This window comes from Coregonus lavaretus, assembly GCF_964263955.1.
Source record: "Coregonus lavaretus genome assembly, chromosome: 8".
Classification (NCBI taxonomy): domain Eukaryota; kingdom Metazoa; phylum Chordata; class Actinopteri; order Salmoniformes; family Salmonidae; genus Coregonus; species Coregonus lavaretus.
Window position 1 is genome coordinate 24,244,082 of NC_139995.1, and position 114,622 is coordinate 24,358,703.

The following is a 114,622-nucleotide window of genomic DNA, read 5'->3' on the forward strand; positions in this document are numbered from 1 at the left end:
GGCCCTCAGAGGCCTCTTGTAACTCCCCATCCCCCTGTCTACTGTGTGGCCTGCTTCACCCAGGGGCTCATCTGACATTCACTCTCCTCAACTGGATCAGAGTAATATACTCTCATCATATGGTTGCATAAAGACATTTGTCAATCTCACTATTGTTTAGGGAATCCTGCATGATAGACCTCAATGCGTTATTCAGGACTCATATATACACCAAATATAGTAGACTGACATTACAAAAACTGTGCATTCATGTTGATATGATATCTACTATCACAGAATTGAAACGTTCTCATTCAGGCAGGGAGCAAAATATAGAGGTGCTGCTGTATTCCTTTCCTGCATTGCAGCATTCCAGGCATGTTGAAACATTGTCCTCTCCTCTCCCTCTGGAACTGGGGAAGTGGAAATAGAGCTATGTGCCACATACATTGGGGTCCGAAATTATTGACACCCTTGATAAAGATGAGCAAAAATGACTGTATGAAATACTGTAAATAATTCAAATACTGAGCTATATTGTACGCTCCAATTTTTTTTGAAATTATATTATTTTATACTAATTAAATTGCTCAGAGAAAGAGATTTTGTTTAACAAGTAATACATATTTTCTCAAAAAGGTAGGGGTCAAAATTATTGACACCATGTTTTCAACACCTTTCAATACCTCACCTTGCGAAGATAATGGCACTGCGCCTTTTTCTAAAATGTTTTATGAGTTGGAGAATACATTGGGAGGGATCTTAGACCATTCCTCCATACAGAATCCTTCCAGATCCTTGATATAATTTGTCTGTGCTTATGGACTGCCCTCTTCAATTCAAACCACATGGCCATTGCAAAATGTTTTTATGGTCAATTAACCATTTCTTTGTGGATTCTGATGTGTGCTTGGGGTTATTGTCTTGCTGGAAGATCCACTTGCGGCCAAGGCAACCAGATTTTTGGCAAACCATTTCCTGGTACTGGGTAAAGTTCATGATGCCGTTTACCTTAACAAGGGTCCCAGGACCAGTGGAAGCAAAATAGCCCCATAACATTAAAGTTCCACCACCATATTTTAAAGTAGGTATGGGGTTCTTTCTTGCTTATGCATTCTCATTTCAACGCTAAACCCACCACTGGTGTGAGTGGCCAAAGAGCTCTATTTTCATGTAATCTGACCAAAGCACCTGTTCCAATCAAAGTACCAATGCCGTTTAGCAAACCCCAGACGTTTACAATTGTTGGATGACATGAAACAATTGCTCTTTGGCCACGCATTCTTTAAGGGGCTACCTGTGACTATTCAATTACTGTTATTTTGCATACAAGTTTCATGCATTAAGTTTCCTTTTTATCTCCATGTTCTCTCCCCTAGTTGCAGTCACTCAGAAAGCGAGCAAATTCCATTGCCAACCTGTCCAGACAGGTTCCACTCTGGTGAGAAGGTAAGGAAGGGGAGGAGGGGGAGTAGTGGGAGGAGAGGGAGGAGTGAAGGGTGGGTTGATGATATCCCACATTTCCATAGAATTTTGGATCAAGGATGCACAACTCACATCTATAGATGCACTGTTGTCAAGCATAGACAGCCAAAGACAAAGCTATTGAACATAATACTGTGTTGACCTAGAATAATAATAGAATAAAGCCAAAATGGTCTATCCATTTCAACATCTTATGATTGTTTATGCTTTGAGTATGATAATGTGTTATTATAATTTCTCATGCTGAGTGGTACAAATGGATGTGGAACAAACAATACTATTAACTAATGTTAGGTGTTGGTGGAATAGTTTGTTTCTCAAGGGAGGAGGATACGTTTTATTCTGTCATTCAGAATTTGTCCAGGAGGGCTATATTAGGGCATTGACCAGATTTAAGATAGAGGGGGCGAGGCTTTCCCTTTTTGCTGCAATGCCATTGGTCCAAGCTGTAAGCTAAAATACCTCTACCTAGGGCAGGTAAAAAGACAGTGAGACTGACATCAGGCACTGCAGAAAAAGGATTGATCTGGATTACTTCATTTCATTTATCTTTCAAAACAAATTTACAGAAAACTCTCAGAGACATCTTGACTTTTTTTGTTTGTCTTCAATGACTACTCTTAAATCAGTCCTCGAATATTTGTAATAATGTTTTGATAAAACTGGCTCATAGTGTTTGACTGTTGTTTGATGTATGGTATTTGTATTTGTGTTATGTTTTGTTTTTAGGTGTGGATTAAACAAGAACCAAGAGTTGAAAAGTCAATCTCCAGTAAGGTGAGTCAGATTTGAGAGGTACCGTATCGATGTAAAGAGAGAGTATGCAGTGACCCAGACATTCAACCCTTTGATTGATAGGTAGCAGTCGTGATATTGACATGTCATATTCTACTCAGTATTGCAAAAGTAAAAAGAGAATGTTCCAAGTCCAGGATTACATACAAAACGATGTGATTCTGAGCCACAGAAGCATCAGTCCCGTCTCTACATGTCTAGCAGGGCTAAGGCATTCACCAGGGCCTGGAACACACTGGAGGAATGGAACAGAACAGAAGCAGGTCTCATCTTGTGCAGGGAGAGGCTGGCACACCCTTTACACACGCACAATACACAGATACATGGAGTGAACTGGCTCTTGCACCCTCTATAATTATGTAATTCTTCCCTCCTCAGTGTTTCCTCAGTGTTTTATGTTCCATTTTGACTCATTTTGTGATTTGTTTTCTGATAAGGTTCCAAGGAGTACTCAGCTATGAATTGGGGCAAACGAAAAGACTCATAAGCTGACTGGAATTAGCCATGCATTCTATCCTTCATTCCACCGGAGTCTGTGTCATGAACCATTCAGATTTCAGTGGTGTGAAGAGTAAGAAACATGGAGTTTATCGTCAATAGAAAAGATTGGAGAATTGGATTCTCTACTCTGTGACTATGGACTCGAATCAGTAACTTAGATGAATTTAGCATTGTTTTTAGCATTGTACTGCAGACATACTGTATATTCCTACAGATGAAAAAACATTAGGAGCATTTTTTACATAGATCAGAAAATAATCCAAGCCTGACAGAGAGGTGCAAACATGAATAGAGTGTTACTAAATGCATTCTGTTTACCATTTCTGTGACCTATGACCTGCCATACAAAATAGCCTCCAACACTCTACTCAGCAAATTGGAAGTAGTATATCACAGTGCCATCCGTTTTGTCACCAAAGCCCCATGTACTACCCACCATTGTGACCTGTACGCTCTCATTGGCTGACCCTCACTACATATTCGTCGCCAAACCCACTGGCTCCAGGTCATCTATAAATCACTGCTAGGCAAATCCCCGCCTTATCTTAGCTTATTGGTCACCATAGCAACACCCACCCGTAGTATGCGCTCCAGCAGGTATATCTCACTGGTCATCCCCAAAGCCAACACCTCCTTTGGTCGCCATTCCTTCCAGCTCTCTGCTGCAAATGACTGGAACAAACTGCAAAAATCTCTGAAGCTGGAGACGCTTATCTCCCTCACTAACTTTAAGCATCAGTTGTCAGAGCACCTTACCGATCACTGCACCTGTAGACAGTCCATCTGTAATTAGCCCACCCAACTACCTCATCCCCATATTGTTATTTATTTTGCTCATTTGCACCCCAGTATCTCTATTTGCACATCTTCTTCTGCACATCTATCACTCCAGTGTTAATACTAAATTGTTATTATTTTGCACTATGGCCTATTTATTGCTTTACCTCCATAACTTACTACATTTGCACACACTGTATATATATTTTCTATTGTGTTATTGACTGTATGTTTTGTTTTATCCCATGTGTAACTCTGTGTTGTTGTTGTTTTTATCGCACTGCTTTGCTTTATCTTGGCCAGGTCGTAGTTGTAAATTAGAACTTTTTCTCAACTGGCTTACCTGGTTAAATAAAGGTGAAATAAATAAAACAAATAAATAAATACAGTACCTCTACTGATATAATGCATCTAAAAAACAAGTTGCATCTAAAATGAAAATATATGTGTCCAGGCACATAATACAAAGCCCTTTAAGAATACTAACATTTTTTGTAGTAATTGCCATATGATGACTAATGACTCACTCTTTGTACATAAATCATGAAAACCAATATATTGGTTGTGAAAATCACAAGTTGTCATTCAGACACCCTTAACCCCACCCCTCCTAGTCCCTTTTACTCAGCCCTGGCTTTCCTGAGGTAGAATACAACTACATGCAAATGGTTATATCACCCCTAGTGAATAATTTAATCAAGGGCTTATCTTTCCTTAAGCAACTTCATCTAACTTGACATGGCTTCACCTAAGTAGATGCAAATGTCTACATGTATAATATCAACCAATCGGATACTTTTATCTTAGCAGTTTCGTCTTTAGTATTTGGCCTATAATTGAAAACCATCCCTCTCACATTTCCATCACATATTTCTATTCAGATAGTAAATGTATAATTCTTCTTCTAAAGAGAGCTGGTTTTCCCATGAGACGGTACCTGGGTCTCTGTGGGGCAATTAACTATCTTCATTAGCAATGGGACATTTTGCAGACCCTATTCAAAGCGTTAATTGCAATGAAAGAGACTGCTGGAAGTCATTTGACAGCTATAGTGTGCTGTTAGTCATCCAGTTATAATTCTTCCACCCAATTAAGTTGAAGGAGTATAATGAATGAACAAACAAAACGATAACAAGATAAATCTGGAATGATTAATATCACGGCAATTTCACTAATAGGACTGTGTGACAAAAAAGGCTCAAACTCTGCTTGATGCTTCTTTTTTATTTTCTAGACATGTTAATTTCTAGCAATATATTGGTTTCATGACCGTCCAGTTCTGTAAATCCAAGCTTGCCACCAACTTTGCCACATAATTATCAAAACAGCTCAAACAATAATGTTATATGCTGAAGAATATTAAATGGGAAAAAAATACATGAGTTCAAGATACCTTTGCCATGCATTTCACATTGTACAATGTTAGCTCTGTATGTTTTATAATCCATATTCTAATAGCAACATAATTCATTAATAATCAACATTCCTCATCTTTGTAACCATATCTGACCACAATAATGTCCCTAACTCACACAGTAGATGGTGTAGTGGCACTGTCCTGAACGGGCCTCTCCTGCACCACACACCTCAGCCTGCTGTTCATCTTCCTGTTGGTGGCTATGATCAGCAAGGGGCTGAGTGCTTCATACAGCGATGACAATAATATGTGCACAGTCCATTATCCACCCAATAGAGGAGCATGTACAGGATCACTACAGCCATAGCCACCCACCGCTCTGCCCCACCACTGGCCCCAGAGCTGCTGCGGAGTCCCTTCACCTGCTGGCTGTGGCGGTACAGAAACACAAGGATAACCAGACTTGCCATCAGGGCCATAGGCACCACGTCCCTCCCCACCTGGACAGCCCCGTTCACCTGCATGGACTGCGTAGAAGGGAAGCAAACAAATGAATGCTGTGCTGCATGAGGCCCGAGTTGTTCCGGGAGCCCAGGGACAAGGCTATGGCTGCGGGAAGGTATCCAGGGTCTCTAGCAGGCAGCGCACGCCCACCACAAGCAGGTTGGCACAGGCTAGGTGCAGCACGATGGCATCAGCAGGAAGGAGCTGGTGCTCCTGGTACAGTGCCAGGAGGAATGCCATGATGACAGAAGTGTTTCCTGGGACATCAACCACAGTGAGGGACAGGTACAGCATTCCCCAGACCACCTCCTCTGATTCCATGGTTGAGGAGATAAAGGATATGAAAATACATGTCAAATCAGTATTTGTTAATATATTCAATCATCTCAGAAGGCCATTGCATGCATCAGTTCTCTTACCTGAGAGGTATGCTTTATGATGTTGGAGTCTGATCACTAGTCTGTTTGTAAACCAGACCACAGTCCCCATGGCTAGTGAGTTTCCTCGTGTTCTTATACTCTCAGAGAGATTCAGTAACTGTAGGTGGTGATTAGCATGGTCCACTGACTTTATGCTCCTCTTCCATCTCCCTCCAATTACCTGAGATCAATACAGATTACTGCATCTGTTCCAGCTGTGGCTATATGGCACCAAAACATTTCATCAGGACTGAGGACAGAATGACAACAAATAAAAGGAAATTGAGGTCTCAATAAGTATCTATATGTCCAGTTATTATGCAAAGAAAGCATTTGAATGGGTACAAAACCCTATGTCTAATGCTCAATGTATTCCCAGCCAAACCTGTCACTTTCAATACTCATAGACTAGGCCTACTGCTCTATTTCTATGGTTCCTTTGAATTGCTTTCTGCTATGGTCCAGGTAAGGACTAACAATAAGGCTACAGTGCCCCCCTATGGAGAACGATGTGACAAGATAAATGTGTAATTTTTGCCATTCAAAAAGGTCTGACCTGGAGTAAAATAGTTACCCCAAACTGAAAAATATGAGCAATGTGTTTCTGTTTTACTTTGTGATTGATGTTTGCAATGAGATGCATAACAAGTCAGATAGACTTGAGCTTGTTTGATGTCATTGATGTGAAACACGCTTCACTGTCCTCTGTCAGAGATAGAAGTGCTGAAGCAAAGACCTTCGTCCATAAAAACACACTGGAATTCCACTACAATATCTATTTATGCCTGTAAGTCTCACTCCTGGGAGAGTATACTTATTTAGATATTCAACAGTCGTCTGTAGTTTTTGACAACCTGTTTGAGGCATTGCAATGAAAAATAAATCAATAAAGTAATTCGAAGGGGTAGAAAACGGGTCTGGTCTTTGGAGGAAACATATTAAAAACCCTCTGCTTACTATGTAGAATACATGATAGAATCCCTAGAAAAGAACATGCATGAGCTTGCATTCTAATTAGTACTCTACTCATGTCAACATATTGATACTCACATGGGGAAATAACACCACCTCAGATTATTGATCTCAAAGTGGTTTGAAAATGAGTAGCAAGTGAAATTCAAATGTCACCTTAGCCTTTATCGAGGATCCTTCAGCATGGGTTGACTTTACTCCAAGTTTGACTTATAGTTAAGGGTGCTGTCTAAAATACACTGTTATGCCTTAAGCACAGCTAAACCACAACATTACCATCTTTCATTCATATTTTGAGAATGGAGCAACACTGGATTAGAAATGTACACTGTCTGGATTGTTAATCCCCACTGTGCAGCAGAGGTTTGGTGAAACAGGATGATTGTTCTTGTAGGTGAATAAAGCAGTGTTAAGAGTGGGAATCAAAATAGAAGGCTACTTTCCCATTGCTCTGAATTAGACTAAACATCCGTTATTGCTAGATAATTACCTGTGCTGCTGTGTCCCTGGGCGACATACTCCCAGGACAGGAGATAACAGAAGTGAGCAGTGAAAGGGGCCAGCTGTGCATGAACCTCTTAAGGATCTGACCCTTTTTTTCAATTTTTGACTAAAATGACATACCCAAATCTAACTGCCTGTAACTCAGGACCTGAAGCAAGGATTTGCATATTCTTGATACCATTTGAAAGGAAACACTTTGAAGTTTGTGGAAATATAAATTAATGTAGGAGAATATAACACATTAGATCTGGTAAAAGATAATACAAACAAAAAAACATATATTTTCTATTTTTTTGTTCCATCATCTTTGAAATGTAAGAGAAAGGCCACAATATCATATAGGAGTTTAGGCGCAATTTAGATTTTGGCCACTAAATGGTAGCAGTGCATGCAAAGTTTCAGATTGATCCAGTGAAGCATTGCAATACTGGACTATTTTGTATCAAGTCTGCCCAAATGTGCCGAATTGGTCAATTGAATGTACATAACTATAGAGAACATACAAAAATTATATGGTAATACAAAATGTAAGTTTACACACTTCCAGGAATGTCATACATGATGGATCATTAGCTTGTACACTAACTTTCACAGATCTAGGTGGGTGTGGAGCCAGAGACAGCAACGGTTCAAACTGTAGAACCCAATTCCTACATTTGAATATAAAAATGGATTTTATCAAACAAAACTATGTTACATTTTATCTCTGGGACCCTCAGGATGACAAATCAGAGCAAGATTACTGAATGTAAGTACATTATTTACCTTCAGAGGTGAATGTATCAAACCAGTTGCCGTGATAAGTTTTTTGTTGTTGTGCACTCTCCTCAAACAATAGCATGGTATTTTTTCACTGTAATAGCTACTGTAAATTGGACAGTGCAGTTAGATTAACAAGAATTTAAGCTTCCTGCCCATATAAGACATGTCTATGTCCTGGAAAGTTAGCTGTTACTTACAACAGTCATGCTAATCACATTAGCGCACGTTAGCTCAACCGTCCCGTATACGGGACACCAATCCCGTAGAGGTTAAATTACTTCCAAATAGCTTAATCAAGCTGCTTTTACATCAACAATAACAAAAACCTCTGCTGGGGTATGGGTGCTCTAATAACAGATATTACCCCATTGACAGGGCCATCCTAAAACATGACTGTTTCTTGAGTTATACCATTATTTTTTTATTTTTTTATTGAGGTTTCTATAGAATATGGCCATTATTGACATTAATGCTGTCATCTGAAAAGAAAAAGCTCTAGTAGTTACTATTGGTTACATATTGAGTTTTAGGAGGGGTGGGGTGAGTGTTCTAATGTTGTCCCCTAATAATCCCCACAGAGTATTGAAATTGCAGGGGTAATTACTGCAACTCGCTGTTGGCTGGGCTCCCTGCCTGTGCCATTAAACCCCTTCAACTTATCCAGAACGCTGCAGCCCGTCTGGTGTTCAACCTTCCCAAGTTCTCTCATGTCACCCCGCTCCTCCGCACACTCCACTGGCTTCCAGTTGAGGCTCGCATCTACTACAAGACCATGGTGCTTGCCTACGGAGCTGTGAGGGGAACAGCACCTCCTTACCTTCAGGCTCTGATCAGACCCTACACCCAAACGAGGGCACTACGTTCATCCACCTCTGGCCTGCTAGCTCCCCTACCTCTACAGAAGCACAGTTCCCGCTCAGCCCAGTCAAAGCTATTCGCTGCTCTGGCACCCCAATGGTGGAACAAGCTCCCCCACGACGCCAGGACAGCGGAGTCACTGATCATCTTCCGGAGACACTTGAAACCCTACCTCTTTAAGGAATACCTGGAATAGTTTAAAGTAATCCTTCTTCCCCCACCCCCCATAAAAATAAAATTTAAAAAAAAGTGGTTGTCCCACTGGCTATCATAAGTTGAATGCACCAATTTGTAAGTCGCTCTGGATAAGAGCGTCTGCTAAATGATGTAAATGTAAATGTAAATGTAATTAACCACACTGAATGACCAATACTGTGTTCATGTTTATTTATCAATAGTTGTAGGTAAGGATATGCTTTCTGCAATCATTGTCCAATAATTTAGAGAGTGTAATAGGGACCATTTGTTCACAGTTGGTGTATGCATAGCTCTGTTTAAGAAACTTCATTTTCTGTCTCTATTCTTCAGCAAGGTACCCAAGTTAGGTATCATGTTGGATCTGTGTGTCACCATCAAAGGGGTGTCCTTCCTGCTGCAGACAGGGTTAGGGATCTTGGGGAACACTCTGGTGCTGCTGGCTTACATCCAGATTGTCTGCTCTGAGCACTGACTCCAGCCTTTGGACATGATTCTCTGCCACCTAGCCTTCGTTGACCTGATGATGCTCCCCAGACCATGACTGTGTGTGACCTGCTGAATGACCCGGGCTGCAAGGTGGTCATCTACCCCTACCGCATCACCCGGGCACTGTCAGCATGCATCACTTGTATGCTCAGTGTGTTCCAGGCAGTGACCATCGCCCCTGCAGGTGGACCCCATTTGTCCAGGCTTAAGGCAAGTCTTCCCAGCCTCATCGTGCCCACCTTCACACGGCTGTGGCTCCTCAACATGGATGTATGCATCACAGCTACATTTTTCTCTATTGCCCGCACAATGGCACCATGCCTGCCTTCCCCCTGTATGTTGTATTCTTTGGCATAGACAATGTCATCTGGATTTACATGCCGACGGTAGCTAAGTTGTCTCCAATGGTGGCTGACAAAAGAGTCTTCTTCTCCTCCTGTTATGCCTCTCTCAGTCCCTTCTTCATCATCAGCTCCAATAAGAAGGTCAAGAGCAAGTTGGTGTGTGCTGCAGCCGACCAAGAACAGCCATCAGTCGACACCCAGGACTTCAGTGACAAGATCTAACGTAACCCAAGCTCTGGATAAACTGTATTTTATTCTGGGGCTATTATACCTCATGGATGGTCTTCTTGTGATTATTTTGTGTAATTATGCCCATGTAGCCTACTTGTTATAGGCCTTCTATTTATTTGTGTAAATCATTGCAGTTTTCAGGATTGTAGATTGAACTAATGCGTGACATGAGGTTTGAAACAAGTAAGAAATGTATCATTCTATTGGACAAGCAGGAACTGTGAGGATAGAAGGCAAATACAGTACAATACAATAATGTAGACAAAAAACAACACAAATAAAAAATAAAAATAGCTATAAGTAATGCTATGGAAATCAACATAATGTAAATATATATATACATATATATATTATATTATGTAAATATTTATTTTACTCTATTGTATGCATTGATGTTTATTCTAGAAGTCTAGAGTGGTAAGGCCTACACTCTAGTCTAGCTGTCACAGGTTGTTTATTATATAATGTGGATTTTCCACAGACCACACGCGCAGCCGCTGGCTGCACAGATTTGACAGTTCTGAAAATTGTCAACAAACAAGCAGGCTAAAATGAATCGAATTAACCCGGAAAAAGGTCACTAGCGCAAGAGTCGTGTCGGTGTGCATTCCTGGGAAATCGCCTTGAAATACATCTGATAACGAAGTTAGCATTTGGAAAATCGTTTAAATAACTGTAATAAAATATAGATTGCTCATAAGTCATTGCAATTCCCGCAGTCGAGATGCTGCTAGTTGGCTAGTTTACCTCTTCGAGTCGCGCGACACTCCTGGTCTGAAGAAGAGCTGGCGAGCTAACTTTGCTAATGGTAGCTAGCTAGCTAGCTTCTATTGCTAATATTGAACTACTGTACTGGTTTCTAGATTAGCTAAATGTGCCGCGAATCTGTTTACCTATTTTGAATGGTGGCAAATTTAGAAGTTCAAATGTTTTGTACGAGTTGAAAGGTATAGCCTAGCTGAGGTTGACTGAATGATGATGGCGAGGTAGAGTTAGCTTGCAATCCGACTGCGCCATCACACTTGATGCTACTGCTCCTGGATGATGGTTCTACTGACTGATCTTTTAATGTTTTTGGAATGATCTATAGTAGAGAGTTTCACCCAAATACAGTTGGGCAATTGTGCCACCTATCTTCAACCACATTATGCTTTGGGGTAAGTTTTAGTCAGTTGACTTTCTGTAGCCTATACAGCTAACGTTAGTTTTGTATTGAGCATAACAAATGTAGTACATGCAGCACAATTAAAAATAGTAACGTTAAGCTACAGTTAGCAGTGATGATTTCTGGTATTGAGTGAACATGTTATATGTGATTGCCCTTTGTACTCCACAATGGCTTTGTTTTTGCTTTATCTCTAATGTTCTTTCCTTTGTTTTGTTGTGACAAGCCTGAGTTGCAGTCAGATCTTATCTGCCCCTGTGTCCCCTGTGAAATGACCTGACACAATCTTCACCACAGTCATAAGACAATGGCAAGAATAGCATGGTATCAAGAGAAGGTAAGGGCCTCTTTACACTACACTACTTTGACAACACAAACTAGGTCCAGGAGAGATACTTGTGTAGTGTAAAGAGAGGGATCTAGAGTAAAATATATTTTTAAGAGATGTCTCCCACACTACATCCGGAGGTAGGTAAAACCAGGAGATGATATGCCAGTTCAAAACAACTGGGAACTGGTAACATGGAAATCTCCGACTTCTGACTTCAGTCCGTTCAAGACAACTGGAAAGTCAGAAAAAAACTAGCTCAGACTGAGGAAAAATCGTTTTGAACAGTCATCCAACTCGGAATTCCAACTCGGGAACTTGGGTTCCGATTTTCCGACCTGAAGCTCACTGACGTCATGATTTGACCTCGTATTTTCCAGAGTTACCAGTTGTCTTGAGTGCACCAATATTGATAGCGCTGATGTCATCCACGTATTCCTATGGAAAACTCCAGATGGCGCATGAAGCCTGAAATATTTCAATTTGAAGCGTGCCATATTGACAAAGACATTTATAACTAACCCAAGATAGTCAATCTGTGTCGTTTACAGTGGGCGCAAATGAAGCATAGTGGGCAGAAAACGCAAGGAGGTGGGCAAAAACCAGATGTTTCATCGATGAGAAAATGTGCAGAAAGTCAGCCCAGTTTCACCTAGTTCCATCCTCTTCCTCTACCCACGACTGGACTTCCTCTCACTACCATATTTGGTGGTGACAAAACGTTCTAAACGGATGCTTCAGCTTTATAGCCCCTGTGACGTGTCTGGTTTACCCCTTCTGTCTTCTTGCTGAATGGCACCAAAAAATCGCTAAGGATCATGGTGAAAGTGGCCGTAACTAGCAAAGGATCATGGTCGATGTAGTCGTTTTCATCCTGCCAGAGAGTCAACCTTAATTAATGTGTATGGCATGAGGACGCGAGCCTCCTCGTAGCCTGCTGGCCCATTATTGATCTGTGTCAGCACGTGGTCCTGTGTGATGACAAATGTAGTAGTCAGAATGGATCATTATTTAATTAAATATCTTGATTTGTAGTGAACTTTAAAATAATTCACTGTGGGGATTTTAGAGCCCAAAACGGCAGTTGTAAAAATAAAAATGTTTGGCTATTCTGGCGATCGTAATTTACTTTCTAGGACAGGCCAGGGCTTTTGGCACCGCTAGGTTGCTACGAAGTAGCCGACAAGCAGAGCTAGTGAGTTCACGCTCCAGACCGGACGCTGGGGGCCTGCACATACCCCCTTCTGAGTGGTAGTGCTATAGTAACATTCATGAAAAAAATAAAATAAATACAACCATCGAAAACCAGATGTTTTAAGCTTAGTTATAGTGAAACACGCCAATTCTGGTATTCATTTTGACAGTTCATTGCAAAAGTGATATATTTTGGTCTTTTAGTAGTAAATTAGTAGTAAATCTAGCTCTTTTTGCCCCTAAAGTGGTTCAGCTCTACCATTGAAATTGTTAAGAAGGTGCCTCTACGTCATCTCAAGGGAGGGGTTCGGTATGAAATACACTCCCTTCTAGATGTGCTGGGTGGTACCACCTCAAGGCTTACTGTAAAAGCAGGTGACAGTGTGCCTTATTTGGCGGCAATATATTTTGCATGATACTTCCTTGACTAGACTATTGACGTTACACAAAATTCAAAAGGCAGTAAGGCACATTTCCGCATATGACCAAATTCAAAATGTTTGCTGACCATTTCACACACATCTATGTGCTTTTACGAAGAAAAAATACGTCAGCTATGAGGATTATACGTTTATATTTGTTGCTACATCCATCGTAACAAGAAATAGATGACAATGGTGGTCATGTCAACTCATTGTATTTTTTCCCAACCGCTATAAATAAATGGGAGTGCAGTCCACTAAGACAGTGGGCTCATAGTTCAATGGTTGAGTTTTTTTTATACTTTTACCTCTTTTTCTCCCCAATTTCATGATATCCAATTGGTAGTTACAGTCTTGTTCCATCGCTTCAACTCCCCTACGGACTCGGGAGAGGCGAAGGTCGAGAGCCATGCGTCCTCTGAAACACGACCTTGCCAAGCTGCACTGCTTCTTGACACACTGCTCGCTTAATCTGGAAGCCAGCCGCACCAATGTGTCAGAGGAAACACCGTCCAGCTGACGACCGAAGAAGGCTTGCAGGCACCTAGCCCGCCACAAGGAGTCGCTAGAGTGCGATGGGACAAGAAAATCTCGGCCGGCCAAACCCTCCCCTAAACCGGACGACGCTGGGCCAATTGTGCGCTGCCTCATGGGTCTCCCAGTCACAGCCGACTGTGACACAGCCTGGGATCGAACCCGGGTCTGTAGTGACGCCACTCGGGAGGCCCTCAATGGTTGAGCTCTAATCTCACATGGGGCAGATATCTTATGCAGTTGGATTGATTTGAGCCCCTAATTTTCATTTTTAAGATTGCACTTTTCTTCCCAACAAGATACCGCAATAAATGTCATTTCAACAATTGTTTTTGGTGCTCAATGGGGAATTCGAACTTACACCGCAAGTGGCAGTAGATGTCAGGAACACGGCGCCTTACCACTGTGAGCTAACTGTGCAGAGCCGTATTTGCTCGCGATGCACATCATTTTATTATCAGAGCGTGCCAGTGGACTTCTGGTAAGTATGCTTTAATGAGAACGTGTTGGGATCAGGTACAACTAGGTTTACCCACCCTCAAAATGAATATTTATGAGATATTCCCCCCACCCACAACATCTCACCTGAATTAACTTTTTTGAAAATTTGAAGGGGTCGGGCAAAGGCAGAAATTGGGGTTGAGAGTTCCCCACACCACATGTCCCTGCAAGAATTACCGTAATGACCTTAATGGAAGTAGACAGCATTCTTGCTCTGTTAGACAAATTGAAAATTAAAGGTTTTTGTGAATCATTGCATTATTCAAGCGTAAAACACTATGTGCAATAAGGTTTAGATGAGAAGCTCCTGTATAGTTTCAATTGCTAGCCTAATTTTGTGTGTCTAAATACACTGGTATTTACGGTATGCTAATCGCTGCACTCGCATGAAGCAGGAATGTGGCTTTGGCCACACCACATCCAAGGCTAGTGTAAATAGAAAAGTTGAAGAGAGATAGATCTCACTAGACATATTTTACTAATGTAAATGGCCCCTAAGACATGCTAGACTTACTGACAATGTAATGAGGGCGGCAGGTAGCTTAGTGGTTAAGAGCGTTGTGCTAGTAACCGAAAGGTCGCTGGTTCTAATCCCCGAGCCGACTAGGTGAAAAATCTGTTGATGTGCCCTTGAGCAAGGCACTTAACCCTAATTGCTCCTGTAAGTCGCTCTGGATAAGAGCGTATGCTAAATGACAAAAAAAAAAAAAAAAAAAAAATCCTCTATATGAGATGATACAAACTGAAGTGTGTCCATGTGTCAACAGATTGGTGCATATGATCAGCAGGTCTGGGAGAAATCTCTGGAGCAAGCAGAATTTAATGTAAGTTCATGACATTTGGCCTAATATGTACACATTTCTTATATGATCAGCATTGTCACTAAGATAAGTGTTACCCCCATAGGGTATTGACAGTAAACCAAAGAGGTCTGGCCACATCAAGCCAGACCTCATTGATGTTGACTTAGTAAGAGGTGAGTATCCATTTATTACGTGTTATATCTTATGCTCATTCACACAATGTTGCTTGTTGGATGGATATGGTGCATGCAACGCTATTGATTGGCTCGCTCCTATTCCAGGATCCACATTCAGCAAGGCCAAGCCAGATCGTCCATGGACAGCGTTGACCCGTAAGGGCCTGGTCAGGGTGATCCTCTTCCCCTTCTTCTTCCAGTGGTGGATGCAGGTGACCTCTAGGTCCATCTCCACCTGTATCCTGGTGCTCTACTTGATGCAAGGTAAACTCACATCTCACCTTAACATTGCTTTAGGCATGGGTCAGATCATGCTTGTTGTCTACTGTTAAGAAGTAATACGATATACAGTTGAAGTCGGAAGTTTACATACACCTTAGCCAAATACATAATAAACTCAGTTTTTCACAATTCCTGACATTTAATCCTAGGAACAATTCCCTGTCTTAGGTCAGTTAGGATCACCACTTTATTTTAAGAATGTGAAATGTCAGAATAATAGTAGAAAGAATGATTTATTTCAGCTTTTATTTCTTTCATCACATTCCCAGTGGGTCAGAAGTTGACATACACTCAATTAGTATTTGGTTGCCTAATTAGTATTGCCTTTAAATTGTTTAACTTGGGTCAAACGTTTCGGGTAGCCTTCCCACAATAAGTTGGGTGAATTTTGGCCCATTCCTCCTGACAGAGCTGTTGTAACTGAGTCAGGTTTGTAGGCCTCCTTGCTCGCACACGCTTTTTCAGTTCTGCCCCAAATGTTCTATAGGATTGAGGTTAGGGCTTTGTGATGGCCACTCCAATACCTTGACTTTGTTGTCCTTAAGCCATTTTGACACAACTTTGGAAGTATGCTTGGGGTCATTGTCCATTTGGAAGACCCATTTGCGACCAAGCTTTAACTTCCTGACTGATGTCTTGAGATGTTGCTTCAATATAGCCACATAATTTTCCTTCCTCATCATGCCATCTATTTTGTGAAGTGCACCAGTCCCTCCTGCAGCAAAGTACCCCCACAGCATGATGCTGCCACCCCCGTGCTTCACGGTTGGGATGGTGTTCTTCGGCTTGCAAGGTCCCCCTTTTTCCTGCAAACATAATGATGGTCATTATGGCCAAACAGTTCTATCTTTGTTTCATTAGACCAGAGGACATTTCTCCAAAAAGTACGATCTTTGTCCCCATGTGCAGTTGCAAACCGTAGTCTGGCTTTTTTATGGCGGTTTTGGAGCAGTGGCTTCTTCCTTGCTGAGCGGCCTTTCAGGTTATGTCGATATAGGAGTTGTTCTACTGTGGATATAGATACTTTTGTACCTGTTTCCTCCAGCATCTTCACAAGGTCCTTTGCTGTTGTTCTGGGATTTATTTGTACTTTTCGCACCAAAGTACGTTAATCTCTAGGAGACAGAACGCGTCTCCTTCCTGAGCGGTATGACGGCTGCATGGTCCCATGGTGTTTATACTTGCGTAATATTGTTTGTACAGATGAACGTGGTACCTTCAGGCATTTGGAAATTGCTCCCAAGGATGAACCAGACTTGTGGAGGTCTACATATTTTTTTCTGAGGTCTTGGCTAATTTCTTTTGATTTTCCCATGATGTCAAGCAAAGAGGCACTGAGTTTGAAGGTAGGCCTTGAAATACATCCACAGGTACACCTCCAATTGACTCAAATGATGTCAATTAGCCTATCAGAAGCTTCTAAAGCCATGACATCATTTTCTGGAATTTTCCAAGCTGTTTAAAGGCACAGTCAACTTAATGTATGTAAACTTCTGACCCACTGGAATTGTGATACAGTGAATTATAAGTGAAATAATCTGTATGTAAACAATTGTTGGAAAAATTACTTGTGTCATGCACAAAGTAGATGTCCTAACTGACTTGCCAAAACTATAGTTTGTTAACAAGAAATGTGTGGAGTGGTTGAAAAACAAGTTTGAATGACTCCAACCTAAGTGTATGTAAACTTCCGACTTCAACTGTACTATTTATAGACCTAAAGTATATAGGTCTGTCATTCACTAACTCTCTAAAGAGCAGGTTTCTACCATTTCTGGGCAGTCTGTTAACTTAATGGCTTTCTCTGCAGTGACAGCAGCAATGTTGTACATGGAGGTCCCTGCAGCCAGTGTTAGTGAGCTGTTTGGGCCCATGTGTCTGATGTTGTTGCTGGGAACGGTGCACTGCCAGATAGTGTCCACAGAGTCCAACCGGAGCCCCTCAGTCAGCCCTGTGAGCAGCACCAGCCCTGCACGAAGGAGGAGGTAGGGCTCTTACCGCCAGGAACACACGCTGTGCACTCACCCTTTTATACACTCTTGCAAACTGCTCTCACACTGTATAACATGTTCCCTCATTTCTCAACTGTCATTCAGGCCAAGGAAGGGTAGAGAATTGAAGAGAACAGAGGGACAAGGGAACGACAGGGACACTGAGCTGCAGCCTTGGCAGCTGGAGGAAAACCAGAGGTTGTACAGATCAGAGGAGAGAAGGGTAAGGCCATACAAATAATGACCAGATCGTCTACCTGAACATAAAGCAATCATTTATGTTTGTTAGTGAAGCAGTAGTTAACCCTTTACACTCTAGGAATTGGCCTATATGGATAGGGCTAAATTGAATTGTTTCTTACAGAATAAATATGAAATGCATAACCATGGTAGCAATTGAAAGGTAACTGTTTGGAGATAATGGGAAAATTATTAGACCAAAGTTGAGGACACAACAGTTCACCTGACACAAGACTGAATCCAAACATTACACTGTTGATTTTATGTGCATTTTACATTTACTGTACTTTTCGTCACATTTCTTGATAACAAAATCTGAAAATACTCTGGATACATTCAGTAACATGATAAGAATATTCCTGGAAAATGTGGGGTAGGTGCAACATAACACAAAAGTGTGCACAGTTCCTAAGTAATTTCAATGCACTTTTATGACTCAAAGAAGAGCCTTCAACTATAAGGTACTTCTTCGAACTCTCCTAGCTGTGCAGTTGAGGAACTAGAGCAAGCACACTTGTAGTTGTTTTGTTTGGAACACAACCCTGCATCCCTGCCATCACATAATTACTGTTGTTGTTTTACGCAATCCAAAAACAGCCCATAATAAATCGCAGTCTGGGTCAGGTGGGTATGATTTGGAAGCATGTTTTATTGCCAACATGACTAGCTAAGTTTATAAAATTCGATCTACAGTGTTAGACTTTCACAAGGCAATTCAGAGAAACAGATTGTAATTTTGGTGCACATAGAATGGAGTCATGAGTGCATTAATGTGCGTGTTCTGCTGGGCATTTTCTACACTATAGACAAACATACGCTCATTCTGTTCAGAACAACGCAGGGTATGATGCCATGTCATCTTGTAACTGTACATCAAACATAGTGATCATAAACGTTGACCCTGTATATGGCATGAATTTAAATTATATGGAAATGTGAAGTGCACGTTTGTATTCACGGGTGTTTGGCTTGCTTGTATGACATCGAAGCTGTATTTATTATAATCCTCAACATCTCATCTTTCAAAATACATCGAGTCCTCTTAATTTACAGCATTTCCCTCACTCAGACAACAAAACATTAGCAAAAGTTGCCCAATTAGCGGGAGGGATGAGGGGCAACTTCTTGTCGCGCGAGGTGCTCAAGTTCAGAACGGCTGTCAGTCAAAACCCATAAAGCACTGTGAAGCACAGAGCCAGAACTCTGAGAATTTATAGGAAGTTACTGCATTCCAATTTAGGCGCTTATCAGTGCACAAATCTGCCATTTTTAACCCGTATGCGGGTACGAGTGTAAAGGGCTACCAGGGTTCCAGAAGTTCCCATTTTCATGTGTGTGTGAATCTCAAAATGTATTTGTTTCCTTTGTATTGCCTGAGTGAATTTGTCTAGCGGGTTGTAAGGCTGGGCGGGACTTTTAAGATGGGGCTTTATCTGTGATTGACATTTTGGCTACCAAGGTGGTGTTGCTGTTTATCCTGTGGATTCTATTGCTGATTGTGATGCTGTTCCAGACCATTCAGAGAAAGTCAGGCTTTGGGGCCTCTGACGAGCTTTCCAGTGAGGTGGAGGAGGATGAGGAAGCAAAACTTCCCACTGGTGTAGCTGGAACTACACCTGCCTCTGTCCTCACGAAGAGACGCCTTCACTCCTCAAACCCCTCACCACCTCAGGTAACCCTTAAGAGACAGTGAGTCCTGCTCTGTGTATTGTAGCCAGAGTGAAAGGGGGACATTTAGTTTGACCTATTATTTGCACAGGAGGAAAGTAGTGGAGGTGCCAAGGACACTAAGGTGAAACCTCATGAAGTGGTGCTCCTTAGGCCCGAAGGCTCGCGCCCGGCTTCTGACACAGATGACACAATGTGGGAGGAGCTTATTCAGGGTCCTGACTCCGCCTCCACTGGCAGCAGTGACAGTGAGGGGGAGGGGCGGTACGGCCTGACCCTCCCCCCGTCCACCACTCTCATCAGTGATGATGAGAACCTGCAGCAGGTGGGTCCGTCCACAAGGACTCACTTTAATCACATTTACTTTGTGCTACACCACACGTATACTCTGTCACCTAATATGTAACCCCAAAAAGGGTTAGTATATACCAGCTCATCAGCTTTCTCTCCCGACAGGGCCATCTATCGTGGCTGCAGGCGTGCCACCCATCCAGAGACCGGGTCAGTGTCATCATCTGGGAGCAGGGGGAGTGCAAGAAAGCAGACATGTCAGTACTGGAGATCAGTGGGATCATCCTCACACGGGTAAACCTCCTATGACCACTTCATTACACACTGATACCTTTTTGGTACAATTAACACACATTGAATACATAGTGAATGCTGGTCTGTAATGCTTTAGGGCTGGAAAGGGGTTCTGTCTGATTCTGTTTATACAAACACTATTAAGGCTTTGTACTCTGTGCCCCATGCCGCTGTCCTAACAGAGGTCATTTCTCCTGTGTAGGTGAAGGTGGTGGAGCAGGGCATGGGTTACCTAGCCCTGGGGGGGTTGGTCACTGCAACACTGGCACTGCTTCCCTTTGGCTTCCGCCTGGCACAGCGGCTGGACATGAAGCACCTGAGCTCCCTGTCCCTGGCAGAGTTGGCTGTCATGGCGATGGGGCCGCCCAACACCCAGACCTACGCCTTCTTCTTCATCACCACCGTGGAGAGGCTCTGCCTCACAGGACTCTTCTTCTTCATGATGTGTGTGGCAGAGAGGACCTACAAACAGGTCAGCATGTTGGTCCCACTGTACTGTAGTAGACATACCACTACAAAACAAACATGCTGGAAATGGTGTGGCTGACATGTTTTTCATTGGTTCTCTTTCAACAGCGGCTTGTTTTCGCCAAACTCTTCAACCACATCACATCAGCACGAAAGGCTAAGAAGTGGGAAATCCCCCATTTCAGGCTGAAGAAAGTGCAGAACATAAAGATGTGGCTGTCGCTCCGCTCCTTCCTCAAGGTCAGACTTACTCTCACTACTCTTGTGCCTTTTTTAGATATACATCAGTGTATGGCTTTGACCACTAGGGGGTGATTAATGTCCTACCCTCATTGAAATGTCCCCTAATATTATTTCCTGTTCATCACAGAGACGTGGGCCCCAGCGTTCCGTTGATGTCATCGTCTCCTCCATCTTCCTCCTGGCCCTCTCCATCGCCTTCATCTTGTGTACCCAGGTCAGACATACAGTACCAGTCAAAAGTTTGGACACACCTATTCATTCAAGGGTTTTTCTTTATTTTTACTATTTCCTACCTTGTAGAATAATAGTGAAGACATCAAAACTATGAAATAACACATATGGAATCATGTAGTAACCAAAAAAGTGTTAAACAAATCAAAATATATTTGAGATTCTTCAAATAGCCACCCTTTGCCTTGATGACAGCTTTGCACACTCTTGGCATTCTCTCAACCAGCTTCACCTGGAATGCTTTTCCAACAGTCTTGAAGGAGTTCCCACATGTGCTGAGAACTTTTTGGCTGCTTTTCCTTCACTTTGAGGTCCAACTCATCCCAAACCATTCTCAATTGGGTTGAGGTCAGGGGATTGTGGAGGCCAGGTCATCTGATGCAGCGCTCCATCACTCTCCTTCTTGGTAAAATAGCCCTTACACAGCCTGAAGGTGTGTTGGGTCATTGTCCTGTTGAAAACAAATGATAGTCCCACTAAGCCTAAACCAGATGGGATGGCGTATCGCTGCAGAATGCTGTGGTAGCCATGCTGGTTAAGTGTGCCTTGAATTCTAAATAAATCACAGACAGTGTCACCAGCAAAGCACCATCACACCACCTCCTCCATGCTTCACGGTAGGAAATACACATGCGGAGATCAGCCGTTCACCTACACTGCGTCTCACAAAGACACGCGGTTGGAACCAAAAATCTCAAATTTGGACTCCAGACCAAAGGACAGATTTCCACCGGTCTAATGTCCATTGCTCGTGTTTCTTGGCCCAAGCAAGTCTCTTCTTCTTATTGGTGTCCTTTAGTAGTGGTTTCTTTGCAGCAATTCGACTATGAAGGCCTGATTCACGCAGTCTCCTCTGAACAGTTGATGTTGAGATGTGTCTACTTGAACTCTGTGAAGCATTTTGGCTCCCGAGTGGCGCAGCGTTCTAAGGCACTGCATCTCTGTGCTTGAGGCGTCACTACAGACCCCCTGGTTCGATTCCAGGCTGTATCACAATCGGCCGTGATTGGGAGTCCCATAGGGCGGCGCACAATTGGCCCAGCGTCGTCCGGGTTTGGCCGGTGTAGGCCGTCATTGTAAATAAGAATTTGTTCTTAACTGACTTGCCTAGTTAAATAAAGGTACAAAAAAGGGGGGTGGGCTGGTAACTCTAATGAACTTATCCTCTGCAGTAGAGGTAACTATGGGTCTTCCTTTCCTGTGCCGGTCCTCATGAGAGCCAGTTTCATCATAGCGCTTGATGGTTTTTGCGACTGCACTTGAATAAACTTTAAAAGTTCTTGAAATGTTCCAGATTGACCTTCATGTCTTAAAGTAATGATGGACTGTGATTTCTCTTTGCTTATTTGAACTGTTCTTGCCATAATATGGACTTGGTCTTTTACCAAATTGGGCTATCTTCTGTATACCACCCCTACCTTGTCACAACACAACTGATTGGCTCAAACGCATTAAGAAGGAAAGAAATTCCACAAATTAACTTTTAAGAAGGCACACCTGTTAATTGAAATGCATTCCAGGTGACTACCTCATGAAGCTGGTTGAGAGAATGCCAAGAGTGTGCAAAGCAGTCAAGGCAAAGGGTGGCTACTTTGAAGAAACTCAAATATAAAATATTTTGATTTGTTTAACACTTTTTTGGTTACTACATGATTCCATGTGTGTTATTTCATAGTTTTGATGTCTTCACTACTATTCTACAATGTAAAACATTGTATAAACATTTAGAAAAACCCTTGAATGAGTAGGTGTGTCCAAACCTTTGACTGGTACTGTATCTATAAAAAGAGTATCTCTGATAAATACACAGGATTCCAGGAAACACCACCTTCCACTTGTTATGAATGCCTGTTGTAAAACAGAATGTGCATTGGTTAAGCTCCAACCTGTAGAAACTCAATAGATTAAAGATTATGAGTACTCATTTTCTATCTCAAACCCCCAGCTCCTGAACAGTCACCACACCTTCCTGGACTCGGAGACCAACTGGGAGCTCATGGTGTGGGGTTCCTCTCTGATCCTCTTCCTGCTCCGCCTGGCCACCCTGGGATCTGAGACCAACTGTAAATACAGCAACGTGTCAGTGCTGCTGACGGAACAGGTGAGGCCCCCTACAACACATACACGCACGTGCACACGCAGACAGACCACTTTAATACTTTCATTAATGCATCTCCTCCATTCTTTCAGATCAACTTGTATCTTAAGATGGAAAAGAAGCCCAACAAGAAAGAAATGTTGAACATAGTGAACAATGTTCTGAAGCTTGCAACAAAATTAATGAAAGTAAGCATGTCTTTAAACTTTAGCAGCATTATGAATATTTTGACTTAGTCACATCTTCTGGGCTGGTAGTTGTTTATTCAGCATAACGTGCAGTGAAAGCATCTTTGACTTCTCATACCAACCCTTTCACAGGAGCTTGACACCCCCTTCCGACTGCTGGGTCTGACTGTGAACCCTCTCATCTACAACATCACACGTGTGGTCATCCTGTCTGCAGTCTCCGCTGTGGTCAGCGACCTGCTCGGCTTCAACATCAGAGTGAGTGGAGACACTTCTAATACCACAGTGCTGTAGCTGAACACTGATATGTTTTCCAAACAGTGATTCTTCACCTCTGTCCGTTGTTTTCCTCCAAGTACATTTGTATTAAAGTGAGGATATGTGCTGTGTTTTTAAATGTGCCCTCCTTGTTGTCTCTTCTACAGCTGTGGAAAATCAAGCCTTAATGCTAAACCACTAACTGTTGGACAATGGAGACTGTCAACTCCTACCATCCACAGCTGGCTATCTGTGCAAAGTGTGCAAATCTACTGAGTGGTCGCCTATGCATCTCAGTGCCTTCCCTCCCAGGAACATTGAACTTTCAATCACACAATACCATTGTGGTCATACACAAGCATTAACTCTTGACAATCAATGATATACACATCCTTGACTACATAATGATGTGTCCTAAACCCATCTGCTGCAGCAGTTCCAGTAACCCAGTGCCTGAATCTGGAATGTCCCTGGACCTGACCACTTCCTGGCTCACATGGAGAAACAGTAGCCAATGGGTGCCTTCTGAACACTGAGAACTTTGCTGGCTATTTGAATGTAAAGCATTTCAAGACATGGAGAAAGGATGGAATAGGAAACAAGGATGGACATTTAAAAGAATTGGACATTCCAGTGTGGTTTGACATGTACACTGAACAGAAATATAAACGCAACATGCAACAATTTCAAAGATGTTACAATTGAAATAAATGAATTAGGCCCTAATCTATGGATTTCACATGACTGGGAATACAGATATGCATCTGTTGGTCACAGATACAGTACCTTAAAAAAAAGGTAGGGACGTGGATCAGAAAACCAGTCAGTAACTTGTGTGACCCATTTACCTCATGCAGCGCGACACATCTCCTTTGCATAGAGTTGATCAGGCTGTTGTGGCCTGTGGAATGTTGTCCTACTCTTCAATGGCTGTGCGAAGTTGCTGGATTTTGGCGGGATCTGGAACACGCTGCCGTACACGTCGGTCCAGAGCATCCCAAACATGCTCGATGGGTGACGTCTTGTGAGTATGCAGGCCATGGAAGAACTGGGACATTTTAAGCTTCCAGGAATTGTGTACAGATCCTTGCGACATGCATTATCATGCTGAAACATGAGGTGATGGCGGCGGATGAATGGCACGACAATGGGCCTCAGGATCTCGTCATGGTATCTCTGTTCATTCAAATTGCCATTGATAAAGTGCAATTGTGTTCGTTGTCTGTAGCTTATGTCTGCCCATACCATAACCCCACCGCCACCATGGATTTCACTCTGTTCACAACGTTGACATCAGCAAACGATGCCATACACGCTGCCATCTGCTCGGTACAGTTGAAACCGGGATTCATCCGTGAAGAGCACACTTTCCCAGTGGCCATCGAAAGTTAACATTTGCCCACTGAAGTCGGTTACGACACCAAACTGCAATCAGGTCAAGACCTTGGTGAGGACGACGAGCACGCTGATGAAGGGAAAGGGGGATACCTAGTCAGTTGTACAACTGAATGCATTGAACTGAAATGCGTTTCCGCATTTAACCCAACCCCTCTGAATCAGAGCTTCCCTGAGACGGTTTCTGACAGACATTCTTTGGTTGTGCAAACCCACAGTTTCATGAGCTGTCCGGATGGCTAGTGTCAGACGATCCCGCAGGTGAAGAAGCCGGATGTGGAGGTCCTGGGCTGGCGTGGTTACACATGGTCTACGGTTGGTAGGGCGGTTGGACGTACTGCCAAATTCTCTAAAACAGAGTTGGAGGTGTCTTATGGTAGAGAAATTAACATTCAATTCTCTGGCAACAGCTCTGGTGGACTTTCCTGCAGTCAGCATGCCAATTCCACACTCCCTCAAAACTTGAGGCATCTGTGGCATTGTGTTGTGTGACAAAACTGCGCATTTTAGAGTGGCCTTTTATTGTCCCCAGCACAAGGTGCATCTGTGTAGTGATCATGCTGATAATCAGCTTCTTGATATGCCACACGTGTCAGGTGGATAGATTATCAAGGTTAAGGAGAAATGCTCACTAACAGGGATGTAAACACATTTGTGCACACAATTTGAGAGAAATAAGCTTTTTGTGTGTATGAAAAATGTCTGGGATCTTTTATTTCAGCTCATGAAACATGGGACCAACACTTTACATGTTGCGTTTATATTTTTGTTTAGTCTACATGTAGACTCTCAAACACAGATGTTAGATAATGTAGAATACTTTTTCAATGAAAAATCTAAAGATCTTCAAAATGGGTTACTGAACTAACTTAATTACGTTCTTATTTTTTTTCAATAGGATATATTAAATTCTACTCTAAACGTATTTTGTGATATTTAAGGGAATGTAATATAGCTTTTATGGGGGCTTTATTTATTTAGAGTTTTTCAGTATTTCATTACTGACATACAGTTCCATACAGTATTCACACTCCTTGACTTTTCCACATTTTGTTGTGTAACAGCCTGAATGTATAATTGATTAAATTGAGATATTGTCACACTGGCCTACACACAATACCCCATAATGTCAAAGTGGAATTATGTTTGTAAGAAATGAATAGCTGAAATGTCATGAATCAATAAGTATTCAATCCCTTTGTTATGGCAAGCATATATACCACAGAGGTTTTCCAATGCCTCGCAAAGAATGGCACCTATTGGTAGATGGGTAAAAACAAAATGAAAAGCAGACATTGAATATTCCTTTGAGCATGGTGAAGTTATTAATTACACTTTGGATGGTGTATTGATACACCCAGTCACTACAAAGTTACAGGTGTCCATCCTAACTCAGTTTGCCGGAGAGGAAGGAAACTGCTCAGGGATTTCACCATGAGGCCAATGGTGACTTAAAACCGTTACAGAGTTTAATGGCTGCAATAGGACAAAACTGAGGATGGATCAACAACATTGTAGTTACTCTACAATACTAACCTCTACAATACAATACTAACCCGTTCTGCGGCCAACAAGGCAGAGTTAATCTCAGCATATGCTACCCTCCAGTCCCTCGACTTCTTGGCGCTGACGGAAACATGGATTACCACAAAAAACATTGCTACTCCTACTGATCTTTCCTCGTCTAACCACTAGCCCATTCAAGCTTAACAGCCTTGTCATTTATCGCCCTCCAGGTTCCCTTGGAGAGTTCATCAATGAGCTTGACGCCTTGATAAGTTCCTTTCCTGAGGATGGCTCACCCCTCACAGTTCTGGGTGACTTTAACCTCCCTACGTCTGCCTTTGACTCATTTCTCTCTGCCTCCTTTATTCCACTCCTCTCCTCTTTTGACCTCACCCTCTCACCCTCTCACCGTCCCCCCCCCCTACTCACAAGGCAGGCAATACGCTTGACCTCATCTTTACTAGATGCTGTTCTTCTACTAATCTCACTGCAACTCCCCTCCAAGTCTCCCGACCACTACTTTGTATCCTTTTCTCTCTCGCTCTCCTCCAACACTACTCACTCTGCCCCTACTCAGATGGTAATGTGCCGTCGCAACCTTCGCTCTCTCTCTCCCGCTACTCTCTCCTCTTCCATCCTATCATCTCTTCCCTCTGCTAAATCCTTCTCCCTCCGATCTCCTGATTCTGCCTTCTCAACCCTCCTCCCTTTCTGCATCTTTTGACTCTCTATGTCCCCTATCCTCCCGGCCGGCTCGGTCCTCCCCTCCTGCTCCGTGGCTTGATGACTCATTGCGAGCTCACAGAACAGGGCTCCGGGCAGCCGAGCGGAAATGGAGGAAAACTAGACTCCCTGCGGACCTGTCATCTTTTCACTCCCTCCTCTCTACATTCTCTTCCTCTGTTTCCGCTGCTAAAGCCACTTTCTACCACTCTAAATTTCAAGCCTCTGCCTTTAACCCTAGGAAGCTCTTTGCCACCTTCTCCTCCCTGCTGAATCCTCCTCCTCCTCCCCCTTCCTCCTCCCTCTCTGTGGATGACTTCGTCAACCATTTTGAAAAGAAGGTTGACGACATCTGATCCTCATTTATCAAGTCAAATGACACAGCTGGTCCTGCTCACACTGCCCTACCCTATGCTTTGACTTCTTTCTCCCCTCTCTCTCCAGATGAAATCTTGTGATGGCCGGCCACCCAACAACCTGCCCGCTTGACCCTATCCCCTCCTCTCTTCTCCAGACCATTTCCGGAGACCCTCCCTCACCTCACCACGCTCATCAACTCATCCTTGACCGCTGGCTATGTCCCTTCCGTCTTCAAGAGAGCGAGAGTTGCACCCCTCCTCAAAAAACCTACACTCGATCCCTCCGATGTCAACAACTACAGACCAGTATCCCTTCTTTCTTTTCTCTCCAAAACTCTTGAGTGTGCCGTCTCTAGCCAACTCTCCTGCTATCTCTCTCAGAATGACCTTCTTGATCCAAACCAGTCAGGTTTCAAGACTGGTCATTCAACTGAGACTGCTCTTCTCTGTGTCACGGAGGCTCTCCGCACTGCTAAAGCTAACTCTCTCTCCTCTGCCTTTGATACTGTGAACCATCAGATCCTCCTCTCCACCCTCTCCGAGTTGGACATCTCCGGCGCTGCTCACTCTTGGATTGTGTCCTACCTGACAGGTCACTCCTACCAGGTGGCGTGGCGAGAATCTGTCTCCGCACCACGTGCTCTCACCACTGGTGTCCCCCAGGGCTCAGTTTTAGGCCCTCTCCTATTCTCTCTATACACCAAGTCACTTGGCTCTGTCATATCCTCACATGGTCTCTCCTATCATTGCAGACAACACACAATTCATTTTCTCCTTTCCCCCTTCTGATAACCAGGTGGCGAATCGCATCTCTGCATGTCTGGCAGACATATCAGTGTGGATGTCGGATCACTCCCTCAAGCTGAACCTTGGCAAGACGGAGCTGCTCTTCCTCCCGGGGAAGGACTGCCCGCTCCATGATCCCGCCATCACGGTTGACAACTCCATTGTGTCCTCCTCCCAGAGTGCAAAGAACCTTGGCGTGACCCTGGACAACACCCTGTCGTTCTCCGCTAACATCAAAGCGGTGACCCGATCCTGCAGGTTCATGCTCTACAACATTCGTAGAGTACGACCCTACCTTACACAGAAAGCGGCACAGGTCCTAATCCAGGCTGGATTACTGCAACTCGCTGTTGGCTGGGCTCCCTGCCTGTGCCATTAAACCCCTACAACTTATCCAGAATGCCGCAGCCCATCTGGTGTTCGACCTTCCCAAGTTCTCTCATGTCACCCCGCTCCTCCGCACACTCCACTGGCTTCCAGTTGAGGCTTGCATCTACTACAAGACCATGGTGCTTACCTACGGAGCTGTGAGGGGAACGGCACCTCCTTACCTTCAGGCTCTGATCAGACCCTACACCCAAACGAGGGCACTACGTTCATCCACCTCTGGCCTGCTAGCTCCCCTACCTCTACGGAAGCACAGTTCCCGCTCAGCCCAGTCAAAGCTATTTGCTGCTCTGGCACCCCAATGGTGGAACAAGCTCCCCCACGACGCCAGGACAGCGGAGACACTTGAAACCCTACCTCTTTAAGGAATACCTGGAATAGTATAAAGTAATCCTTCTACCCCCCCCCCCCATAAAAAAAAAAGAAGAAAAAAAGTGGATGTCCCACTGGCTATCATAAGTTGAATGAACCAATTTGTAAGTCGCTCTGGATAAGAGCGTCTGCTAAATAATGTAAATGTAACCTAAATTACAGAGGGAAAAGAAGGAAGCCTGTACAGAATAAAAATATTCCAATAAGGCACTAAAGTAAAACATGTGGCAAAGAAATGAACTTATGTCCTGAAGACAAAGCGTTATATTTAGGGCAAACACAACACATCTCTGAGTACAAGGCAAGGACTAGGATAAAAAGAAACGGAATAGAGCCTGGTTCAGTCTGCTGGATCAGTCTGCTTTCCAACAGACACTGGGAGACAAATTCACATTTTACATTTTTAGTCATTTAGCAGATGCTCTTATCCAGAGCGACTTACAGGAGCAATTAGGGTTAAGGGCCTTGCTCAAGGGCACATCGACAGATTTTTCACCTAGTCGGCTCGGGGATTAGAACCAGCAACCTTTTGGTTACTGGTACAACGCTCTTAACCACTAAGCTACCTGCCGCCCTACCCACCTTTCAGTAGGACAATAACCTAAAACACGAGGCCAAATCTACACTGGAGTTGCTTACCAATACAACATTGAATGTTCCTGAGTGGCCTAGTTACAGTTTTGACTTAAATCGGCTTGAAAATCTATGGCAAGACTTGAAAATGGTTGTCTTGCAATGATCAACAACCAGCTTGACAGACCTTGAAAAAATTTAAAAAGAATAATGTGCAAATATTGTACGATCAAGGTGTGCAAAGCTCTTAGAGCCTTACCCGGAGAAAGACAGCTGTAATTGCTGCCAAAGATGATTCTAACATGTATTGATTCAGGCAGTTGAATGCTTATGATGTAATCAAGATACACTATATATATATAAAAGTATGTGGACACACCTTCAAATTAGTGGATTCGGCTATTTCAGCCACACCCGTTGCTGACAGGTGTATCAAATCGAGCACACAGCCATGCAATCACACACATTGGCAGTAGAATGGCCGTACTGAAGAGCTCAGTGACTTTCAACATGGCACCGTCATGGAATGCCACCTTTCTAACAAGTCAGTTCGTAATTTCTGCCCTGCTAGAGCTGCCCCGGTCAATTGTAAGTGCTGTTATTGTGGAAAGGTCTACGAGCAACAACGGCTAAGCCGCGAAGTGGTAGGCCACGCAAGCTCACAGAACGGGACCACGTAGTGAGTAAAAATCGTCTGTCCTCGGTTGCAAAACTCATTACCGAGTTCCAAACTGCCTCTGGAAGCAACATCACCACAAGAACTGTTAGTCGGAAGCTTCATGAAATGGGTTTCCATGGATGAGCAGCCGCACACAAGCCTAAGATCACCATGCACAATGCCAAGCGTTGGCTAGAGTGGTGTAAAGCTCGCCGCCATTGGACTCTGGAGCAGTGGAAACGCGTTCTCTGGAGTGATGAATAACGCTTCACCATCTGGCAGTCCAACGGACAAATCTGGGATTGGCGGATGCCAGGAGAACGTTACTTGCCCCAATGCATAGTGCAAACTGTAAAGTTTGGTGGAGGAGGAATAATGGTCTGGGGCTGTTTGTCATGTTTCGGGCTAGGCCCCTTAGTTCCAGTGAAGGGAAATCTTAACGCTACAGCATACAATGACATTCTAGACAATTCTGTGCTTCCAACTTTGTGGCAACAGTTTGGGGAATGCCCTTTCCTGTTTCAGCATGACAATGCCCCCATGCACAAAGCGAGGTCCACAGAGAAATGGTTTGTCGAGATCGGTGTGGAAGAACTTGACTGGCCTGCTCAGAGCCCTGACCTCAACCCCTTCGGACACCTTTGGGATGAATTGTAACGCCGACTGTGAGCCAGGCCTAATCGCCAGACATCCGTGCCCGATCACACTAATGATCTTGTGGCTGAATGGAAGCAAGTCCCTGCAGCAATGTTCCAACATCTAGTGGAATGCCTTCCCAGAAGAGTGGAGGCTGTTATACCAGCAAAGGGGGGAACAATCAGACTTTTATCTTAGCAGTCTCATCTTTAGTATTTGGCCTATAATTAAAAACCATCCCTCTCACATTTCCATCAGATATTTCTATTCAGAGATTTAATGTATCATTCTTGTTCTAAAGAGAGCTGGTTTTCCCATGAGACTGTACCTGGGTACTTTTGGTCATGTAGTGTATATTAGTGTTTTATTTTTCATTCATGTTTTACAAATGTTAGAATTTTTCTTCCACTTTGAGTACAGAGTATTTTGTGTAGATCAGTGACACAAAAATGACAATTAAATCCATTTTAATCCCACCTTGTAACAACAAAATGTGTAAAAAGTCAAGGGGTGTGAATACTTTCTGAAGGCACTGTAACTGGTTTTAATGTATAGGAATGGTAACCATAGATTGTAACCTTTCGACCGCCATCATCAGTAGTGTGCAACTGCAGCTCGCAATTTGGGGCGTTCCTGCATGTGGGCATTCCTGCACAGTGGCGGTCAGTGCCATTTATGATGAGGGAGGACCAATTTTGTTTTTCATGAGCATGACCTTATTTCTATTACAGCATGTTGGATGACAGTCATTCATATTCCTTTCACCCAGTTCATTGTAACATCGATATGTTTAGGCTACTACATGATACATGGTCCTCTGTAGCTCAACTGGTAGAGCACGGCGCTTGTAACGCCAAGGTAGTGGGTTCGATCCCCGGGACCACCCATACACAAAAATGTATGCACGCATGACTGTAAGTCGCTTTGGATAAAAGAGTCTGCTAAATGGCATATTATTATTATTATATTATTATACACACATTTTCCCTATACCCATCATGAGGTTGCTACAACCTAGCCTATGAATGAAAGTTTACAATGTAGATGCACACAGGTCGAGAGAAAAATGTGAGATGACAGACAGTGACACATTCAATACCGGCTTGCACACTCTTGCCTGCATCTAGCTTATTTAGGGTGTAATCATTAGTCCAACAGTTGCAAACAAGAGTTTCTATTGGACAAATTCAGGCATTTCTATCCCCGTTTCGTTTGCTTCCGTTTAAGAAACGTTTTTCAACAGAATCGGCAGAATGAATCTACTCCTGATCACGCATAAACACAGTTCACTTTCATAGCAGCCACGTTGTATTCCTTATCGCCTCTATGCATTCTCCTCCTCTCACCTTTTCCCTTTGTTTGTGGACTTCAATGAACAACACATCAGCTGTATGTGACCAGGTGAAAAAATCTTTCCAAGCAAAACCATGTCATAACCGCTACACACAGCCTACAACGTTGTCCCCATATTAGCTATAGTAACGTCCTAGTCAACATAGCTAATAGAACTAATGCATTAGTAAACCCGCTACAATCATGCAGTAACGTTACAGTGTATAGTCAGTAAGCAGTTAACTAAACTAGCCAGCTTTATTTGCTAGCTAAGTAAATGAAACTTCTCTTTCATTTTTGAAGAAATTAATTTGTAGAAAACTGTTCAACTATTGTCTTTCTCTCTCTTTGAGTCAACTACTCACCAAATGTTATGCACTGCAGTGCTAGCTAGCTGTAGCTTGTGCTTTCAGTACTAAATTAATTATCTGATCCTTTGATTGGGTGCTGCAAGAGCTCTGATAAGTTGGAGGACATCCTCCGGAAGTTGTCATAATTACTTTGTAAGTCTATGGAAGGGGGTGAGAACCAAGAGCCTTGTAGGTTTTGTATTGAAGTCAATGTACCAAGAGGAGGACGGAAGCTAGCTGTCCTCCGGCTACACCATGGTGCTACCCTACAGAGTGCTGTTGAGGCTACTGTAGACCTTCATTGCAAAACAGTGTTTTAATCAATTATTTGGTGACGTGAATATATTCAGTATAGTTTTATCTAAAAAGGATAACTTTTTCTATGATTTACAATTTAAATTTTTATGAAATTCACTGAGGAAGATGGTCCTCCCCTTCCTCCTCTGAGGAGCCTCCACTGTTTCTGAGTCTGCAGGAACCCCACCCTCGAGCATCGCATGTTCTGCTAAACTAATGCACAGAGTATAGTTTGATAAAGACCTTCAATAGGCTGATGATTGTATTATTACTGCTGTCTGGTCAGTGCATATAATCTAACTTTTACTGCCTATGCGCTTCAGAGGTCTGTATATTATGAAGATTACAGTAAGGAAATTGTGACGCAAAGGCACATCTTCTCATGCTTTTCTGGTTTGGAAGGTGTAGTCAATAGTCACCACGGCCACAAAGTCATAAACCCTGCCTATTTCTACAATTTATCTTCTTAAAATGTGAATTTAAACCTAACCTTAACCACACTGATAGTCCTATGCCTAATCCTAGCTTTAAATTAAGACCATAAAGATAATTTTTGTTTTCATGAATTACGATATATTAGTACTTTGTGGCTGTGGAAACCCTTGGAAGGGCATCAACCGAGTCCGCGCCGACCCCGACCAGACAGTCGGGAGGCCGGATGCAGTGGGACACAAACTTCGAGCAGAGAACGCCTATCGGTCGTCAGATTAGCCATTTCAAGTTCTAATTGCCTCATCGTCTCGCATATTGCAGGTCAATTGCAATAGCTTTGGTGAGTGTATGTGTGCGAAACAACCAATAAGCCTATTATCAATGTTCCAGACAGACATTATAAGACCCCGGCCCGAGACTACCATTGCACTGCAGTAGTGTCATCGCTTAATAATATTGAATAGCCTACTGCGGTAAATGGCTCCCTTCAGCATCATTTAGTGATAGTGCGTGCGCTATTTTTGATGATAGCATCAGATATGACCATGCAGTAGGCTACATATTGAATAGCTGCACCATCGAGAGCATCCTGACTGGTTGCATCACGACTGCAAGGCACTACAGAGGGTAATGCATATGGCCCAGTACATCACTGGGGCCAAGCTTCCTGCCATCCAGGACCTCTATACCAGGCGGTGTCAGAGGAAGGCCCTAAAAATTATCAAAGACTCCAGCCACCCTAGTCATAGACTGTTCTCTCTGCTAACGCACGGCAAGCGGTACCGGAGCGCCAAGTCTAGGTCCAAAAGGCTTCTTAACAGCTTCTACCCCCAAGCCATAAGACTCCTGAACAGCTAATCATGGCTACCCAGACTATTTGCATTGCCCACCCCAACCCCCTCTTTTACGCTGCTGCTACTCTGTTTATTATTTATGCATAGTCACATTAACTCTACCCACATGTACATACAGTGGGGAGATCAAGTATTTGATACACTGCCGATTTTGCAGGTTTTCCTACTTACAAAGCATGTAGAGGTCTGTAATTTTTATCATAGGTACACTTCAACTGTGAGAGACGGAATCTAAAACAAACATCCAGAAAATCACATTGTATGATTTTTAAGTAATTAATTTGCATTTTATTGCATGACATAAGTATTTGATCACCTACCAACCAGTAAGAATTCCGGCTCTCACAGACCTGTTAGTTTTTCTTTAAGAAGCTCTCCTGTTCTCCACTCATTACCTGTATTAACTGCACCTGTTTGAACTCGTTACATGTATAAAAGACACCTGTCCACACACTCAATCAAACAGACTCCAACCTCTCCACAATGGCCAAGACCAGAGAGCTGTGTAAGGACATCAGGGATAAAATTGTAGACCTGCACAAGGCTGGGATGGGCTACAGGACAATAGGCAAGCAGCTTGGTGAGAAGGCAACAACTGTTGGCGCAATTATTCGAAAATGGAAGAAGTTCAAGATGACGGTCAAACACCCTCGATCTGGGGCTCCATGCAAGATCTCACCTCGTGGGGCATCAATGATCATGAGGAAGGTGAGGGATCAGCCCAGAACTACATGGCAGGACCTGGTCAATGACCTGAAGAGAGCTGGGACCACAGTCTCAAAGAAAACCATTAGTAACACACTACGCCGTCATGGATTAAAATCCTGCAGCGCAGGCAAGGTCCCCCTGCTCAAGCCAGCGCATGTCCAGGCCCGTCTGAAGTTTGCCAATGACCATCTGGGTGATGCAGAGGAGGAATGGGAGAAGGTCATGTGGTCTGATGAGACAAAAATAGAGCTTTTTGGTCTAAACTCCACTCGCCGTGTTTGGAGGAAGAAGAAGGATGAGTACAACCCCAAGAACACCATCCCAACCGTGAAGCATGGAGGTGGAAACATCATTCTTTGGGGATGCTTTTCTGCAAAGGGGACAGGACGACTGCACCGTATTGAGGGGAGGATGGATGGGGCCATGTATTGCGAGATCTTTGCCAACAACCTCCTTCCCTCAGTAAGAGCATTGAAGATGGGTCGTGGCTGGGTCTTCCAACGACCCGAAACACACAGCCAGGGCAACTAAGGAGTGGCTCCATAAGAAGCATCTCAAGGTCCTGGAGAGGCCTAGCCAGTCTCCAGACCTGAACCCAATAGAAAATCTTTGGGGGGGCTGAAAGTCCGTATTGCCCAGCGACAGCCCCGAAACCTGAAGGATTTGGAGAAGGTCTGTATGGAGGAGTGGGCCAAAATCCCTGCTGCAGTGTGTGCAAACCTGTTCAAGACCTACAGGAAACGTATGATCTCTGTAATTGCAAACAAAGGTTTCTGTACCAAATATTAAGTTCTGCTTTTCTGATGTATCAAATACTTATGTCATGCAATAAAATGCAAATTAATTACTTAAAAATCATGCAATGTGATTTTCTGGATTTTTGTTTTAGATTCCGTCTCTCACAGTTGAAGTGTACCTATGATAAAAATTACAGACCTCTACATGCTTTGTAGGTAGGAAAACCTGCAAAATCGGCAGTGTATCAAATACTTGTTCTCCCCACTGTATTACCTCAATTACCTCGACTAACCGGTGCCCCCAAACATTGACTCTGTACCAGTACCCCCTGTATATAACCTCCCTACTGGGCTTGTAAGTAAGCATTTCACTGTAATGTCTACACCTGTTGTATTTGGCGCATGTGGCAAATAACATTTGATTTGATACAGCATAGTGGCTGTGAAGATCAGATGGCAGTCTCCCTCACTTTGCTGTGTTACAATGTGCTTGAAGGCTGTGGACAGAATATAAAAGTAGCCTAATTACATAACAACAATATGTAAAGTCATATACCATTACTTTGTAATTTATTTTTAAGTTAATATCAGACTCCTATTACTTAATGTATTTCAATTTTTTAAATGCTTTAAAATGTTATACCGGTACATCAACTTTAATTTAATTGAATATTGTTCAAATAGTGAATAAATTAGTAATTCTTATTAAGGAAATAGACATGAAAATGTTATGACTTACTAAGAAATGAAATACTAAAATACTAGGCCTAAACCTACTGCTAGAATAAATCAACCTTGTGTTTCAGATTGTCTGGGGCCATACCCTTCTAGAGCCTTTGGAAACCTGGCACAACAAGGACACAACTTCACCATGTCAGCAACCATTCAGAGAAAGACTGGCTTGGCCAACTCTGCCGAAGCCAAGAAAACAGAGCTCAGAATGAATGAGAAGAAATGTTGTAAGTACTGATAAGCCTCCCAGAGAAAATCTTCAATGCAGGAGAGCTGTACACAGGCAGGGTCATGGGCAGGACGGCAACAATTCCTCTGCAGTCTGCATGATTGCCTCAGGTTGTTTTGACTGGCACATAATGAGTCTGCAGGTGTTGTTTTGTTTTGGCTTTATCTCCGAAAGTTTTGCCAGTTATGAATTAAAGCTGTCCCTATGCCTGAGATGCAACACATGTAGCTGATGCACACATTCTCAAGCAAATTATTTTAAAAGGAATACATGTGCATCAATAATATTGTGAGAGATTAGTCTTCTCTGAAAATTATTCCATTGGGCATAATTTTGACAAATTATTCATTCTCTTTCCACATATTTTTATCATGCATATTATATTGAAATATGATTATAATTAGCCCATATTCTGTACAGTATTCAGCCTATCTGCAGTCCTGTTGCATCCGTAATTGATATGAGAATAGCAAACTATGGCTTGCCAGTGCACTTTGATCTATCCCTTTTCATCTGAGTATACAGTACATGGGAAATCAAGGACAATAAATTAATCCAGTTATGTTTGATCCCACCAACCAACCACTTTGATAGTTAAATTGTTTTGCCTTATCTAGTGTATCTCATTTCATTGTCAGGGCTGTGTATAATTTGTAGGTACAGTGAGGGGAAAAAATATTTGATCCCCTGCTGATTTTGTACGTTTGCCCACTGACAAAGAAACGATCAGTCTATAATTTTAATGGTAGGTTTATTTGAACAGTGAGAGACCGAATAACAACAAAAATATCCAGAAAAACGCATGTCAAAAATGTTATAAATTGATTTGCATTTTAATGAGGGAAATAAGTATTTGAGCCCCTCTCAATCAGAAAGATTTCTGGCTCCCAGGTGTCTTTTATACAGGTAACGAGCTGAGATTAGGAGCACACTCTTAAAGGGAGTGCTCCTAATCTCAGCTTGTTACCTGTATAAAAGACACCGGTCCACAGAAGCAATCAATCAATCAGATTCCAAACTCTCCACCATGGCCAAGACCAAAGAGCTCTCCAAGGATGTCAGGGACAGAATTGTAGATCTACACAAGGCTGGAATGGGCTACAAGACCATCGCCAAGCAGCTTGGTGAGAAGGTGACAACAGTTGGTGCGATTATTTGCAAATGGAAAAAACACAAAAGACCTGTCAATTTCCCTCAGCCTGGGGCTCCATGCAAGATCTCACCTCATGGAGTTGCAATGATCATGAGAACGGTGAGGAATCAGCCCAGAACTACACGGGAGGATCTTGTCAATGATTTCAAGGCAGCTGGGACCATAGTCACCAAGAAAACAATTGGTAACACACTACGCCGTGAAGGACTGAAATCCTGCAGCGCCCGCAAGGTCCCCCTGCTCAAGAAAGCACATATACAGGGCCGTCTGAAGTTTGCCAATGAACATCTGAATGATTCAGAGGAGAACTGGGTGAAAGTGTTGTGGTCAGATGAGACCAAAATCGAGCTCTTTGGCATCAACTCAACTCGCCGTGTTTGGAGGAGGAGGAATGCTGCCTATGACCCCAAGAACACCATCCCCACCGTCAAACATGGAGGTGGCAACATTATGCTTTGGGGGTGTTTTTCTGCTAAGGGGACAGGACAACTTCACCGCATCAAAGGGACGATAGACGGGGCCATGTACCGTCAAATCTTGGGTGAGAACCTCCTTCCCTCAGCCAGGGCATTGAAAATGGGTCGTGGATGGGTATTCCAGCATGACAATGACCCAAAACACACGGCCAAGGCAACAAAGGAGTGGCTCAAGAAGAAGCACATTAAGGTCCTGGAGTGGCCTAGCCAGTCTCCAGACCTTAATCCCATAGAAAATCTGTGGAGGGAGCTGAAGGTTCGAGTTGCCAAACGTCAGCCTCGAAACCTTAATGACTTGGAGAAGATCTGCAAAGAGGAGTGGGACAAAATCCCTCCTGAGATGTGGGCAAACCTGGTGGCCAACTACAAGAAACGTTTGACCTCTGTGATTGCCAACAAGGGTTTTGCCACCAAGTACTAAGTCAGTTTGCAGAGGGGTCAAATACTTATTTCCCTCATTAAAATGCAAATCAATTTATAACATTTTTGACATGCGTTTTTCTGGATTTTTATGTTGTTATTCTGTCTCTCACTGTTCAAATAAACCTACCATTAAAATTATACACTGATCATTTCTTTGTCAGTGGGCAAACGTACAAAATCAGCAGGGGATCAAATACTTTTTTCCCTCACTGTATACTGCATAGACAGCATACAGTAGTATCTGATCTAGTCCAATGCTAATGCACTATAGTATGTCTGTCTGTCTTTCTGTTCAGCATGGGCATCCTACATCACAAACTCTCCCACAGATATGTCTAAGAAACTGACACGATACCTCAACTGGATAGAGGTGCCAACCAAAGGTGAGTGGGGAAAGACAGCCTCTCTACAACTTCACTTTTGAAGACATTAGACATGTCCCTTTAAGTCTTCCATTATGACAGACTATTGACTATTAACCCTCTAGTTTTTTAGATATCTTTAAATAAGCACTTCACTCAACTTTAAATCACAAGTGTATTGTGGCCTACAAAGGTACCTTCATTAATTAGGTAACTGTCAAGTTTTAAATCAAAGTTTTAAAGCTCCTGAGAACTGAGACGCCCCATGTTGAATAGGATCCTACTTTAAACCAGTCCCATTTCTATGATAGGAGACAATAGACCATGTAGACACTGATACGCTAGTCATAACTCTATTGTTGATGCCATTTTGTTCATTTTGTAGTGTTTAACTTGGGTGTCTACCGCCGAGAGGCCGTCAAAGCTTACAAGTCCTACGACTTCTTCAGGCACAACAACAAAGAAGCCATGGAAATAAGGAAGTAAGTTACATTTGTTTTATTCATGCAGTGATATGCATGAATCATACTGAAAAAGCAGTCACAACTGCGTTGCACACTTGAGTTCACATATGAGAGCCAAAGTTTTGTATGAATGGTAACATGCAAGAAAAAACTTTCATTAATCAAGTATTGTGTCTCCTTCAGCATGGTCAGATCTGAGTCAATCTCATTACTCCAGCAGTACACCAGGTTCTCTCCTGCTTGATTTCACAGGTTTACTTTGCATCCTTGGCTGCTGTGTCAATGGCTAATGAGTTTCTGAATCAACACACTGTCTGCTGTGCAAGCAGTTATTCATTGTACAAAAGACCCATATTCTATTAACAGAATACAGTGCATTCAGAAAGTATTCAGACCCCTTCCCATTTTAGAAATTGTGTTACGTTACAGCCTTATTCTAAAATTGATTGAATTAAAAATGTTCCTCATCAATCTACAACCAATACCCCATAATGACAAAGCGAAAACAGGTTTTTAGATTTTTTTGCAAATGTATAAAAAAAGAAAAACCTTATTTTATTCAGACCCTTTGCTAAGAGACTCGAAATTGAGCTCAGGTGCATCCTGTTTCCATTGATCATCCTTGAGATGTTTCTACAACTTGATTGGAGTCCACCTGTGGTAAATTCAATTGATTGGACATGATTTGGAAAGGCACACACCTGTCTAAGGTCCCACAGTTGACAGTGCATGTCAGAGCAAAAACCAACCAATGAGGTCAAAGGAATTGTCCGTAGCGCTCCGAGACAGGATTGTGTCGAGGCACAGATCTGGGGAAGGGTACCAAAAAATTTCTCCAGCATTGAAGGTCCCCAAGAACACAGTGGCCTCCATCATTCTTAAATGGAAGAAGTTTGGAACCACCAAGACTCTTCCTAGAGCTGGCCTGCCCGGCCAAACTGAGCAATTGGGGGAGAAGGGCCTTGGTCAGGGAGGTGACCAAGAACCCGATGGTCACTCTGACAGAGCTCCAGAGTTCCTCTGTGGAGATGGATGCACCTTCCTGAAGGACAACCATCTCTGCAGCACTCCACTAATCAGGCCTTTATGGTAGAGTGGCTAAACGGAAGCCACTCCTCAGTAAAAGGCACATGACAGCCCGCTTGGAGTTTGCCAAAGGGCACCTAAAGGACTCTCAGACCATGAGAAACAAGATTATGTGGTCTGATAAAACCAATATTGAACTCTTTGGCCTGAATGCCAAGTGTCACGTCTGGAGGAAACCAGGTCATCCCTACAGTGAAGCATGGTGGTGGCAGCATCATGCTGTGGGGATGTTTTTCAGCGGCAGGGACTGGGAGACTAGTCAGGATTGAGGGAAAGATGAACGGAGCAAAGTACAGAGAGATCCTTGATGAAAACCTTCTCCAGAGCGCTCAGGACCTCAGACTGGGGTGAATGTTCACCTTCTAATAGGACAACGACGCTAAGCACACAGCCAAGATGACGAAGGAGTGGCTTCGGGACAAGTCTCTGAATGTCCTTGAGTAGCCCAGCCAGAGCCCGGACTTGAACCCGAACATCTCTGGAGAGACCTGAAAATAGCTGTGCAGCGATGCTCCCCAACCAACCTGACAGAGCTTGAGAGCACACACACACATACACACATACACACACACACCAGTTGCGGGATTCAAACTGAAATGTGCTTAGTTTTTCATAGTAATTTGTGGTGGATTACTATTTTCCAACTAGCTGAACGTTTTCTAAGCAAGCACAAAAATGTATCCAGTATAATTACTGAATGAGACATACATCTGAATAGGCTCAGAAAGTGAATGTAGTAGTCTGTGTAGAGAATTGCCCTTTATGGACCTGTAAACAGCTGTAAGGCTCTTGACATCACAGAATGCTGATCTAAATACACTGCTGCTGCTGTCCCTCTTCTGCTCATATGAGCCTTGCAAAATGTTGAATCGGTATGTTCCGTCACTGTTCTGTCAGTGTTACTATTCAGGTGTCGGTACAGAAGAAAGATTGGCATACAGTATATAATTCTGGTCTACTGGCCCGCTTACCTTACAATCAAACATGAAATGAGCAAACAAATGATACAGGCGCCTTTAAGATAAAGTATCTAATAAAAAAAGTATAGTTGTCTGAGTTTGGATTGCATACCTGCTCCCTTTGCTGCAGACCCACTGTTGAGCCCTTTGATGCAGACAACTGTAATTGTATTTCCCTCTCCTCTCCCACAGACAGTGTGCCCTGGTAGCCCTGGAGGATGTGAAGGGATATCTAACTGAAGAAGGTGGACAAATTGCTCTATGGCATTTACTCTCTCATTTTGGTTCCTTTTTGTCTGCTCGATATATTTGATGTTTATCCACCAGTTTTGTGATGTTTGCTTTGCTTTGATTAGGTATTTGATGCAACAAACACGACAAGGCAGAGGAGAGACCTCATTCTTGATTTGGGGAAAGAGAATGCGTTCAAGGTAACATGCAATGTGCTACATTGCCAAATATATGTTTGTGTTAGAATTGTATCTCCATATAACATTACTCTGTATTATGGACAGCCATTTAATATTGAGATTCATCTGATAGTGTGTGGTCATGTGACTCTGCATCCAGCCCTGTGGTGAGGCAGTATATTGTTGTAGTTTAGTCTGAGCTATTGTCTTTCCAACAGGTGTTCTTTGTGGAGTCAGTGTGTGACAACCCAGAAGTCATTGCTGCTAATATTCTGGTATGTTCCGATGTCGCCATGTGGGATTGTAGTGCTTTACTATGACCCCAGGCCAGGGTCAAAACTATAACATATCTATACACTGACTATATCCCTGCTATGTGACAACTCTCATTCTTTCTTTGCCCACATTCTAATGTGTTATATCTCTATACAGGAGGTGAAGGTATCCAGTCCAGACTACACAGAGAGACACAGAGAGAGAGTGATGGATGACTTTCTCAAATGCATAGAGTGCTATAAGGTTACATACCAACCTTTGGATCCCGATGATTATGACAAGTAAGAATGACCAAAGCATATTGTCTATCTCAGTGTGTTGCATTTGAATAGGAGATTGCCAGGGGGGCTCCCTAGCCTTTTGGGGGCCCTAAGCTAGATTTGGTTGGGGGTCCCCCACCTCGTGGCAAAACATTTTAGTGGCCCCCCTCTTGATTTAAAAAAAAGTTAATTTCCTACAATTCTACTCTTTTTGTCATTACTTATGCCATGTTAATATGATATCTGAGTGAGAGCGACTAACTAAATCAATCAGGGCCCCCTGGAGGTCAGGGCACGTGCCCTGCGTGCCCGGTCGGTATTCGGCCATGATCACTACAAGTTTAGATAGCTGGCTAGACTAACTACCAATCTAAAAATTGTTAGCTGACATGGCGGAGTGACTGATCATGTGTTGTTATACCTAGTAGGTGATAACAGTAGTTCTCCAGAATTCCTGTAAATTTGCTGCGACAGTTCAGATGTAAGCCACCAGGTGGAGACAGAATACAGACAGACAATTGTGTTACTGTGTGTCCCGTAGGGACCTATCCTTCATCAAGGTGGAGAATGTGGGCCGGCGCCTCCTGGTGAACCGGGTGCAGGACTACATCCAGAGTAAGATAGTGTTCCACCTCATGATTTCACCTCATATCCAAGTCCACTCTCACTCCCTCTACCTGTGCAGGCATGGAGAGAGCAATCGCAACACGGAGGGCCGTATCGGCGGCGACTCAGAACTCTCCCCAGGAGGAAAACAGGTACTGTATGTGTCTTGTGTGCCATAAGGGTTAGGCCCAGTCTAGAGAAAGCAGTCAGCATGACACTGACCCCTGTATTTGAGTCAGTGGACCCTACCAGTTTCTATTTCGATTTAGTTACAGCTAATGGAAAATACTAAATAAAGCTCCTGTACTTTGAATTTGAGTAAACACTGGTAATCTGATCATGTAATTATTATGTACTCTTAAATAGTTAATAAAAAGTACCCTGATGGATGGGCCTGTTATTGACACTAATCTCGCTTCACTAGTTTTACTTTCTCCTTTGCCCATTCTGGTCCAGTTTGCTCATGCCTTGCACGGCTTCATTGAGGAGCACAAACTGTCTGACTTGAAGGTATGGACTAGCCAGCTGAGACGCACCACCCAGACTGCTGAGGAGCTGATTGTGCCCTACGAACAGTGGAAGATCCTCAATGAGATCAATGCTGTCAGTACTGACTTTACCTCTGATCTCTCACCTATCACTGGTCTAACATAATGAATACCATGATGGTTTAATTTAAGTAGACACCTTTTGTGATGAAAATGAACTTGTTCTGTTATAAAGGACTTGTAATATTCATTGTTTGTATAATAATTTAGATTTATCATTACCTGGCAACTCAACTGACAAGTGACATTTTCCAGAGTTCTCTCTTTCCTGTCTGTTAGGGTGTGTGAGGATATGACCTATGATACAATCCATAAATCATTCCCAGAGGAGTTTGCCCTGAGGGACCAGCACAAGTACCGCTACCCAGGGAGAGAGGTAAAGTCCTACCTTCTTACCACTTTTATGGGAGTTACCACTTTTATGGGGCCCTACTCTTGGTAGGGTGAGGGATCACTAAGGCTCAGTATGTCCCCTCTCCCTCCCTGTAGTCCTACCAGGACCTGGTGCAGCGGTTAGAGCCTGTCATCATGGAGCTAGAGAGACAGGGCAACGTGCTGGTCATCTGTCACCAGGCTGTCATGCGCTGCCTGCTAGCCTACTTCCTGGACAAGAGTGCAGGTGGGTGAGCACACACTGCACAGTACACTTTTACTGACAGTTTCACAAACACCAGAGGTAATTGACACTTTGTTTGGACTATTTTTGTCTTTCATAGATGACCTGCCCTACCTGAAATGTCCACTGCACACGGTGCTCAAGCTCACCCCTGTTGCATATGGTAAGTCTTTTGCAGAACAAATTGTTCTGACAATTATTTTATGCATGTTCACATCTGAGTTCCTGTTCCTCTGTCACCACTTGTCGTTTGTATGGCAATTAGGAACGGGTCACATCAATTTCTCTGCAACTTTCCCCAGGCTGTAAAGTGGAAATGTTGTACCTTAACGTGAAGGCAGTGAACACACATCGCGACCGACCACTTGTAAGTAACATTGCATGTTATCCTCAGTGGCAAGGTTCTGCTCTGTCTGCTCACATATCACATGCTTCATGGAACATATTCTTGGTTATTTTTCCTCTTTAACCAAAGTAGCTCAAGCTAGAGTATGTCTGGTTAATTGAGTAGTTAGTGTGACTTTATATTTAACTTGGAGGAAGCTATGACTGATCACGTTTCCCTGCTTGCAAACACCGCCACCAATGCTCCGGCCCCCTTTAATAACTTGTTTTGTTGTTGTGGTGGTTGGTCAAGGAAAACAATTGTTTGATTGCTGTGTTTTGGGGAATTGTCCCAGTAACGCTGGGTGTGCCCGGGTCTCTTTCTTTAATGCACCTGGTGTTTCCCCATCTCCAACCAGGAAAAGGTCCCGAGGGACCCAGCTCCCATCCTGCTCCGGTGGAATAGTTATACCCCCCTGTCCAGTCACTACCAGTTCAACCGGCCCTGGCTCACCGAGATGCCAGAGGGGATGCTGCAGCAAAGCCAAGTTAGTGTCAGAAATTGGCGCCCACTTAATTAATCACTCTGTCACCTCCCTCTTCCCACCTGCCACCCCCACCCCAAGCCAATCACTCTTTATCCTTAGCATCCCCTCACTCTTAAATCCCCTTGATAATCCAGACATGTTGTGGTCTTGTTGGTGGCTTCTCCTCTTTGTGTTATGTCTGTCTTTCCCACAACATCAGCTGTTTGTCTTGCATGGCCTCCCCTTTTCTTCATAGGCTGAAGAATATGTATAGCACTATTCCTTTCCCAAACAAACTGCACCACTTACCTCTTTTACTAATTTACGTCTTCTGAATACCATTCCAGAAGATTCACAGTTAAAACGTCTTCCAGTAACCAGGTGTTATACTTTAGTCACTTAAATCCATATGGTGATCTTAGGAGAAGTATGCTCTGTACAACAATTAGCTTCAGAGCTCAATACCACACAAGGGCGTTAAATATAGACATGTTGATGTTTTGAGATGCATATTCAAAGGTGCTTGTTGTGGTGTTAGCTCACTTTGGTTTGTTGTGAGTTCAGTGCTATAGCTAGTCTCCCCATTTCTGTCTCTTCCTTTTCTCCCTCCCTGTCTGTCTGTGTCGTTACAGCCTTGGATAGGAAGCTATTGTCTGACTATTTTAAATAAATTCCTGCAGAACTCCTCCAGTTTCTGTTTAAGCAATAAGGCCCAAGGGGGTGTGGTATATGGCCAATATACCACAGCTAAGGGCTGTTCTTAAGTACGACGCAACGCGGAGTGCCTGGATACAGCCCTTAGCCATATATTGGCCATATACCACAAACCCCAGAGGTGCCTTATTGATATTATAAACTGGTTAGCAACATAATTATAACAGTAAACAAGTACTTTTGCTTCAAACCCATGGTATATTGTCTGATATACCACGTCTTTCAGCCAATCAGCATTCAGGGTGCTAATTACCCAGTTTATAATTTCACTTATTCACGAGACGTAATCTCAAACAATGGGTTATGTATCACCTTTAACCAATATCACCATTCAGTATGCTGTATCATCATTTTCAGTTACTGATAGCACTAATCATTTTGTTCCCTCTTTGTATTATAATGATGATGGTATATCATGAGAAACATTTTCCCTAGCAGAGATGTCTGTTCATTGGTTTTTCTGAAGCATAACACTAGTAGTAATGCTTTTAAGACTATGATTAATCAGACTGCTCCAACACGTGTTAAGACAGAGATAGGAAAAGAGACCCAGGAATATTATATTAATCATGTCTGTTCTATTTGAAGGACTCCTTGTGTGAAGGAATCGACTATGACAGCCAAGAAGAAACAAGTGGCTGTTTCCGCTTCTGAGTGACTAAGAAGTCACCTTCATGTTCAGCTGGTGCCTCAGTCTCTCCCTATGGCCCTGAACATTGAAGCTCTCATCATTCTCTCCTCCATGTCCCTCTGACGTTCCACATCATCATTCCTCTGCATGCCAAACCTCTGGAACAACTGGTGGAATACTGTGAAAAAAAAAAAAAAAAAACACCTCTTGCATGTATGCCAATAGAAATCGAACATGATCCTAAAAACAACGCCTGTTACTAGTCTTAGGATGTAATGCCTTGTGTGTATCAGAGACCCTCTATGTCTTGTTGAATATAGATGGCAGCATGTTATGGTATCATGTAATCATTTCCCACTACTGTAGCTTAGAACATTCTTGCCAATTATTAGATACATCCTCATTAGCCATCACATATTTTGATATTGTGCTCATATATGGTCGGTGTGTAACCAGTTACAATAATAAATAAATATATATATAATTTTAGATTAGAAGTTAGTCCAGTGCTCTTAAAAATGAACTTATTGTATGCTGAAGTTGTGTAAATGAATGTATTTTTCTGTCAATTATTTACTCTGTCTTTGGGAACATAAGGAGAAACAAATAGAAATGTTAACATGGTATAAGAAAAGTACTACGGTCATAGTTATCATAGTGTAGCTTCAAGACCTTTCTTGTGAAATTCTAGCTGAATTGTCCCTTTGATTCTATTAATGGTTGAGCAAATGTTTTAAATGTTTTACACAATAGTTGTTTTTTAAGCAACTCAAAGCTTATTTGAGACCCTTGCCTTTTAAACAATTATCACAGACATGCCACTATTAATAAATGTGTCTTGTTAGCCATTAACACTGAAAACAAAATTGTGCAAATATCCCATATTTTAACAAATGCTCTGAGATACTTGAAGGAAATGTTTATAGGATGTTGATATTTAGAATACCAAAAGAAGAACGTTTATTAGATGTTGAGATGTCGCGTGTTTGTATAAATGTGTAGCATTTTGCTGTGTTTGGAGTTTGTATTGTGTTGAATGTTTTTCATTAATCACCTGCATAAAGTGAAATGAGGAGCTTTATGGAAATTTGCACTGGAAGCAACTAGGGGTACACAATATCCTTTTAATGAAGATAAAAGTTGCGCTATTACGCACACCCAATTTTTCTAATGACTGTGAACTAGAGGGTCACATTTATTAATGATGTGAGTTATTTCCTGTGCCTTTTGGGGCATGTTGAAAGCCTTACTGAAAACTCATCTGTTCTGTGCATACTTAATATGTGTATAATCATACACATGACGGTTCCAAAGAAATGTCAAGAGGTGTGACTATATATTTGATAGTTTTCCAAGGATAGCTTGCTCTGCTCAAGAATGTACTGTATTCATTACCCGGCTGCAGCATTATCCACGTGAATTTTAACATGCAAAATGTTGCCTGTTGATATGGACTTCATTGCATCAATCAGCTAGTTTAGCATTGTTGAATTGTATTTAAGACGTTTCTCCAGTAATTGTATTAAAGAGTCAATAAAGATATAAAACAGGTGTAATTGATCTCTCCTTTTTGTGTGTGAGTTTTTGGGGAAGGAGGAGGTGGCAGGTTTCAAGTTCATTCCCTACTCTTTGTACAGCTCAAGATAACTATTAAGCACTACACACACAACTCATGTAATGTCACTTCAATTGCATTATCAGAATTGAAACTATATGAGGCTTTAATATGTCACTGTAATTTGTATTTCACAGAAGTATACTTGACAAAATAAACACAATGGCCAGTTTATTAGGTGCACCACCCCATTCACAAAAATGGTTTGCTCCTACAGACAGTGAGTCACGTGGCCGTGGCTTGCTATATAAAGCAGGCAGACGGGCATCGAGGCATTCAGTTACTGTTCGATTGAACATTAGAATGGTCAAAATGAGGGACCTAATTTACTTTAAGTGTGGTATGAGTGTCGGTGCCAGGCGTCCCGGTTCCAGTATCTCAGAAACGTCCGGCCTCCTGGGATTTTCACGCACGACAGTGTCTAGGGTTTACCAAGAATGGTGCGACAAACAAAAAACATCCAGTCAGCGGCAGTCCTGTGGGCGAAAAAAAGCTTGTTGATGAGGGAGGTCGATGGAGAATTGCAAGAATCATGCAAGCTAACAGCGGGCCACAAACAGGCAAATAACGGCTCAGTACCACAGTGGTGTGCAGAATGGCATCTCGGAATGCACAACTCGTCGGTCCTTGTCACGGATGGGCTATTGCAGCAGATGACCACACCAGGTTCCACTCCTATTAGCTAAAAACAAGAAGTGGCTCCAGTGGGCACGCAATCGAGGAGTAGAAAAACATCGCCTGGTCCGACAAATCCTGGTTCGTGGTTCGTAATGCTGATGGCAGAGTCAGGATTTGGCGTAAACAGCACGCGTCCATGGCCCCATCCTGTCTGGTGTCAATGGTACAGGCTGGTGGCGGTGGTGTAATGGTGTGGGGAAGGTTTTCCTGGAACACATTAGGTCCCTTGATACCAATTGAGCAACGTTTCCATTCCCTGAAGAATTCAGGCTGTTCTGGAGGCAAAGCGGGGTCCGACCTGGTACTAGATGGGTGTACTTAATAAACGGGCCTCTGCGTCTATGTCATAGAGTTAACATTTATTTTTAAAAGAGATTGGGTATCATAGCTGGATCCATCCACAATTTCCACAATGGAAATAAGTCTCTGACTTTTTAGTGATATTCCTGTCACGTTTTAGAAATGTTAAACTGTGTGAATGTGGCTGCGTTTTTTTCACTAATTCACTAATCTGATATGTTTTCACTAATTGGTATTTTGATTAATCAGATCAGCTCTGAAAAAGATCTGGTGTGAAAAGATCTGATGTGATTGGTCAAAAGACCAATTAGTGGAACAAATATCAGAATTGGGCTGCCTGTGTAATCGTAGCCTATGTGTTCTCAACGTCAACAAAATGAAAGATCTGATCGTGGACTTCAGGAGACAGCAGTGGGAGCACGCCCCGACGGGGCCGCAGTGGAGAAGGTAAAAAGCTTAAAGTTCCTCGGCGTACACATCACTAACAATCTGAAATGGTCCACCCACACAGACAGTGTGGTGAAGAAGGTGCAACAGCGTCTTTTCAACCTCAGGAGGCTGAAGAAATTTGTCTTGGCCCCTAGACCCTCACAAGCTTCTACAGAACCACCATTGAGAGCATCCTGTCTGGCCGTATCACCGCCTGGTATGGCAACTGCACTGTCCGCAAAGGAAGGCCAAGAAGATCATCAAGGACCTCATCCACCCAAGCCACAGCCTGTTCACCCCGCTAACATCTAGAAGGCGAGGTCAGTATGGGTGCATCAAAGCTGGGACCGAGAGACTGAAAAACAGCTTCTATCTCAAGGCCATGAGACTGTTAAATAGTCACAACTAGCCGGCCTTCGCCCAGTACCCTGCCCTGAACTTTAGTCACTGTCACTAGCCAGCTACCACTCGGTTACTCAACCCTGCACCTTAGAGGCTGCTACCCTATGTACATAGCCATGGAACACTTTAATAATGGAACACTGGTCACTTTAATAATGTTTACATACTGTTTTACCCACTTCATATGTACTGTATATAATGTATTCTAGTCAAGGCCTATCCTATTTAACTATTGCTGTATACTATTCTACCCTACGTATTCTTCAAAAGTTTTAGAACACCTACTCATTCAAGGGTTTTTCTTTATTCTTACTATTTTCTACATTGTAGAATAATAATGAAGACATCAAAACTATGAAATGACACATATGGAATCATGTAGTAACCAAAAAAGTGTTTAACAAATCAAAATGTATTTTATGTTTGAGATTCTTCAAATAGCCAACCCTTTGCCTTGATGACAGCTTTGCACACTCTTGGCATTCTCTCAACCAGCTTCACCTGGAATGCTTTTCCAGCAGTCATGAAGGAGTTGCCACATATGTTGAGCACTTGTTGGCTGCTTTTCCTCCACTCTGCGGTCCGACTCATCCCAAACCATCTCAATTTGGTTGAGGTCGGGGGATTGTGGAGACCAGGTCATCTGATGCAGCACTCCATCACTCTCCTTCTTGGTAAAATTGCCCTTACACAGCCTGGACGTGTGTTGGGTCATTGTCCTGTTGAAAAACAAATGATAGTCCCACTAATCCCAAACCAGATGGGATGGCGTATCGCTGCAGAATGCTGTGGTAGCCATGCTGGTTACGTGTGCCTTGAATTCTAAATAAATCACAGACAGTGTCACCAGCAAAGCACCCCCACACCATAACACCACCTCCTCCATGCTTTACGGTGGGAAATACACATGCGGAGATTATCCGTTCACCCACACCGCGTCTCACAAAGCCACAGGGGTTGGAACCAAAAGTCCAGACCAAAGGACACATTTCCACTAGTCTAATGTCCGTTGCTCGTGTTTCTTGGCCCAAGCAAGTCACTTCTTCTTATTGGTGTCCTTTAGTAGTGTTTTTTTTTGCAGCAATTCGACCATGAAGGCCTGATTCACATAGTCTCCTCTGGACAGTTGATGTTGAAGTCTGTGAAGCATTTATTTGGGCTGCAATTTCTGAAGCTGGTAACTCTAATGAACTTATCCTCTGCAGCAGAGGTAACTCTGGGTCTTCCATTCCTGTGGCCGTCCTCATGAGAGCCAGTTTTATCATAGCGCTTGATGGTTTTTACGACTGCACTTTTTCCGTATTGACTGACCTTCATGTCTTAAAGTAATGATGGACTGTCATTTCTCTTTGCTTATTTGAGCTGTTCTTGCCATAATATGGACTTGGTATTTTACCAATAGGGCTATCTTCTGTATACCCCCCCCCCCCCCCCCCCCCTTGTCACAACACAACTGATTGGCTCAAATGCATTAAGAAGGAAAGAAATTCCACAAATTAACTTTTAAGAAGGCACAACAGTTAATTGAAATGCATTCCAGGTGACTACCTCATGAAGCTGGTTGAGAGAATGCCAAGAGTGTGCAAAGCTGTCATCAAGGCAAAGGGTGGCTATTTGAAGAATCTCAAATAGAAAATAGATTTTGATTTGTTTAACCCTTTTTTGGTTACTACATGATTCCATGTGAATTATTTCATAGTTTTGATGTTTTCACTACTATTCTACAATGTAAAGATAAAGAAAAACCCTTGAATTAGTAGGTGTGTCCAAACTTTTGACTGGTAGTGTATATACATATATACTCGCACTATGACATTGCTCATCCTAATATTTATATATTTCTTAATTCCATTCTTTTACTTTTTAGATTGTGTGTATTGTTAGATATTACTGCACTGTTGGAGCTAGGAACACAAGCATTTCCCTACACCCGCGATAACATCTACTAAAGAGTGTATGTGTATGCAACCAATACAATTTTATTTTATTTTATTTTTAACTGGCAAATAAAATGAATCAATTCCCTCTTCTGGCCAGAAGGAAACAAAGCTTGTGTACACGTCATATTTGTGTGTTGTAAAAACGTTACGAACGACACAGTTTTGACGTTGTACACATTAGAGACTGTCATTTGATATTTATTGTCCGCGGCAGGGGAACAATTTTCATCAGGTAAGCAAATAAATAATGGTCAAATTATTAATTAAACAGGTTCATTACCTAGCATTGATATCTATGAAGCTAGTTATATAAAGCGAGGCTGCAATCTCGTTAGTCAGTTAGTGTAAAGTACCATAACAGTTTAGCCAGCTAACGTTAGCCAGCTAGCTAGCTCAGTAGCTGTTTGCTAGCTAACGGAAGCTAGTTGTCAAGGTAGCTAGCTAACTACCACTCAACATCAATTCATCAATTATATTGCTCATTCATAAATATTTGTGTTTGTGTGTAGCAAGACAGTTTGGGTTTACCATTTTCATTGAAGCCAGATAGCCAGCTCGTCTCGTATTGTAGCTAGCAGAAGAAGAAACTGTCCATAACATGCTAGCTAGCTTGCTATCTGGTGATTGTGCTGCTAAAACAGAAATACTCTTGGGAGTGGCAGAACAAAGAAATAGTTGCAGTCAGTTGTTTTGCTCGCACTGCTGTGATCAGCAGTTTAGCCACATGTTTAGCTCCACCAAAGTGTCATCAGCATGGTGTGACATGAAACAAATAATATTTTCATTAGAAATGTAAGTAATGTCTAGCTACAAGGTTCCTTGGCCTGAATAAACAAGCATACACTTCACAGGCATGTAGGCGACTTACAACAGAAGATGTTCCCTTGTTGAATGGTGTTTTTTCCACCCACAGTTTAAGGACCCCCAGGATGTTGCGTCTGCGTTGTAAGACCAAAAATGGGAGCCACATAATGCAGGGCCTGACCCACCAGTCCAGTGTGCAGGAGCTGAAGAACAAGGTAGAGGAGCTGACTGGTATCCCCTGTGATGTACAGAAGATCATGGTTGGCTACCCTCCCTCCAGCTTGGACCTCCGAAACGGAGACGCTCACATCAGGGGCTACCCTATCAAATCAGGTAGGCTATGATGTCTCTCTCTTCTCACTTGAATCAATCAAATGTTACATTCACACAGCTGGATAGACTTCACCCTGCTATGTCATGGCTGCATTTTATTCAGAAAATGACATTTGTTACAGGAGACACTCTCATTGTTGAGGAGAAGAACAAGGTAAAGACCCAGACAACAAATTCAGCTGTAACCAAGGGACCCCGCCTGGAGTCTCCCCCGGTGCTGGCCAGACGGGTTGTTCCAGCAGACAACTCCTGCCTGTTCACCAGTGTCTCCTATGTGGTAGAGGGGGGGGTATATGACCCAGCTTGTGCCCCTGAGATGCGAGGTCTCATCACCCAGATTGTGTCCAGCAACCCCATGGCTTACTCTGAGGCGGTGTTGGGAAAGACCAACGAGGAGTACTGCACCTGGATCCGACGTGACGACACCTGGGGTGGAGCCATCGAGGTGTCCATCCTGTCTAAGTTCCACCAGTGTGAGATCTGTGTAGTGGACACGCAGACGGTGCGTGTGGATAGATTTGGTGAGGACGCTGGCTACCACAAACGCGTGCTGCTCATCTACGACGGCATCCACTACGACCCACTGCAAAAGGAGACGCCCGGCTCCGACACTCCGCCCCAGACCATCTTCTCCACCACAGACGACATCATCCTGGCCCAGGCCCTGGAGCTGGCGGACGAGGCGCGAAGGAAGCGGCAGTTCACGGATGTCAACCGCTTTGCCCTGCGCTGCCTGGTGTGTCAGACAGGCCTAGTAGGACAGAAGGAGGCCCGGGAACATGCCAAGGAGACAGGCCATGCCAACTTTGGAGAGGTGTGAGTCAGAGCACTTCCTCACAACCACCACGAACCCGCATGGCCCCACATCTTACAACTCTGTGTGTCTGTACGATCCTCTACCTCACTTGATCCAGCATCAGACACCGTGTTCAGTCTTACCCGTTCAGTGTTACAACTACAGCTGTCAGCTCAGAGACTACTTTATTGCAAGGTTATGAGCTCATAAAAAATATTCTGTACAATTGTTTTGGGGACATTTTTAGTCTCACCCAACACACAGTGAGTAATTGTTCATTGAAGTGTTGTTCAGTTTGTCAACACTAATGGAGCAGAAAACTTTTTTAACAAAACTGGAGATGCCTGGAAATGCCTTACTTTGACAGTTTTAACTTGTGGCACAATAGAATAGACTCTCCAGTACTACCACAGAAATCAGAAATATTTTTCCAGGGCCATTGTGGCATGATACACGTTTGGTTTTACACATCAATGACAATATTAATGAAAGGTTTTTGTTTGTGGATGCCTCACCAGTACTTGAAAAAACAGTGAAAACTGTTGCAAAATATCAAATATAAACCCAGTAACTTGGTAGAAAAGCTGTTCTTTCATTGTTTTGCAGTGGCAATGTCTTTAATATTAGATAATAGCAGAGTTTAGCTAGATTCCTTATAGGTCAATACAATACCCTAAATTCTTCAATGGTGCTGTGACAAGCCTATTTTCCTGATGTAGGCTATTACTGAATTATTTATTTTATTTTATGCAGTGTGAGGTGTCTGCATCTTGGTGTGGAACATTAACATTTCATGCAATTATTATTATACCATGGCACTTTGCCATTAAAAGGCCATGGCATTACCCATAGTGGGATTGGTTTTTGTTTATAATTTTTTGTGTAGTTTATATGCCATTATTATTTTCCTGAACAAGACATTTGAATTGTTGTATTTTGGACCTTTTAATCTTGGAATTGATGGATGAATAGACTTTATGATATATAATGTAAATCTAAGGGATGAATCCTTATACATTTGCAGTTCAGGTACTGTCTAAACAATGTGCTTTGCATCTCAACATTCACTTCATGATCGTGTTTTTCGTTTTCATCTCCCATTACCCTCACTCATATTGTTGGACTATTGTGAGGACCACCAAGTGATGCCATAGTTGTAATGTTGATCTATGTATGTTAAATCTAAATGCATGTCAGAGGAAGACTGCGACTCTTTATTATACTTTCACCAATGAAAGCCACCACGGGCTTGCTCTTGCCTGGAAACCCGACGTTGCATTGAATTCTACGTCGGGCAGAAATGAGCGTTTGAATCAGGAACGTTTCTTCTCATGACCTCTACAAGCCAGAATGTTGAATAAAATAATATTTTAATGTACTTTACTGGTTGTCCGTGTGGTTGGTCCTTTTGGCAGTAGGAATGTGAGACTATATTCCACAGGAAATTATAATTACATTAACTTTTCAAAGCATTGGTAGTGCGTTCAGATTTCTATCACCTGAAGCATGCGCAACAAGATAAAAATGCATGTACAAGACGCATGCATACTTGCCGAGCTTGTGCATGCTTCAGGTGATAGAAATCTGAAAGCACTACAAGTGCTTTGAAAAGTTTGTAATTATACTTTCCTGTGGATATATTGTCTCACATTCATACCGCCAAAAGGGCAAATCGCACCGACAACCGGTGCGAACATTTTGGCTTGTAGAGGTCGTGATAGGAAACCTTCCTGATTCAAACGGTTTCTAGGCAACCCTTGCTCTTGAAATGGAGTGGAGAAGACGTTGAGATAGTTGATCCCTTTAAACATGAATTCTGACTTTTCTTCAAGTGGTTGGTGTTGTTACTGCCAAAAATAATCCTGGCATTATTTTTGTTGGCAGAGACTAATGTGATGGTGAAAGGCTGGTGATTTGTTATTTTTCCCATCAGACTACTAATGCAGTCTAAAAGCGCTCACACATCTATTCCCATTTTTCTAAACAAAATATTTAATTTAGCTTTTGTCAGCTTGTCATAAACAGATACCAAAGTGTCCCTTTCAGAAAACTCTTGTGACTTGTTATTTATAGAAAATCTTGTCTTACAATTAAATACTCTGGGTCAGGGCCGAGTTTGTGTGGTAGCCTATACTGCCCTACAAAGGCAAAACGCAGTAACTACGAAGTTGGTCAAAAATCTTTGATCTGTTGTAATGGCCAGGTATGTTTTCTGATTAATGTGGTATTTAGTTTCCTGACACAAGAACAAGCCAATTCATCAGAATATATCATGGCATATCAGAAATTGCTATCTGTCTAGACAGAAAAAGACTGAAGTCAGTTTTTGCAGTAAGAAAAATACGTAGTTACTGCGTTTTGCCTTTGTAGGGCAGTATATGTTGCCCTGTTCTTGCTTGGACTTTCCAAAGCCTTTGGCGTGTAAGAGGTATGGGTCTGGGGCATGGTTTTAGTGCAGGGCTCTCCAACCCTGTTCCTGGAGAGCTACCCTCCTGTAGGTTTTCACTCCAACCCCAGTTATAACTAACCTGATTTCAGTTTATCAACTAGCTAATTATTGAAATCAGATTAGAGTTGGAGTGAAAACCTACAGGACAAGAGCTCTCCAGGAACAGGGTTGGAGAGCCCTGTTCTATTGGGTGTTGATGTGACTCAAATATGACTTCTCCCACGTTCCATTACATGGATGTTTAAGGACACTTTCAATGAATGTTGCACACAAGGCACTACAGAGAAACTAGGTTTACTTGATTTTTCACAATAAAAGTCACCATTTAGGAGATTATTTGAGTGAATGTGTTTTTGTATTTGGTTTCAGATTCTAATGTGCTTTAAGCCTGCAAATTGATACCGTATTGTCAACCAATGAAAGATCTCTCTTCGCAATAGTACCGCTGCCATTCACTGTTAACCTTCTGAAATGTAGGCTACTCTGTTCTAACAGTGTATGAGGATCTCTGTTGGGATTAGGCTTTAGTTTAATGTTTTAAAGCATATCTCTCTGATGGGAGAATGTAATGTGGAGCTCTATGACAGTAACCCTAGACACCATCATCAGTAACTGAATACAGTAACGCATAAATCTGTTTTCCTTATGATAAACTACACAATGCAGATGGGATTAATTAGCAGGATGTCAGCAAAAAGTCCTAGCCTAGGCAGCCGCTAGTGGGTGTTAGATAGTGGAGATCTAACGTCCACTAGCGGCTGCCTAGGGTACAAAAATGGCAATGCTATTGCAGTATACTTTTATTTAAATATTGCACAATTTAGGGCTCTATTCAATCTGTAAAATTGAAGCGTTACAGATTCTGCGATAGAAATGTAAAGGTCATTTTAGATTGAGCCGACATGCAGTGTTTACCGTGAATACAGTCTCCGCTAAAGCTGGAACATTGCCTTTAAATTTCATTTACCCTGTAAAGCTGAATTTCTGCAATGCGGATTGAATAGAGCCCTACATCTTGCTCAATTTAGTTAGTAGACTAACTTTATAATTATACTGAACAAAAATATAAATGCAACATGCAACAATTTCAATGATTTTACTGAGTTATAGTTCATATAAGGAAATCAGTCAATTGAAATAAATTCATTAGGCCCTAATCTATGGATTTCACATGACTGGGCAGAGGCGCAGCCATGGGTAGGCCTGGGAGGGCAGAGGCGCAGCCATGGGTGGGCCTGGGAGGGCATAGCCCCACCCACTTGGGAGCCAGGCCCAGCCAATTAGAATGAGTTTTTCCCCACAAAAGGGCTTTATTACAGACATAAATACTCCTCAGTTGTACGGGTGGCTGGTCTCAGACGATCCCACAGGTGAAGAAGCCGGATGTGGAGGTCCTGGGCTGGTTGTGAGGCCGGTTGGACGTACTGCCAAATTCTCTAAAACGATGTTGGAGGCGCTTTATGGTAGGGAAATGAACATTAAATTATCTTGCAACAGCTCTGGTGGACATTCCTGCAGTCAGCATTCCAATTGCACGCTCCCTCAAAACTTGAGACATCTGTCGCATTGTGTTGTGTGACAAAACTGCAAATTTTAGAGTGGCTTTTTATTGTCCCCAGCACAAGGTACACCTGTGTAATGATCATGCTGTTTAATCAGTTTCTTGATATGCCACACCTGTCAAGTGGATGGATTATCTTGGCAAAGGAGAAATGCTCACTAACAGGGATGTAAACAAATGTGTGCATAACATTTGAGAGAAATAAGCTTTTTGTGCGCATGGAACATTTCTGGGATCTTTTATTTCAGCTCATGAAACATGGGACCAGGGTTCAGTGACCAAAGGCAGCTATAATGAATCCCAATCCTGCGAACAGGATTAAATCAATTGAATCATTGCCAATTTGCTGGATTAGACATGTTACTTTAAAGAACCTTCAACCTCCAATAATAGGATTGTAAACCTTTGCATGACAACAGTGACACACCTCTACACTCAGAGCCATTCTCAAACAGGTATTATGTGAATAAAAGACACTAGTTGTAGGCATTATTGTAAATACTGTAACAAAATTGCTTACTGCTTCCAGGATCAAGGTTAGCAGCCCTAAAACATGTAGTAGACCCAGTGACAGAATAGGAAGTAAGGCACACCACTCGCTGTCCAATGAAATACAACTGGCTTGTTCGACATTGCAGGCGACTGCCTACTGACTGATCTACAAATCAGCTTCCATCATCAATAATTGCTCGTTATTATTTGTAGATCAGTCAGTCATTTACAATTTACCCATAATACATTACGGTTTTGATCCTCTTGAATACGGCCATTGAACTAAGTAGACCAGACTCAGCTGCGTCTATGGGAGACACACCCAGTTAAGTAGACCAGAACTGACCATTGTTTTCAATGGTAAACGGTCTGAGTGAACTATCTTCATTTATCCACCATCTTTGGTAGACCTACAGCTACACTGGCTGCATTTAGACAGGCAGCACAATTCTGATATTTTTTTACACTAATTGGTCTTTTGACCAATCACATCAGATCTTTCTCAGAGTTGATCTGATTGGTCAAAATACCAATTAGTGAAACAAATATCAGAATTGGCCTGCCTGTCTAAACGCAGCCATTGATGTGCAGCTTGAACGAAGCCTCAACGTCTAGGTGTACCCTGCTCGGATTGGTTAATAATGTGTGGCACATGGTCTATTATCACCTGTAGTAGCAAGGTTCTGAACAGAAACGCCGACGGTACAGGCAACAGGTCAGACAGACAAGACCTGCGCGATTAACGGAATGCGGTGTTACTAGCACACATTCTGTGAAATTACAGGTAAGCGAAATTATAATATAATAGAGAATACATTACTTGTATATTTGATTTGATATTAAACTGAATGATTATTGAAATTAAAACAAATGTATAGCCTTCATATTTTGCTGTAAACTATTTGCATGGCTACTGTATTTTTCCTAGATTGAATGGCTACTGTTAATAAGACACAATACCAGCATTTACTCATATGAGCCATATCTTCAATACAATTGCCTTTGTTAAAACGTAGCTGAAATAGTCCTATGGGAGTGGCAAGATCAGAAAAATACTTTGACCCTGGTGTTGAATATCAGCTAGCAAATCTTAACCTGCCTTATGACAATGAAGTGTTATTGCCCATGTTATTTTATTTCCCCAGCACATGTGTGTGTCTGAAAATTCCTGCAACCATTTTTACAGTACAGTTTGTCCAAAATGGATGGGGAATGACACATTTGTTTTTCATTTTGTGTCAGGTGACTCACCATCAAAGTCACATATTGGTTGGATTCAATATGGCCAAACGGCTTCAGAGAGCTGAGCCAATTGAGTAAGCCCTTTGAGCAGTGGAGTTGAATATTGTTCTGGCTAATAAGTATATGTAGTTCTGTCAGAAGTGGCGAGCTGAAGTAATGATTAACTAGATGGTCTGTGGTCTGTCATTCTGAGGAAATGTCAGCAGGTTTTTACTCCACCTGCATAATAGCTATTAAAGCTCTGTACACACTGTACAACAACTGATTATACTGTGTGGTGATAACCTGCATGTATTTATTTTCTCTTCTTGTGAAACCTCGAGCAATATTTTCCAAGACTTTGCTTTCAGCCATAGAGCAGGCTGATCACACACATTGGCATGATAGGGGCATGAGGGTTAAAGTATTTTGTGTCTCTTGGTTAAACATCTGTGAAATACATATTACAAAACAAAATGGAGGTTATTCATTTAATATAGCGAGAGCTTGGGACTATAAGGTTCTACCTGCAAAAAGTTTATTCTGAGATAATTGACTTTAAAGTGGTGGCAGATAGCCTAGAGGTTAGAGCGTTGGGGTTCAAATACCTGAGTTGACAAGGTAAAAAATCTATCGATGTGCCCTTGAGCAAGGCACTTAACCCTAATTTGCTCCAGGGGTGCCGTACTACTATGGCTGACCCTGTAAAACAACATTTCAGTGGACCTATTCGGTGTATGTGACAATAATATTTTTTCTGGCAAAGTAGCCTAGCAGTTAAGAGCATTGGGCCAGAAACCAAAAGGTTGCTGGTTCGAATCCACTAGCTGAGTAGGTGCAAAAAATATGTCTGTGCCCTTGAGCAAGGCACTTAACCCTAATTGCTCCTGTATGTCACTCTGGATAAGAGCGTCTACTAAATGGTTCTACAGCTACACCATCGAGAGCATCCTGACTGGTTGCATCACCGCCTGGTATGGCAACTGCTCGGCCTCCGACCGCAAGGCACTACAGAGGGTAGTGCGAACGGCCCAGTACATCACTGGGACCAAGCTTCCTGCCATCCAGGACCTCTATACCAGGCGGTGTCAGAGGAAGGCCCTAGAAATTATCAAAGACTCCAGCCACCCTAGTCATAGGCTGTTCTCTCTGCTACCGCACGGCAAGCGGTACCGGAGCGCCAAGTCTAGGTCCAAAATGCTTCTTAACAGCTTCTACCCCCAAGCCATAAGACTCCTGAACAGCTAATCATGGCTACCTGGACTATTTGCACTGCACCCCCACCCCATCCCCCTCTTTTACGCTGCTGCTACTCTGTTTATTATTTATGCATAGTCACTTTAACTCTACCCACATGTACATATTACCTTGACTAACCGGTGCCCCCGCACATTGACTCTGTACCGGTACCTCCTGTATATAGCCTCCCTACTGTTATCTTAATTTACTGCTGCTCTTGAATTGTTTGCTATTTTTTACTTATCTATCTTTTTTAAAATTGTTTTAACTGGGTTGTTGGTTAAAGACTTGTAAGTAAGCATTTCACTGTAATGTCTACACCTGTTGTATTTGGCACATGTGGCAAATAAAATTTGATTTGAAATGACTAAAATGTAAAAAGTTCTGTATCCTCATTGGTTTGAAAGATGTCAGCAATTTTTATATTGTATTATTTTGAATTTAACATGAATTGGGGTATTTAGAGTATTATATACACTACCAGTCAACAGTTTGGACACCTACTCATTCAGTTTTTTTTTCTTACTATTCTTTACATTGTAGAATAATAGTGAAGACATTACATCTCAAATATAACATGTATTTTGATTTGTTTAACACATTTTTGGTTACTTAATGATTCCATATGTGTTATTTCATGTCTTTTGTGTTTTGATGTCTTCACCGTTATTCTACAATGTAGAAAATAGTAAAAATAAAGAAACCCTGGAATGAGTAGGTGTGTCCAAACTTTTGACTGGTACTGTAGGTAGAAAACATTTTAAATTAGGGACAAAAATGCAGATAGAACCTTAAGTCCCAAGCTCTCGATATTGTGCATATCTCACATCTAGTGAAACATACATTGGAATATGCTATACAGTAGAAGACTGATAACCACAGATAAGGTATTTTATTACTTTTCTATCTGATATCGACTGTATTGTTAATCCCCTTTGGCACACTTTTTTCTTTTGAACCAGAATAGATGAGGTCGTGTACTATCCATTGTCTGAATGAGCTGCTACTGCCCTGCTATTTGCATGAGATCAGTCCAGATTGTGCCAGGTTGAAAGACAACAAACATTATCACAAACTTCACATTCAAATTCAGAGCTCAAGAGCTGAAGATTGCAGGTTGGATGTAGACTTTACATAAATGCCTGTGGATAGGGGATTTAATTTCCACAGGGAAATGGCCTGGTCAGGATGGAGCACTGTAACATGACAAAGCTTCAGCAGTGAACAGAACAGGACTGCTATTGTGTCTCTACTGACCTACTTAGTAGCCACACTCAGGTGTTGAAACCAGAGTAGAGAAGCATTTCTTCTAAATCAGGTAGTACTTTATTATGGTCTCAGTCACAACACCACAAGAGCTACTTCAATATAATTTGAGGTTTTTTATCTCACGTTTGTTAGTTGTGCATTCACACATAATATGGAAAAGGTGTGAAGGGGGATGTTCAACAATAGATCCTTCATTACCTACATTCTACATTTTTCAAAGGCACCATTTAACATACAGGCGAGGCTTCTCTATCTATACCAACAGGTATATGGTTAAGTAGGATGCAGCGTTAAGGAGGGATATCATTTGTATTGTCTTTCATTCTCGCTGAACTTGATCCTGCTGAAGAAGATTAGAGTAGCGTGCTGTAATCTGAGTCACGTGTGGCCAGGAGAGTAGTTAGCTAAGATATCTCACAGAAAAAGACTTAGCCATTATATTTAAGTCATTTAGCAGATGCTCTTATCCAGAGCGACTTACAAATTGGTGCATTCAACTTAGGATAGCCAGTGGGACAACCACATCTTGATCACAGTAAGTACACTTCTTCAAACAAGCAGCTGTGAGCAAAGTCAGTGCAATCAGGGACAACTAACTACATCTCGATCACAATAAGTACATTTCTTTAAACAAGTCAGTGCTAGCAGGTGAAATAAGTCAGGTGTTAGTTTAGACAAAAGACAGTGGTAGTAAAGGGGGGGGGGGTACCCTGTTATTCTCCACTAGCTCTGCTACCCATTCATCAGGTCAGTGTGTATCACTCAGAGGTTATAAAAGGAGATCTGACTGTGATCTAAAAAGGTTTAGAAAAGTGTGTGTATGAGCGAGAGAGTTTGATAGGAAGAAAATAGATTTTGTGAAATGGATTATATTTGATTAGTTTTATTTGTGGACAATTGGATAAAAAGTAGTAATGAGTGGTATATTCAAAATTCCCAAGTTTAGTTAATGATTTTATTCATGCATCAAGTTGTTTTGTATTTATTTTTGACAGGGAAAGAAAGGTTCTCTAACTTCTATTACTACCTTGGACTCTCTGGACTTTCAAACCTTCATCTTTACAATGCCAAAGAGTGACACATGGCCCGGTGGCATCGCCATAGAGACGATCACTGGCATGGACAGTGCAGGCAGCTGTGACAGTGTTGCCAGTATAAACTCTGGATTTGTAAGTACATTTGGTCATCCTCACATTTCTTAAGTTGTATTCCTGAACCCGCATAGCTATCCTAACAAGAAATACATTTTGTGACAAATGACTGCATCTCACATAGAATGAACAGCTCAGAATTAACTGAATTGACAATAGCTTTAGGGAGTTGTGGGGGATAGTTTGACATTTTGGCATGAAGCCCCTTTTTCTACTCACTGTGTCAGATGAACTCATGGATACCATTTGTATGTCTTTTAAATTGGTGTGACTTGCAGAGTGACGATAGCCTCGAGCACCTGTCTGCTGAGGAGAGGGCATGTCTCATGTTCTTGGAGGAGACCATAGAGTCCCTAGAGACTGAGGAGGACAGTGGACTGTCCAATGATGATCCTGACTGCCTGCCCACCCCCAGCAACGTGGCCACCAAGATGGCCCACCTCTCTGCCTCCATTGGCCAAAACAAGCTCAACAGTGAGTGACCTGCCCAGTAGGGAAATAGATCCTCTTGAATATCAACATACCGTACTTCAGTGGTGTGTATTCATGGATGCCAAGGGAAGCCAGGCTTCCCCAAAACATTGACCAAGAAAAAAGAAAAAAACATACATTATTTGTATTTTATCTCTCTGTGTTTGATAATTTTCCTTCAATTCGCAAGAGGCTGAATGTATACTATATATACAAAAGTATGTGGACACCCCTTCAAATGAGTGGATTCGGCTATTTCAGCCACACCTGTTGCTGACAGGTGTATAAAGTTGAGTGCACCCCATGCAATATCCATAGACAAACATTGGCAGTAGAATGGCTTTGCTGAAGAGCTCAGTGATTTTCAACGTGGCACCGTCATAGGATACCACCTTTCCAACAAGTCAGTTCGTCAAATATCTGCCCTGCTAGAGCTGCCCCGGTCAACTGTAAGTGCTGTTATTGTGAAGTGGAAATTGTCTGTCCTCAGTTGCAACATTCACTACCGAGTTCCAAACTGCCTCTGGAAGCAATGTCAGCACAAGAACTGTTCGTCGGGAGCTTCATGAAATGGGTTTCCATGGACGAGCAGCCGCACACAAGCCTAAGATCACCATGTGCAATGCCAAGCGTCAGCTAGTGGCGTAAAGCTCGCCGCCATTGGACTCTGGAGCAGTGGAAACGCGTTTTCTGGAGTGATGAATCACGCTTAACCATCTGGCAGTCCGACGGACGTATCTGGCTTTGGCGGATGCCAGGAGAACGCTACCTGCCCCAATGCATAGGGCCAACTGAAAAGTTTGGAGGAGGAATACTGGTCTGGGGCTGTTTTTCATGATTTGGGCTAGGCCCCTTAGTTCAAGTGAAGGGAAATATTAACGCTACAGCATACAATGACATTCTAGATGATTCTGTGCTTCCAACTTTGTGGCAACAGTTTGGGGAAGGTCCTTTCCTGTTTCAGCATGACAATGCCCCCGTGCACAAAGCGAGGTCCATACAGAAATGGTTTGTCGAGATCGGTGTGGAAGACCTTGACTGGCCTGCACAGAGCCCTGACCTCAACCCCATTGAACACCTTTGGGATGAATTGGACCGCAGACTGCGAGCAAGGCCTAATCGCCGAACATCAGTGACCGTCCTCACTAATGCTCTTGTAGCTGAATGGAAGCAAGTCCCAGCAGCAATGTTTCAACATCTAGTGGAAAGCCTTCCCAGAATAGTGGAGGCTGTTATAGCAGCAAAGGGGGGACCAACTCCATATTAATGCCCATGATTTTGTAATGAGTAGTTCGACGAACAGGTGTCCACATACTTTTGGTCATGTAGTGTATCACGGTCGCAAGGCATATGAACTAACAGGTTATAGAGCAAACAACGCAATTATCACAATATGCCTTTTTTTTCCTGGCTTCCCTAGTGATTTTACCCACACACCGCTACTGCAGTACATTCATCCATTTCAGCAGGGGGAAAAAAACATCTAATGAGAATTTTGTTTTGTCTTTTAGATGTATCAAAATATCCCAGTGATGAGCACGGTTACCTGGTTCCTACTCCGTTCATCCTGTCCAAGGCCAGGCCAGGCATACCCCCAAATAAGGAGAACTCTCACCCAAAGCCCCAGGTCACTGCCTTGGACAACATGCCATCTCAGGGCCACCACCCTTGTGTACCCCCTGAGGTCAATGTTGTGGTGATTCCCCCTCCATCAAAGCCCAAAGACTACCCTGGTCAGAGACCACCCCATTCACCCAGGGGCCCTCTGTCCTATGAGGCCCTAGTGCAGCTGAGGAAGAGTGCCGCCATGAAGAGAACCCCTCAATGTGCCACAGCTGAGACCAGAGACTGGAACAAGCAGCCCTCTTCATCAGCCGTTCCCATTCACCTGCACCATGGGAGCACACCCAGAGACCCCTCAGTCAGCCCAGCCCAGGGCACACTCCCCCAGGAGCCCAGCAAGCACAAGGACAGTCCTCCAGTCGTGTTCCCAAAACCCCCCAAAATACCCTCCCACATTGCCCTGAATACCCGAAAGGGTACAGCCAACCCCACCACAGACTGCAGTGCCCCTTCCTTGAGCTCATCACCCACAGACAGGCATTTGTCAGACCCCCAGAAGGTGAGAAAGGAGGCCTTGCAGAAGCTGGGGCTCCTGAGAGACATTAATGAGTCCCAACCTAAGTCTGTTACGCCACTGTGCTCCTCCAAATCGCACTCCACCTGGGACCTAACTTCAGCCAGTGTGGGAGTTAAAGCTTCACCCCACAGTAACTCAACAAGAAGCCAGCCCTCAACCTCCTCCCAAGGACCCAGAGAACCTAACAGCAGGCCAGTACAAAGCAGCAGCTTCCTCCATCGCTCTAGGAGTGAGGAGCAGCCCCCCATACCGCTCTCACACCTGGCCCAACCTAGTGGGGTCAAAGCTGCCACCCTAGAGCGCTCTGGGGTGGGGCTTGGGAGCTACGTGGACGACCACAGGAAACCTCCCCAGGATGGACGTTGCACTCCACCTGCTCCCATCAAAGCCCCAGAGCAGGTGAAAACAACCCTTGCTGCCCAGCCAGTGTCCCCCCACAAGACTCCGCACTGCCCGGGCTTCAGTGTGGTGATGGTACCAAGCATGGGAGAAGACAGACGAGAGGCTCTTAGGAAGCTGGGGCTGCTGAAAGACTAGGCCCGGAGAGAAGGTAGCCGTATCGCAGCATAAAGAGGGGATTGAATTTGATTTCGGTAAATATTTTTAGCACTGGTTTATCAGGAAAATACTTTCTTCCTTTTCTGCCTGTAAAACCTGTTAATGCAGTTTTTAATTTTCATGTCAGTTGTTTAATAACATGATATTTGTAAATTGTTTTAAGGGTTTTGCTGTCACAGAAACAGTCACTGCACACTTATACAGCTGATCAGAGGAATGAATGCAACAGGCTTATTCATCATATTTTTGGTATAATTGCTGTGTAACAGACTGTGTTCATGGTATGCTTGAGATGAGAACAGGTATTTGACCATACACTAAAAAGTATTTTTGTGTCAGATTGTGACCATTTCCTTATTCCCCCCCCCCCCCCGAGCTTCCTGTTGTTAAATTACAGCCATGTTTCCCTCCAACCCCATCAGAGAATAGTTTTTGTACAAAAAGACAAAGAATTCTTTATATTCCTGAGACCCAACTATTCATTTTTGTCTTCTCTAATGGACATTTGTTTTTGGTCCGTATCTCTAAAGGCCATAGATGCCACGGTGTTAGGTCCTGTTGTACCTTTGAGAGGACATTCTGGGCTCTTCAATGATATCACGTGTGGGGGGTGTGACTAGATTTTTTATTTCCTGGTTCTTCAAATGGCTACCATCACAATTAGCACATTTTATAGTAAGTGTGTGTAATTAGCGTTTTTGTGAGTTTGCTATTCAAATTGTTTCTAATGGGTACATATAATTTGTTCACATTAAATAAGAGCTTGTTAATAAATGTCCTCCGTTGTGGACATCAGGATGTGCTGTTTTTCACGTAATGTCCCCATTTACTGTAATGTACAATTTTTCATATTTGCTATAAACAGAGTCCTCGAAAAAAAACATATTTTCCCCCAACAAATACATGAACCTTTCTCCCCCTCAGTGCACCCACCTCGCTTACAGACTATCAGTCATACTACTCATCTTACACATGCCACTCTCGCAATGAGAAAGCCTACTAAGCTGTCTGTGTGTTATCGGATTATCTTGGGCTGCACCTCTATGAACCTGTCCTACTGAACAGACCGACCAGTACGTTCTTTTCTGTGCTGGTCATTCTTGATGTCCAAAGAGCTCTTTCCTTTCATTTAACAGTATAAGAGAAAGGTCAGTCTCTTATATAATAGTGTTGAAACCCTCCATCTAGTAATTGTCACATCATCAGTGTCTCTATCATACGACTGCAGTGTTATCTCTCAGTGAGGTATTATTGTAGGGGAGCCGTATCCACGTCTGAGTGGAGGACTTTGCATACAATGGTGTCACATCTCGCAACTGAAATAACTGCGGTCGGTCAAGTCATATTGAACAATGGATTTGAAAAAATCTGTCCATTGCCTAAGTGGGAAACACGATACAGAGAAAGAAGAGATGGTTTGATTAATCGATATTCAGATGAAAGGGACACCGGAGTGATTTTCCATTGTGATGGCAATTTATGTGGTTAGGGACATTAACTTAAATGTCACATTCATAATTGTCAGAGCTATTGGAATTTGTAATTTTCTGTAATGCTAAACAAATTTTTCTGCCGAGCAAGCCTGGCTCAGATTGCTTGTAAAAACCAATTCAGGTCGGCTGTGTCACTCAGCTCCCTGGAGGTCACAAGGTCGCTCCACACTTGTCTTGTTTGCAGACAACAGGGAGGTTTGTCTTTGACACATCTTTTCAGAGGGCAGGAAACCTGAGGCTAACCTTCACGGTCACATGTGGCCTGTTAACACTCTGCTGCTATGACAACACCACCCTGGCCCCAGTGCACTCGTGGAGTCATCCATCTGATGTGACACTGAAACTGGTCTAACATGTTTGACTCTCAGATCTAATTTATTCCCTGATGCTGATAGACTGAAGATGACCTTCCTGTTACTGATGTTCACAGCTAAATATTTTGCACAACAAGACTCATTCTGGGAAGTGAATGAGTACTAGACATGAAATTAACAAGATGTACAGAAAAAATATTGTATTAACAGTTAGTACATGTACATGAGCAGCAAAAACCACAACAGTGATAAATAGTACATTCAGGTTTGGATAAACCATCATATCACAGCATTAAGAGTCAGTGCAAGCACTATGGTGTGTGGCATTAGGTAGTAGCATAATGTTTGCTACATTTTAAAAAGGTGCTAAAAAACAAACACACCAGGAACATCACATTGCCAGACCAAGTGTCCATGTAAAAGTGCCATTATATTGCTGGTTAGCAAAAGTTCAATAGTGCACCACCACCACGGGGTCAATCACAGTGGATGAATGAAATACTCTACCTAAACAAGTCAACAAATAGCGAGGTCTCTAGGAGTCAAAAAGGGTGGCAGGTAAACATTGAGCGGTCACAGAAGAGTGCCCCTCTAGCCCAGCGCTCTCAGTTCCCCTCATAGGGGATGTGTGTTTTGCTTTTCTTCCTCTTCACCTTGCCATTGGATGGGGTGATCCCCAGTGACTCGAGGCGGAAGGGGCGAGGGAGGAGGGATTCAGTGCTGAGTGAGGGGCCGATGTTGGAACCGCTGGAGGTCAGGTGAGGCGTCCCGTTCCCCTGGGGTGCTGCGTGAACTGCTGCAGGGGAAGAGGTAATCAGTGGGACAACAGCAAATATAGGGCAAAGGATCTGTTGAAGCTAAGTGGATAGCAGGCTAGATCTTTTTAAATGTTTCCAGTAACTGACTTCGACCCTTAAAACCATTTTCTACTAGCAAGCAGTACGTTGGCATTATATGTGGTGCTATAATTGTCAATTTTTCTTTGAATTGTATTATTTTCTTATCAGTTCAGGCACTTCCCCCTTCGCCCTGCACACTCTATTAAATATCAATTCATAGTTTGACTGTTTTTATGTTAACATTAAGTACACTTCAGTCACAGTTGTGCTTCTACATCTGCATTGCTTGCTGTTTGGGGTTTTAGGCTGGGTTTCTGTATAAGCACTTTATAAAAAGGGCTTTATAAATACATTTGATTTGAGTTGTGACTCCAGTCACAGTTGAATTCAGATAAGAGTGCCCTCTACAGTTTCCAGTAAGAAAAAAGCCCTATCCATATATAATATTTACAGTAAGAGCAGTGAAAATGCACTGGGCTGTGAGAGGCTAACAGTTTGTGTAAATACAGTATTTCTTTAGTGAGCAGATCTGATCTCCCTCCTGTAGCCTGGGCTGTTGGGTCAGGGGAAGGGCCTGTAGCTCCAGGTCTTACCCAGTCCCTTCAGGGGCTCACCGCCCAGCAGTTGGTTGGCTCTCTTAGGCTTGAAGTAGTTGCTGGCGAAGTTCTCGCTGTCGCTGCGGTTCAACATCTCCTTATATCGATCCTCGTCGTCCTGCACAAAACATAGGCAACGATGGAGGACCATAGACATTTTCTGTTTTACTTCTCATATCCCATCAGGAAAGTTTTTAAAAAGGTGAGTACACACCTGAAAGGATTCTCCTGTGTCAGCCGCTGAGCTTCTGCGTATAGAGAGCCTCTGAGCTGAAGGAGCTACTGCTGAAAGAGAGAAGGGACAGAGGATGAGAAACCTAAACAGGAACAACTATCCACGCAATCTCAACATATAAAATCTACACAAAAAGTCCATCCACTAAAACATTTTAACATTAGTCTTATCTTCAAAGACATCTTCACAACATAATTTCTCCCCGTCCTACACTCACCTAATGGCAGGGCTGTTTTCTGCACCACCACCTCAGGCAGCCTCCAGGTTGCGCCGTCTTCATCCCAGGTGGCCTCCTTCCGCAGGCGGTCCAGGTTGCTGTAGTTGCAGTCACGGCGGACCAGAGGGGCCATGCGCTCCAGCAGGCTCTGCAGCAACTGGCCCTCCCTCTCCAGCCTGCGGATGGTGGCCAGGTAGTCGTTCCTCTCTAGCTCAAACTCTGCCTGCAGGTCCCGGATCTCCAGCTTGGCCGCCTTCAGCTGTGAAATCACATCAGGAGAACACCACTTAAAACGTGACCATACAGACTTAGGTTTACTCTTAAATCGTATATCTATATCACAGTTCATAATGTATTCTTAACAGAATCAGCAATCAGAATCAACAATAAAAATGTGTGTAAGAAATCTAGTACAGGAACAAGCATGCTAGTAGATAAATCATTAATCTAGCATTTATTTTCCATGAAGATGTCCCACCTTGGCCTGGGTGTTCTCTAGGAGCCGACTCTTAGCACGGACCTCCTCCTGGATGGAGTCGTAGACATTGAGCATCACATTGTCACTCTCCTCACGGTTCTCTGCCAGGGCCTCAATCAGCTGCTTCTTCCTCTGGTCTGCCAGGGTCTTCCTCTGTCGGTGTCTCTGCTGCAACTCCTTGTTCCGAGCCTGCTCCCCTCCCACCACTTCCTGCTCCAACTGCTGCAGCCTGGGGACAGGACAGGGCACCAAGCCACACTATCACACCACTGGACATGATGTTACACAAAGGGTATATTGTGGGTGTGTGTGGTCACACCTCTCGAGGACATGCTTTTGGTCCAGAGGGCCTGGGGTGCCAATGGGAGGGGAGTCTGTATTCTCCTCCCGCTCAGACCCTGTCTGGACACTGGTCACCTGGCGAGATGCCTGTGTCTGGCTCACCTACAAGAAGAGAAGTTACACACATCATTAAAGGGACCGCTCCACTCTGATGTGTTTTACTACAAAATGCATGCATAACCTGTTATCGACAAGTACTGGGAACTTGAGGCATGTGTACCATGGCCAGGGCTGGTTCCAAATCAGTAAGCTCATGTGGGGCAGCAGTGACACAGCAGGATTCCTCCTCAAGAACTTGTTTCATAAGGATGGAGATCTCTGACTCTAGGCAATGAGAAAACAAGGCATAGTATCATGTAAAGTACTAGAGCACCATCTATACACTTGAGTGCTAAAAGGTATTCATCTTAGTAAAATATATTATTAAAATCCTTGGATATGGTTGTCTAACTGTGTGCTAATGAATTGGTTGGTTATTCTAATGTAGACAGGGATGTTGTAATGGTACCAGCAGTGGTAATAGAGTGCCCTCTGCTGGCCCTAGACTTCTCCAGACTGGACAGCTTGGTCTCATATGAAGAGCGCAGAACAGCTATGTCCTCCTGTAGCTTGGCCTTGGACTCCTGCTCAGCGTTATACTCAGCCTGAAGCCTGGCCAGCTTCTCCTCGTACTCCTGAAGGTCACAAATAGGTCAATTCATCTACTCCTCCCGCTCAACAGCCTCTCAGTTAACTAACCTTGTGGAAGAGTATCCTACCCACCTCTTTAATCTTCTCCTTCTCCTCCTCAGTACTGCTGGACTGTGGCCTTGATGGACCAGCAGAGGGCCCTGCAGACAACTGACCAGCCAGAAGCACTGATAAAATGGTACAATTGAGAGGAATCCAATTTTAGACAAGACATAATAACCTAGCAGTTTGATGTTCTATGTGAAAACTCTTACACTCAATGGTAAGACAAAGTGTGGAGAAAAACATGGTTCTCACATGACAGGTTGCCCTTGCCCAGCTGGCCAGAGATGAGGGCGCGTAGTTGCTTGATTTCCTCCTGATACTCTCGGAGCAGGGCATCCTTGGGGTCTTCGTTGATGCAGGGCCTGTTCTGGATGCTCTTGGCCCTGTTGGCGTAGCGCAGGGTGCTCAGGCTTTCCTCATAGTTGTTGTCTGCAGGCGAGAGGCAGGCCACCATCAGGGTGCGAGTGTTTCCACCCAGGGAGTCCTGCAGCAGCCGGGTCAGCTTGGAGTCTCGGTAGGGGATGTGTTTGGAGCGGCCATCCACCAGGGCAGAGATGACGTTGCCCAGAGCCGACAGGGACAGGTTGATCTTGGTGGCCTCACGGAGCCGCTCCCCGGTGGCACCAGTCTTCGACTGCCGCTCACTGCCTGCCAGGTCCACCAGGTTCAGTTTTCCCGCACGCAGGTGGTCCTCGCCAGCTGAATCTGAGACCACAGGACACAGACAGTGAATGTTTTGCCTCAAAGCCAAGGGCTCACACAGACAAGAACACGCATTATGGTTGAGTTAGCTGTCATAATCTGCCATACTAGTTCCTCTCCCTTCTTTGGGACCCTGATCTAGATATACTGTGTACACACACACACACAGTTGAATTCGGAAGTTTACATACACCATAGCCAAATACATTTAAACTCAGTTTTTCACAATTCCTGACATTTTAATCCTATTAAGAATTCCCTGTCTTAGGTCAGTTAGGATGACCACTATATTTTAAGAATGTGAAATGTCAGAATAATAGTAGAGAGAATGATTTATTTAAGCTTTTATTTATTTCATCTCATTCCCAGTGGGTCAGAAGTTTACATACACTCAATTAGTATTTGGTAGCATTGCCTTTAAATTGTTTAACTTGGGTCAAACGTGTCGGGTAGCCTTCCACAAAATTCCCACAATAAGTTGGGTGAATTCTCATCGACGGGGCTGTAGTGGAACAGGTTGAGAGCTTCAAGTTCCTTGGTGTCCACATCACCAACGAACTATCATGGTCCAAACACACCAAGACAGTCGTGAAGAGGGCACGACAAAGCCTATTCCCCCTCAGGAGACTAAAAAGATTTGGCATGGGTCCTCAGATCCTCAAAAAATTATACAGCTGCACCATCGAGAGCATCCTGACTGGTTGCATCACCGCCTGGTATGGCAACTGCTTGGCCTCCGACCGCAAGGCACTACAGAGGGTAGTGCGTACGGCCCAGTACATCACTGGGGCAAAGCTTCCTGCCATCCAGGACCTCTATACCAGGCGGTGTCAGAGGAAGGCCCTCAAAATTGTCAAAGACTCCAGCCACCCTAGTCATAGACTGTTCTCTCTGCTACCGCACGGCAAGCGGTACCGGAGTGCCAAGTCTAGGTCCAAAAGACTTCTCAACAGCTTCTACCCCCAAGCCATAAGACTCCTGAACAGCTAATCATGGCTACCCGGACTATTTGCACTGCCCCCCCACCCCATCCTTTTTACGCTGCTGCTACTCTGTTAAGTATTTATGCATAGTCACTTTAACTCTACCCACATGTACATATTACCTCAACTACCTCAACTAGCCGGTGCCCCCGCACATTGACTCTGCAACGGTACCCCCCTGTATATATAGCCTCCCTACTGTCACTTTATTTTACTTCTGCTCTTTTTTTTCTCAACACTTTTTTTGTTGTTGTTTTATTTTTACTTTTTTTGTTTAAAATAAATGCACTGTTGGTTAAGGGCTGTAAGTAAGCATTTCACTGTAATGTCTGCACCTGTTGTATTCGGCGCATGTGACCAATACAATTTGATTTGATTTGATTTGAATTTTGGCCCATTCCTCCTGACAGAGCTGGTGTAACTGAGTCAAGCTTTAACTTCCTGACTGATGTCTTGAGATGTTGCTTCAATATATCCACATAATTATCCTTCCTCATGATGCCATCTATTTTGTGAAGTGCACCAGTCCCTCCTGCAGCAAAGCACCCCCACAGCATGATGCTGCCACCCCCGTGCTTCACGGTTGGGATGGTGTTCTTCGGCTTGCAAGCAACCCCCTTTTACCTCCAAACATAACAATGGTCATTATGGCCAAACAGTTCCATTTTTGTTTCATCAGACCAGAAGACATTTCTCCAAAAAGTATGATCTTTGTCCCCATGTGCAGTTGCAAACCGACGTCTGGCTTTTTTATGCCGGTTTTGGGTGCAGTGGCTTTTTCCTTGCTGAGCGGCCTTTCAGGTTATGTCGATATAGGACTCGTTTTACTGTGGATATAGATACTTTTGTACCTGTTTCCTCCAGCATCTTCACACTTTCCGCACCAAAGTACGTTCATCTCTAGGAAACAGAACGCGTCTCCTTCCTGAGCGGTATGACGGCTGCGTGGTCCGATGGTGTTTATACTTGCGTACTATTATTTGTACAGATGAACGCGGTACCTTCAGGCGTTTGGAAATTGCTCCCAAGGATGAACCAGACTTGTGGAGGTCTAAAATTGTTTTTCTGAGGTCTTGGCTGATTTCTTTTGATTTTCCCATGATGTCAAGCAAAGAGGCACTGAGTTTGAAGGTAGGCCTTGAAATACATCCACAGGTACACCTCCAATTGACTCAAATTATGTCAATTAGCCTATCAGAATCTTCTAAAGCCATGACATCATTTTCCTGAATTTTCCAAGCTGTTTAAATGCACAGTCAACTTAGTGTATGTAAACTTCTGACCTACTGGAATTGTGATACAGTGAATTATAAGTGAAATAATCTGTCTGTAAACAATTGTTGGGAAAATTACTTGTGTCATGCACAAAGTAGATGTCCTAACCGACTTGCCAAAACTATAGTTTGTTAACAAGAAATGTGTGGAATTGTTGAAAAACTAGTTTTAATGACTCCAACCTAAGTCTATGTAAACTTCCGACTTCAACTGTGTGTGCAATATATATATATATACATACACACACACACACACACACACACACACACATACAGTACCAGCCAAAAGTTTGGAAACACCTACTCATTCAATGGTTTTTCTTTATTTTTACATTGTAGAATAGTAGTGAAATTATCAAAACTATGGAATCACGTAGTAACCAAAAAAGTGTTAAACAAATCAAAATATATTTTCTATTTGAGATTCTTCAAATAGCCACCCTTTGCCTTGATGACAGCTTTGCACACTCTTGGCATTCTCTCAAGCAGCTTCACCTGGAATGCTTTTCCAACAGTCTTGAAGGAATTCCCACATACACTGGATTGCAAAAGTTTTCAACCCCCTGGCATTTTTCCTATTTTGTTGCCTTACAACCTGGAATAACAATTTATTTTTTGGGGGTTTGTATCATTTGATTTACACAACATGCCTACCACTTTGACGATGCAAAGGGGTCTGAATACTTTCCGAAGGCACTGTGTGTTTATATATGTATGTACACACACACACACACACACAGTGCCTTCGGAAAGTATTCAGACCCCTTGACTTTTTCCACATTTTGTTACGTTACAGCCTTATTCTAAAATTGATTAAATAAATACAAATCCTCAGCAATCTATCCACAATACCCCATAATGACAAAGCGAAAACAGGTTATTAGGTACACCTATCTAGTATCTACAAGGTGTCGGAAACATTCCACAGGGATGTTGGTCCATGCTGACGCGATGGCATCACGCAGTTGCTGCAGGACAGCAGTTCATTCACGCAGCAAACAGCCCGTTCCAGATTCTCTATTGGGTTGAGGTCTGGGGACTGCGAAGGCCACTCAAGTAAACTGAACTCGCTGTCATGTTCCAGGCAATGTTTTTCCACTCAACTGTCCAGTGTTTGTGATCGCGTGCACACTGGAGCCGCTTCTTGTTTTTAGCTGATAGGAGTGGAACCCGGTGTGGTCGTCTGCTGCAATAGCCCATCCTTGACAAGGATCGACGAGTTGCACGTTCCGAGATGCTGTTCTGCAGACAACTGTTGTACTGCACTGTTATTTGTCAGTTTGTGGCCTGCCTCTTAGCTTGCACGATTTTTGCCATTCTCCTTCGACCCCGCTCATCAACGATCCGTTTTCACCCACAGGACTGCCGCTGACTAAATGTTTTTTTTGCTTGTCGCACCTTTCTTGGTAAACCCTAGACACTGTTGTGTGTGAAAAGCCCAGGAGGGCGGCCGTTTCTGAGATACTGGAACCAGTGCGTCTGGCACCAACGATCATACCACGCTCAAAGTCGCTTAGGTCACTCGTTTTGCCCATTCTAACGTTCAATCGGACAGTAACTGAATGCCTCGATGCCCGTCTGCCTGCTTTATATAACAAGGCACAGCCACGTGACTCACTGTCTGTAGGAGCAATCCATTTTCATGAACTCGGTGGTGTACCTAAAACTGGCTGGTGAGTATGTTTTGTACAGTGCCTTCAGAAAGTATTCATACCCCTCAACTTATTCCACATTTTGTTAATCAATAAAAATTGATTAAATAGATAGTTTTTCCTCACCGATCTACACACAATACCCCATAATGACAAAGTGAAAACATGTCAAATTGGTTGTTGATCATTGCTAGATAACCATTTTCACGTCTTGCCATAGATCTTCAAGTAGATTTAAGTCAAAACTGTAAATCGGCCACTCAGGATCATTCACTGTCTTCTTGGTAAGCAATTCCAGTGTAGATTTGGCCTTGTGTTTTAGGTTATTGTCCTGCTGAAAGGTGAATTCATCTCTGAGAGTCTGGTGGAAAGCAGACTGAACCAGGTTTTCCTCTACGATTTTGCCTGTGCTTAGCTCCATTCCGTTTTTATTCTGAAAAACTCCCCAGTCCTTAACGATTACAAGCATACCCATAACATGATGCAGCCACCACTTTGCTTGAAAATATGGAGAGTGGTACTCAGTAATGTGTTGTATTGGAATTGCCCCAAACATAACACTTTATACCATGGCATTGTTGAATACTCCTTTCTGATTAGCTTGAAGGGCATTCCCATGAGGGGCCAGTATGAAACATGTATGCACTCACTAATTGTAAGTCGCTCTGGATAAGAGCGTCTGCTAAATGACAACAACAAAAAAGTCATTCTAGAGCATGCATTATTTCCCTATAACACATGGTCAAATTCAATAGCTATAGTTCATTTTTACATGTTTTGTTTGAGCTGCTTTTGAAAGCAAAAGTCGAATTGAAAACAATATTGGTATTGTTGAATTCGATTTTCATAATAGCAAGCTAGGACTGATTGTTTGGTTAGCTAAACTAGCAAGTCTGTTTGTTATGTTACCATGGCAACTAGTACTGTAGCTATCTAGTAAACTTGCTAGCTACGTCAGTGGATGTTGAACACATTTCTAGTGGCAAATGTGTTAAATTATAGCCATGGTATAAAAGGGATAATCAACTCGAGGCTCTATGCGTTCTCTGGAAAAGAATGCAACTCAGTTGAAGGTCAGTTCCACTCCGCGCTAATACACCTTCCACGTCGTTCATTATTTTCCATAGAACGCATCGATAGCCCCTCGTTGACTATCCCTTATGTATTCAGGAAAAAAAAGTCCTGCAGTATTATTTTAGTGCCTTGTTGCAAACAGGATGCATGTTTTGGAATATTTGCATTCTATACAGGCTTCCATCTTTTCACTCTGTCAATTAGATTAGTATTGTGGAGTAACTACAATGTTGTTGAGCCATCCTCAGTTCTCCTATCACAGCCATTAAACTCTGTAATAGTTTTAAAGTCACCATTGGCCTCATTGTGAAATCCCTGAGAGGTTTTCTTCCTTTCCGGCAACTGAGTTAGAAAGGACACCTGTATCTTTGTAGTGACTGGGTGTATTGATACACCATCCAAAGTGTAATTAATAGCTTCACCATGCTTAAAGGGATATTCAATGTCAGCTACCAATAGGTACCCTTCTTTGAGAGGCATTGGAAAACCTCCCTGGTCTTTGTGGTTGAATCTGTGTTTGAAATTCACTGCTCGACTGAGGGACCTTACAGATAATTGTATGTGTGGGGCACAGCAAAATCATGTTAAACACTATTATTGCACACAGAGTGAGTCCATGCAACTTATTTTGTGACTTGTTAAGAAATGTTTTCCTGCTTAACATATTTTGGCTTGCCATAACAAAGAGGTTGAAAACTCAAGACATTTCAGCTTTTCATTTTTAATTCATTTGTAAAAATTTTGGGGGGGAAATAATTCCACAATGACATTATGGGGTATTTTGTGTAGGCCAGTGACCAAAACATCTCAATTTAATCCATTTTAAATTCAGGCTATAACAACAAAATGTGGAAAAAGTCAAGGGGCGTGAATACTTTCTGAAGGCACTGTATATGGGGTTTGAGGTTATTTCTGCAGCTGATAGGGCTGTTTAAGTTCCATGGGAGAGATAGAAATATGACTCAACATTCCAGCCTACTCACTAGTTTCTGTTTTACTCATTGAAAATGGGTGTATTAGTGACTCATCTGTAGAGGCGGGTTGTGAATGACTGAATTTGTGTGTGGTGGTGGTGCACAGACAGAGGGGTGATCTCACCTGTGTTGCAGATCTCCATGTGGATGGTAAAGATGGAGTGGGAGCGGGAGGAGTCCTTGTTCATCAGGGTGTAGCCCACAGATCGATTCCCCCAGCCCTGAACCATAATGTGCTCACACTCCCCCACGCTGTGCACTGTGTGCAAGGAGAGGTCTCGCACATATACACCATGCTCTGGGTGCTCCTTCAGCTGACATCCGCCAACAAGCACACGCACACAAACAACAAACCTGTCATCATATGAGGACACCTTAACAAACTCACAAACAGGCACACACTCCCCTGTCCTATTCTTAAGTCGCCAAGGTAACAACCATTGTGCCGGAAATACAAATGCCCACCGCACAATGAAGTTGTTCCTTTCCTATAATCCCATGGCAAGAAACAATCTCTATGTCAGAAATATAAATGTGCAGTACTTAAAATATTAATCCCCCTCTAATATTCTGGTACTATGGTTTCTTACCTCCATTTTCTGTTTGGTGTCATTTCCCAAAAGGTCTCGGATTTCTTCATTGTAGATCTCTAAGTAGGAAGCCCTCACCAGGAACTTTGTATTTTCTGCACACTATCTTACACAGAAGACAACTAATGAATAAGAACCTATTCTTAAGAGGAAACACTTGATAATGAAGCACATTCATGTGACCTACAGTATTACAACCTGGCCACTCAAATAGGCCCTGCCAGTCATACAAAGGCCTTGTCTGAGGCCAGCTTTTACAACCACAGCACTTCTGAAATAATGATCCCCACCAACTTATCCATGGTGGCAGCACAATATTGAAGGTGAAGACTGTACCTGAATGCTCTCGAAGATGTGTTCAAAGGCCCTTGGGATGACCCCTCTCTGGGCTGCTGGCTCAGACACACCCTGCATGGTGAAGGACTTGCCACTTCCAGTCTGGCCATATGCAAAAATTGTTCCATTGTACCCTTCAGTCACCCCCTGTTGGTAGAAAGAACAGTCTGTTTGCATCAGCTATTTGCATCAGCTATCACATTATCAATTTACAGTGCAAAGACAAATTGACATGCTTGTAGAACATGTTTTAAGCTATAGGCCTGTATGCTTACAATTAACTTCAGCAGTAGATTGATGGCAGCCTCTTCTCTAAATGTTGCAATTATTGCATTAGCAAGGGGATATAGCTTAGGTGGCAGTGGCACACTTGTTTTTCTAACTGTTACATGTATTTAGTTTCAGATCTCTACTGGAGGTGTCCAATAACCCAAGAGCTGGTGCTGCTGCATGAAATCCACCAAAAGCAAGTTGTGAAAATGTAGTAGGATTTATTGTAGGCCTACCTCAACCAAAGGGTAGGCGATCTCGTTGTACATCTGCTCAGTGGTTTGGTCAATGAAGTAGGTTCCATCAAAGGTGAATTGTTTTGGTGGCTCCTCCTTCGCCCCTGGCTTCTTGATCAAACACTGACACCTACTCATCTCTACTGATACTACCATCTTACAATTCAGGATTTGCTCCCTCTCATTCATCGGCCGACACCTGACCACTACCTTCACTGACTCTGAAACCATTTTTGCCTCGGTCTTCTTGGGATGTCTGATATCAGGCAAACACTGGTGACAAGCTAGCAAGGCAAAGTCTGACAACAATGTTTGTCTATAAGAATGATCTCTTGATATTGGCTACAAAAGTCAATATAATCATTGATATCATTGGCTACTAATGTCAATATCAATCATCAGTTGTTGAATCCATTTCAGGCATTGTGCAAGCTAGTGGCAAGAAAAAATTAATAGCTTAGATTACATTTGTAGCTAAACAATTAATCTTTCTAGCAGCTATGACAGACGTCATCATTCCAGCTGACATACTACTGATCTGATCAGAATAACAAAGTCTAACGTTAACCTGTTGATCTGGTCACAGAAGCAGGATAGCAAATCAGCATGATAGCCAGATAGCTAGTAGCTAACTAAGCTAGCTATTTCACATTGACCAAGTATCAAAGCAAGCACAACCTGTAACATTACTGACGTTAGCTAACATATCAGACCACTTATCGGTTGGAATCCCTTCCGTCACATCAATTGCTTAAACATTTAGGATTGGCAGATGACATGTCCTTCAATGAATACAATCCGTGCACATAAACAAAACAAAACGCTAAGCAAAGACCATCAGATCTGTCGCTCTGTCTGTATGTCTGTCTTCCCACGGTGTTCCAAGTTGCTAGGCAACCATAAACTTCTGTGATAAAACCACGTCATGTTATAAAGTGCCAAGAAGAATCTTCCAATCGTTCCAAAGTCCATTATATTTTTTTACTACACAAACAGACTTAGATCAAGTTCATATAAATATGTGTTCATTTATGCATATGTATACAGTATACAATATGGGAATGCATACAATTATAAAACACAACAATACACGTGTGTTCAGCAAGTACATTTCTCTGTAATCAAAATGAAGAAATACTGCTAGTTCTCACAGAACACCTTAAAAAGATGGCTGTGAAAAACACACATTCAGAAAGACAGCTTAACATGAGGCAGAGTCTTAATGTACAAAAAAAACCTTAGTCTGCTAAATCTATATAAAAAAGTCCCTATATAGTCTATAGCACACACACCATATTCCTACGTTTTAAAATAATATAATTGAAACGTATTAAAATAATATAATTCAAAACGTAGGTGAAGTAGGTGCAGCTAAAACACAGAAGAATATACTCAAACATACATAGCTTTTTGACATTAAAACAAGCCTACATCCCAGAGGCTGTGCCAAAATGTTACTCTACTTATCACAATTCACCTGCTGGAGGTAAATGTGATAGTTAGAGTTGTGTTTCTATCAGAAATCTGAAAACAATAACAAAAGTGAAGCATGCAAGTGAATAAATGATACTATATTTAAGAAGATGTCAGTGTAACATATGGTCAGTGTCTCTTTGAGAATGGGATACATCGATTAATCCAATGATCAGAAATGGCTTTTAAACCCATTGTTTCCTCTGGGTATATTTTGCATTCTTTCTTTTGAGGCCTTGGTGTAGGGCTAAAGGCAGTGCCTTACCAACGTTCTCCTCCCACTCATAGCAGTGGTTCACACGGGCACAACTCAGCGGACAGTCAAGCTCCCCCTTGATATCTGTGTAGTAGTCTATCAAGGCAGCAATGGTGCTAAATTCTATGTGGCAGTTCTAGTATAAAACATAAAAATACTAATTACTACATTGCTAGTGGAAAAGACATTACACTTAAAAGCAAGACAAATATGAATAATTGACAAGACCACTCACCTCAAGCAGGTATTTCCCATTGGAGGTGTTGTCTACTAGGTGGGTGACCAGTCCAGAAGAGAAACGAATTATGAGAGAGCCACAGCCAGGTCTCTTAGGATTGGGGCATAACAGGTATGACCCCAGGACATCCTCTGCAAGCAGGGAGGAGCTGCTGTCACTGCAACACATAATAAGGATTTAGAGACCACTGACAGTTCAGATGAGTTCTCATCAAGCGACAGTGGTGGAAAAAGTACTCAATTGTCATACTTGAGTAAAATTGACTCAAGTAAAAGTGAAAGTCACCCAGTAAAATACTACTTACGTAAAAGTCTAAATGTATTTGGTTTTAAATATACTTACGTTTCAAAAGTAAATGGAATTGCGTCATTAAAACTCGTTTTTCAACCACTCCACACATTTCTCGTTAACAAACTATAGTTTTGGCAAGTTGGTTAGGACATCTATTTTGTGCATGACACAAGTAATTTTTCCAACAATTGTTTACAGACAGATTATTTCACTTATATTTCACTGTATCACAATTCCAGTGGGTCAGAAGTTTACATACACTAAGTTGACTGTGCCTTTAAACAGCTTGGAAAATTCAGGAAAATTATGTCATGGCTTTAGAAGCTTCTGATAGGCTAATTGACATCATTTGAGTCAATTGGAGGTATACCTGTGGATGTATTTCAAGGCCTACCTTCAAACTCAGTGCCTCTTTGCTTGACATCATGGGAAAATCAAAATAAATCAGCCAAGACCTCAGAAAAACAATTGTAGACCTCCACAAGTCTGGTTCATCCTTGGGAGCAATTTTCAAATGCCTGAAGGTACCACGTTCATCTGTACAAACAATAGTGCGCAAGTATAAACACCATGGGACCACGCAGCCGTCATACCGCTCAGGAAGGAGACGCGTTCTGTCTCCTAGAGATGAATGTACTTTGGTGCGAAAAGTGCAAATCAATCCCAGAACAACAGCAAAGGACCTTGTGAAGATGCTGGAGGAAACAGGTACAAAAGTATCTATATCCACAGTAAAACAAGTCATATATCGACATAACCTGAAAGGACGCTCAGCAAGGAAGAAGCCATTGCTTCAAAACCGCCATAAAAAAGCCAGACTACGGCTTGCAACTGCACATGGGGACAAAGATCGTACTTCTTGGAGAAATGTCCTCTGGTCTGATGAAACAGAAATAGAACTGTTTGGCCATAATGACCATCGTTATGTTTGGAGGAAAAAGGGGATGGCTTGCAAGCCGAAGAACACCATCCCAACCGTGAAGCACGGGGGTGGCAGCATCATGCTGTGGGGGTGCTTTGCTGCAGGAGGGACTGGTGCACTTCACAAAATAGATGGCATCATGAGGAAGGATAATTATGTGGATATATTGAAGCAACATCTCAAGACATCAGTCAGGAAGTTAAAGCTTGGTCGCAAATGGGTCTTCCAAATGGACAATGACCCCAAGCATACTTTCAAAGTTGTGGCAAAATGGCTTAAGGACAACAAAGTCAAGGTATTGGAGTGGCCATCACAAAGCCCTGACCTCAATCCTATAGAAAATGTGTGGGCAGAACTGAAAAAGCGTGTGCGAGCAAGGAGGCCTACAAACCTGACTCAGTTACATCAGCTCTGTCAGGAGGAATGGGCCAAAATTCACCCAACTTATTGTGGGAAGCTTGTGGAAGGCTACCCGAAACGTTTGACCCAAGTTAAACAATTTAAAGGCAATGCTACCAAATACTAATTGAGTGTGCGTAAACTCCTGACCCACTGGGAATGTGATGAAAGAAATAAAAGCTTAAATAAATCATTCTCTACTATTATTCTGACATTTCACATTCTTAAAATAAAGTTGTGATCCTAACTGACCTAAAACAGGGAATTTTTACTAGGATTAAATGTCAGGAATTGTGAAAAACTGAGTTTAAATGTATTTGGCTAAGGTGTATGTAAACTTCCGACTTCAACTGTAGGTATCAAAAGTAAAAGTATAAATCATTTCAAATACCTTAAATTAAGCAAACCAGAAGGCCCATTTTTTTAATTTACAGATAGCCAGGGGCACACTCCAACACTCAGACATAATTTACAAACAAAGCATTTCTGTTTAGTGAGTCCGCCAGATCAGAGGCAGTAGGGATGACCATGGATGTTCTCTTGATAAGTGCGGTAATTAGACCATTTTCCTGTCAAAATATAATGCATACTTTTGGGTGTCAGGGAAAATGTATGGAGTAAAAAGTACATTATTTCCTTTAGGAATGTAGTGAAGTAAAAGTTGGCAATAATATAAATAGTAAAGTAAAGCACAGATACCCCAAAAAACTACTTAAGTAGTACTTTACAGTATTTTTACTTAAGTACTTTACACACTGTCAAGTGAACACACCATAAAACACACTAGGAACTGGTCTGGCATCAGTATGAGTGAGGTAAATGCAAGAGCGAGAACTCACGTGGTGATGCCAGCCCAACACCACACTGCTTGAGCCAGAGCTTCTTCTGTTTCAGCAAGGCTCGGGGCCCGGGCTCTCCTCACTGGCATTTTGTCCTGCCCCTTTCCTGTTTCACACACATGATGAGAGATTCCTTAGCATCTTGTGATGATCACATTCCAAGAGGTCCCTCTAGGGAAATATTTCAACATTACCTAATGAACTGTTTCACTCTTGAAAGTGCTCTCTGCACACTTGGCCCACCTTGTGGAGAGTTTAGTAGATCCTGGAGGTGGCGTTGTTTGTGAGGGCTGTAAGTGAAGGAGCGATAGGCCCCTGAGCGCAGAACTTTGTTGCGGATGGCTCTCTTGCGCACCAGGGAAGGAGAGGAGGTGAAGACCTCCTCTTGGCTGCTCAGTTGTTCCTCAGTTGTTCTGTTGTTCTTCAATGGGAAGACCTACAATAAAGACCCATAGAAAGTGTTAACTGGTCAACTGCTAGGCCAGCACAATGTACAGGGCTCAGCAAATAAAATAAAAATGGCACAGTGAAATAATGCTTTCATAATTCAGTTAAAACACAAACACAGGTTTGTCCTGACCTTTTCCCCTGGGAGTAAGCCCTGAGTGGGGGCCCTTCGGAACGACACAAGGGCACTGACACTGAGAGGGAAGCCCTGGTTGAGGAGGGAGGGGGCACGGCTAGGCAGTGGGCCGACAGACTCATCCTGTGCCTCCTCTGGGTGCTTCTCCAGGTAGGACAGCTGGAAACAGCGGCACAGCAACAGGTTCAGGAACTGGGCCTGGGAGAAAACAACATACCCACAGAGAGACAAATCAGACACAAGAAACTGCAGCTTAACAGACACACAGAGGGATTTTGTTGTAATCATCTTGAGAGATAAAGATCCAATGGAGGTTCTTACTGCTCTGGCATGCCTAGCCTTGAAAAGGTGGCAGTATAGCTGGGCATCGGGGCTGCCTGGGTTGTGGGAAACAAAGGCGAACTGGCCGTCCGAGGGGCGGGCAGTGGAAAGGGAGACCCTTCGTAGAGCATGGGCCATGAGGAGGGTCTATAGACAAGGAAGAGGAAAGTAATTCACAAAAGGAAAACAATTATGTTGACTTTTAAGACGGGGAAGTTAAACTCTTACCGTCTCATCTTCATCATACACCTTCACCCCTTTGATGGAAAATTTCAGGGACACAGACCTCCTTTTCTTACATGTCTGTGAAAAAGAAATTTCAACAACTCAGGCAACACTTTTCGTTTCTGACTTCTTTGACTTTGGGCTGTCTAGAAATTCCATATCTCCACCATAATAAGTTGTGAACAGTCACACTTGCTTTAATGTACTGCTGCTGCTTTCTAATCTTTCATTACCAGCACCTACTTTGAGAGACTTGAGCTGTGTGTGCAACTGCTGCATCTGATCGTCCAAACAGCAGTCGTCCACGTGAAAAGAGCCAACATACTATATAAACAAGAAAGACTATGTTACACATACTATCAATTGTTGATTATAGATAGACACGTAATATAACCAATTAACAAAGCCTTAAAAGGTGCAGATTATAAGGGAAGTAGAGTCCACTCAGATTTCATCCTTTTAGGACGCACTTTTTTTTCTTCAAACTAATATACTGAACTAAACTTTTTTTTTAAAGGTAGGGGCGTGGATCAGAAAACCAGTCAGTACAGTGGGGGAAAAAAGTATTTAGTCAGCCACCAATTGTGCAAGTTCTCCCACTTAAAAAGATGAGAGAGGCCTGTAATTTTCATCATAGGTACACGTCAACTATGACAGACAAAATGAAAAAAGAAATTCCAGAAAATCACATTGTAGGATTTTTAATGAATTTATTTGCATATTATGGTGGAAAATAAGTATTTGGTCAATAACAAAAGTTTCTCAATACTTTGTTATATACCCTTTGTTGGCAATGACACAGGTCAAACGTTTTCTGTAAGTCTTCACAAGGTTTTCACACACTGTTGCTGGTATTTTGGCCCATTCCTCCATGCAGATCTCCTCTAGAGCAGTGATGTTTTGGGGCTGTCGCTGGGCAACACGGACTTTCAACTCCCTCCAAAGATTTTCTATGGGGTTGAGATCTGGAGACTGGCTAGGCCACTCCAGGACCTTGAAATGCTTCTTACGAAGCCACTCCTTCGTTGCCCGGGCGGTGTGTTTGGGATCATTGTCATGCTGAAAGACCCAGCCACGTTTCATCTTCAATGCCCTTGCTGATGGAAGGAGGTTTTCACTCAAAATCTCACGATACATGGCCCCATTCATTCTTTCCTTTACACGGATCAGTCGTCCTGGTCCCTTTGCAGAAAAACAGCCCCAAAGCATGATGTTTCCACCCCCATGCTTCACAGTAGGTATGGTGTTCTTTGGATGAACTCAGCATTCTTTGTCCTCCAAACACGACGAGTTGAGTTTTTACCAAAAAGTTATATTTTGGTTTCATCTGACCATATGACATTCTCCCAATCCTCTTCTGGATCATCCAAATGCACTCTAGCAAACTTCAGACGGGCCTGGACATGTACTGGCTTAAGCAGGGGGACACGTCTGGCACTGCAGGATTTGAGTCCCTGGCGGCGTAGTGTGTTACTGATGGTAGGCTTTTTTACTTTGGTCCCAGCTCTCTGCAGGTCATTCACTAGGTCCCCCCGTGTGGTTCTGGGATTTTTGCTCACCGTTCTTGTGATCATTTTGACCCCACGGGGTGAGATCTTGCGTGGAGCCCCAGATCGAGGGAGATTATCAGTGGTCTTGTATGTCTTCCATTTCCTAATAATTGCTCCCACAGTTGATTTCTTCAAACCAAGCTGCTTACCTATTGCAGATTCAGTCTTCCCAGCCTGGTGCAGGTCTACAATTTTGTTTCTGGTGTCCTTTGACAGCTCTTTGGTCTTGGCCATAGTGGAGTTTGGAGTGTGACTGTTTGAGGTTGTGGACAGGTGTCTTTTATACTGATAACAAGTTCAAACAGGTGCCATTAATACAGGTAAAGAGTGGAGGACAGAGGAGCCTCTTAAAGAAGAAGTTACAGGTCTGTGAGAGCCAGAAATCTTGCTTGTTTGTAGGTGACCAAATACTTATTTTCCACCATAATTTGCAAATAAATTCATTATAAATCCTACAATATGATTTTCTGGATTATTTTTTCTCAATTTGTCTGTCATAGTTGACGTGTACCTATGATGAAAATTACAGGCCTCTCTCATCTTTTTAAGTGGGAGAACTTGCACAATTGGTGGCTGACTAAATACTTTTTTCCCCCACTGTATATGGTGTGACATCTCCTTCGCATATACTTGATCAGGCAGTTAATTGTGTAATGTTGTCCCACTCCTCTTCAATGGCTGTGAGAAGTTGCTGGATATTGCCGCGAACTGGAACAGGCTGTCATACACGTCGATCCAGAGCATCCCAAATATGCTCAATGGGTGACATGTCTGGTGAGTATGCAGGCCATGGAAGAACTGGGACATTTTCAGCTTCCAGGAATTGTGTACAGATCCATGCGACATGTGGCAGTGCATTATCATGCTGAAACATGAGGTGATGGCAGCGGATGAATGGCACGACAATGGGCCTCAGGATCTCATCACGGTATCTCTGTGCATTCAAATTGCCATCGATTAAATGCAATTGTGTTCGTTGTCCGTAGCTTATGCCTGCCCATACCACTCTGTTCACAATGTTGACTTCAGCAAAACGCTCGCCCACACAACACCATACACGTGGGCTGCTGTTGTGAGGCTGGTTGGACGTACTGCCAAATTCACTAAAACGATGTTGGAGGCGGCTTATGGTACAGAAATGAACATTAAATTATCTGGCAACAGCTCTGGTGGACATTCCTGCAGTCAGTATGCCAATTGCATGCTCCCTCAAAACTTGAGACATCTGTGGCATTGTGTTATGTGACAAAACTGCACATTTTAGAGTGGCCTTTTATTGTCCCCAGCACAAGGTGCACCCGTGTAATGATCATGCTGTATAATCAGCTTCCTGTCAGGTGGATGAATTATTTTTGCAAAGGAGAAATGCTCACTAACAGGGATGTATGAAATGTATGAAAAATGTATGCACTCACTAACTGTAAGTCGCTCTGGATAAGAGCGTCTGCTAAATGACTAAAATGTCAAATGTAAATGTAAACAAATGTGCATTTTGTGTGTATGGAACATTTCTGGGATATTATATGTCAGCTCATAAAACATGGGACCAACACTTTATATGTTGTGTTTATAGTTTTGTTCAGTGTAGTAACCAAATTCTATATGGGGAGAAAGATGTGTTTTGCTCTGTCAGTGGATATAGCTTACCTCAGCTGACCTTGTAACTGTGCCATCATCCCTGACCGGTGTCTCACCCATCCTTCTCACTCCTAAATTGGCCTACTTCTTTATCCTGCTGTTTCTGGAGGAGTTCCCCTGAGTTCTGCAGGATCAGAATATAGCAGAGAGCATTACAGCACCCAGCAGCATCAACATTACACATGTGAATGATGCGTCATATGCACTGTTTGGTAGTGTTATTTTCCCCATGGGAATAAAATGCTTTTGTAGCCAGGTAGTAGTGATAAAAGGAGCTGTGAACAACTCAAACCTTTTCATTTTAATTAATAAACATGTATGTTTGGTGCAATGGTGTAAAGTACTTAAGTAAAAATACTTTAAAGTACTACTTAAGTACTTTTACTTCACTACATATACAGTACATTTTACTCCATAAATTTTGTCCTCACACCCAAAAGTACTCGTTACATTTTGAATGCTTAGCAGGCGGGGAAAATTGGAGGGGTCCAGCTGCAACATCATCTCTCAGAGCAGTCATCCGTCAGGGTCTGTATGCTGCCACCTACTGATATGTCATCTCTCAGGAAAAGTGGGGGTTTCGAAAGGAGTGGACGTTTCGAAAGGAACCATATAAGGAGAAGTGGGGGTTTCGAAAGGTGCCACTCAAGACATCAGTCATGGTCTGTTGAGACAACAGTAAGGAATTTCAGTTATGCAAAAAAAAAAGTATATTCACTCATTGTGAGCAGGTCTTTGAACGTTACCTACTGGTAGCCATGTATGTAACATTACGTTTTTCGTAAATGTAAACGCTAGCTAACGTTAGATACCTTAACTTATAAAACATGCATTAATTGTGCAATGTATTATTTAATGTTGAATATTTGAAATAATAATAATTGTAATATCAAGTCATGGCGGTTCTAGTAGTAATGGAATTCCAGCGCTTCTAGTGTTAAAAGACTCCTTTGAAGCCACACTTCTCCTTATATGGTTCCTTTCAAAATCCCCACTTCTCCTTATATGGTTCCTTTCGAAACCCCCACTTCTCCTTATATGGTTCCTTTCGACACCCCCACTTTTCCTAAGCGATGCACTGCACTGAGAGATGACATATCAGTAGGCGGAAGCATAGACACCCTGAGGGATGACATCGCAGCTGGACCCTATTGGAAAATCGTCCAATTTATGCACTTATCAAGAGAACATCCCTGGTCGTCCCTACTGCCTCTGATCTGGCAGTCACTAAAACCAAATGATGTCTGAGTGTTGGAGTGTGCCCTTGGCTACCCATAAATTAAAAAAACAAGACAATTGTGCAGTCTGGTTTGCTTAATATAAGGAATTTGAAATTATTTATATTTTCGATACTTTAGTATATTTAAGCAATTACATTTACTTTGATACTTAAGTATATTTAAATCCAAACCCTTTTAGACTTTAACTCAACGTGTATTACTGAAGTATGACAATTGGGTAATTTTTCCACCACTGGTATGGTGGTAGATAGGAATTCTTGAGCAATTTCCAAAAATCGAGACTGTCAGATCATTATCTGCCCCTTGTCCATTCCGGAAATGCTATGCGCACCTGCAATTTAATAGGTTGTTGCGAATGTTTCGTTTGAATCTTCTAATTCATTACACACACACACATTGTCAGTAGCATACAAATCACTATTACTGGTGTGGATTTCACCAGATGTAGAAATTAATTCCATCGTCTACAGCAGTCTGAGCATGCGAGTATCACCCATTAGTCTGTTGTATGAGCGGCAAGCTCAAACATTTACGCAAGGATTAAGTTAAACGCAGGTACACCTTCGGCAAAGTAAACATGTCAATAAATCAATGCTAATAAAATCTCTTACTTTAGGGCCACAACAAGGCTCTTTTCACCTCCGCACTCTTGTACTCCGGACCCCGTGCCACAGTTCCAAACTCTGATTTCCCCTCCCAGTCCATGTTACCTCACCATCAAGCTGACGCCCAACGAGACGCGCATTCCTTTAGAGACAGATTTCAGATGAAAAAACGTTTTTACGCACGATGCGGCGATATAAATCAGCCCATACTCATGCATTTCTGTAGCCCATATTGATGGTCCATCCACATTTTCCTTAAAGAAAATACCTGATCTTTCTCTAGCATGTCCGTGACCATGTTGACTATTCTTTCCTCAAGTAGGCCTACACTCATTGCGCAATATAGGTATAGGTCTAGATCTAGGACTTATTCATTACGCCGCTTCTGTTGCAAAACATTTTTTTAAACGGAACGAAACGGAGGGACCTACCTGAATTTGTCAAAAATAAACTCGTTTTAACTGTTTGGACTAATGATTAATACACCCCTGCACTGACTTGCAGCACCCCATCCATCCTTAATATAAATGTATGCTCATTTCATCATTTCCCTCTTGTTCATCAACATGCTCATTATTTGCATATGTAAATATGTTATGTGGTCCTCTGTAGCTCAGCTGGTAGAGCACGGCGCTTGTAACGCCAGGGTAGTGGGTTCGATCCCCGGGACCACCCATACACAAAAATGTATGCACGCATGCCTGTAAGTCGCTTTGGATAAAAGCGTCTGCTAATTGCCATATTATATTATTATGCATCTCTGAATGTGAGGAACCACTTAATTCACCAAATTATTATTTATAAGTTGTATGGCCATAGGCCTAATATATTGAAACGTTATGGTCTATTTTAATAACCCACTACTCAAACTATCCAGCACTTCATTCATCAGTGAACCAAATTGACATCTATGGATTTGTATTGTGGTCTTTAAAATGTATACTTTAGCTCCAACAGCAGACACTATTTGGTGCCTGCCTCCCATTGAGACCATGACAGAATGAAGGAAGTACAAATATAGCCATTTTAATGATGACTTGGGAAAAAGCATAACATAAAGAGTACACGCATGCAGGGTATGTATGAGCTAGGCTCCTTCAAAACAAAGTGTGTTATTCACAATCTTTCACTATTACACAGAATGTAGAAGATTTTGTATATGTTCACTTTGAATTCACTTTGATTAGCTTGTTTGTTTACACACTAAAATAAATCCCCTAATACTATGCAGTAGTACTGAAGATCATGATGACAAACAGTGCTTCCTGATCAGTTAGTCTCCAATCAAATTAAGTATTTTGCCCATCAACTGATTTGTTTCACTCAAACATTCATTTAAATAACAGATTTCGTAATAAACAAGAAATCATTACATGAAAGTTGGCTGTCATTATGCTCTCAAATTCACTTAATAGCATAAATCTCTATATCCTTTAAGATTACTCCAGATTAAACGTTGAAAAATCAAAAATGTTGTAGAGGGAGAAAGTTTCCAAAACGCTTAACAAATGATTTGATAAAAGGAATGTGTCCAGGTAAAACATGGCAGAGTGGACTGGGAGGAAATGCAAAAATACATTATCAAAATGAAGTGGGTGAGGGAAATAAAAGTAGTGATGGAAATTTCACAATTCTTTACCTAGGCAGTTTTACATCTTTTAAGAGGCCATTCTACACAATGGCGATTAAGTTGGGTTCACAGAAATTTGAACAGTTCCCAAGTACAGTAAATTGACATGAACTAATAACTGCCACATCCCAATCCTACAGAGAATAATTCTACAGCCCCAAACTGGAGGAAAACAATGCTGCGAAAGAGAGCATGGATAGAGGCAGAGCACAGCTGTCTTCAGAGCTACAGTTAAACTTCCGCTGCTGGGCAATAGTAAACTCACTTCCTCCCCCTCAGGGACTTGCGGGCTGCAGGCTTGGCCTTCACTGCAGAATTGGCTGCTGCCTTCTTTGCAGGAGGTGACTTTTTGGGCGCTGGCCGCTTCGATGCCCTGCTCGTCAGCTTTTTGACGATGGGCGTTTTGGGCTTGCTCGCAGGTGCAGCTTTCTTGACTGGTGTGGGTGCCTTCTTTGAAGCTGCAGCTTTACTGGCTGCTGCAGGTTTCTTTGCTGACGGAGCTGACTTCTTGGCTGGCGGTGCTGGTTTCTTAGCTGGGGGCGCAGATCTCTTAGCTGGGGCAGCTCTTTTTTTGCCCTTAGCCCTTAACTGACTTGCCGGCCGTGACTTCTTGCTGGGGGGAGGGCGACGCGCTTTAGGTGGTGGCCTCTTCACAGCTTTCCTAAGGATCGTATTAAACAAATAAACTGTTAGCAGTGAACCATTTGAAACTAACTATGTATGACAATATGAATCAAAAACACCCTCATTGGATTTCAACCACTTGACCTTGGACTCACCTCTTAGGAGGGGGTTCATCATCTGAGTCCTCTTCCTCGGACGAGTCCTCTTCATCAGAGTCCTCATCAGACAAGTCAACTCTCTTTCTGCGTTTGTCCTTCTCTGACACTTTCTGGTCTTTCGCTTTCTGTTTTTCAGGGAACAGAATGGCTGGGCTGTGGAATAAGAAGAGACAATCCGATCTCTAACCTTTCTGTTCCAGGTGAGTGAACTTCAGAAAATACTGTTCCTGGTATAGCACATGCAATGCAATGATGTACAGAGGGCAGCAATATACGTCACATAGTAATCTTCCTATAGTAATGTTCTACCTGGGGTAGTAAGGGTAGCAGAGCTGGTAAGTTCCGTTTAGCCCATTTCCAGTGATCTGATCCACCCAGCCCATAATTTTGCACTTCTGCAGGGTTCTCTTCAGGTTGTTCACTGAGGGAAGAGAAGTGCCCAGGGTCAATAAAGCATCTTTACATCTCTGATTTAACCTAGCTAATGAGAGAGCTCCTGCAGTTGCAGGTAGGTATTCACATCTTGCCAAAGCAGTGTTTCTATTAGGAGAGTCAGGGAGCAGTTCTTACCCACGCGGTACTCCATGCTGTCCTGGTTAGTCTCTAACAGGAATTTGCGGAGTGTGGTGGTACTGCAAGTCTTGGGTTCGTTCATGGCCACAATGGCTGTCATGATAGCGTCCTCCAGGGGCCCGCCTTTAAGCAGGAACTTGCCCCCTTCCCGCTTCAGCTGTGAGAGTAAGAGAGGGGCTGAGATAAACGCCTCATACAGAGATCCAAAATCATAGACTCCAAAAGCCTTTATGAAGTACACTGAATTGTGCATTCCTTTAGTATAAGACTAACCTGAAATGTTCCAGAGGCACCTTTTCCAGTGATCTGCTCCAGGTGACCCTTGTCCACAGCTCTCACCAGGCCACTCTTTAGGATATCTGGCCTAGGAATGAAATAGTGATTGCATTGGAAATTCTATTTTAATCCCCACCAAGACACACCACTAATGGACATCCCAGAGTTCAAAGGTAGTGGGTTCCTTCTTTTCAGACTGCATTAAACATGATGTAGATTTGGGTTGTGCAGAGGGTTACATTGCTATGTCAGGTAATACTGTAAGTTAGCATGCGTTTACATACTCCAAACAGAGAGTTAAACATGATGTAGATTTGGGTTGTGCAGAGGGTTACATTGCTATGTCAGGTAATACTGTAAGTTAGCATGCGTTTACATACTCCAAACAGAGAATAACAGACCCCGCCACTGCACCCACCCCAATATAATAATAAAAAGGTATTTACCTATGCTCCACGTTGAGTTGAGGGAAGTGCTGCTCCACATATTTCTTGATCAGGATATAAGACGCCTCTTTGGGCTCACATAGTCGTGTGATGATCAAGGGCAGAGCATCCCCAAGGGTCTCTGCCTTCAACCCAGGTGCCACGGCGATCGGCTTCTAGCACCAAACCATCACAATCAGAATCACTGTCAAACACAGTGGTGCTCTGTAGCTCAGTTGGTAGAGCATGGCGCTGGCAACGCCAGGAGAGTGGGTTCAGTTCCTGGGACCACCCATACGAAAAATGTACGCAAGCATGACTTTAGATAAGTGTCTGCTAAATTCTTCAAATTCTGTCTGCTTAAAGCCAATGGAACAATCACATAATGGTCAATTGTAATTGTTAGTGTTTAAGTTTGCAGATAGGTGACTGAAAATTACCTACCCCTTTAGCAGTTGGTTTATTAGGGGGCTGCTTCCCAATGGTAAAGCTTCCAGAAAGGCCTTTACCCTTCAGCTGTGAGAGTGAATAAAAAAGGTAAAGCAACAGCAGTATGCAGGTAGATAAAACATCAGACACACAGGATAAAAGGGCACCACAACAAGTCACCCACAGATCGAAAAACACTAAGACTGCCGCCTACCATTTGCAATTAATGTTAATACATGGTCAACTTTGGTCAGGACTCCTCACCTGTTTGATGGTGCCCTTCTCCAGCTGCCTCTTGAGAGCCTTCTTGAGGAGGAATTTCCTCTTCTCCAGGTTAGGGTATTTCTTCACAATGTACTTCATGACAGAATGGGCTGAGGCCCCAGTCTTCTCCTTGCAGGACTGCAGAGAGGAAATATGACAGTTGTGCTGCATTCATGGGGAATAAAGAATAACTACGTAATACAAAGGTTAAGTGTGTTGTTATGTTCAGACCTCAATAGCCTCGATGAGGATGTCGTCCATCTTAGGCGGCTGCATGGTGGAGGTGCTCTTATTTGTGAGCGTTGCACGTTTGCTGGCAGACATGGTGGCCCAAGCGGGAATAGCCTTTTTCACTGGCTTCTTGACTTTGTCTTTCACTCCATCCTTCTCTCTGCAACCAACCAACAAAACAGAGAGCAAGACAATGAGTAATTAAACATTAATCTACACGGATATGAAAGCAACATCCGCACGGTATGAGCATAAGCAACTCACTCTTTCTTCTCAGACGTTTCCCCCTCAGCAGTCTTCTCTCCAATGGATTTATCATCTCTCTCACCATTCTCTTTTGGCTCTCCTTCACCGGTGCCCTCTCCCTCCTTGGCTACTAGGGCAGCAGGTTCTATCTCCTGCTCCTCCTCAACAGAGGCAGACTCCTCAGAACTGGCATCAGGCTCTGGAGAGAGGTGTGGGGGGGGGGGGGGGGGGGGGGGGGGAGAGGGAACGACAAGGGTGAATACGTTAATTCAGCAAATAGATGTCAAGCTTTATTCACATACCACTCAACAACAACTCAGAACAATGTCAAATATTTGGGAAGTCCAATTCCACTCTTAAAATAACCACTAATTTGAAAGGATTCTTAGTGGTTAAGAGTGTTGTGCCAGTAACCGAAAGGTCGCTGGTTCTAATCCCTGAGCCGACTAGGTGAAAAATCTGTCGATGTGCCCTTGAGCAAGGCACTTAACCCTAATTGCTCCTGTAAGTCGCTCTGGATAAGAGCGTCTGCTAAATTACTAAAATGAAAAAATTTAAATACAGTGGGGAAAAAAGTATTTAGTCAGCCACCAATTGTGCAAGTTCTCCCACTTAAAAAGATGAGGCCTGTAATTTTCATCATAGGTACACGTCAACTATGACAGACAAATTGAGAAAATAAATTCCAGAAAATCACATTGTAGGATTTTTTATGAATTTATTTGCAAATTATGGTGGAAAATAAGTATTTGGTCACCTACAAACAAGCAAGATTTCTGGCTCTCACAGACCTGTAACTTCTTCTTTAAGAGGCTCCTCTGTCCTCCACTCGTTACCTGTATTAATGGCACCTGTTTGAACTTATCAGTATAAAAGACACCTGTCCACAACCTCAAACAGTCACACTCCAAACTCCACTATGGCCAAGACCAAAGAGCTGTCAAAGGACACCAGAAACAAAATTGTAGACCTGCACCAGGCTGGGAAGACTGAATCTGCAATAGGTAAGCAGCTTGGTTTGACGAAATCAACTGTGGGAGCAATTATTAGGAAATGGAAGACATACAAGACCACTGATAATCTCCCTCGATCTGGGGCTCCACGCAAGATCTCACCCCGTGGGGTCAAAATGATCACAAGAACAGTGAGCAAAAATCCCAGAACCACACGGGGGGACATAGTGAATGACCTGCAGAGAGCTGGGACCAAAGTAACAAAGCCTACCATCAGTAACACACTACGCCGCCAGGGACTCAAATCCTGCAGTGCCAGACGTGTCCCACTGCTTAAGCCAGTACATGTCCAGGCCCGTCTGAAGTTTGCTAGAGTGCATTTGGATGATCCAGAAGAGGATTGGGAGAATGTCATATGGTTAGATGAAACCAAAATATAACTTTTTGGTAAAAACTCAACTCGTCGTGTTTGGAGGACAAAGAATGCTGAGTTGCATCCAAAGAACACCATACCTACTGTGAAGCATGGGGGTGGAAACATCATGCTTTGGGGCTGTTTTTCTGCAAAGGGACCAGGACGACTGATCCGTGTAAAGGAAAGAATGAATGGGGCCATGTATCGTGAGATTTTGAGTGAAAACCTCCTTCCATCAGCAAGGGCATTGAAGATGAAACGTGGCTGGGTCTTTCAGCATGACAATGATCCCAAACACACCGCCCGGGCAACGAAGGAATGGCTTCGTAAGAAGCATTTCAAGGTCCTGGAGTGGCCTAGCCAGTCTCCAGATCTCAACCCCATAGAAAATCTTTGGAGGGAGTTGAAAGTCCGTGTTGCCCAGCGACAGCCCCAAAACATCACTGCTCTAGAGGAGATCTGCATGGAGGAATGGGCCAAAATTGGGCCAGCAACAGTGTGTGAAAACCTTGTGAAGACTTACAGAAAACGTTTGACCTGTGTCATTGCCAACAAAGGGTATATAACAAAGTATTGAGAAACTTTTGTTATTGACCAAATACTTATTTTCCACCATAATTTGCAAATAAATTCATAAAAAATCCTACAATGTGATTTTCTGGATTTTTTTCTTCTCATTTTGTCTGTCATAGTCAAGTGGTTACTGTATTCACTCAGCCTGTCAATGCTGGGTACATATGAACCTGTGTTTGTGAGAGAGTGAGATATACAGCTGCGGAAAAAATTAAGAGACCACTGCAAAATCATCAGTTTCTCTGGTTTTACTATTTATAGGTATGTGTTTGGGTAAAAATAGCATATTTGTTTTATTCTATAAACTACTGACAACATTTCTCCAAAATTCCAAATAAAAATAGTCATTTAGAGCATTTATTTGCAGAAAATGACAACTTGTCAAAATAACAAAAAAGATGCAGTGCAAAGAAAATAAGTTCATGTTAATTTTTAAACAACACAATAGTAATGTTTTAACTTAGGAAGAGTTCAGAAATCAATTTGATGGAATAACCCTGATTTTCAATCACAGCTTTCATGTGTCTTGGCATGCTCTCCACCAGTCTTTCACATTGATGTTGGGTGACTTTATGCCACTCGTGGCGCAAATATTCAAGCAGCTCGGCTTTGTTTGATGGCTTGTGACCATCCATCTTCCTCTTGATCACATTCCAGAAGTTTTTAATGGGGTTCAGGTCTGGAGATTGGGCTGGCCATGACAGGGTATTGATCTGGTGGTCCTCCATCCACACCTTGATTGACCTGGCTGTGTTGCATGGCGCATTGTCCTGCTGGAAAAACCAATCCTCAGAGTTGGGGAACAATGTCAAAGCAAAAGAAAGCAAGTTTTCTTCCAGGACAACCTTGTATGTGGCAACCTTGTACATCTCCTGAGTGGCGCAGTGGTCTAAGGCACTGCATCGCAGTGCTAACTGTGCCACTAGAGATCCTGGTTCGAATCCAGGCTCTGTCGCAGCCGGCCGCGACCGGGAGACTCATGGGCGGCGCACAATTGGCCCAGCGTCGTCCAGGGTAGGGGAGGGAATGGCCGGCAGGGATGTAGCTCAGTTGATAGAGCATGGCGTTTGCAACGCCAGGGTTGTGGGTTCGATTCCCACGGGGGGCCAGTATAAAAAATAAATAAAAATGTATTCACTAACTGTAAGTCGCTCTGGATAAGAGCGTCTGCTAAATGACTAAAATGTAAAAATGTTGATTCATGCGTCCTTCAAAGACAAATCTGCCCGATTCCAGCCTTGCTGAAGCACCCCCAGATCATCACCGATCCTCGTCCAAATTTCACAGTGGGTGCGAGACACTGTGGCTTGTAGGCCTCTCCAGGACTCTGTCTAACCATTAGACGACCAGATGTTGGGCAAAGCTGAAAATTGGACTCATCAGAGAAGATGAGCTTACTCCAGTCCTCTACGGTCCAATCCTTATGGACTTTTGCAAACCTCAGCCTGGCTCTTCTTTGCTTCTCATTGATGAAGGGCTTTTTTCTAGCTTTGCACAACTTCAGCCCTGCCCCTAGGAGCCTGTTTCGAACCGTCCTCGCCGTGCACTTCACCCCAGCTTCCGTTTGCCATTCTTTTTGTAGGTCACTTGATGTCATCCTACGGTTGTTGAGTGACATTCTAATGAGTTGGCGGTCATCCCGGTCAGCAGAGAGTCGTTTTCGCCCTCTGCCGGTCTGTAGCTTTGTTGTCTCCAATGTCTGCTGCTTGACCTTGTTTTTATGAACCGCTGTCTTTGAAATTTTAAGGATGGAAGCAACCTGACGCTCACTGTATCCCTCTGCCAGTAAAGCCAGAATTGAACCCTTCTTTCCCTCACTCAAAATGTTCCCTTTCAACTATTTTGGCATGGTCAATAGTTATTGTTTGATTAATATTACTTTTGAGGTACTATTAGCACTGTTTTTGCCATCCAGCTGGTCCTATTGCAAGAGGATAGTGATGACCACAGCAGCGGTTTTTATATTTTTCCTCGTTAAATAAGATTTGGTTAATGTGATCACCTAATTGTTTTATTTAACCTTTATTTAACCAGGTAAGCTAGTTGAGAACAAGTTCTCATTTACAACTGCGACCTGGCCAAGATAAAGCAAAGCAGTGCGGAAAAAAACAGAGGTACATATGGAATAAACAAAACGTTCAGTCAATAACACAATAGAAAATCTATATACAGTGTGTGCAAATGTAGTAAGTTATGGAGGTAAGGCAATAAATAGGCCATAGTGCAAAATAATTACAATTATAATTTAGTATTAACACTGGAGTGATAGATGTGCAGAAGATGATGTGCAAATAGAGATACTGGGGTGCAAATGAGGTAAATAAATAATGTAAATAACAATATGGGGATGAGGTAGTTGGGTGGGCTAATTACAGATGGGCTGTGTACAGGTGCAGTGATCGGTAAGCTGCTTTGATTTTTGCAGTTCGTTCCAGTCATTTGCAGCAGAGAACTGGAAGGAATGGCGACCAAAGGAGGTGTTGGCTTTGGGGATGACCAGTGAGATATACCTGCTGGAGCGCATATTATGGGTGGGTGTTGCTTTGCCTAGCAGTGATTTATTGATGACCTGGAGCCAGTGGGTTTGGTGACGAATATGTAGTGAGGGCCAGTCAACGAGAGCGTACAGTTCACAATGGTGTGTAGTATATGGGGCTTTGGACAGATGGCACTGTGATAGACTACATCCAATTTGCTGAGTAGAGTGTTGGAAGCTATTTTGTAAATGACATTGCCGAAGTCAAGGATCGGTAGGATAGTCAGTTTTACGAGGGCATGTTTAACAGCATGAATGAAGGAGGCTTTGTGGCGAAATAAGAAGCCGATTCTAGATTTAACTTTGGATTGGAGATGCTTAATGTGAGTCTGGAAGGAGAGTTTACAGTCTAACCAGACACCTAGGTACCTAATTCAGTAGAATGAGGTGTGCCTTTGTTGGAATTCAACAGACACTGGAATGGAATGGCTGTCATACATGTAGAGATGCTGATTTAAGACAAATTTGCAGTGGTCTCTTAGAAATAAATGTATTAATGTCAACATTCGTTTTTGCCACATTTATTATTTTACAGACACATTGCCACTTCCCAGTAGTGGGAACAGTAAAATTAGTCTAAAAATTATACTTTGTAAATGTAATGTAATATATTTTTTTATGTTTAGCTCACATACACCTTAATGCATACTTTATGTGAGCTAAACATACAAAATATACAGTGGGGAGAACAAGTATTTGATACACTGCCGATTTTGCAGGTTTTCCTACTTACAAAGCATGTAGAGGTCTGTAATTTTTATCAAAGGAACACTTCAACTGTGAGAGACGGAATCTAAAACAAAAATCCAGAAAATCACATTGTATGATACCTCTCCACAATGGCCAAGACCAGAGAGCTGTGTAAGGGCATCAGGGATAGAATTGTAGACCTGCACAAGGCTGGGATGGGCTACAGGACAATAGGCAAGCAGCTTGGTGAGAAGGCAACAACTGTTGGCGCAATTATTAGAAAATGGAAGAAGTTCAAGATGACGGTCAATCACCCTCGGTCTGGGGCTCCATGCAAGATCTCACCTCGTGGGGCATCAATGATCATGAGGAAGGTGAGGGATCAGCCCAGAACTACACGGCAGGACCTGGTCAATGACCTGAAGAGAGCTGGGACCACAGTCTCAAAGAAAACCATTAGTGACACACTACGCCATCATGGATTAAAATCCTGCAACGCACGCAAGGTCCCCCTGCTCAAGCCAGCGCATGTCCAGGCCCGTCTGAAGTTTGCCAATGACCATCTGGATGATCCAGAGGAGGAATGGGAGAAGGTCATGTGGTCTGATGAGACAAAAATATAGCTTTTTGGTCTAAACTCCACTCGCCGTGTTTGGAGGAAGAAGAAGGATGAGTACAACCCCAACAACACCATCCCAACCGTGAAGCATGGAGGTGGAAACATCATTCTTTGGGGATGCTTTTCTGCAAAGGGGACAGGACGACTGCACCGTATTGAGGGGAGGATGGATGGGGCCATGTATCGCGAGATCTTGGCCAACAACCTCCTTCCCTCAGTAAGAGCATTGAAGATGGGTCGTGGCTGGTTCTTCCAGCATGACAATGACCCGAAACACACAGCCAGGGCAACTAAGGAGTGGCTCCGTAAGAAGCATCTCAAGGTCCTGGAGTGGCCTAGCCAGTCTCCAGACCTGAACCCAATAGAAAATCTTTGGAGGGAGCTGAAAGTCCGTATTGCCCAGCGACAGCCCCGAAACCTGAAGGATCTGGAGAAGGTCTGTATGGAGGAGTGGGCCAAAATCCCTGCTGCAGTGTGTGCAAACCTGGTCAAGACCTACAGGAAACGTATGATCTCTGTAATTGCAAACAAAGGTTTCTGTACCAAATATTAAGTTCTGCTTTTCTGATGTATCAAATACTTATGTCATGCAATAAAATGCAAATTAATTACTTAAAAATCATACAATGTGATTTTCTGGATTTTTGTTTTAGATTCCGTCTCTCACCGTTGAAGTGTTCCTATGATAAAAATTACAGACCTCTACATGCTTTGTAAGTAGGAAAACCTGCAAAATCGGCAGTGTATCAAATACTTGTTCTCCCCACTGTATATTTTTTAGCTCACATAATACCATTTTAAAGTATGTATGTGAGCTAAACATAAAAAAATATATAAAGTATAATTTTCTAGAGACTAATTTTACTGTATCCACTACTGGGGAGTCCCAATATGGCCGGTTACTTCAAATCTCTCAAATTCCAATACATAACACCAGCAATCCAGGGTTTATACAAATCATTGATATGAACACCATAGCGTTCCTGTGGAGGGTCTTCAACTCACCTCCCTCTAATGCGGCCGAGGGGGCCATTTCCTGGGGTGGTGTCCTAGATGCACGACGTATAGGCATGACTACAAACTGGTGACCATAGAGATACAGAGGATGAATTAAAACATTTCCTTAGCACAGCCAGATAAGTTACTAACTGTATTATTAAAATCACAATTAAGTTGTGATACAAAGCAACTTTGCAAAACCCAATGGTAACATCATGCAGTCGTAAAAGTAACCCACTGCTTCTGCTATCCATGTGCGAGGCAACGTCAATCATGGCCTGTGCACTCATCAAATGCAAGTTACTGCCCTTCGCAAAAGTGCATTGTCGACCAACATCGATAAAACCACAAGGAGTGTGCAATATTCTATGGAAGTTTTGGAATGGTGGGAGGAATGGAAAAAGTTTGCAAAAAATCATATCGAGGAAGATGCACGTCCTCAGTAATAATATGGCCATTTTGTCAATTTACCCTACACAGTAATGGCGCTGCACAGAGCTGATGCTAAATGCATCGAAATTGCATTGGCAAAGGAGAAAACGGTGCATGCATTTTGCCATAGCTCTATTGTCAAACACATTTTGCACGAACTAATCATTAACAATTGTTAATATTCTTACCTTTCGACTCTCTATAAAGATGTTGAAATACAAATTGCTTCGCTCTCCTTTGTTTAGAATTCTGTTTACGTGCCCCTCCCCCTTGAACGTACACGTAGCAACGTGGTAAGGTTATGGGCGCGTTCCAAAATTAGTGCAGTCGTCCTGCGCAGATTTTGGGCGCGTTCCTCTTCCCAGACGTTGCTGACGCCTGCCAGATCTTACAACGCCTGGATAGGTATTTTACGTATCAGCTAAAGGCTCGGACACACCGGTACGATTATCGAACGTTTGCCGGCCGAGAATATTTAGCACTGAACAGACGGCAGGTCACCGTCCGTAAGCCTTGATAAAATACTCCAAACCAGAAGGTGGCAATAGCGTGACTTTCTTAAGAATGTCCCTCGGTGTGACGCTAGTAGTAGCCAGTAGGATGGGCATTCTGAGCACAGATACAACAATGAGCCAGATATGTCACCGGATGTGTAAGTGTGAAGCATCCGGTTGGCGGTTCCACTCATTACCAAATATGGTAATGAGAGGACGCCCAGTGTCCGGCAGTGGGAGAAAATTAAGCTAGTTGGATTTTGGCCAACATTATGCTAACTTTGTCATCGATTAAACATTTGAACTCAATACAGTTCTGTTCCCAAAACTAAAATATGTTACGAACAGTGGACTAAGTTTTGTAGATTTGACCCTTTGCCAAAGTAAAAAAAATGGCGTTGTTTAGAAGGCGTGCAAGGGCGAATTGAGATACTACACACATAAAGGAAATATGCAAATATGTGCTACAACGCGCCAATAGGATCTCGTTAGCTCGTGCTTGGCTCTGCCCACCTCCTTGCTTGTTCTGCCCACTATGACTGATTTGTTCCCATTGGAAACGACAGGATGTGGTCTATCTTGGGTTAGTTATAAATATCTTTGTTCTGAGTCTTTTCGCAAGCCAAATCTATGGCCGCATCATTTGGCTTTGTTCACGTAAAAGAGCCGCATCATTTGGCGCCCTCATTCAAAATCGACCTAGAAACATGAAAAAATCCAGATCTCTAATGTAAAGCCCAAAAAGTAGTCTACCATTATGTCAGCTTGTGATATGCACCTTCAAATAAAATGTTTCCTGGCCAAAATATTAGATCGCCTGCAAAAAAAGGATTTAAAAAGAATTACTCACTGCAAAAATTAGCATAGACCAGAGTGAGGTGCTCTCCCCACTATTTATTGTTTCTGCAGTGAGGATTTACCATATTCAGATAATTATTTTGTAACTTATTAGCAAATAATTGTTGTTTGAAGCTCAAAAAGTAGTAGCAGCACAGAGTTCCTAAACCCAGAGTTGCATCTCGAAAATTCCTGGAAGTCTTGCAAAACAGACCAGGCCGGGGTTTGCGGAGTCAATGAGAAGTGAAAAATAGGTCCTTAGTTGTTAATTTTCTCGAAATCTAACCTAGATTCGAGCCAATGTCTTAAGTAGTTGAATATGTTATTACTCCAACCTCGTGAGTGACAAACTGACACGTTTTTATTTTAATCAAAAACAACTTTATATCGGAGTGCCTTTGATTTGACGGAGTGCACAGGAGAAGTTCGGCGCGAGAAGTGTTACTGCTCATGAGTTTAGCTAGCCAACGTCGCAATGACATCGCCTACCAGCTTTATCTGGGAATTATATTGGAGAAGCAGTTTCTGCCTATCTTCATACTGTATTGTCTTTGGTAGCAGTATGCAAATGAGGGAGGCAAATGAATGGCTCTTTCACCGATTCGATTAGATTACCAACGTTCACCAAAACGAGCCGTTCGTTCGCAAACGACCCATCACTAGTAGCCAGCCAATGTTAACTAACAAGCTAGCTGCGCTAATGCTGCTATTCTTGTACAAAGCCCTTTTTGTAACTAGCCAGATTTTATTTATATTTATTTAACCTTTATTTTATCAGGGAGTCATACTGAGACCAAGGTCTCTTTTACAGATGAGCCCTGAATGACATAAATTACAGAAAATACATACATCAATATATAAATACAAAATGCAAGCAGAAACAATAACATGGACATAAAAAACAAACCCATTCATCAGTAATAAGGTCCTCAAGCAGCATTCTGAGTTGCCCTAGAGGGACCAGAACATCAAATTTAAGAACATTTTGAAGATTGTTCCACAAATAAGGTGCAAGAACCTGATTTACCCAGCTCAGTAGAGACCAAATTAATTTCAGGTGTTAGCCATCCCTAAGACCGGGTGTGGTAACTTGTATGTCTAAAGTTTAGTAATAATGTTAAGTACAGTGGGACTTTTTGTTAAAGGGCTTTACAAATGAAAACATAGCAATGTATCAACCTATGTGACATCGAAGAGGGCCAACCATCATTTTGGTAGAGAATACAGTGATGACTACTAAAACTGTCGCCCATAACAAAGGGCAGTGCACTATGATAAACTGTATCTAACATTTTTACATTTACATTTTGCAGACGCTCTTATCCAGAGCGTCTTACAGTTAGTGAGTGCATACATTTTCATACTGGCCCCCCGTGGGAAACAAACCCACAACCCTGGCGTTGCAAGCGCCATGCTCTACCAACTGAGCTACAGGGGACTATTCTAACAACTATTCTAACGGCTTTAATGAAGTGGCAGCTGCATTCATATACAGTGCATTCGGAAAGTATTCAGACCCCTTGACCTTTTCCACATTTTGTAACGTTACAGCCTTATTTTAAAATTGATTAAAAAAAATAAAAATAAAAAAACATTCCCTCAAGCTACACACAATACCCCATAATGACAAAGCAAAAACATGTTTTTAGACAAATTTGCACATTTATAAAAAACAACAACCGGAAATCACATTTACATAAGTATTCAGACACCTTACTCAGTACTTTGTTGAAGCACCTTTGGCAGTGTTCACAGCCTAAAGTCTTGGGTATGTCGCTACAAGCTTGGCACACCTGTATTTGGGGAGTTTCTCCAATTATTCTCTGCAGATCCTCTCAAGCTCTGTCAGGTTGGATGGGGAGCGTCGCTGCACAGCTATTTTCAGGTCTCTCCAGAGATGTTTGATCGGGTTCAAGTCCGGGCTCTTGCTGGGCCACTCAAGGACATTCAGAGACTTGTCCCGAAGCCACTCCTGCGTTGTCTTGGCTGTGTGCTTAGGGTCGTTGTCCTGTTGGAAGGTGAACCTTCGCCCCAGTCTGAGGTCCTGAGCGCTCTGAAGCAGGTTTTCATCAAGGATCTCTCTGTACTTTGCTCCGTTCATCTTTCCCTCAATCCTGACTAGGCTCCCAGTCCCTGCCTCTGAAAAACATCCCCACAACATGCTGCCACCACGATGCTTCACCGTAGCAATGGTGCCAGGTTTCCTCCAGACGTGACGCTTGGCATTCAGGCCAAAGAGTTCAATCTTGGTTTCATCAGACCAGAGAATCTTGTTTCTCATGGTCTGAGAGTCCTTTAGGTGCCTTTTGGCAAACTCCAAGCAGGCTGTCATGTGCCTTTTACTGAGGAGTGGCTTCTGTCTGGCCACTATACCATAAAGGCCTGATTGGTGGAGTGCTGCAGAGATGGTTGTCCTTCTGGAAGGTTCTCCCATCTCCACAGAGGAACTCTGGAGCTCTGTCAGAGTGACCATCGGGTTCTTGGTCACCTCCCTGACCAAGGCCCTCCTCCTCCGATTGCTCAGTTTGGCCGGGCGGCCAGCTCTAGGAAGAGTCTTGGTGGTTCCAAATTTCTTCCATTTAAGAATGATGGAGGCCACTTGGGGACCTTCAATGCTGCAGACATTTTTTGGTACCCTTCTCCAGATCTGTGCCATGACACAATCCTGTCTCAGAGCTCTATGGACAATTCCTTCGAGTTCATGGCTTGGTTTTTGCTCTGACATGCACTGTGAACTGTGGGACTTTATATAGAAAGGTGTGTGCCTTTCCAAATCATGTCAAAACAATTGAATTTACCACAGGTGGACTCCAATCAAGTTGTAGAAACATCAAGGATGATCGATGGAAACAGGATGCACCTGAGCTCAATTTCAAGTTTCATAGCAAGGGGTCTAAATACTTCTGTAAATAAGGTATCTGTTTATTTATTTATTTGGAATACATTTACAAACATTTTTAAAAACATGTTTTCGCTTTGTCATTATGGGGTATTGTGTGTAGATTGATGAGGATTTTGATTTATTTAATCAATTTTAGAATAAGGCTGTGACGTAACAAAATGTGGAAAAAGTAAAAGGGTCTGAATACTTTCCGAATGCACTGTAGATGGTTGCCATAGGACCAATAGGAACGTCGACTGAATAATCTGCTTTCTACTATTTAGCGAGAGGCAGGATTTCTATAGAATAAGCACATTTTTATTCTCAGCTTCTTAACTAACTCATCAATATGCTTTTAAGACAGCTTTTCATCTATCCAGATGCCCAGATATTTGTAAGCAGGGACACAATCAATATTGACACCATCCAAAGTACATACGCTTAAATCAGACTTATTTGTATGCGCTCTAGAAAACAAAGTATACTTAGTTTTATCTGCATATACAGATGAAGTCGGAAGTTTACATACACCTTAGCCAAATAGATTTAAACTCAGTTTTTCACAATTCCTGACATTTAATCCTAGTAAAAATTCCATCTTAGGTCAGTTATGATCACCACTTTATTTTAAGAATGTGAAATGTCAGAATAATAGTAGAGAGAATGATTTATTTCAGCTTTTATTTATTTCATCACATTCCCAGTGGGTCAGAAGTTTACATACACTCAATTAGTATTTGGTAGCATTGCCTTTAAATTGTTTAACTTGGGTCAAACGTGTCGGGTAGCCTTCCACAAGCTTCCCACAATAAGTTGGGTGAATTTTGGCCCATTCCTCCTGACAGAGCTGGTGTAACTGAGTCAGGTTTGAAGGCCTCCTTGCTCGCACACACTTTTTCAGTTCTGGCCACACATTTTCTATAGGATTGAGGTCAGGGCTTTGTGATGGCCACTCCAATACCTTGACTTTGTTGTCCTTAAGCCATTTTGCCACAACTTTGGAAGTATGCTTGGGGTCATTGTCCATTTGGAAGACCCATTTGCGACCAAGCTTTAACTTCCTGACTGATGTCTTGATATGTTGCTTCTATATATCAACATAATTTTCCTTCCTCATGATGCCATCTATTTTGTGAAGTGCACCAGTCCCTCCTGCAGCAAAGCACCCCCCCAGCATAATGCTGCCACCACCGTGCTTCACGGTTGGGATGGTGTTCTTCGGGTTGCAAGCAACCCCCTTTTTCCTCCAAACATAACGATGGTCATTATGGCCAAACAGTTCTATTTTTTGTTTCATCAGACCAGAGGACATTTCTCCAAAAAGTACGATCTTTGTCCCCATGTGCAGTTGCAAACCATAGTCTGGCTTTTTTATGGCGGTTTTGGAGCAGTGGCTTCTTCCTTGCTGAGCGGCCTTTCAGGTTATATCGATATATAGGACTTGTTTTACTGTGGATATAGATACTTTTGTACCTGTTTCCTCCAGCATCTTCACAAGGTCCTTTGCTGTTGTTCTGGGATTGATTTGCACTTTTCGCACCAAAGTATGTTCATCTCTAGGAGACAGAACGCGTCTCCTTCCTGAGCGGTATGACGGCTGCGTGGTCCCATGGTGTTTATACAGTGGGGGAAAAAAGTATTTAGTCAGCCACCAATTGTGCAAGTTCTCCCACTTAAAAAGATGAGAGAGGCCTGTAATTTTCATCATAGGTACACGTCAACTATGACAGACAAATTGAGATTTTTTTTCTCCAGAAAATCACATTGTAGGTTTTTTAATTAATTTATTTGCAAATTATGGTGGAAAATAAGTATTTGGTCACCTACAAACAAGCAAGATTTCTGGCTCTCACAGACCTGTAACTTCTTCTTTAAGAGGCTCCTCTGTCCTCCATTCGTTACCTGTATTAATGGCACCTGTTTGAACTTGTTATCAGTATAAAAGACACCTGTCCACAACCTCAAACAGTCACACTCCAAACTCCACTATGGCCAAGACCAAAGAGCTGTCAAAGGACACCAGAAACAAAATTGTAGACCTGCACCAGGCTGGGAAGACTGAATCTGCAATAGGTAAGCAGCTTGGTTTGAAGAAATCAACTGTGGGAGCAATTATTAGGAAATGGAAGACATACAAGACCACTGATAATCTCCCTCGATCTGGGGCTCCACGCAAGATCTCACCCCGTGGGGTCAAAATGATCACAAGAACGGTGAGCAAAAATCCCAGAACCACACAGGGGGACCTAGTGAATGACTTGCAGAGAGCTGGGACCAAAGTAACAAAGCCTACCATCAGTTACACACTACGCCGCCAGGGACTCAAATCCTGCAGTGTCAGACGTGTCCCCCTGCTTAAGCCAGTACATGTCCAGGCCCGTCTGAAGTTTGCTAGAGTACATTTGGATGATCCAGAAGAGGATTGGGAGAATCTCATATGGTCAGATGAAACCAAAATAGAACTTTTTGGTAAAAACTCAACTTGTCATGTTTGGAGGACAAAGAATGCTGAGTTGCATCCAAAGAACACCATACCTACTGTGAAGCATGGGGGTGGAAACATCATGCTTTGGGACTGTTTTTCTGCAAAGGGACCAGGACGACTGATCCGTGTAAAGGAAAGAATGAATGGGGCCATGTATCGTGAGATTTTGAGTGAAAACCTCCTTCCATCAGCAAGGGCATTGAAGATGAAACGTGGCTGGGTCTTTCAGCATGACAATGATCCCAAACACACCGTCCGGGCAACGAAGGAGTGGCTTCGTAAGAAGCATTTCAAGGTCCTGGAGTGGCCTAGCCAGTCTCCAGATCTCAACCCCATAGAAAATCTTTGGAGGGAGTTGAAAGTCCGTGTTGCCCAGTGACAGCCCCAAAACATCACTGCTCTAGAAGAGATCTGCATGGAGGAATGGGCCAAAATACCAGCAACAGTGTGCGAAAACCTTGTGAAGACTTACAGAAAACGTTTGACCTGTGTCATTGCCAACAAAGGGTATATAACAAAGTATTGAGAAACTTTTGTTATTGACCAAATACTTATTTTCCACCATAATTTGCAAATAAATTCATTAAAAATCCTACAATGTGATTTTCTGGATTTCTCCTGAGGTCTTGGCTGATTTCTTTTGATTTTCCCATGATGTCAAGCAGAGCCACTGAGTTTGAAGGTAGGCCTTGAAATACATCCACAGGTACACCTCCTATTGACTCAAATGATGTCAATTACAGTTTACAGTTTTCAGTTTAGTATTTAGCAGACGCTCTTATCCAGAGCAACTTACAGTTAGTGAGTGCATACATTTTCATACTGGCCCCCCAAGCTGTTTAAAGGCACAGTCAACTTAGTGTATGTAAACTTCTGACCCACTGGACTTGTGATACAGGGAATTATAAGTGAAATAATCTGTCTGTAAACAATTGTTGGAAAAATTACTTGTGTCATGCACAAAGTAGATGTCCTAACCGACTTGCCAAAAATATAGTTTGTTAACAAGAAATGTGTGGAGTGGTTGAAAAACGAGTTTTAATGACTCCAACCTAAGTTTATGTAAACTCCTGACTTCAACTGTAAGTACTAATTTCAGGTCAATAAAGTTTCTGTAATACAATGAAGGCAGACTGTAGTTCAGATAGAGCCTGGTCAACCATGGGGGCAATAACTAGATAAAATAAGATACAAATATACAGTAACTAGCTAGCAAGATGAAGAAACAATTTAATAATGAAATCCATAATCCCATAGCTACATTTTTAGCTAGCTAACATTAGCTAGCGAATTACATGCTAAACGTTTATCTAACACAGCTAGCTAAAGACACTACACTGACTGATTTACGGCATCTAACAGAAAGCTGCTTCATGGAAACTAATTTCTAAACCCAGAGGAGCAACCTCGCGAAACTTTAGGGAATGCTTGCCAAGCAGACCAGGCCTGGGTTAGAGAAGTCAATAACATAAGTTATACATTCTTCCTTAGTTGTTAATTTTCTCAATCTAAAGGCACAGCCTAGATTTGAGACAATGTCTTAAGTAGTTAAACATATTACTCCAACTTTGTGAAAGTGACAAACTGACACGTTTACAATTTGATTTCACGGACTGCACATGCGCAGTTCAGCGCGAGACGACCTAGACCCGATGACCTGTTTATACACGAGTTTAGCCACAGATAGAACAATGAGTGGTTTAGTTGTAAAAAGCTTTCGTTTAGCTATCCAGCGTCGCCATGACGTCGCCTACAAGCGTCATCTGGGATTTCTATTGAAGAAGCAGTTCATGCCTATCTTCATATTGTACTGTCTTTGCTAATTCCTTGTTATTTAATAATAATGCTACTAGCTACTGCTAGCGAACTAATGCGCAAGTGCCCATTATCAAACCTAACAAAAGTGCTTCTTCAAGCACGGAACTCCCTTATCTAACAGATGCAAAAGTTGTAAAGATTTGCTCTAAAAAAATAATAAATGTAGCTATTATGCAGCTTTATTGTTTTAGTTAGCAATTCTGATGAAAAGGGGGTAGATTACACTGAAAAGGGCCCTCTTTTCATTTTTGTTGCTCTCCTTTTGCAGAGGTCCGTGCTCTCCGATTGGCTAATCTCTACTGACAACCGAGAATCTGTGGGAATGGTCGGTAGGTAGACAGTAGTCATGTCACACACTACTGGTGGGGGTTGCGAAAAACACACTGCAACAGACATTGGGCGCATTTGAGTGGTAAGGCTAAAGCAACCAACTGTAGACGAATGTCGGGGGCGCATTTGAGTGGTAAGGCTAAAGCAACCAACTGTAGACGAATGTCGAGGATTGAAGTCAGGGGAGGTAGGTGCAACTTCGACAGCCGAAAGTCAGACACTAACTGTGGTTTTCCAACAGCAAGGTTTAGATCAACATGGCAGTGTTGTTTATAAACGTTTTTCCTTATGTCGAAATGAACATGTCTACAACCCCCATATCATTAACTCTCAAACTGAAATCACGTGTGTTCATTGTTAAATCAATTAGTGAGAGCCTCATATCGCATCTAAATTATTTGTATTTATCCACTGTAGCATGCTATATATGAATCACAGCAAAGTTGGTTACTGTTTCAGTCATGTCTTTGGACACGTTCCAGTGGGTCATACAAAAACACCCTATGATTGGGTGACAGAGCCTCCCACAATGCAGGCGATGGCTGCATGATGAAGTTGAAGAGCAATTGCAGAAACTTGCAGTTGACTGCAGTCAAAACTTCATTACCTTGGATCACATGATTTTGTAAAGTTCATGTAGGCGCAAATCAGACAATTTGAAAGGCGAAAATGGGCACCGACTTGACAAGTGATCCACTTGAACGCGCCCATTCTCACCAGCTTGTTTTCACCTTAACCATGTCATAGCAATCTGACAGTCGATGACGTGGCATGCAACCATTGGTTGATGTATGCAACATCAGAGCAGGGGAACGCGACCTATCAGGAATGACATCGAAACGCTATAACAATCAAACAAAGTGAACACAAAACAAGATTACTTGGAACTCAAATGTGAGGTGGCATTTCAGCCATTTAGCAGTTGCACTGTGCAACTCATAAGATTGCTATATCCATAGCGTTGTTGATAAGATGTTACACACTTCTCCAGGCATTCATTCGGATGATCTGTAAAAAAAAATGACAACCTGGAACACCACTTGTGGATCTGGAAAGCATCCACAAATGTTCCAGGTAGTCATCATTGCAGTCACACTGTACAGATGAGCAGATCTCAAAAGGCCTGGAGAAGTGTGTAACATCTCAGAAACCACATCAATATTATACATAGCTAGGAATCCTCTGATGTGCAGCTCGACTGCAATGAAGACAACCTGGAATGAAACCAGAGCATTTGAGGGATCATCCTGAGCAAGGCACAGTGCAAAAGTACCAATTAACAAGTCACCTTACATTCATCCAAAATAACTACTCATAACTGAATGTGATCAAGGTCAGTGAATCCGTGCAGGATTTCGCTCTGGTCGATCCCCTCGTACTGCATTACTTAAGGTCCATCCAGTGTACCTTGTGGATACTCCATGGACTAGGGTATGTAACCGTTTGGTGACTGCGTCATGCACCTAACTAGAGACAGCAACTTAGACATGTCGGTACCTGCTAGAATGTTTACCCAAGCAATACGTGCTTCCTGAGACGTGAAAAACTTCTCCAGGTGTTGCAAGATCAAATTATTTGTTTAGCACGACAAAACCCAACGGCATGAAATGCAAGATGACCTGCTGGAATGCACCCAATGAGTAGTTATTTGGGATGCAAGGTTATTTTTAAACCAGTGATTTTGCACAGCGCTGTGCTTAAGCCGATCCCATAGAATGCCAAATGTTGTCAATTCTTTTGAACTCCTGAAAGTGACAATGTTGCAATTCTAATTGAAATAATGCAGTATAGTATCTGGGATATGGCTCTCCCAGATATGCTTACCAGTCACCAACCTTTGTCCTTCAGAAGCCACTGTAGACTACAGCTCCAATACCATACTGGTTTCCAGTCTGTCAGAAGGTGAAATAGTCTGAAATGTGATCAAAGAATGGTGTGATACAGGCTTACCCTCTTACATTTCTGCAGGCTGTATGCGAATGCCTTCTGCAGATGTTTGCGCTCATCCACTACAGTTGAGTGTCACTTCATTGACTCTACATCTGTATCACAGGTCATAGATACAAGAGCATTACATAGGAATGCTGGCAAACATCCTAAGGCAATTTAAGACATGCAAGATATGACTTGTCCTACAACATTCATGCCCCATCTTGCATCAGGCTCAGCTAGTTCATTACAATATTTCCTCACTCGTCTACGGGGTATACAGTTGAAGTCAGAAGTTTACATACACTTAGGTTGGAGTCATTAAAACTTGTTTTTCAACCACACCACACATTTCTTGCTAACAAATTATAGTTTTGGCAAGTCAGTTAGGACATCTACTTTGTGCACGACACAAGTAATTTTTCCAACAATTGTTTACAGACAGATTATTTCACTTATAATTCACTGTATCACAATTCCAGTGGTTCGGAAGTTTACATACACTAAGTTGACTGTGCCTTTAAACAGCTTGGAAAATTCCTGAAAATGATGTCATGGCTTTAGAAGCTTCTGATAGGCTGATTGACATAATTTGAGTTAATTGGAGGTGTACCTGTGGATGTATTTCAAGGACTACCTTCAAACTCAGTGCCTCTTTGCTTGACATCATGGGGATATCAAAATAAATCATCCAAGACCTCAGAAAAAAATGGTAGACCTCCACAAGTCTGGTTCATCCTTGGGAGCAATTTCCAAACGCCTGAAGGTAGCACATTCATCTGTACAAACAATAAACACCATGGGACCACGCAGCCATCATACCGCTCACGAAGGAGACGCGATCCGTCTCCTAGAGATGAACGTACTTTGGTGCGAAAAGTGCAAATCAATCCCAGAACAACAAGGACCTTGTGAAGATGGTGGAGGAAACAGGTACAAAATTAGCTTTATCCACAGTAAAACGAGTCCTATATCGACATAACCTGAAAGGCCGCTCAGCAAGGAAGAAGCCACTGCTCCAAAACCGCCATAAAAAAGCCAGACTACGGTTTGCAACTGCACATGGGGACAAAGATCATACTTTTTGGAGAAATGTGCTTTGGTCTGATGAAACAAAAATAGAACTGTTTGGCCATAATGACCATCGTTATGTTTGGAGGTAAAAGGGGGTGCTTGCAAGCCGAAGAACACCATCCCAACCGTGAAGCACGGGAGTGGAAGCATCATGCAGTGGGGGTGCTTTGCTGCAGGAGGGACTGGTGCACTTCACAAAATAGATGGCAATATGAGGAAGGAAAATTACGTGGATATATTGAAGCAACATCTCAAGACATCAGTCTGGAAGTTAAACTTGGTCGCAAATGGGTCTTCCAAATGGACAATGACACCATGCATACTTTCAAAGTTGTGGCAAAATGGCTTAAAGACAACAAAGTCAAGGTATTGGAGTGGCCATCACAAAACCCTGACCTCAATCCTATAGAAAATGTGTGGGCAGAACTGAAAAAGCGTGTGCGAGCAAGGAGGCCTACAAACCTGACTCAGTTACACCAGCTCT

General features: G+C 42.7%; 6 protein-coding genes and 2 pseudogenes across 16 annotated transcripts; 5 read left to right on the plus strand and 3 right to left on the minus strand.

Annotated features, from left to right (window-relative positions):
• Positions 1 to 9,463: 9,463 nt before the first annotated feature.
• On the plus strand, positions 9,464 to 10,163 carry LOC311133975 (olfactory receptor class A-like protein 1; annotated as a pseudogene). Its single transcript has one exon. The product of its transcript is annotated as an olfactory receptor class A-like protein 1 (transcript).
• A 493-nt stretch (positions 10,164 to 10,656) lies between these two features.
• On the plus strand, positions 10,657 to 26,059 carry LOC311133246 (protein PHTF1-like). The gene is made up of 17 exons (XM_084166733.1): positions 10,657 to 11,329; positions 11,564 to 11,674; positions 15,084 to 15,140; positions 15,223 to 15,292; positions 15,401 to 15,559; positions 17,388 to 17,562; positions 17,674 to 17,791; positions 19,322 to 19,480; positions 19,568 to 19,801; positions 19,933 to 20,061; positions 20,264 to 20,533; positions 20,638 to 20,769; positions 20,900 to 20,986; positions 22,949 to 23,104; positions 23,194 to 23,289; positions 23,422 to 23,547; positions 23,715 to 26,059. The coding sequence occupies exons 2-17, from the start codon at positions 11,645 to 11,647 to the stop codon at positions 23,733 to 23,735; spliced, it is 2,019 nt and encodes a 672-aa protein (XP_084022859.1). The 5' UTR covers positions 10,657 to 11,329; positions 11,564 to 11,644; the 3' UTR covers positions 23,736 to 26,059.
• A 10,464-nt stretch (positions 26,060 to 36,523) lies between these two features.
• LOC311134408 (6-phosphofructo-2-kinase/fructose-2,6-bisphosphatase 2-like) lies at positions 36,524 to 46,471 on the plus strand (annotated as a pseudogene). The gene is made up of 15 exons: positions 36,524 to 36,611; positions 38,962 to 39,048; positions 39,413 to 39,509; positions 41,729 to 41,795; positions 41,893 to 41,967; positions 42,165 to 42,221; positions 42,379 to 42,503; positions 43,024 to 43,240; positions 43,545 to 43,695; positions 43,916 to 44,012; positions 44,126 to 44,255; positions 44,353 to 44,415; positions 44,555 to 44,619; positions 44,996 to 45,124; positions 46,406 to 46,471. The product of its transcript is annotated as a 6-phosphofructo-2-kinase/fructose-2,6-bisphosphatase 2-like (transcript).
• Positions 46,472 to 51,974: 5,503 nt separating this feature from the next.
• LOC311133882 (ubiquitin thioesterase OTU1-like) lies at positions 51,975 to 54,941 on the plus strand. Its single transcript, XM_084167486.1, has 3 exons — positions 51,975 to 52,044; positions 52,726 to 52,949; positions 53,072 to 54,941. Exons 2-3 carry the CDS (start codon positions 52,742 to 52,744, stop codon positions 53,767 to 53,769), a joined length of 906 nt encoding a protein of 301 aa, XP_084023612.1. The 5' UTR covers positions 51,975 to 52,044; positions 52,726 to 52,741; the 3' UTR covers positions 53,770 to 54,941.
• Positions 54,942 to 58,950: 4,009 nt separating this feature from the next.
• LOC311133114 (specifically androgen-regulated gene protein-like) lies at positions 58,951 to 66,667 on the plus strand. The gene is made up of 4 exons (XM_084166549.1): positions 58,951 to 59,031; positions 62,972 to 63,145; positions 63,406 to 63,601; positions 65,110 to 66,667. Exons 2-4 carry the CDS (start codon positions 63,041 to 63,043, stop codon positions 66,273 to 66,275), a joined length of 1,467 nt encoding a protein of 488 aa, XP_084022675.1. The 5' UTR covers positions 58,951 to 59,031; positions 62,972 to 63,040; the 3' UTR covers positions 66,276 to 66,667.
• A 1,095-nt stretch (positions 66,668 to 67,762) lies between these two features.
• kif17 (kinesin family member 17) lies at positions 67,763 to 80,792 on the minus strand. Of its 2 annotated transcripts, none has more exons than XM_084166580.1 (14): positions 79,637 to 80,792; positions 79,131 to 79,277; positions 78,795 to 78,896; positions 78,329 to 78,518; positions 71,798 to 72,250; positions 71,573 to 71,667; positions 71,319 to 71,484; positions 71,031 to 71,134; positions 70,788 to 70,912; positions 70,469 to 70,697; positions 69,991 to 70,249; positions 69,753 to 69,823; positions 69,536 to 69,656; positions 67,763 to 68,899 (listed from the first exon to the last, which is right to left on the minus strand). In XM_084166580.1, the coding sequence occupies exons 1-14, from the start codon at positions 79,865 to 79,867 to the stop codon at positions 68,709 to 68,711; spliced, it is 2,484 nt and encodes an 827-aa protein (XP_084022706.1). In that variant the 5' UTR covers positions 79,868 to 80,792; the 3' UTR covers positions 67,763 to 68,708. The 2 variants fall into 2 exon arrangements, with proteins under 2 accessions (XP_084022706.1, XP_084022707.1); XM_084166581.1 differs by having other exon boundaries at positions 69,753 to 69,820; positions 79,637 to 80,328.
• Positions 80,592 to 90,549, minus strand: sh2d5 (SH2 domain containing 5). Of its 5 annotated transcripts, XM_084166584.1 has the most exons (12): positions 90,486 to 90,537; positions 90,224 to 90,359; positions 88,822 to 89,035; positions 88,381 to 88,495; positions 85,427 to 85,507; positions 85,187 to 85,261; positions 84,959 to 85,105; positions 84,635 to 84,835; positions 84,298 to 84,490; positions 84,055 to 84,160; positions 81,601 to 81,760; positions 80,596 to 81,501 (listed from the first exon to the last, which is right to left on the minus strand). In XM_084166584.1, exons 4-12 carry the CDS (start codon positions 88,429 to 88,431, stop codon positions 81,295 to 81,297), a joined length of 1,221 nt encoding a protein of 406 aa, XP_084022710.1. In that variant the 5' UTR covers positions 88,432 to 88,495; positions 88,822 to 89,035; positions 90,224 to 90,359; positions 90,486 to 90,537; the 3' UTR covers positions 80,596 to 81,294. The 5 variants fall into 5 exon arrangements, with proteins under 5 accessions (XP_084022709.1, XP_084022708.1, XP_084022710.1 ...); XM_084166582.1 differs by lacking the exon at positions 88,822 to 89,035 and having other exon boundaries at positions 80,593 to 81,501; positions 90,486 to 90,549; XM_084166586.1 differs by lacking the exon at positions 90,486 to 90,537 and having other exon boundaries at positions 88,803 to 89,035; positions 90,224 to 90,297.
• Positions 90,550 to 91,222: 673 nt separating this feature from the next.
• Positions 91,223 to 104,566, minus strand: hp1bp3 (heterochromatin protein 1, binding protein 3). Of its 4 annotated transcripts, none has more exons than XM_084167051.1 (12): positions 104,529 to 104,566; positions 101,865 to 101,940; positions 95,092 to 95,272; positions 94,828 to 94,987; positions 94,597 to 94,734; positions 94,348 to 94,419; positions 93,925 to 94,076; positions 93,476 to 93,566; positions 93,200 to 93,359; positions 92,939 to 93,050; positions 92,627 to 92,782; positions 91,223 to 92,508 (listed from the first exon to the last, which is right to left on the minus strand). In XM_084167051.1, exons 1-12 carry the CDS (start codon positions 104,559 to 104,561, stop codon positions 92,109 to 92,111), a joined length of 1,731 nt encoding a protein of 576 aa, XP_084023177.1. In that variant the 5' UTR covers positions 104,562 to 104,566; the 3' UTR covers positions 91,223 to 92,108. The 4 variants fall into 4 exon arrangements, with proteins under 4 accessions (XP_084023177.1, XP_084023176.1, XP_084023179.1 ...); XM_084167050.1 differs by having other exon boundaries at positions 93,925 to 94,079; XM_084167053.1 differs by lacking the exon at positions 104,529 to 104,566 and adding an exon at positions 102,479 to 102,562.
• Between the last annotated feature and the right edge of the window lie 10,056 nt (positions 104,567 to 114,622).

Bases quoted from the DNA above. Each gene is read 5' to 3' on its own strand.
- kif17 (XM_084166580.1), bottom strand. From the start codon at position 79,867: ATGGTTTCAGAGTCAGTGAAGGTAGTGGTCAGGTGTCGGCCGATGAAT. The intron at 71,485-71,572 runs GTGGGTAGGATA...TGTGACCTTCAG, and splicing joins AGAAGGAGAAGATTAAAGAG to GAGTACGAGGAGAAGCTGGC. The intron at 70,913-71,030 runs GTACACATGCCT...CTCTTCTTGTAG, and splicing joins TGGAACCAGCCCTGGCCATG to GTGAGCCAGACACAGGCATC.
- hp1bp3 (XM_084167050.1), bottom strand. From the start codon at position 104,561: ATGCTGCTTGAGGACCTTATTACTGATGAATGG. The intron at 92,783-92,938 runs GTAGAACATTAC...CTTATTCCACAG, and splicing joins TGCTACCCTTACTACCCCAG to CCCAGCCATTCTGTTCCCTG. The intron at 92,509-92,626 runs GTGAGTCCAAGG...TACGATCCTTAG, and splicing joins GATGAACCCCCTCCTAAGAG to GAAAGCTGTGAAGAGGCCAC.
- LOC311133246 (XM_084166733.1), top strand. From the start codon at position 11,645: ATGGCAAGAATAGCATGGTATCAAGAGAAG. The intron at 11,675-15,083 runs GTAAGGGCCTCT...ATGTGTCAACAG, and splicing joins TAGCATGGTATCAAGAGAAG to ATTGGTGCATATGATCAGCA. The intron at 20,534-20,637 runs GTCAGCATGTTG...CTCTTTCAACAG, and splicing joins CAGAGAGGACCTACAAACAG to CGGCTTGTTTTCGCCAAACT.
- sh2d5 (XM_084166583.1), bottom strand. From the start codon at position 88,431: ATGGGTGAGACACCGGTCAGGGATGATGGCACAGTTACAAGGTCAGCT. The intron at 85,508-88,380 runs GTAAGCTATATC...TTGTTTATATAG, and splicing joins CAGTTACAAGGTCAGCTGAG to TATGTTGGCTCTTTTCACGT. The intron at 81,761-84,054 runs GTGAGTTCTCGC...TATGTGTTGCAG, and splicing joins TGTTGGGCTGGCATCACCAC to TGACAGCAGCTCCTCCCTGC.
- LOC311133114 (XM_084166549.1), top strand. From the start codon at position 63,041: ATGCCAAAGAGTGACACATGGCCCGGTGGCATCGCCATAGAGACGATC. The intron at 63,146-63,405 runs GTAAGTACATTT...TGTGACTTGCAG, and splicing joins CCAGTATAAACTCTGGATTT to AGTGACGATAGCCTCGAGCA. The intron at 63,602-65,109 runs GTGAGTGACCTG...TTTGTCTTTTAG, and splicing joins TGGCCAAAACAAGCTCAACA to ATGTATCAAAATATCCCAGT.
- LOC311133882 (XM_084167486.1), top strand. From the start codon at position 52,742: ATGTTGCGTCTGCGTTGTAAGACCAAAAATGGGAGCCACATAATGCAG. The intron at 52,950-53,071 runs GTAGGCTATGAT...CATTTGTTACAG, and splicing joins GGGCTACCCTATCAAATCAG to GAGACACTCTCATTGTTGAG.